This window comes from Anomaloglossus baeobatrachus, chromosome 1, assembly GCF_048569485.1.
Source record: "Anomaloglossus baeobatrachus isolate aAnoBae1 chromosome 1, aAnoBae1.hap1, whole genome shotgun sequence".
NCBI lineage: Eukaryota > Metazoa > Chordata > Amphibia > Anura > Aromobatidae > Anomaloglossus > Anomaloglossus baeobatrachus.
In genome coordinates, this window is record NC_134353.1 from 952,567,638 (window position 1) to 952,711,581 (window position 143,944).

General features: G+C 50.5%; 1 protein-coding gene across 1 annotated transcript; it reads left to right on the plus strand.

Annotated features, from left to right (window-relative positions):
• Positions 1–29,023: 29,023 nt before the first annotated feature.
• On the plus strand, positions 29,024–116,690 carry LOC142257041 (uncharacterized). The gene is made up of 11 exons (XM_075329099.1): positions 29,024–29,214; positions 29,303–29,398; positions 43,456–43,632; positions 43,715–43,838; positions 43,920–43,984; positions 69,640–69,717; positions 70,783–70,959; positions 71,042–71,165; positions 71,247–71,314; positions 71,516–71,618; positions 115,240–116,690. Exons 2-11 carry the CDS (start codon positions 29,342–29,344, stop codon positions 116,499–116,501), a joined length of 2,235 nt encoding a protein of 744 aa, XP_075185214.1. The 5' UTR covers positions 29,024–29,214; positions 29,303–29,341; the 3' UTR covers positions 116,502–116,690.
• The last annotated feature ends 27,254 nt before the right edge of the window (positions 116,691–143,944 follow it).

The following is a 143,944-nucleotide window of genomic DNA, read 5'->3' on the forward strand; positions in this document are numbered from 1 at the left end:
CTTCATTTTTTGGTCGTCACTCTCCCGCTGTGACACACACATCGCTGTGTGTGACAGCGAGACAGCGACGAAATGAAGCGATCAGGAGCCGGCACTGGCAGCTGCGGTAAGCTGTAACCAGCGTAAACATCGGGTAACCAAGGGAAGACCTTTCCCTGGTTACCCGATGTTTACGCTGGTTACCAGCCTCCGCTCTTGCTGCCAGCGCCGGCTCCTGCACTGTGACATGTGGCTGCAGTATGCATCGGGTAATTAACCCGATGCATACTGTAGCAAGGAGAGCAAGGAGCCAGCGCTAAGCAGTGCGTGCGGCTCCCTGCTCTCTGAACTGTGACATGTAGCTGCAGCACACATCGGGTTAATTAACCCGATGTGTGCTGCAGGAGAGCAAGGAGCCAGCGCTAAGCGCGGCTCCCTGCTCTCTGAACTGTGACATGTAGCTGCAGCACACATCGGGTTAATTAACCCGATGTGTGCTGCAGGAGAGCAAGGAGCCAGCGCTAAGCGCGGCTCCCTGCTCTCTGAACATGTAGCACAGCGACCTTATGATCGCTGCTTCTGCTGTGTTTGACAGCTAAGCAGCGATCATAACAGCGACTTACAAGGTCGCTGTTACGTCACCGAAAATGGTGACGTAACAGCGACGTCGTTGTCGCTGTCGTTTAGTGTGACACCAGCTTTAGTGTGCTTAGAGGCACCGTGGATCTGATGGGAGCAGTGGGCGCTGAAACGCGGTACACGTGGAGGAGAGTTTCGGCCAGAAAACGACTTCCTCCAGTGACCGCGCACTGGACGCGTTTCAAATGCGTTGGGTCATGCTCCTGTTTTGCCCCTTACTGGCTTCTGTAGCCCTCAGGGAGTGACGTCACCCAGTTTTCCCTTGTGCGCGGTCACTGGAGGAAGTAGTTTTCTGGCCGGAACTCTCCTCCACGTCCACGCTCCCATCAGATCCACGGTGCCTCTAAGAACACTTCTAAGGAAAATCTGTTCCTGTGTATCCAGCGCTTACACAACTGACCACCACTGCAAGTGACTATACCTGCTTCTTCTGCACCAGGCAGATCTTTAGTCATTTTGTTAAGTCTGTAACTAGTCAGACTATATTTGTATATTTACAGCCTGTTAATCCTCCTTTGGACACCACATCTAATCTAATCTTGGCACTACATATTAGGACACCCCGATCATACAGCCCCCATATGCCAGGTATTAGCATCACTGTACTATCCTATCTTGTAACAGTATTAGGGTACCTTCACACTTTAGCGATGCAGCAGCGATCCGACCAGCGATCTGACCTGGTCAGGATCGCTGCTGCATCGCTACATGGTCGCTGGTGAGCTGTCAAACAGGCAGATCTCACCAGCGACCAGTGAACAGCCCCCAGCCAGCAGCGACGTGCAAGCGACGCTGCGCTTGCACGGAGCCGCCGTCTGGAAGCTGCGGAGACTGGTAACTAAGGTAAACATCGGGTATGGTTACCCGATGTTTACATTAGTTACCAGTGTGAGCAGGGAGCAGGGAGCCGCGCACACTGAGCGCTGGCTCCTTGCTCTCCTAGCTACAGTACACATCGGGTTAATTAACCCGATGTGTAATGCAGCTACATGTGCAGAGAGCAGGGAGCCGCGCACACTGAGCGCTGGCTCCTTGCTCTCCTAGCTGCTGTACACATCGGGTTAATTAACCCGATGTGTACAGCAGCTACATGTGCAGAGAGCCGGAGCCGGCAGCACAGGCAGCGTGAGAGCTGCAGAGGCTGGTAACTAAGGTAAATATCGGGTAACCACCTTGGTTACCCGATGTTTATCTTGGTTACAAGCTTACCTCAGCTGTCAGACGCCGGCTTCTGCTCCCTGCTCGCTTCATTTGTCGCTCTCTTGCTGTCACACACAGCGATCTGTGTGTCACAGCAGGAGAGCGGCTTTGAAGAAAACGAACCAGGGCTGTGTGTAACGAGCAGCGATCTCACAGCAGGGGCCAGATCGCTGCTCAGTGTCACACACAGCGAGATCGCTAATGAGGTCACTGCTGCGTCACAAAAAGCGTGACTCAGCAGCGATCTCGGCAGCGATCTCGCTGTGTGTGAAGCACCCCTTACCTAATCTTAACCTCCCCCATTCACTGGTTTTATTCCCTTAGGGGTACTGTCTCACTAAACGACGTACCAGCGATTCCGACCACGATATGACCTGGTCAGGATCGCTGGTGCGTCGCTACATAGTCGCTGGTGCTACAAACCCTATCTCCATCCAGGAACCCAAAAAGCCAAGTTTATATCTATGACCCCACTGTAATCCATTACCCCCTCCTCCTCTCCCCTCCCCCCCCCACTTTTTTGTTTCGTCCTCATGTTAAACCTTTTTGTTTTTGCCATACTAGTGAAACTCTGCATACTACTTTGGATCTACATTACCTCCTTAAAGATTACTCAATCAACCTTCAAAACTTTAGGTATCCAAAATATTTTTAATATTTATATATTCACACATATTTTATCTAATTCCCTTCTCACTGTGTTTCCTTTATTAGCGCAGCAGTCATATACATTATTCCGTTTTGTGTTTTTTACCCTGACAGGTTTATGCAGACCCTCTCCACTGCTTGCAGCTTTCAAAATTATGAGACTAGCTATCTTCTCAATAAACCCCATGTGTTTTAGAGTTGATACAGTCCCCTTTCATCTCTTTCTGTGAGCGCCAGTGTTTTGTTTTAAATTGCACTTTATAAAATAGATGGCATCATGAGGACAGAAGATTATGTGGCAATCCTGAAGCAACATCTCATGACATCCACCAGGAACTTAAGGGTATGTGCGCGTTAGGCGTTTATTGTTTGCATCAAAAATGGTGCGTTTCTGGCCACTAAAAATGCACAAAAACGCAAAACGCATGCGTTTTTACTGCAAATTGGTGCGTTTTTGCTCACTGCGTTTTTATGTGTTTTTTATCAGTGAACAATGCCATTAAAGATTGTTGGAAAAAAAAAAAAGGTCTGATGTCATTTCCTTCTTCAATATGTTCTTCATTCTCCACTAGTGTATGCAGGAGAGCAGACAGCAACTGCAGAACTACAAGGCTCAGCATCCTCCATCCAGGACTGTATGCAGGAGTTTTTTGCCCAAAAAAAATAATGACGTTGGCTCCGCCATATTTTTGTATGCTAGCCAGGTACAGCAGGCAGCTACGGACTGCCCCCAACCCCCAGCTGCCTATTTGTACCCATCTTGGAACCAAAAATATAGGGAAGCCCTTTTTTTTAATTATTTCACAAATTTCATGAAATAATTAAAAAAATTAAAATGACATGGGCTTCGCCCAAGTTTTATGTCCAGCCAGGTACAACAAGGCAGCTGGGGATTGGAATCTGCAGTGCAGGGTGCCCAAGCTTTCTGGGCACCCCCGCTGAAAACTGCAGTTCGCAGCCGCCCCAGAAAATGTTGCCATCTTCTGGCGCTGTATCCAACTCTTCCTGCTGCCCTGGTGTTGGGTGGCTCGCTGGGTAATAATTGGGTTAGGGCTAGCTGTGTATTATCAGCTGGCCCTAAGCACGAAATTCATGGTGTCACGCTAATATTAGACATGTCCACCATGAATTTCTAGTACAGATAAAAAAAAAACACCACACACAGAAAAATATTTTTATTAGAATATAAACACAATTAGTGACTACGTATTTATTGAAATAAAGAACTCCCCTCCTTCGCAGTAATTCTGGGTCAAGGGTCCCGCGCCGTCCAATCCGGATCCAATATCATCTGATCGGTTTGCTGGAAGGCAAAGCGATCAGATGATGTGTCATGTTCAAGGACGTGAATCACATGACACATTAGCTGATTGTATAAACGGCTTTTATACAATCAGCTGATAAATCAGTAGAAAAAAAAAACCAAACTACACACCTCTGTGCTGACTCCCATCCGATCGCTGCAGTAGCCGGCGGTAATCAGCTGATGAAGTCTCCTGACCACACCAGCTGATAGTTTAAGCTGACCAGGCGGTAAAATACCCGGCGTCACCACTGCAGTTATACGATCAGCTGATGCCTCAGGTGACCGCATCAGCTGACCAGCGGCAGGTCCTGCAGCCATCGGACGTGTCCCGGGAGTCTGCACACAGCCGGAGGAATGGTGGCGGTACCGGGAAGAGGAGCTGGGTGCGGACGTGTATGGGGAGTCTGCAAACAGGTGAGTATGAGACAGGAAATGTATGTTTGGCGCCAGAATTAATGGCCATCAATTGACCTGACAGATTGGTAACAAGTGTTTCAGATTTTGTGATGAAAAACGGACACGGACGATACGTGCTGAACACGGACATACTCCGTGTGCGGTCCGTGCAGGCACGGACCCATAGACTAAAGCGGGTCCGTGCCTGCGGGCTGCCGGCCAAACACGGACATGTCGTCTGTGTAGAAAAGCGCACACACGTACTTACCTCACGGACATACGTTCCGTGTGATTTTACGTGTGTGTGCCATCTACAATTGAATAACATGGGTCTCCGTGTCTCCGGTACGTGCAAATACGTACCGCACACGTACAAAAAAAACGGATGTGTGTTGCGGGTCTAAGGGATTAAAAGGCACGGGCGGATAGCGATTCTGCTCGTGCCTGGCAGGCACACGTCAGCTATATAAATCAGGTGATATGTGCGCCGATCGCTGCAAGCTGCTTGCAGCACACCGTGGGCAGTAACACTATGACTGTTAGGACGGAATATTACTACCTGCGGTCATTGAGGCGTTAAATTGGCAAGTGTACATAGAAGTCCAACCATGAAATAAGTATTAACCCCTTAATCCCTGGGTGTTTTTCCTTTTTTTTTCCCTCTCCATCTTCCGAGAGCCGTAACTTTATTTTTCTGTCAATCTTGCCATATGAGGGCTTGTTTTTTGCAAGACTTTTAAATGAAACCCTAAGTTTTAATATATAGTTTACTGAAAAACAGCAAAACAATTTCAAGTGTGGAAAAACTGCAAAAAAAGTGCGATCACACAATAGTTTTTGGGATATTTTATTCAACGTGTTCACTATATGGTAAAACTGATGTGTCGCTATGATGCCTGAGGTCGGTGCGAGGTTGTAGACACCAAACACAAATAGGTTTACTTTTATCTAAGGGGTTAAAACAAATTCACAAGTTTGTCCAAAAAAAATGGCGTAGGTTTTCCGCCATTTTCCAAAAACCGTAGTGTTCTCATTTTTCGGGATCTATGGCTCAGTGACTGCTTATTTTTTGCGTCTTGAGCTGTTTTTAATGGTACCATTTTTGTGCAAATACTACGTTTTGATCGCCTGTTATTGCATTTTGCGCAAAATCTGTGGCGACAAAAAAAACGTAATTTTGGCGTTTGGAATTTTTTTTTGCTGCTACGCTGTTTACTGATCAGATTAATTGATTTTATATTTTGATAGATCTGTCATTTCTGAAGGCGGCGATACCAAAGGTGTGTATATTATTTAATTTTTTAACCATTTAATTTTCAATGGGACGAATGGGGGGTGATTTGAACTTTGAGTTTTTTTTTCTTTTTTTTTATTTTACTAGTCCCCCTAGGGGACTATAATGATCAGCAATCTGATCGCTCTTGCATTTCTCCAGATCATAGCTACACAGCTGAGATCTACAGCTTTTCTCTCACTGCTGGCTCTGCCGGTATTGGGAGAAAGGGACTCATGATAGGTACAGGCGTCGTCGCATGTCCCTGTGCTACCCTGGCAACCACCCTTCTTACGTGATCACGTCATGTGACTTCCGATCTGGCTGGATAATGGCTGTGCACATATACATCTCGCTGTCAGATTTTGGCGGCGAGATGTAAGAGGTTAATAGTCGCGGGTGGAACACAATTCCACTCGCTACTAGCAGGCACACATGTCAGCTGTTGAAATCAGCCGATGTGTGCAGATCGCCGCGGCCTGGGGATTAACCTCACACGATCCATAACGCACATGTACATTATGGGTCGTGAAAGGGTTAAGGAAATGTCATGTTTAGGCCCTGTGCGCACATTGCGTTTTTACCCGCGTTTTTGCTGCAGAAATTTGCTGAGAAAATGGTTGTAACCTTTCTGCAGACATTCCCCAGCAAAACCTATATAAAAAAAATTAGCTGTGCGCACACTGCGTTTTTTTTCTCAAGAAAATTCTTTCAGTAGATTTTCTTGAGAAAAAGAATGAGCAGTAACTTCTTCTCTGCAGCTAACTGCATTATTCACTCCATTGACTGTAATGTAATCATGAAATAACGCAGGAATAACGCAGGTAGCAAGTGATGTGCGTTTCCCTGCGTTATGTCACGTTTTTCGGGACATAATGTTCATCACTGCCCTGCGTTTTGCAGGGAAGTAATGTCATTATGGGCTCATTCACATGACCGCTCCATTTGTCCTGTTCAGTTCCTGTTTTTTTGCGGACCCACCAACAGGACCATCTTTTCAATGTCTTTTGTGTAGGATCGGATGGCACATGGTATCATCACTTCCGTCTGCATCCGATGCTTCAAAAAAAACACATTGGATGCCGTATGTCCGTTCCGTTATTATGGAACATGTCCTATTCTGTTCCATAATAACAGACTTTGACTCAATACAATGGGCCCGCAAAATCACTGGAAGCCGAACGGAAGCACTTCCGTGTGACCTCCATCGGGTGCCCGTGCAGTCTGTGTCCCGCTCCCTGCCAGCCCCGCGGCTGCCCGCACTGCAGTGTGTCAGTGTCTCCCCGCACTGCAGTATCAGCAGCTTCTCACACTGCAGTGCGGGCAGCTGTGGGATGACAAGCGCTGCTGTCAGGTTAGATGAGATCATTACCTGCTGTGACGATCTCCTTCACTCCTGACGTCAGCACTGTCACTGCCTTCTATGCCCGAAGCGTTCTCACATCACATCTCGCGGGCAGCCCGAGACTGTAACTAGCGGTGACGTCACAGGCTCCCGCGATACTGCTGAGAAAGCGGCGGGCATAGAAGGCAGTGACAGCGCTGACGTCAGGAGTGCAGATCGTTACAGCAGGTAATGATCTCATCTAACCCCCTGACAGCAGCACTCGTCATCCCCTGCAGTGACCTGGGCTGACCTATTGATGTTAGCTCAGGTCACTGCACTACTCTCCCAACCAATGGGGAACATTCTGTTCTTCATTGAATAGGACAGTGACTATGGGGTATGGATCGTCGTGGGACCCCCTTATTGGATTACGCCGGACCGGATTTGATTGTTCTTTTAAATAAATTGGTGAAAGAGGGAATGTTTTGGGGAGTGTTTTTTTCAAATAAAACTTTTTTCTTGTCTATTATTTTTTTTTATTACTGACTGGGTTCGTGATGTTGGGCATCTGATAGACTCGTGACATCAATAACCCCAGGGCTTGATGCCAGGTGACATTACACATCTGGCATCAACCCCATATATTACCCAGTTTTCCACCGCACCAGGGCAATGGGATGAGATGGGGAGAAGCACAAGAATTGGCACATCCAATGGATGCGCCACTTCTGGGGTGGCTGTGGCCTGCTATTTTTAGGCTGGGAAGTGTCCAATAACGGTGGGCCTCCCTAGTCTGAGAATACGTTTTTTTGTTTTAAATTATTTATTTAATTTAAAATAACAGCGTGGGGTGCCATTCGTTTTGGATTACCAGCCAAATATAAAAAAAGCAACAATAAGAGGATAATGTCCTCCAAAAATCAAGTATTACTCACAGCAAGTTGGGCTGCAGTGTGTACATCGCCCTGGCCAAAAACTGATGCTCTAGCAGGATACAGCTAAACCCCCACTAAGTGGAGACATCACAGGTGCAGGAGAAGCACATCACACACACACCTTCATGGAATGGAGGGGAGGTGACTGCTAGATGATAAAACTGCACACAAGTGGCTTGCATAGAGCGCTGTTCACATGCAGATGACACAGTCACAAACCCGCAGCCTATTAGGTAACGCCCTTCTATTAGATCAGGCGGGCTGCCAAGCCGTACTCCACTGTATATCATGCACGGACAGACACTCTACAATGCAAGGCCCAACAGAAAGGGGCCTGGCTGTATCCTGTACAAACAAAAAAAAAAAAAAATATGAGGTTTTTGTTGGTAATTTATGGCCATAAAACGTAAGCCTACACCCTCGTCAAGGGACCTCATGTCTGTAGGTCCCCTACACTAATATAAAAAAAGCAACAATAAGAGGATAATGTCCTCCAAAAATCAAGTATTACTCACAGCAAGTTGGGCTGCAGTGTGTACATCGCCCTGGCCAAAAACTGATGCTCTAGCAGGATACAGCTAAACCCCCACTAAGTGGAGACATCACAGGTGCAGGAGAAGCACATCACACACACACCTTCATGGAATGGAGGGGAGGTGACTGCTAGATGATAAACTGCACACAAGTGGCTTGCATAGAGCGCTGTTCACATGCAGATGACACAGTCACAAACCCGCCAGCCTATTAGGTAACGCCCTTCTATTAGATCAGGCGGGCTGCCAAGCCGTACTCCACTGTATATCATGCACGGACAGACACTCTACAATGCAAGGCCCAACAGGGTCCCTTGACGAGGGTGTAGGCTTACGTTTTATGGCCATAAATACCAACAAAAACCTCATATTTTTTTTTTTTTTTTTGTTTGTACAGGATACAGCCAGGCCCCTTTCTGTTGGGCCTTGCATTGTAGAGTGTCTGTCCGTGCATGATATACAGTGGAGTACGGCTTGGCAGCCCGCCTGATCTAATAGAAGGGCGTTACCTAATAGGCTGCGGGTTTGTGACTGTGTCATCTGCATGTGAACAGCGCTCTATGCAAGCCACTAGTGTGCAGTTTTATCATCTAGCAGTCACCTCCCCTCCATTCCATGAAGGTGTGTGTGTGATGTGCTTCTCCTGCACCTGTGATGTCTCCACTTAGTGGGGGTTTAGTTGTATCCTGCTAGAGCATCAGTTTTTGGCCAGGGCGATGTACACACTGCAGCCCAACTTGCTGTGAGTAATACTTGATTTTTGGAGGACATTATCCTCTTATTGTTGCTTTTTTTATATTTAGTGTAGGGACCTACAGACATGAGGTCCCTTGACGAGGGTGTAGGCTTACGTTTTATGGCCATAAATACCAACAAAAACCTCATATTTTTTTGTTTGTACAGGATACAGCCAGGCCCCTTTCTGTTGGGCCTTGCATTGTAGAGTGTCTGTCCGTGCATGATATACAGTGGAGTACGGCTTGGCAGCCCGCCTGATCTAATAGAAGGGCGTTACCTAATAGGCTGCGGGTTTGTGACTGTGTCATCTGCATGTGAACAGCGCTCTATGCAAGCCACTTGTGTGCAGTTTTATCATCTAGCAGTCACCTCCCCTCCATTCCATGAAGGTGTGTGTGTGATGTGCTTCTCCTGCACCTGTGATGTCTCCACTTAGTGGGGGTTTAGCTGTATCCTGCTAGAGCATCAGTTTTTGGCCAGGGCGATGTACACACTGCAGCCCAACTTGCTGTGAGTAATACTGGATTACCAGCCAAGGTGAAGCTGCCAGCTGTGGTTTGCAGGCTGCAGCCGTCTGCTTTACCCTAGCTGGCTACAAAAGATAGAGGGGAGCCAACGTCGTTTTTTTTAAATTATAGATTATTTTGGCTAAATACAAGGCTAAGTACCCTTTAGTGCCACATGAAAGTCACTAAAGGGTGCCAGCTTAGAATATGCAAGGAGGTGGGACATTATATAGGTCTTTCTCATCTATTATCTATCCATCTATCTAGCTATCTTTCTGTCTATCCATTATCTGTCTATCCATTATCCATCTTTCTAAATAATAATAATAATATTTATTCATTTATATAGCGCTATTAATTCCACAGCGCTTTACATACATTGGCAACACTGTCCCCATTGGGGCTCACAATCTAAATTCCCTATCAGTATGTTTTTGGAGTGTGGGAGCAAACCGAAGTACCTGGAGGAAACCCACGCAAACACGGGGAGAACATACAAACTCCTTGCAGATGTTGTCCTTAGTGGGACTAGAACCCAGGACCCCAGCGCTGCAAGACTGTAGTGCTAACCACTGAGCCACCGTGCTTTCTATCCATCCATCTTTCTATCTATCCATCTATCGATTATCTATATTATTTATTGCTGTTAAGCATTAAACAACGCAGGGACCAACCTGCAAAAAAACGCACCAAAACGCAGTAAAAACGCACACGTTTTTCGGTGCGTTATTGGTGCGTTTTTTAACGCAGGTGTGCTAATCCTTCACTCAAGAAATTTCTTAAGAAAAATCCTTTTTCTAGTGCGCACATAGCCTAAAACCAGATTCCTGACAAGGGATAACAAATGAACATTAAGCGAAAGGAAACCATTGTCCCATATAAAGTGACTACACATGCTTGATTCAATCTTCTATAGCCAAGTGCTGAGTGCATAAAGAGGTCAGCGTATGAGGGAAATATCCCTAAATGTGACCATGTACCCACCATAAAGAGCAGGTGCCAATATTAGCTGTCAAAAGACTGGGCCCCCAGACAAGGGGGCCTAATAACTGGGGGGCATAAAGAGGATCAGGGGCTGCTGAAGACAGAAAATGAATTTTAAGTAAGATCTGAACGATCTAGTGGGGGTCTACATGTGAGGACTGTGCGAGCTGTAGAGGAAACTACCTACAGCAACGTGTGACTGCAGCCCGATACAGATCCAACCTGATCACTAATGCCACACCGAGATTTACAGCTATAGCGGGCCCAGCCGTCAGGGGCTCACAGTCTATAGGGTAATGGGGAGGAGACAGTAGGGCGGGGATACAAATGTATAAGGCTATGTGCGCACGTGTGCGCTCTGCACCGCAGCATACAAGGTCCGCTTCAGAGTGCAGCTGCAAACCTCCGTTCTGAAGCGCCTGGTGCCTGCAGAATTCGTGCGCTCTGAATGCTGCCTCTCCCTATAGACAGCATGCAAAGCGCACGGAAGAAGTGACATGTCACGTCTTAGAACGCAGCGCTTCGGGCAGCAGCCAAAGTGCTGCGTTCTAATACGCCACGTGGGCACGTCTCATGCACAATCTTCATAGATTGTGCTGGAGACGCATGCAGTTACACTGCGGTGCAGATCGCAGCGTAACTGCATGAAAATATGCAACGTGCGCACATAGCCTAACACTGACAGATGGGTACAGAGGGGAGCAGGCCCTGCCCTCGGGGGCTTATACAGCACCCTTTGGTGTTAGGTGTTGCTAAGAAACAACAAAATTCCCCATTTCCCCCTCCTTATAAAAGCCTCCACAGCCCCTGCCCTGTGTAGCCGCCCATATCCCCCTCCTTATAGAAGCCTCCACAGCCCCTCCCCCTGCCCTGTGTAGCCCCCATATCCCCCTCCTTATAGAAGCCCCCACAGCCCCTCCCCCTGCCCTGTGTAGCCCCCCATATCCCCTCCTTATAGAAGCCTCCACAGCCCCTCCCCCTGCCCTGTGTAGCCCCCATATCCTCTCCTTATAGAAGCCCCCACAGCCCCTCCCCCTGCCCTGTGTAGCCCCCCATATCCCCCTCCTTATAGAAGCCTCCACAGTCCCTCCCCCTGCCCTGTGTAGCCCCCCATATCCCCCTCCTTATAGAAGCGCCCACAGCCCCTCCCCTGTGTAGCCCCCCATATCCCCCTCCTTATAGAAGCCCCCACAGCCCCTCCCCCTGCCCTGTGTTGCCCCCCCATATCCCCCTCCTTATAGAAGCCTCCACAGTCCCTCCCCCTGCCCTGTGTAGCCCCCCCATATCCCCCTCCTTATAGAAGCCTCCACAGCCCCTGCCCTGTGTAGCCGCCCATATCCCCCTCCTTATAGCCTCCACAGCCCCTCCCCCTGCCCTGTGTAGCCCCCATATCCCCCTCCGTATAGAAGCCTCCACAGCCCCTCCCTCTGCCCTGTGTAGCCCCCATATCCCCTTCTTATAGAAGCCTCCACAGCCCTCCCCCTGCCCTGTGTAGTCCCCCATATCCCCCTCCTTATAGAAGCCTTCACAGCCCCTCCCCCTGCCCTGTGTAGCCCCCATATCCCCTCCTTATAGAAGCCTCCACAGCCCCTCCCCCTGCCCTGTGTAGCCCCCATATCCCCTCCTTATAGAAGCCTCCACAGCCCCTCCCCCTGCCCTGTGTAGCCCCCCATATCCCCTCCTTATAGAAGAATCCACAGTCCCTCCCCCTGCCCTGTGAGGCCCCCCCCATATCCCCCTCCTTATAGAAGCCTCCACAGCCCCTCCCCTGTGTAGCCCCCCCATATTCCCCTCCTTATAGAAGTCTCCACAGCCTCTCCCCCTGCCCTGTGTAGCCCCCCATATCCCCCTCCTTATAAAAGCCTCCACAGCCCCTCCCCCTGCCCTGTGTAGCCCCCATATCCCCCTCCTTATAGAAGCCTCCACAGCCTCCCCCTGCCCTGTGTAGCCCCCCATATCCCCTCCTTATAGAAGCCTCCACAGCCCCTCCCCCTGCCCTGTGTAGCCCCCATATCCCCTCCTTATAGAAGCCCCCACAGCCCCTCCCCCTGCCCTGTGTAGCCCCCCATATCCCCCTCCTTATAGAAGCCCCCACAGCCCCTCCCCCTGCCCTGTGTAGCCCCCCATATCCCCCTCCTTATAGAAGCCCCCACAGCCCCTCCCCCTGCCCTGTGTAGCCCCCCATATCCCCCTCCGTATAGAAGCCTCCACAGCCCCTCCCCCTGCCCTGTGTAGCCCCCCATATCCCCCCTCCTTATAGAAGCCTCCACAGCCCCTCCCCCTGCCCTGTGTAGCCCCCCATATCCCCCTCCTTATAGAAGCCTCCACAGCCCCTCCCCCTGCCCTGTGTAGCCCCCATATCCCCCTCCTTATAGAAGCCTCCACAGCCCCTCCCCCTGCCCTGTGTAGCCCCACATATCCCCTCCTTATAGAAGCCTCCACAGCCCCTCCCCCTGCCCTGTGTAGCCCCCCATATCCCCTCCTTATAGAAGCCTCACAGCCCCTCCCCCTGCCCTGTGTAGCCCCCCATATCCCCCTCCTTATAGAAGCCTCCACAGCCCCTCCCCCTGCCCTGTGTAGCCCCCCATATCTCCCTCCTTATAGAAGCCTCACAGCCCCTCCCCCTGCCCTGTGTAGCCCCATATCCCCCCTCCGTATAGAAGCCTCCACAGCCCCTCCCTCTGCCCTGTGTAGCCCCCATATCCCCTCCTTATAGAAGCCTCCACAGCCTCTCCCCTGCCCTGTGTAGCCCCCCATATCCCCTCCTTATAGAAGCCTCCACAGCCCCTCCCCCCTGCCCTGTGTAGCCCCCCCATATCCCCCCTCCTTATAGAAGCCTCCACAGTCCCTCCCCCTGCCCTGTGTAGCCCCCCATATCTCCCTCCTTATAGAAGCCTCCACAGCCCCTCCCCCTGCCCTGTGTAGCCCCCATATCCCCCTCCGTATAGAAGCCTCCACAGCCCCTCCCTCTGCCCTGTGTAGCCCCCATATCCCCTCCTTATAGAAGCCTCCACAGCCTCTCCCCCTGCCCTGTGTAGCCCCCCATATCCCCTCCTTATAGAAGCCTCCACAGCCCCTCCCCCTGCCCTGTGTAGCCCCCCCATATCCCCCTCCTTATAGAAGCCTCCACAGTCCCTCCCCCTGCCCTGTGTAGCCCCCCCTTAACCCCCTCCTTATAGAAGCCTTCACAGCCCCTCCCCTGTGTAGCCCCCCATATCCCCCTCCTTATAGAAGTCTCCACAGCCTCTCCCCCTGCCCTGTGTAGCCCCCCATATCCCCTCCTTATAGAAGCCTCCACAGCCCCTCCCCCTGCCCTGTGTAGCCCCCATATCCCCCTCCTTATAAAAGCCTCCACAGCCTCCCCTGCCCTGTGTAGCCCCCCATATCCCCTCCTTATAGAAGCCTCCACAGCCCCTCCCCCTGCCCTGTGTAGCCCCCATATCCCCTCCTTATAGAAGCCCCCACAGCCCCTCCCCCTGCCCTGTGTAGCCCCCCATATCCCCCTCCTTATAGAAGCCCCCACAGCCCCTCCCCCTGCCCTGTGTAGCCCCCCCATATCCCCCTCCGTATAGAAGCCTCCACAGCCCCTCCCCCTGCCCTGTGTAGCCCCCCATATCCCCCCTCCTTATAGAAGCCTCCACAGCCCCACCCCCTGCCCTGTGTAGCCCCCATATCCCACTCCTTATAGAAGCCTCCACAGCCCCTCCCCCTGCCCTGTGTAGCCCCCATATCCCCCTCCTTATAGAAGCCTCCACAGCCTCTCCCCTGCCCTGTGTAGCCCCCCCATATCCCCTCCTTATAGAAGCCCCCACAGCCCCTCCCCCTGCCCTGTGTAGCCCCCCATATCCCCCTCCGTATAGAAGCCCCCACAGCCCCTCCCCTGCCCTGTGTAGCCCCCATATCCCCCTCCTTATAGAAGCCTTCACAGCCCCTCCCCCTGCCCTGTGTAGCCCCCCATATCACCCTCCTTATAGAAGCCCCCACAGCCCCTCCCCCTGTCCTGTGTAGCCCCCCATATCCCCTCCTTATAGAAGCCTCCACAGCCCCTCCCCCTGCCCTGTGTAGCACCCTATATCCCCCTCCTTATAGAAGCCTCCACAGCCTCTCCCCCTACCCTGTGTAGCCCCCCCCATATCCCCCTCCGTATAGAAGCCTCCACAGCCCCTCCCCCCTACCCTGTGTAGCCCCCCCATATCCCCCTCCGTATAGAAGCCTCCACAGCCCCTCCCCCTACCCCTGTGTAGCCCCCCCATATCCCCCTCCGTATAGAAGCCTCCACAGCCCCTCCCCTGCCCTGTGTAGCCCCCATATGCCCTCCTTATAGAAGCCTCCACAGCCTCTCCCCCTGCCCTGTGTAGCCCCCCATATCCCCCTCCTTATAAAAGCCTCCACAGCCCCTCCCCCTGCCCTGTGTAGCCCCCATATCCCCTCCTTATAGAAGCCTCCACAGCCCCTCCCCCTGCCCTGTGTAGCCCCCATATCCCCTCCTTATAGAAGCCTCCACAGTCCCTCCACCTGCCCTGTGTAGCCCCCATATCCCTAACTTATAGAAGCCTCCACAGCCTATCCCCTGCCCTGTGTAGCCCCCATATCCCCTCCTTATAGAAGCCTCCACAGCCCCTCCCCCTGCCCTGTGTAGCCCCCATATCCCCTCCTTATAGAAGCCTCCACAGCCTCTCCTCTGCCCTGTGTAGCCCCCATATCCCCTCCTTATAGAAGCCTCCACAGCCCCTCCCCCTGCCCTGTGTAGCCCCCATATCCCCTGCTTATAGAAGCCTCCACAGCCTCTCCCCTGCCCTGTGTAGCCCCCCATATCCCCCTCCTTATAGAAGCCTCCACAGCCCCTCCCCCTGCCCTGTGTAGCCCCCCCATATCCCCCTCCTTATAGAAGCCTCCACAGTCCCTCCCCCTGCCCTGTGTAGCCCCCCCATATCCCCCTCCTTATAGAAGCCTCCACAGCCCCTCCCCCTGCCCTGTGTAGCCCCCATATCCTCTCCTTATAGAAGCCCCACAGCCCCTCCCCCTGCCCTGTGTAGCCCCCCATATCCCCCTCCTTATAGAAGCCTCCACAGTCCCTCCCCCTGCCCTGTGTAGCCCCCCATATCCCCCTCCTTATAGAAGCGCCCACAGCCCCTCCCCTGTGTAGCCCCCCATATCCCCCTCCTTATAGAAGCCCCCACAGCCCCTCCCCCTGCCCTGTGTTGCCCCCCCATATCCCCCTCCTTATAGAAGCCTCCACAGTCCCTCCCCCTGCCCTGTGTAGCCCCCCCATATCCCCCTCCTTATAGAAGCCTCCACAGCCCCTGCCCTGTGTAGCCGCCCATATCCCCTCCTTATAGCCTCCACAGCCCCTCCCCCTGCCCTGTGTAGCCCCCATATCCCCCTCCGTATAGAAGCCTCCACAGCCCCTCCCTCTGCCCTGTGTAGCCCCCATATCCCCTTCTTATAGAAGCCTCCACAGCCCCTCCCCCTGCCCTGTGTAGTCCCCCATATCCCCCTCCTTATAGAAGCCTTCACAGCCCCTCCCCCTGCCCTGTGTAGCCCCCATATCCCCTCCTTATAGAAGCCTCCACAGCCCCTCCCCCTGCCCTGTGTAGCCCCCATATCCCCTCCTTATAGAAGCCTCCACAGCCCTCCCCCTGCCCTGTGTAGCCCCCCATATCCCCTCCTTATAGAAGAATCCACAGTCCCTCCCCCTGCCCTGTGAGGCCCCCCCATATCCCCCTCCTTATAGAAGCCTCCACAGCCCCTCCCCTGTGTAGCCCCCCCATATTCCCCTCCTTATAGAAGTCTCCACAGCCTCTCCCCTGCCCTGTGTAGCCCCCCATATCCCCCTCCTTATAAAAGCCTCCACAGCCCCTCCCCCTGCCCTGTGTAGCCCCCATATCCCCCTCCTTATAGAAGCCTCCACAGCCTCCCCCTGCCCTGTGTAGCCCCCCATATCCCCTCCTTATAGAAGCCTCCACAGCCCCTCCCCCTGCCCTGTGTAGCCCCCATATCCCCTCCTTATAGAAGCCCCCACAGCCCCTCCCCCTGCCCTGTGTAGCCCCCCATATCCCCCTCCTTATAGAAGCCCCCACAGCCCCTCCCCCTGCCCTGTGTAGCCCCCATATCCCCCTCCTTATAGAAGCCCCCACAGCCCCTCCCCCTGCCCTGTGTAGCCCCCCATATCCCCCTCCGTATAGAAGCCTCCACAGCCCCTCCCCCTGCCCCTGTGTAGCCCCCCATATCCCCCCTCCTTATAGAAGCCTCCACAGCCCCTCCCCCTGCCCTGTGTAGCCCCCCATATCCCCCTCCTTATAGAAGCCTCCACAGCCCCTCCCCCTGCCCTGTGTAGCCCCCCATATCCCCCTCCTTATAGAAGCCTCCACAGCCCCTCCCCCTGCCCTGTGTAGCCCCACATATCCCCTCCTTATAGAAGCCTCCACAGCCCCCTCCCCCTGCCCTGTGTAGCCCCCCATATCCCCTCCTTATAGAAGCCTTCACAGCCCCTCCCCCTGCCCTGTGTAGCCCCCCATATCCCCCTCCTTATAGAAGCCTCCACAGCCCCTCCCCCTGCCCTGTGTAGCCCCCCATATCCCCCTCCTTATAGAAGCCTCCACAGCCCCTCCCCCTGCCCTGTGTAGCCCCCCATATCTCCCTCCTTATAGAAGCCTCCACAGCCCCTCCCCCTGCCCTGTGTAGCCCCCATATCCCCCTCCGTATAGAAGCCTCCACAGCCCCTCCCTCTGCCCTGTGTAGCCCCCATATCCCCTCCTTATAGAAGCCTCCACAGCCTCTCCCCTGCCCTGTGTAGCCCCCATATCCCCTCCTTATAGAAGCCTCCACAGCCCCTCCCCCTGCCCTGTGTAGCCCCCCCATATCCCCCTCCTTATAGAAGCCTCCACAGTCCCTCCCCCTGCCCTGTGTAGCCCCCCCTTAACCCCCTCCTTATAGAAGCCTCCACAGCCCCTCCCCTGTGTAGCCCCCCATATCCCCCTCCTTATAGAAGTCTCCACAGCCTCTCCCCCTGCCCTGTGTAGCCCCCCATATCCCCTCCTTATAGAAGCCTCCACAGCCCCTCCCCCTGCCCTGTGTAGCCCCCATATCCCCCTCCTTATAAAAGCCTCCACAGCCTCCCCCTGCCCTGTGTAGCCCCCCATATCCCCTCCTTATAGAAGCCTCCACAGCCCCTCCCCCTGCCCTGTGTAGCCCCCATATCCCCTCCTTATAGAAGCCCCCACAGCCCCTCCCCCTGCCCTGTGTAGCCCCCCATATCCCCCTCCTTATAGAAGCCCCCACAGCCCCTCCCCCTGCCCTGTGTAGCCCCCCATATCCCCCTCCGTATAGAAGCCTCCACAGCCCCTCCCCCTGCCCTGTGTAGCCCCCCATATCCCCCCTCCTTATAGAAGCCTCCACAGCCCCACCCCCTGCCCTGTGTAGCCCCCATATCCCACTCCTTATAGAAGCCTCCACAGCCCCTCCCCCTGCCCTGTGTAGCCCCCATATCCCCCTCCTTATAGAAGCCTCCACAGCCTCTCCCCTGCCCTGTGTAGCCCCCCCATATCCCCTCCTTATAGAAGCCCCCACAGCCCCTCCCCCTGCCCTGTGTAGCCCCCCATATCCCCCTCCGTATAGAAGCCCCCACAGCCCCTCCCCTGCCCTGTGTAGCCCCCATATCCCCCTCCTTATAGAAGCCTTCACAGCCCCTCCCCCTGCCCTGTGTAGCCCCCCATATCCCCCTCCTTATAGAAGCCTTCACAGCCCCTCCCCCTGCCCTGTGTAGCCCCCCATATCCCCCTCCTTATAGAAGCCTCCACAGCCCCTCCCCCTGCCCTGTGTAGCCCCCCATATCCCCTCCTTATAGAAGCCTCCACAGCCTCTCCCCTGCCCTGTGTAGCCCCCCCATATCCCCTCCTTATAGAAGCCTCCACAGCCTCTCCCCCTGCCCTGTGTAGCCCCCCCATATCCCCTCCTTATAGAAGCCTCCACAGCCTCTCCCTCTGCCCTGTGTAGCCCCCCCATATCCCCTCCTTATAGAAGCCTCCACAGCCTCTCCCCTGCCCTGTGTAGCCCCCCCATATCCCCCTCCTTATAGAAGCCCCCACAGCCCCTCCCCCTGCCCTGTGTAGCCCCCATATCCCCTCCGTATAGAAGCCCCCATAGCCCCTCCCCTGTGTAGCCCCCCATATCCCCCTCCTTATAGAAGCCTCCACAGCCTCTCCCCCTGCCCTGTGTAGCCCCCCCATATCCCCTCCTTGTAGAAGCCCCCACAGCCCCTCCCCCTGCCCTGTGTAGCCCCCCATATCCCCTCCTTATAGAAGCCTCCACAGCCTCTTCCCCTGCCCTGTGTAGCCCCCCATATCCCCCTCCTTATAGAAGCCTCCACAGCCTCTCCCCCTGCCCTGTGTAGCCCCCCATATCCCCTCCTTATAGAAGCCTCCACAGCCCCTCCCCCTGCCCTGTGTAGCCCCCATATCCCCTCCTTATAGAAGCCTCCACAGCCCCTCCCCTGTGTAGCCCCCCATATCCCCCTCCTTATAGAAGCCCCCACAGCCTCTCCCCCTGCCCTGTGTAGCCCCCCATATCCCCCTCCTTATAGAAGCCTCCACAGCCTCTCCCCCTGCCCTGTGTAGCCCCCCCATATCCCCCTCCTTATAGAAGCCTCCACAGCCCCTCCCCCTGCCCTGTGTAGCCCCCATATCCCCTCCTTATAGAAGCCTCCACAGCCCCTCCCCCTGCCCTGTGTAGCCCCCCATATCCCCTCCTTATAGAAGAATCCACAGTCCCTCCCCCTGCCCTGTGAGGCCCCCCCATATCCCCCTCCTTATAGAAGCCTCCACAGCCCCTCCCCTGTGTAGCCCCCCCATATTCCCCTCCTTATAGAAGTCTCCACAGCCTCTCCCCCTGCCCTGTGTAGCCCCCCATATCCCCCTCCTTATAAAAGCCTCCACAGCCCCTCCCCCTGCCCTGTGTAGCCCCCATATCCCCCTCCTTATAGAAGCCTCCACAGCCTCCCCCTGCCCTGTGTAGCCCCCCATATCCCCTCCTTATAGAAGCCTCCACAGCCCCTCCCCCTGCCCTGTGTAGCCCCCATATCCCCTCCTTATAGAAGCCCCCACAGCCCCTCCCCCTGCCCTGTGTAGCCCCCCATATCCCCCTCCTTATAGAAGCCCCCACAGCCCCTCCCCCTGCCCTGTGTAGCCCCCCATATCCCCCTCCTTATAGAAGCCCCCACAGCCCCTCCCCCTGCCCTGTGTAGCCCCCCATATCCCCCTCCGTATAGAAGCCTCCACAGCCCCTCCCCCTGCCCTGTGTAGCCCCCCATATCCCCCCTCCTTATAGAAGCCTCCACAGCCCCTCCCCCTGCCCTGTGTAGCCCCCCATATCCCCCTCCTTATAGAAGCCTCCACAGCCCCTCCCCCTGCCCTGTGTAGCCCCCCATATCCCCCTCCTTATAGAAGCCTCCACAGCCCCTCCCCCTGCCCTGTGTAGCCCCACATATCCCCTCCTTATAGAAGCCTCCACAGCCCCTCCCCCTGCCCTGTGTAGCCCCCCATATCCCCTCCTTATAGAAGCCTTCACAGCCCCTCCCCCTGCCCTGTGTAGCCCCCCATATCCCCCTCCTTATAGAAGCCTCCACAGCCCCTCCCCCTGCCCTGTGTAGCCCCCCATATCTCCCTCCTTATAGAAGCCTCCACAGCCCCTCCCCCTGCCCTGTGTAGCCCCCATATCCCCCTCCGTATAGAAGCCTCCACAGCCCCTCCCTCTGCCCTGTGTAGCCCCCATATCCCCTCCTTATAGAAGCCTCCACAGCCTCTCCCCTGCCCTGTGTAGCCCCCCATATCCCCTCCTTATAGAAGCCTCCACAGCCCCTCCCCCTGCCCTGTGTAGCCCCCCCATATCCCCCTCCTTATAGAAGCCTCCACAGTCCCTCCCCCTGCCCTGTGTAGCCCCCCCTTAACCCCCTCCTTATAGAAGCCTCCACAGCCCCTCCCCTGTGTAGCCCCCCATATCCCCCTCCTTATAGAAGTCTCCACAGCCTCTCCCCCTGCCCTGTGTAGCCCCCCATATCCCCTCCTTATAGAAGCCTCCACAGCCCCTCCCCCTGCCCTGTGTAGCCCCCATATCCCCCTCCTTATAGAAGCCTCCACAGCCTCCCCCTGCCCTGTGTAGCCCCCCATATCCCCTCCTTATAGAAGCCTCCACAGCCCCTCCCCCTGCCCTGTGTAGCCCCCATATCCCCTCCTTATAGAAGCCCCCACAGCCCCTCCCCCTGCCCTGTGTAGCCCCCCATATCCCCCTCCTTATAGAAGCCCCCACAGCCCCTCCCCCTGCCCTGTGTAGCCCCCCATATCCCCCTCCGTATAGAAGCCTCCACTGCCCCTCCCCCTGCCCTGTGTAGCCCCCCATATCCCCCCTCCTTATAGAAGCCTCCACAGCCCCACCCCCTGCCCTGTGTAGCCCCCATATCCCACTCCTTATAGAAGCCTCCACAGCCCCTCCCCCTGCCCTGTGTAGCCCCCATATCCCCCTCCTTATAGAAGCCTCCACAGCCTCTCCCCTGCCCTGTGTAGCCCCCCCATATCCCCTCCTTATAGAAGCCCCCACAGCCCCTCCCCCTGCCCTGTGTAGCCCCCCATATCCCCCTCCGTATAGAAGCCCCCACAGCCCCTCCCCTGCCCTGTGTAGCCCCCATATCCCCCTCCTTATAGAAGCCTTCACAGCCCCTCCCCCTGCCCTGTGTAGCCCCCCATATCCCCCTCCTTATAGAAGCCTTCACAGCCCCTCCCCCTGCCCTGTGTAGCCCCCCATATCCCCCTCCTTATAGAAGCCTCCACAGCCCCTCCCCCTGCCCTGTGTAGCCCCCCATATCCCCTCCTTATAGAAGCCTCCACAGCCTCTCCCCTGCCCTGTGTAGCCCCCCCATATCCCCTCCTTATAGAAGCCTCCACAGCCTCTCCCCCTGCCCTGTGTAGCCCCCCCCATATCCCCTCCTTATAGAAGCCTCCACAGCCTCTCCCTCTGCCCTGTGTAGCCCCCCCATATCCCCTCCTTATAGAAGCCTCCACAGCCTCTCCCCTGCCCTGTGTAGCCCCCCCATATCCCCCTCCTTATAGAAGCCCCCACAGCCCCTCCCCCTGCCCTGTGTAGCCCCCATATCCCCTCCGTATAGAAGCCCCCATAGCCCCTCCCCTGTGTAGCCCCCCATATCCCCCTCCTTATAGAAGCCTCCACAGCCTCTCCCCCTGCCCTGTGTAGCCCCCCCATATCCCCTCCTTGTAGAAGCCCCCACAGCCCCTCCCCCTGCCCTGTGTAGCCCCCCATATTCCCTCCTTATAGAAGCCTCCACAGCCTCTTCCCCTGCCCTGTGTAGCCCCCCATATCCCCCTCCTTATAGAAGCCTCCACAGCCTCTCCCCCTGCCCTGTGTAGCCCCCCATATCCCCTCCTTATAGAAGCCTCCACAGCCCCTCCCCCTGCCCTGTGTAGCCCCCATATCCCCTCCTTATAGAAGCCTCCACAGCCCCTCCCCTGTGTAGCCCCCCATATCCCCCTCCTTATAGAAGCCCCCACAGCCTCTCCCCCTGCCCTGTGTAGCCCCCCATATCCCCCTCCTTATAGAAGCCTCCACAGCCTCTCCCCCTGCCCTGTGTAGCCCCCCCATATCCCCCTCCTTATAGAAGCCTCCACAGCCCCTCCCCCTGCCCTGTGTAGCCCCCATATCCCCTCCTTATAGAAGCCTCCACAGCCCCTCCCCTGCCCTGTGTAGCCCCCATATCCCCTCCTTATAGAAGCCTCCACAGCCTCTCCCCCTCCCCTGTGTAGCCCCCCATATCCCCCTCCTTATAGAAGCCTCCACAGCCTCTCCCCCTGCCCTGTGTAGCCCCCCCATATCCCCTCCTTATAGAAGCCCCCACAGCCCCTCCCCCTGCCCTGTGTAGCCCCCCATATCCCCTCCTTATAGAAGCCTCCACAGCCTCTTCCCCTGCCCTGTGTAGCCCCCCATATCCCCCTCCTTATAGAAGCCTCCACAGCCCCTCCCCCTGCCCTGTGTAGCCCCCCATATCCCCTCCTTATAGAAGCCTCCACAGCCCCTCCCCCTGCCCTGTGTAGCCCCCATATCCCCTCCTTATAGAAGCCTCCACAGCCCCTCCCCTGTGTAGCCCCCCATATCCCCCTCCTTATAGAAGCCCCCACAGCCTCTCCCCCTGCCCTGTGTAGCCCCCCATATCCCCCTCCTTATAGAAGCCTCCACAGCCTCTCCCCCTGCCCTGTGTAGCCCCCCCATATCCCCCTCCTTATAGAAGCCTCCACAGCCCCTCCCCCTGCCCTGTGTAGCCCCCATATCCCCTCCTTATAGAAGCCTCCACAGCCCCTCCCCCTGCCCTGTGTAGCCCCCCATATCCCCTCCTTATAGAAGAATCCACAGTCCCTCCCCCTGCCCTGTGAGGCCCCCCCATATCCCCCTCCTTATAGAAGCCTCCACAGCCCCTCCCCTGTGTAGCCCCCCCATATTCCCCTCCTTATAGAAGTCTCCACAGCCTCTCCCCCTGCCCTGTGTAGCCCCCCATATCCCCCTCCTTATAAAAGCCTCCACAGCCCCTCCCCCTGCCCTGTGTAGCCCCCATATCCCCCTCCTTATAGAAGCCTCCACAGCCTCCCCCTGCCCTGTGTAGCCCCCCATATCCCCTCCTTATAGAAGCCTCCACAGCCCCTCCCCCTGCCCTGTGTAGCCCCCATATCCCCTCCTTATAGAAGCCCCCACAGCCCCTCCCCCTGCCCTGTGTAGCCCCCCATATCCCCCTCCTTATAGAAGCCCCCACAGCCCCTCCCCCTGCCCTGTGTAGCCCCCCATATCCCCCTCCTTATAGAAGCCCCCACAGCCCCTCCCCCTGCCCTGTGTAGCCCCCCATATCCCCCTCCGTATAGAAGCCTCCACAGCCCCTCCCCCTGCCCTGTGTAGCCCCCCATATCCCCCCTCCTTATAGAAGCCTCCACAGCCCCTCCCCCTGCCCTGTGTAGCCCCCCATATCCCCCTCCTTATAGAAGCCTCCACAGCCCCTCCCCCTGCCCTGTGTAGCCCCCCATATCCCCCTCCTTATAGAAGCCTCCACAGCCCCTCCCCCTGCCCTGTGTAGCCCCACATATCCCCTCCTTATAGAAGCCTCCACAGCCCCTCCCCCTGCCCTGTGTAGCCCCCCATATCCCCTCCTTATAGAAGCCTTCACAGCCCCTCCCCCTGCCCTGTGTAGCCCCCCATATCCCCCTCCTTATAGAAGCCTCCACAGCCCCTCCCCCTGCCCTGTGTAGCCCCCCATATCTCCCTCCTTATAGAAGCCTCCACAGCCCCTCCCCCTGCCCTGTGTAGCCCCCATATCCCCCTCCGTATAGAAGCCTCCACAGCCCCTCCCTCTGCCCTGTGTAGCCCCCATATCCCCTCCTTATAGAAGCCTCCACAGCCTCTCCCCTGCCCTGTGTAGCCCCCCATATCCCCTCCTTATAGAAGCCTCCACAGCCCCTCCCCCTGCCCTGTGTAGCCCCCCCATATCCCCCTCCTTATAGAAGCCTCCACAGTCCCTCCCCCTGCCCTGTGTAGCCCCCCCTTAACCCCCTCCTTATAGAAGCCTCCACAGCCCCTCCCCTGTGTAGCCCCCCATATCCCCCTCCTTATAGAAGTCTCCACAGCCTCTCCCCCTGCCCTGTGTAGCCCCCCATATCCCCTCCTTATAGAAGCCTCCACAGCCCCTCCCCCTGCCCTGTGTAGCCCCCATATCCCCCTCCTTATAGAAGCCTCCACAGCCTCCCCCTGCCCTGTGTAGCCCCCCATATCCCCTCCTTATAGAAGCCTCCACAGCCCCTCCCCCTGCCCTGTGTAGCCCCCATATCCCCTCCTTATAGAAGCCCCCACAGCCCCTCCCCCTGCCCTGTGTAGCCCCCCATATCCCCCTCCTTATAGAAGCCCCCACAGCCCCTCCCCCTGCCCTGTGTAGCCCCCCATATCCCCCTCCGTATAGAAGCCTCCACTGCCCCTCCCCCTGCCCTGTGTAGCCCCCCATATCCCCCCTCCTTATAGAAGCCTCCACAGCCCCACCCCCTGCCCTGTGTAGCCCCCATATCCCACTCCTTATAGAAGCCTCCACAGCCCCTCCCCCTGCCCTGTGTAGCCCCCATATCCCCCTCCTTATAGAAGCCTCCACAGCCTCTCCCCTGCCCTGTGTAGCCCCCCCATATCCCCTCCTTATAGAAGCCCCCACAGCCCCTCCCCCTGCCCTGTGTAGCCCCCCATATCCCCCTCCGTATAGAAGCCCCCACAGCCCCTCCCCTGCCCTGTGTAGCCCCCATATCCCCCTCCTTATAGAAGCCTTCACAGCCCCTCCCCCTGCCCTGTGTAGCCCCCCATATCCCCCTCCTTATAGAAGCCTTCACAGCCCCTCCCCCTGCCCTGTGTAGCCCCCCATATCCCCCTCCTTATAGAAGCCTCCACAGCCCCTCCCCCTGCCCTGTGTAGCCCCCCATATCCCCTCCTTATAGAAGCCTCCACAGCCTCTCCCCTGCCCTGTGTAGCCCCCCCATATCCCCTCCTTATAGAAGCCTCCACAGCCTCTCCCCCTGCCCTGTGTAGCCCCCCCATATCCCCTCCTTATAGAAGCCTCCACAGCCTCTCCCTCTGCCCTGTGTAGCCCCCCCATATCCCCTCCTTATAGAAGCCTCCACAGCCTCTCCCCTGCCCTGTGTAGCCCCCCCATATCCCCCTCCTTATAGAAGCCCCCACAGCCCCTCCCCCTGCCCTGTGTAGCCCCCATATCCCCTCCGTATAGAAGCCCCCATAGCCCCTCCCCTGTGTAGCCCCCCATATCCCCCTCCTTATAGAAGCCTCCACAGCCTCTCCCCCTGCCCTGTGTAGCCCCCCCATATCCCCTCCTTGTAGAAGCCCCCACAGCCCCTCCCCCTGCCCTGTGTAGCCCCCCATATTCCCTCCTTATAGAAGCCTCCACAGCCTCTTCCCCTGCCCTGTGTAGCCCCCCATATCCCCCTCCTTATAGAAGCCTCCACAGCCTCTCCCCCTGCCCTGTGTAGCCCCCCATATCCCCTCCTTATAGAAGCCTCCACAGCCCCTCCCCCTGCCCTGTGTAGCCCCCATATCCCCTCCTTATAGAAGCCTCCACAGCCCCTCCCCTGTGTAGCCCCCCATATCCCCCTCCTTATAGAAGCCCCCACAGCCTCTCCCCCTGCCCTGTGTAGCCCCCCATATCCCCCTCCTTATAGAAGCCTCCACAGCCTCTCCCCCTGCCCTGTGTAGCCCCCCCATATCCCCCTCCTTATAGAAGCCTCCACAGCCCCTCCCCCTGCCCTGTGTAGCCCCCATATCCCCTCCTTATAGAAGCCTCCACAGCCCCTCCCCTGCCCTGTGTAGCCCCCATATCCCCTCCTTATAGAAGCCTCCACAGCCTCTCCCCCTCCCCTGTGTAGCCCCCCATATCCCCCTCCTTATAGAAGCCTCCACAGCCTCTCCCCCTGCCCTGTGTAGCCCCCCCATATCCCCTCCTTATAGAAGCCCCCACAGCCCCTCCCCCTGCCCTGTGTAGCCCCCCATATCCCCTCCTTATAGAAGCCTCCACAGCCTCTTCCCCTGCCCTGTGTAGCCCCCCATATCCCCCTCCTTATAGAAGCCTCCACAGCCCCTCCCCCTGCCCTGTGTAGCCCCCCATATCCCCTCCTTATAGAAGCCTCCACAGCCCCTCCCCCTGCCCTGTGTAGCCCCCATATCCCCTCCTTATAGAAGCCTCCACAGCCCCTCCCCTGTGTAGCCCCCCATATCCCCCTCCTTATAGAAGCCCCCACAGCCTCTCCCCCTGCCCTGTGTAGCCCCCCATATCCCCCTCCTTATAGAAGCCTCCACAGCCTCTCCCCCTGCCCTGTGTAGCCCCCCATATCCCCCTCCTTATAGAAGCCTCCACAGCCTCTCCCCCTGCCCTGTGTAGCCCCCCCATATCCCCCTCCTTATAGAAGCCTCCACAGCCCCTCCCCCTGCCCTGTGTAGCCCCCATATCCCCTCCTTATAGAAGCCTCCACAGCCCCTCCCCTGCCCTGTGTAGCCCCCTATATCCCCTCCTTATAGAAGCCTCCACAGCCTCTCCCCCTCCCCTGTGTAGCCCCCCATATCCCCCTCCTTATAGAAGCCTCCACAGCCTCTCCCCCTGCCCTGTGTAGCCCCCCCATATCCCCTCCTTATAGAAGCCCCCACAGCCCCTCCCCCTGCCCTGTGTAGCCCCCCATATCCCCTCCTTATAGAAGCCTCCACAGCCCCTCCCCCTGCCCTGTGTAGCCCCCATATCCCCTCCTTATAGAAGCCTCCACAGCCCCTCCCCCTGCCCTGTGTAGCCCCCATATCCCCTCCTTATAGAAGCCTCCACAGCCTCTCCCCCTCCCCTGTGTAGCCCCCCATATCCCCCTCCTTATAGAAGCCTCCACAGCCTCTCCCCCTGCCCTGTGTAGCCCCCCATATCCCCTCCTTATAGAAGCCCCCACAGCCCCTCCCCCTGCCCTGTGTAGCCCCCCATATCCCCTCCTTATAGAAGCCTCCACAGCCTCTTCCCCTGCCCTGTGTAGCCCCCCATATCCCCCTCCTTATAGAAGCCTCCACAGCCCCTCCCCCTGCCCTGTGTAGCCCCCCATATCCCCTCCTTATAGAAGCCTCCACAGCCCCTCCTCCTGCCCTGTGTAGCCCCCCATATCCCCTCCTTATAGAAGCCTCCACAGCCCCTCCCCTGTGTAGCCCCCCATATCCCCCTCCTTATAGAAGCCCCCACAGCCTCTCCCCCTGCCCTGTGTAGCCCCCCATATCCCCCTCCTTATAGAAGCCTCCACAGCCTCTCCCCCTGCCCTGTGTAGCCCCCCCATATCCCCCTCCTTATAGAAGCCTCCACAGCCCCTCCCCCTGCCCTGTGTAGCCCCCATATCCCCTCCTTATAGAAGCCTCCACAGCCCCTCCCCTGCCCTGTGTAGCCCCCATATCCCCTCCTTATAGAAGCCTCCACAGCCTCTCCCCCTCCCCTGTGTAGCCCCCCATATCCCCCTCCTTATAGAAGCCTCCACAGCCTCTCCCCCTGCCCTGTGTAGCCCCCCCATATCCCCTCCTTATAGAAGCCCCCACAGCCCCTCCCCCTGCCCTGTGTAGCCCCCCATATCCCCTCCTTATAGAAGCCTCCACAGCCTCTTCCCCTGCCCTGTGTAGCCCCCCATATCCCCCTCCTTATAGAAGCCTCCACAGCCCCTCCCCCTGCCCTGTGTAGCCCCCCATATCCCCTCCTTATAGAAGCCTCCACAGCCCCTCCCCCTGCCCTGTGTAGCCCCCATATCCCCTCCTTATAGAAGCCTCCACAGCCCCTCCCCTGTGTAGCCCCCCATATCCCCCTCCTTATAGAAGCCCCCACAGCCTCTCCCCCTGCCCTGTGTAGCCCCCCATATCCCCCTCCTTATAGAAGCCTCCACAGCCTCTCCCCCTGCCCTGTGTAGCCCCCCCATATCCCCCTCCTTATAGAAGCCCCCACAGCCCCTCCCCCTGCCCTGTGTAGCCCCCATATCCCCTCCGTATAGAAGCCCCCATAGCCCCTCCCCTGTGTAGCCCCCCATATCCCCCTCCTTATAGAAGCCTCCACAGCCTCTCCCCCTGCCCTGTGTAGCCCCCCCATATCCCCTCCTTATAGAAGCCCCCACAGCCCCTCCCCCTGCCCTGTGTAGCCCCCCATATCCCCTCCTTATAGAAGCCTCCACAGCCTCTTCCCCTGCCCTGTGTAGCCCCCCATATCCCCCTCCTTATAGAAGCCTCCACAGCCCCTCCCCCTGCCCTGTGTAGCCCCCCATATCCCCTCCTTATAGAAGCCTCCACAGCCCCTCCCCTGTGTAGCCCCCATATCCCCTCCTCATAGAAGCCCCCACAGCCCCTCCCCTGCCCTGTGTAGCCCCCATATCCCCTCCTTATAGAAGCCCCCACAGCCTCCCCCCTGCCCTGTGTAGCCCCCCCATATCCCCCTCCTTATAGAAGCCCCCACAGCCCCTCCCCCTGCCCTGTGTAGCCCCCCATATCCCCCTCCTTATAGAAGCCTCCACAGCCCCTCCCCCTGCCCTGTGTAGCCCCCCATATCCCCTCCTTATAGAAGCCTCCACAGCCCCTCCCCCTGCCCTGTGTAGCCCCCCCCCATATCCCCCTCCTTATAGAAGCCTCCACAGCCCCTCCCCCTGCCCTGTGTAGCCCCCCCATATCCCCTCCTTATAGAAGCCCCCACAGCCCCGTGCTGCAGCTTCAGGCCATTCCCTGTGAGATATACACGAGCTGCAGCCCCAAGAAATGACCGGAGGCAAAATCCAGTCTGAGAGGAAAGTTCTAGAACTAATGAGGAGCCGCTGAATCTTCTCCACCTCAGGGTCAGGATCCGTCCGCTCTGCCCCGCCCACAGCTCTGCCCCGCCCACAGCTCTTCCCACAGCCCTGCCCCGCCCACAGCTCCGCCCACAGCTCTGCACAGCCCGAGCACTGCTCCGCTCACAGCTCTGCCCCGCCCCTTCCGGTGACGTCACCCCTCAGGAAATCTGCAGGACGTGTCCTCCCCCAGCACAGAGCGGAGAACTCCAGATCCCAGCGCTCTGCAGAGACACAGACTCCCCGCACCACAAGTCCCAGCCACACTAATGTCACACTGCGCCTGCGCCCCCAGTGCTGGCCACAGAGCAAGTGCAGCGCCACCTACAGGCAGAAGCCGGGAATAAGGGTAAATGCCGGATCCTCTGGAGACGTTTCTCCGAGTTGTTTCCTGTGAAGTTTCCGTTATTTTCTCTTCTCATCTTTTCTCCATTCAGATTCCTCCAATAAAGAATCCTCTGAAGAAAAGAGGCAAAATGGCGGCGAGGATCATTCCCCTCACCCTGGAGCTCCTCTCCCATCTTACTGCAGAGGTGAGAGGCTGTGACGTCACCACATGACATCATTATCTATGGGGATAACAGAGGATATGACCGGGGAGGTGAGAGGCTGTGACGTCACCACATTACATCATTATCTATGGGAATAACAGAGGATATGACCGGGGAGGTGAGAGGCTGTGACGTCACCACATGACATCATTATCTATGGGGATAACAGAGGATATGACCGGGGAGGTGAGAGGCTGTGACGTCACCACATGACATCATTATCTATGGGGATAACAGAGGATATGACCGGGGAGGTGAGAGGTTCTGATGTCATCACATTACATCATTATCTATGGGGATAACAGAGGATATGACCGGGGAGGTGAGAGGCTCTGATGTCATCACATTACATCATTATCTATGGGAATAACAGAGGATATGACCGGGGAGGTGAGAGGCTCTGATGTCATCACATTACATCATTATCTATGGGGATAACAGAGGATATGACCGGGGAGGTGAGAGGCTGTGACGTCACCACATGACATCATTATCTATGGGGATAACAGAGGATATGACCGGGGAGGTGAGAGGCTGTGACGTCACCACATTACATCATTATCTATGGGAATAACAGAGGATATGACCGGGGAGGTGAGAGGCTGTGACGTCACCACATTACATCATTATCTATGGGGATAACAGAGGATATGACCGGGGAGGTGAGAGGCTCTGATGTCACCACATTACATCATTATCTATGGGGATAACAGAGGATATGACCGGGGAGGTGAGAGGCTCTGATGTCACCACATTACATCATTATCTATGGGGATAACAGAGGATATGACCGGGGAGGTGAGAGGCTCTGATGTCACCACATTACATCATTATCTATGGGAATAACTGAGGATATGACCGGGGAGGTGAGAGGCTGTGACGTCACCACATTACATCATTATCTATGGGGATAACAGAGGATATGACCGGGGAGGTGAGAGGCTGTGACGTCATCACATTACATCATTATCTATGGGGATAACAGAGGATATGACCGGGGAGGTGAGAGGCTCTGACGTCATCACATTACATCATTATCTATGGGGATAACAGAGGATATGACCGGGGAGGTGAGAGGCTCTGACGTCATCACATTACATCATTATCTATGGGGATAACAGAGGATATGACCGGGGAGGTGAGAGGCTCTGACGTCACCACATTACATCATTATCTATGGGGATAACAGAGGATATGACCGGGGAGGTGAGAGGCTCTGATGTCACCACATTACATCATTATCTATGGGAATAACAGAGGATATGACCGGGGAGGTGAGAGGCTGTGACGTCACCACATTACATCATTATCTATGGGGATAACAGAGGATATGACCGGGGAGGTGAGAGGCTGTGACGTCACCACATTACATCATTATCTATGGGGATAACAGAGGATATGACCGGGGAGGTGAGAGGCTGTGATGTCATCACATTACATCATTATCTATGGGGATAACAGAGGATATGACCGGGGAGGTGAGAGGCTCTGATGTCACCACATTACATCATTATCTATGGGGATAACAGAGGATATGACCAGGGAGGTGAGAGGCTGTGACGTCACCACATTACATCATTATCTATGGGGGTAACAGAGGATATGACCGGGGAGGTGAGAGGCTCTGACGTCATCACATTACATCATTATCTATGGGAGTAACAGAGGATATGACCGGGGAGGTGAGAGGCTGTGACGTCACCACATTACATCATTATCTATGGGGATAACAGAGGATATGACCGGGGAGGTGAGAGGCTGTGACGTCACCACATTACATCATTATCTATGGGGATAACAGAGGATATGACCGGGGAGGTGAGAGGCTGTGATGTCATCACATTACATCATTATCTATGGGGATAACAGAGGATATGACCGGGGAGGTGAGAGGCTCTGATGTCACCACATTACATCATTATCTATGGGGATAACAGAGGATATGACCGGGGAGGTGAGAGGCTGTGACGTCACCACATTACATCATTATCTATGGGGGTAACAGAGGATATGACCGGGGAGGTGAGAGGCTCTGACGTCATCACATTACATCATTATCTATGGGGGTAACAGAGGATATGACCGGGGAGGTGAGAGGCTGTGACGTCACCACATTACATCATTATCTATGGGAATAACAGAGGATATGACCGGGGAGGTGAGAGGCTGTGACGTCACCACATTACATCATTATCTATGGGAATAACAGAGGATATGACCGGGGAGGTGAGAGGCTGTGACGTCATCACATTACATCATTATCTATGGGAATAACAGAGGATATGACCGGGGAGGTGAGAGGCTGTGACGTCACCACATTACATCATTATCTATGGGAATAACAGAGGATATGACCGGGGAGGTGAGAGGCTGTGACGTCACCACATTACATCATTATCTATGGGAATAACAGAGGATATGACCGGGGAGGTGAGAGGCTGTGACGTCATCACATTACATCATTATCTATGGGAATAACAGAGGATATGACCGGGGAGGTGAGAGGCTCTGATGTCACCACATTACATCATTATCTATGGGGATAACAGAGGATATGACCGGGGAGGTGAGAGGCTGTGATGTCATCACATTACATCATTATCTATGGGAATAACAGAGGATATGACCGGGGAGGTGAGAGGCTGTGACGTCATCACATTACATCATTATCTATGGGGATAACAGAGGATATGACCGGGGAGGTGAGAGGTTCTGATGTCACCACATTACATCATTATCTATGGGGATAACAGAGGATATGACCGGGGAGGTGAGAGGCTCTGATGTCATCACATTACATCATTATCTATGGGGATAACAGAGGATATGACCGGGGAGGTGAGAAGCTCTGATGTCACCACATTACATCATTATCTATGGGTATAACAGAGGATATGACCGGGGAGGTGAGAGGCTGTGATGTCATCACATTACATCATTATCTATGGGAATAACAGAGGATATGACCGGGGAGGTGAGAGGCTCTGATGTCATCACATTACATCATTATCTATGGGAATAACAGAGGATATGACCGGGGAGGTGAGAGGCTCTGATGTCATCACATTACATCATTATCTATGGGGATAACAGAGGATATGACCGGGGAGGTGAGAGGCTGTGACGTCACCACATTACATCATTATCTATGGGAATAACAGAGGATATGACGTCACCACATTACATCATTATCTATGGGGATAACAGAGGATATGACCGGGGAGGTGAGAGGCTCTGATGTCATCACATTACATCATTATCTATGGGGATAACAGAGGATATGACCGGGGAGGTGAGAGGCTGTGACGTCATCACATTACATCATTATCTATGGGGATAACAGAGGATATGACCGGGGAGGTGAGAGGTTCTGATGTCATCACATTACATCATTATCTATGGGGATAACAGAGGATATGACCGGGGAGGTGAGAGGTTCTGATGTCATCACATTACATCATTATCTATGGGAATAACAGAGGATATGACGTCACCACATTACATCATTATCTATGGGGATAACAGAGGATATGACCGGGGAGGTGAGAGGCTCTGATGTCATCACATTACATCATTATCTATGGGAATAACAGAGGATATGACCGGGGAGGTTAGAGGCTCTGATGTCACCACATTACATCATTATCTATGGGAATAACAGAGGATATGACCGGGGAGGTGAGAGGCTCTGACGTCACCACATTACATCATTATCTATGGGAATAACAGAGGATATGACGTCACCACATTACATCATTATCTATGGGGATAACAGAGGATATGACCGGGGAGGTGAGAGGCTGTGACGTCACCGCATTACATCATTATCTATGGGAATAACAGAGGATATGACGTCATCACATTACATCATTATCTATGGGGATAACAGAGGATATGACCAGGGAGGTGAGAGGCTCTGATGTCATCACATTACATCATTATCTATGGGAATAACAGAGGATATGACCGGGGAGGTGAGAGGTTCTGATGTCATCACATTACATCATTATCTATGGGGATAACAGAGGATATGACCGGGGAGGTGAGAGGCTCTGATGTCATCACATTACATCATTATCTATGGGAATAACAGAGGATATGACCGGGGAGGTGAGAGGCTCTGATGTCACCACATTACATCATTATCTATGGGAATAACAGAGGATATGACGTCACCACATTACATCATTATCTATGGGGATAACAGAGGATATGACCGGGGAGGTGAGAGGCTGTGACGTCATCACATTACATCATTATCTATGGGGATAACAGAGGATATGACCGGGGAGGTGAGAGGCTGTGACGTCACCACATTACATCATTATCTATGGGGATAACAGAGGATATGACCGGGGAGGTGAGAGGCTGTAACGTCACCACATTACATCATTATCTATGGGAATAACAGAGGATATGACCGGGGAGGTGAGAGGCTGTGACGTCACCACATTACATCATTATCTATGGGGATAACAGAGGATATGACCGGGGAGGTGAGAGGCTGTGACGTCACCACATTACATCATTATCTATGGGGATAACAGAGGATATGACCGGGGAGGTGAGAGGCTCTGATGTCATCGCATTACATCATTATCTATGGGGATAACAGAGGATATGACCGGGGAGGTGAGAGGCTCTGATGTCATCACATTACATCATGATCTATGGGAATAACAGAGGATATGACCGGGGAGGTGAGAGGCTGTGACGTCACCACATTACATCATTATCTATGGGGATAACAGAGAATATGACCGGGGAGGTGAGAGGCTGTGACGTCACCACATTACATCATTATCTATGGGGATAACAGAGGATATGACCGGGGAGGTGAGAGGCTCTAATGTCATCACATTACATCATTATCTATGGGAATAACAGAGGATATGACCGGGGAGGTGAGAGGCTGTGACGTCACCACATTACATCATTATCTATGGGAATAACAGAGGATATGACCGGGGAGGTGAGAGGCTGTGACGTCACCACATTACATCATTATCTATGGGGATAACAGAGGATATGACCGGGGAGGTGAGAGGTTCTGATGTCACCACATTACACCATTATCTATGGGGATAACAGAGGATATGACCGGGGAGGTGAGAGGCTCTGATGTCATCACATTACACCATTATCTATGGGGATAACAGAGGATATGACCGGGGAGGTGAGAGGCTCTGATGTCATCACATTACACCATTATCTATGGGAATAACAGAGGATATGACTGGGGAGGTGAGAGGTTCTGATGTCATCACATTACATCATTATCTATGGGAATAACAGAGGATATGACCGGGGAGGTGAGAGGCTCTGATGTCATCACATTACATCATTATCTATCGGAATAACAGAGGATATGACCGGGGAGGTGAGAGGATCTGATGTCATCACATTACATCATTATCTATGGGAATAACAGAGGATATGACCGGGGAGGTGAGAGGCTCTGATGTTATCACATTACATCATTATCTATGGGAGTAACAGAGGATATGACCGGGGAGGTGAGAGGCTGTGATGTCATCACATTACATCATTATCTATGGGGATAACAGAGGATATGACCGGGGAGGTGAGAGGCTGTGATGTCATCACATTACATCATTATCTATGGGAATAAGAGGATATGACCGGGGAGGTGAGAGGTTCTGATGTCATCACATTACATCATTATCTATGGGGATAACAGAGGATATGACCGGGGAGGTGAGAGGTTCTGATGTCATCACATTACATCATTATCTATGGGAATAACAGAGGATATGACGTCACCACATTACATCATTATCTATGGGGATAACAGAGGATATGACCGGGGAGGTGAGAGGCTGTGATGTCATCACATTACATCATTATCTATGGGGATAACAGAGGATATGACGTCACCACATTACATCATTATCTATGGGGATAACAGAGGATATGACCGGGGAGGTGAGAGGCTCTGATGTCATCACATTACATCATTATCTATGGGAATAACAGAGGATATGACCGGGGAGGTGAGAGGCTCTGATGTCATCACATTACATCATTATCTATGGGAATAACAGAGGATATGACCGGGGAGGTGAGAGGCTCTGATGTCACCACATTACATCATTATCTATGGGAATAACAGAGGATATGACCGGGGAGGTGAGAGGCTCTGATGTCACCACATTACATCATTATCTATGGGGATAACAGAGGATATGACCGGGGAGGTGAGAGGCTGTGACGTCATCACATTACATCATTATCTATGGGGATAACAGAGGATATGACCGGGGAGGTGAGAGGCTGTGATGTCATCACATTACATCATTATCTATGGGAATAACAGAGGATATGACGTCACCACATTACATCATTATCTATGGGGATAACAGAGGATATGACCGGGGAGGTGAGAGGCTGTGACGTCATCACATTACATCATTATCTATGGGGATAACAGAGGATATGACCGGGGAGGTGAGAGGCTCTGATGTCATCACATTACATCATTATCTATGGGGATAACAGAGGATATGACCGGGGAGGTGAGAGGCTGTGACGTCACCACATTACATCATTGTCTATGGGAATAACAGAGGATATGACCGGGGAGGTGAGAGGCTGTGACGTCACCACATTACATCATTATCTATGGGGATAACAGAGGATATGACCGGGGAGGTGAGAGGCTCTGATGTCATCACATTACATCATTATCTATGGGAATAACAGAGGATATGACCGGGGAGGTGAGAGGATCTGATGTCATCACATTACATCATTATCTATGGGGATAACAGAGGATATGACCGGGGAGGTGAGAGGTTCTGATGTCATCACATTACATCATTATCTATGGGGATAACAGAGGATATGACCGGGGAGGTGAGAGGCTGTGACGTCACCACATTACATCATTATCTATGGGGATAACAGAGGATATGACCGGGGAGGTGAGAGGCTCTAATGTCATCACATTACATCATTATCTATGGGAATAACAGAGGATATGACCGTGGAGGTGAGAGGCTGTGACGTCACCACATTACATCATTATCTATGGGAATAACAGAGGATATGACCGGGGAGGTGAGAGGCTGTGACGTCACCACATTACATCATTATCTATGGGGATAACAGAGGATATGACCGGGGAGGTGAGAGGTTCTGATGTCACCACATTACACCATTATCTATGGGGATAACAGAGGATATGACCGGGGAGGTGAGAGGCTGTGACGTCACCACATTACATCATTATCTATGGGGATAACAGAGGATATGACCGGGGAGGTGAGAGGCTCTGATGTCATCACATTACATCATTATCTATGGGAATAACAGAGGATATGACCGGGGAGGTGAGAGGCTCTGATGTCATCACATTACATCATTATCTATGGGGATAACAGAGGATATGACCGGGGAGGTGAGAGGCTCTGATGTCATCACATTACATCATTATCTATGGGAATAACAGAGGATATGACCGGGGAGGTGAGAGGCTCTGATGTCATCACATTACATCATTATCTATGGGAATAACAGAGGATATGACCGGGGAGGTGAGAGGCTGTGACGTCACCACATTACATCATTATCTATGGGGTTAACAGAGGATATGACCGGGGAGGTGAGAGGTTCTGATATCATCACATTACATCATTATCTATGGGGATAACAGAGGATATGACCGGGGAGGTGAGAGGTTGTGATGTCATCACATTACACCATTATCTATGGGAATAACAGAGGATATGACCGGGGAGGTGAGAGGCTGTGACGTCACCACATTACATCATTATCTATGGGGATAACAGAGGATATGACCGGGGAGGTGAGAGGCTGTGACGTCACCACATTACATCATTATCTATGGGGATAACAGAGGATATGACCGGGGAGGTGAGAGGCTGTGACGTCACCACATTACATCATTATCTATGGGGATAACAGAGGATATGACCGAGGAGGTGAGAGGCTGTGACGTCACCACATTACATCATTATCTATGGGGATAACAGAGGATATGACCGGGGAGGTGAGAGGCTGTGACGTCACCACATTACATCATTATCTATGGGGATAACAGAGGATATGACCGGGGAGGTGAGAGGTTCTGATGTCATCACATTACATCATTATCTATGGGAATAACAGAGGATATGACCGGGGAGGTGAGAGGCTCTGATGTCATCACATTACATCATTATCTATGGGAATAACAGAGGATATGACCGGGGAGGTGAGAGGCTGTGACGTCACCACATTACATCATTATCTATGGGGATAACAGAGGATATGACCGGGGAGGTGAGAGGCTGTGACGTCACCACATTACATCATTATCTATGGGGATAACAGAGGATATGACCGGGGAGGTGAGAGGCTGTGACGTCACCACATTACATCATTATCTATGGGGATAACAGAGGATATGACCGAGGAGGTGAGAGGCTGTGACGTCACCACATTACATCATTATCTATGGGGATAACAGAGGATATGACCGGGGAGGTGAGAGGCTGTGACGTCACCACATTACATCATTATCTATGGGGATAACAGAGGATATGACCGGGGAGGTGAGAGGCTGTGACGTCACCACATTACATCATTATCTATGGGAATAACAGAGGATATGACCGGGGAGGTGAGAGGCTCTAATGTCATCACATTACATCATTATCTATGGGAATAACAGAGGATATGACCGGGGAGGTGAGAGGCTGTGACGTCACCACATTACATCATTATCTATGGGGATAACAGAGGATATGACCGGGGAGGTGAGAGGCTGTGACGTCACCACATTACATCATTATCTATGGGGATAACAGAGGATATGACCGGGGAGGTGAGAGGTTCTGATGTCATCACATTACATCATTATCTATGGGAATAACAGAGGATATGACCGGGGAGGTGAGAGGCTCTGATGTCACCACATTACACCATTATCTATGGGGATAACAGAGGATATGACCGGGGAGGTGAGAGGCTCTGATGTCATCACATTACACCATTATCTATGGGGATAACAGAGGATATGACCGGGGAGGTGAGAGGCTCTGATGTCATCACATTACATCATTATCTATGGGAATAACAGAGGATATGACCGGGGAGGTGAGAGGCTGTGACGTCACCACATTACATCATTATCTATGGGAATAACAGAGGATATGACCGGGGAGGTGAGAGGCTCTGATGTCACCACATTACATCATTATCTATGGGAATAACAGAGTATATGACCGGGGAGGTGAGAGGCTGTGACGTCATCACATTACATCATTATCTATGGGAATAACAGAGGATATGACGTCACCACATTACATCATTATCTATGGGGATAACAGAGGATATGACCGGGGAGGTGAGAGGCTGTGACGTCATCACATTACATCATTATCTATGGGGATAACAGAGGATATGACCGGGGAGGTGAGAGGCTCTGATGTCATCACATTACATCATTATCTATGGGGATAACAGAGGATATGACCGGGGAGGTGAGAGGCTGTGACGTCACCACATTACATCATTATCTATGGGGATAACAGAGGATATGACCGGGGAGGTGAGAGGCTGTGACGTCACCACATTACATCATTATCTATGGGAATAACAGAGGATATGACCGGGGAGGTGAGAGGCTGTGACGTCACCACATTACATCATTATCTATGGGGATAACAGAGGATATGACCGGGGAGGTGAGAGGCTCTGATGTCATCGCATTACATCATTATCTATGGGGATAACAGAGGATATGACCGGGGAGGTGAGAGGTTCTGATGTCATCACATTACATCATTATCTATGGGGATAACAGAGGATATGACCGGGGAGGTGAGAGGCTGTGACGTCACCACATTACATCATTATCTATGGGGATAACAGAGGATATGACCGGGGAGGTGAGAGGCTCTGATGTCATCGCATTACATCATTATCTATGGGGATAACAGAGGATATGACCGGGGAGGTGAGAGGTTCTGATGTCATCACATTACATCATTATCTATGGGAATAACAGAGGATATGACCGGGGAGGTGAGAGGTTGTGACGTCATCACATTACATCATTATCTATGGGAATAACAGAGGATATGACCGGGGAGGTGAGAGGCTGTGACGTCATCACATTACATCATTATCTATGGGAATAACAGAGGATATGACCGGGGAGGTGAGAGGCTGTGACGTCACCACATTACATCATTATCTATGGGGATAACAGAGGATATGACCGGGGAGGTGAGAGGCTCTAATGTCATCACATTACATCATTATCTATGGGGATAACAGAGGATATGACCGGGGAGGTGAGAGGTTCTGATGTCATCACATTACATCATTATCTATAGGAATAACAGAGGATATGACTGGGGAGGTGAAAGGCTCTGATGTCATCACATTACATCATTATCTATGGGAATAACAGAGGATATGACCGGGAAGGTGAGAGGCTGTGACGTCACCACATTACATCATTATCTATGGGGATAACAGAGGATATGACCGGGGAGGTGAGAGGCTCTGATGTCATCACATTACATCATTATCTATGGGGATAACAGAGGATATGACCGGGGAGGTGAGAGGCTCTGATGTCATCACATTACATCATTATCTATGGGAATAAGAGGATATGACCGGGGAGGTGAGAGGTTGTGATGTCATCACATTACACCATTATCTATGGGGATAACAGAGGATATGACCGGGGAGGTGAGAGGTTCTGATGTCATCACATTACATCATTATCTATGGGAATAACAGAGGATATGACCGGGGAGGTGAGAGGATCTGATGTCACCACATTACACCATTATCTATGGGGATAACAGAGGATATGACCGGGGAGGTGAGAGGCTCTGATGTCATCACATTACATCATTATCTATGGGGATAACAGAGGATATGACCGGGGAGGTGAGAGGTTCTGATGTCATCACATTACATCATTATCTATGGGGATAACAGAGTATATGACCGGGGAGGTGAGAGGTTCTGATGTCATCACATTACATCATTATCTATGGGAATAAGAGGATATGACCGGGGAGGTGAGAGGCTCTGATGTTATCACATTACATCATTATCTATGGGAATAACAGAGGATATGACCGGGGAGGTGAGAGGCTCTGATGTCATCACATTACACCATTATGTATGGGGATAACAGAGGATATGACCGGGGAGGTGAGAGGTTGTGATGTCATCACATTACACCATTATCTATGGGGATAACAGAGGATATGACCGGGGAGGTGAGAGGCTCTGATGTCATCACATTACATCATTATCTATGGGAATAACAGAGGATATGACCGGGGAGGTGAGAGGCTGTGACGTCACCACATTACATCATTATCTATGGGGATAACAGAGGATATGACCGGGGAGGTGAGAAGCTCTGATGTCATCACATTACACCATTATCTATGGGGATAACAGAGGATATGACCGGGGAGGTGAGAGGCTCTGATGTCATCACATTACATCATTATCTATGGGAATAACAGAGGATATGACCGGGGAGGTGAGAGGCTCTGATGTCATCACATTACACCATTATCTATGGGGATAACAGAGGATATGACCGGGGAGGTGAGAGGTTGTGATGTCATCACATTACACCATTATCTATGGGGATAACAGAGGATATGACCGGGGAGGTGAGAGGTTCTGATGTCATCACATTACATCATTATCTATGGGAATAACAGAGGATATGACCGGGGAGGTGAGAGGCTCTGATGTCATCATATTACATCATTATCTATGGGGATAACAGAGGATATGACCGGGGAGGTGAGAGGTTCTGATGTCACCACATTACATCATTATCTATGGGGATAACAGAGGATATGACCGGGGAGGTGAGAGGTTCTGATGTCACCACATTACATCATTATCTATGGGCATAACAGAGGATATGACCGGGGAGGTGAGAGGCTCTGATGTTATCACATTACATCATTATCTATGGGAATAACAGAGGATATGACCGGGGAGGTGAGAGGTTCTGATGTCACCACATTACATCATTATCTATGGGAATAACAGAGGATATGACCGGGGAGGTGAGAGGCTGTGATGTCATCACATTACATCATTATCTATGGGGATAACAGAGGATATGACCGGGGAGGTGAGAGGCTGTGATGTCATCACATTACATCATTATCTATGGGAATAACAGAGGATATGACCGGGGAGGTGAGAGGCTCTGATGTCATCACATTACATCATTATCTATGGGAATAAGAGGATATGACCGGGGAGGTGAGAGGTTCTGATGTCATCACATTACACCATTATCTATGGGGATAACAGAGGATATGACCGGGGAGGTGAGAGGTTCTGATGTCATCACATTACATCATTATCTATGAGGATAACAGAGGATATGACCGGGGAGGTGAGAGGCTGTGACGTCACCACATTACATCATTATCTATGGGGATAATAGAGGATATGACCGGGGAGGTGAGAGGCTGTGACGTCACCACATTACATCATTATCTATGGGGATAACAGAGGATATGACCGGGAAGGTGAGAGGCTCTGATGTCATCACATTACATCATTATCTATGGGAATAACAGAGGATATGACCGGGGAGGTGAGAGGCTGTGATGTCACCACATTACATCATTATCTATGGGGATAACAGAGGATATGACCGGGGAGGTGAGAGGTTCTGATGTCACCACATTACATCATTATCTATGGGCATAACAGAGGATATGACCGGGGAGGTGAGAGGCTCTGATGTTATCACATTACATCATTATCTATGGGAATAACAGAGGATATGACCGGGGAGGTGAGAGGTTCTGATGTCACCACATTACATCATTATCTATGGGAATAACAGAGGATATGACCGGGGAGGTGAGAGGCTGTGATGTCATCACATTACATCATTATCTATGGGGATAACAGAGGATATGACCGGGGAGGTGAGAGGCTGTGATGTCATCACATTACATCATTATCTATGGGAATAACAGAGGATATGACCGGGGAGGTGAGAGGCTCTGATGTCATCACATTACATCATTATCTATGGGAATAAGAGGATATGACCGGGGAGGTGAGAGGTTCTGATGTCATCACATTACACCATTATCTATGGGGATAACAGAGGATATGACCGGGGAGGTGAGAGGTTCTGATGTCATCACATTACATCATTATCTATGAGGATAACAGAGGATATGACCGGGGAGGTGAGAGGCTGTGACGTCACCACATTACATCATTATCTATGGGGATAATAGAGGATATGACCGGGGAGGTGAGAGGCTGTGACGTCACCACATTACATCATTATCTATGGGGATAACAGAGGATATGACCGGGAAGGTGAGAGGCTCTGATGTCATCACATTACATCATTATCTATGGGAATAACAGAGGATATGACCGGGGAGGTGAGAGGCTGTGATGTCACCACATTACATCATTATCTATGGGGATAACAGAGGATATGACCGGGGAGGTGAGAGGTTCTGATGTCATCACATTACATCATTATCTATGGGAATAACAGAGGATATGACCGGGGAGGTGAGAGGCTGTGACGTCACCACATTACATCATTATCTATGGGGATAACAGAGGATATGACCGGGGAGGTGAGAGGTTCTGATGTCATCACATTACATCATTATCTATGGGGATAATAGAGGATATGACCAGGGAGGTGAGAGGTTCTGATGTCATCACATTACATCATTATCTATGGGAATAACAGAGGATATGACCGGGGAGGTGAGAGGCTGTGACGTCACCACATTACATCATTATCTATGGGGATAACAGAGGATATGACCGGGGAGGTGAGAGGTTCTGATGTCATCACATTACATCATTATCTATGGGGATAATAGAGGATATGACCGGGGAGGTGAGAGGTTCTGATGTCATCACATTACATCATTATCTATGGGAATAACAGAGGATATGACCGGGGAGGTGATGGACTCTGGAAATGTCTGTAGTGATATTATTAATGTCTCCACACTCAGGATTACACAGTAGTGAAGACCTCTAGTGATCGCTGTCAGGCCCCTGTGTGTGAAGGACGGGGAGGAACCCTGAGCCCAATCCCGGTGCCTCCACCTCACCCCCGGATACATGAGGACATCAAAGACCAGAAGATCCTGGAACTCACCAACAAGATGCTGGAGCTGCTGACTGGAGAGGTGACACTGCTGGGAATGCTGGGACATTATACAGGACGGCACTGGAGGATTCTGGGTGATGACGGTAGCATTGTGTTGTCAGGTTCCTATAAGGTGTCAGGACGTCACTGTCTATTTCTCCATGGAGGAGTGGGAGTATCTAGAAGGACACAAGGAGCGGTACAAGGAGGTGATGATGGAGGAGCCCCAGCCCCGCACATCACCAGGTAATAGACAGGACTGAATACACCCGGCCTATAATTATCTGTATGTAATAATGATGTCCGTCCTGTCTGTGTCTCCTGCAGGTCTCTCCAGTACGAGGACGACCCCAGAGAGATGTCCCGCTCCTCCTCCTCCACAGGATCCTCAGGTAGATGGAGATCTCCCCTATGAGGTGTAGACGGCTGTGACCTCCTTGTGTTCAGTCTTGTTTTCTCCTCCAGTATTAGATGTTTCATTCTTGTGTAATGAGAGCGGTGGAGACGGCAGGATCACCAAAACTGCCATTTCATCATCTAAATACTGATTGTTAATTTAGTGATAGGTGACACAGGTTTGGGCCTCGGGTTGTGAAACAGCTGGTTAAAAGAGGGGAAAGGTCCATTAAACATGAGTAGTTAATACCACGATTGTGGTGGAAGGGGGAATAGGCGGGTGTATGTAGGGTAGGTGCTAATGTTCCTGAAAGCTCTACTGATCAAACACCGACACGTCCTACCCAAAGACAGCTGCCGGGTTCCGTTACTGGATGGCTGCTCCACTCCCTTTCTTTGGCAGCCGCACAGCGGTATAACTTATAGGTGAGGGCCAGAAGGAGTATGTGCTACAGTGGATGTCAAGCGCGTCAAATGGCCTCTCCTCCTCATCACACACAGCACAGTCTTCAGAGGTAGCACCCCAATTATTCTTGTTCCCTGGATGTTACAACTCTCCAACCGCCCCATCACTGTGGGGAACCACAGATGAGCTCGTCTTCAGAGCTATTCACACATTCTATCCCATGGGTATCAGAGGTCTGCCCCAAAGATTCCCAGCCTCGAGAGGAAAAAAGCATCTGCATTGATACCCAAAATCTGTCAATTGGATCCGAATCTGGACAAAGAAGGGTCTGAGCAGGATCCAGACCCTCATCAACAGACGTTAACCTCCAGGGGTGGAGGAGATACCCGAGGCACAAGCGTATTGTACTGTGGAGGCAGGAAAAGGAGGAGGATGACTCTGGGTGAGGAGTGGGACAACCGAGAGGATGACGATAAGGTTGTAGATCCCACTTGGTGTGAACCCAGAGGCATGCAGCCAAGTAGCTCAGCAGAGGAGGAAGACAAGGACATCACGTTTCCGCTTCTCGAACAAACACGTAGTGATGGAACTACGCCAAGCGCTTCATTCTCATCCACAACTCGTGGGTTTGCAGTTGGTAGGAAGGGTTGCCTAGCCTGGGCCTTTTTTGCAATGATTCAAAATCGCTAATAGGTGTCACACGCAACAACATCGCTAACGCGGCCGGATGTGCGTGACCCCAATGATATCGCTTTAGCGTTGTTGTAGCGTGTAAAGCCACCTTTAGTCATATGAAAAGGCTCGTTAAAGGGACACTTTTGACTTTCAGGATTGCTGCTTCCATCAGTAGAGGCAGAAATTCCAATAATTTGACTACTACCTGAATGACTCTGCACATGCACGACCAACAGGAGTTATTCTGGGAATTTTACTGAGCTATAACGTGGCCTAGAGTGGACATAGCAACGGCTTATAAATGATGTCCCCTGCTATTTCTTATAGCAGGGGATCTTTGCTTGATCCCAGGGGGGCGACGCCACCCCCCATCGACGATCGTTGTACTTGGTTGTTCAAATCTGAATTGCCAACCACATCGTTCGCACTGGTTTAGGCTAACACAATGCCTGAACCAGTGGGATCCTGTGAGATCCTGCTATGAGGTGGTGCAGCAGATCATCTGATCTGGAGGTGACCGCCCTCCCCAGGCTTGTGTTGGTCTGGGGAGCCCTCCCTCAGCATGTCTGTGGCGTGAACCTGCTGGTACTTGTAGTACCACTCCACCACTGCTGCTGCCGACGCTGCTTTCAGGTTGCCGCTCCCGCTGTAGCCCCTGCGCGCTTCCGCGATGGCCCCTGGCGCTCCTCCTGTAGCCCCTGCGCGCTCCTCCTGTAGCTCCTGCACGCTCCTCCTGTAGCCCCTACACGCTCCCCCTGTAGCCCCTGCCCGTGCCGATGTGCCCCCCCGCCGCAATCTCTATTCTGCTTCCATTCTCCTTCCTCTGCTTTTCCGGTCTCCCCATCTCCATCTGCTCTCCCTCTCCGATGTCCCCTACCTGCCTCCACCGGGTCGTCCGATGTCTTCACTGGCCCGATCACATCTGCCTCCTTCGCTGGGTCCTTCCTGGGTCTTCTAATGAGCTGTCCAACTTCCTGCCTGCTGCTCCTGTAAGAAGCTGTCCACTTGCTGCCTTCTATTCCTCCTGCAGTTCCTCTGGTCTGTGATCCTCCTGCTAATCCTCTGGGTACTGTGAGTATAATTTTTTTTTTTTTTGTATCCCATGTCCATTTTTACACCTCATCCGTCCTTGCGTCCCGTCTAGCGCTGATCAGTGATGCAGATAACGTATCTTCATCCATGGTCAATTTTCGGCAGGACTTTTTTTTTTTGTCCGTATCTTGCGTCGTTTTTTTGCATCTCATCAGTGTGTGCGTCCTGCAGCGGCCGAGCACTGATTAGGGATGCACATATCGGATCGGTATCCTTGCTCAATTTTCGGTGTGACTTTTTTTTCTTTTTTTTGTATCCCCGTTGCTTTTTGTATCTCATCCGACCTTTGCGTCCTGCAGCTGCCGATCACTGCACGGCGTCTGAAAAGTCAAATGGCGCTCATTTTCTTTCAAGCCCTGCTGTGCGCCCAAACAATTTATTTCCACCACATATGAGGTATCTGCATATTCAGGAAAAATTGCACTATAAATTTTATTGTGCATTTTTTTTCCTGATACCGTTCTAAAAAAAAAAATCCTGGTTGAAGCAAAGATGTGGTTAAAAAATAATAATGTTCACGGTTCAACGTTATCAATTTCTGTGGACCCCCTGGGGGTACATGGGGCTCACCCAACATCTAGATAAATTCCTTGAGGGGTCTAGTTCCAAAATGGGGTCATTTGTTGGGGAGCTCCATTGGTTAGGCACCTCAGGGGGTCTCCAAATGCAACATCACGTCAGCTAATGATTCCAACCAATTTTGCTGTCAAATGGTGCTCCTTCCCTTCTGAGCCCCGCTGTGCGCCCAAACAATTCCTTTCCACCACATATGATGTATCTGCATATTCAGGAGAAATTGCACAATACGTTTTATGTTCCTGCCCCCCCCCCTTAGATACGCCTTTCTTTTATGTCACCTCGGCCTCTCAAAGTCACCTCAAATGTGATGTGGTCCCTAAAAAAAATGATTATGTAACTTTTGTTGGAAGAATGAGAAATTGCTGATGAACTTTGACCCCTTCTAACTTCCTAACGAAAAAAAAAAATTGTTTCGAAAATTGCGCTGATGTGAAGTAGACAAGTGGGAAATGTTATTTAGTAACTATTTTGTGTGACATAATTCTCGGATTTATGGCCATATGTTTTCTTTTTTTGTATATATTCTTTATTTAGGATATTTCTTAATGATACAGAAATAAAATAACATGAAGTTAACAATCATAAACATGTGTTTTACAAAGAAATGTTGGGGGGGGGGACAATGAAGGGAATGTAGGAAAGGTCCAACCACGGGGGATGGAGGAGTTAGAAGGAAAAAAGAGGAAGGGGGAAGGAGAGATATGGCCATACATTTTCAAAGTTTGAAAATTGCAAAATTTTCAAAATTTTGCCAAACTTTCCGAAATTTTCACAAATAAACGCAAAAAATATCGTCCTAAATTTACCAATATCATGAAGTACAATATGTCACGAAAAAACAATGTCAGAATCACTGGGACCCGTTGAAGCGTTCCAGAATTATAACCTCATAAAGTGCCACTGGTCAAAATTGCAAAAAATGGCCGGGTCATCAAGGTGAAAACAGGCTTGGGGTGAAGGGGTTAAGATGCTCACGAGAAGATCATAGTGTTACCCCTATACAGGTCACTAGTGCGACCGCACTGAGGATACTGGGCACAATTGTGGTCTCCGGTGTATAAGAACAGAACTCAACCAGAGCGGCTGCAGAGAAGAGCGACCAAGGCTATTATAGGAATGGGGGGTGCAGAAGACGGGTTATTAAACTGGGGGTGTTCAGTCTGGAAAAATGAAGGCTTTTGTAAGGTGTGATCTTATTACAATGTACAAATATGAGGGGACAGTACAGAGCTCTCTAATGATCTCTTTACACATGGGCTGCAACAGGGACAAGGAGGCGTCCACTACAGTTACAGGAAAGGAGGTTTAATCATAATCAGACGCAGATTCTTTACTGTTAGGCCCTGTGCGCACTTACCGGATTTTGCCGCGGATTTTCTGCGGATTTGCTGCATGTTTCGCTGCAGAAAATGTTCATAACATCTCTGCAGTGAATCACCAGCAAAACCTATGGGCAAAAAAAATCCTGTGCGTACTAGGCGGAATTTGACAGCTGCATGTTTTGCTGCAGGATTCCCGCAGCAAAAACAATTGCATGTCAATTCTTTTCCGCACGTCGCTGCGGGATTTCACTCCATTGACTGCAATGTAATCGTGAAATCCCGCAGGGAATAACGCAGGCAGCAAATTCTGTGCGGTTCACTGCGTTTTCCTGCGTTATTCTCTGCGGTATTTCGCGGTTTACCTCCGGTAATGTACATCGCTGCCTGCGGTTTTGCAGGGAAGTGATGTCATTACAGGAAGAGGAAGCGGAGCAGAGAGTAAACACACACATCACAGACACATCACAGACACAGATCACAGACATCACAGACATAGAACACAGACACATAGAACACACATAGAAAGCAAGCGGAAATATAGAAAACAAAGCACGTGGGCTCCGCTGCATATTGACCTTCCAGCCGAGGTAAGCACACAGCGGCGGCCCGCTATTCTCAGGCTGGGGAGGGAGAGGGGCAGGGATAATGTCCCCGCCTCACTCCCCCTCCCGCAGCCGAGAATATCAGCCGCAGCTGCCCCGGCACTGTCGCATGCATTATGCGGCAGCACCGGCGTGTCCTCGGCTCTTCCTGCCGCCGTGTAGCAGTGGCGGTCAGGGTAATACAAGGGGTTAATGGTGGTGGATCACCGCCATTAACTCCAGGCTTGATCATGGCAGCGTCTATGTGACAGCGGACATGATCAACCCGTAAGTAAAGCGAAAAATCCTTTATTTTAAATAAAACAAACAAGCCTCGTTCACCATTTTATTAACCCCTCCCGGACCAAAGCTCCGGCGTACTCCACAGCTCCGACGTCCTGCACGGCTTACATTCAGCCGCGACTGTCACAGACACAGCGCTGAATGAATGCAGCAGACAGCACAGGTAATTACCGGTCATTTCCCAAGGCCGGTAATGTGAACTCACTGCCGACCGTGGGAAATGGAGCGATCTGTCCTCTATCTATCTATCTATCTATCTATCCTTCTATCTATCTGTCTATCTATCTATTCTTCTGTCTATCTACTATCTCAGAATTAAATGACTTTTTTTTTTCTTCAATGTGCTTTATTGCATTGAATGCAATAAAGCACATCCCAACCCGCACGCGGCAAAACCGCGGCAATACCACGAACAATACCGCAGTTAAACCGCGGCAAACCGCATGCGGTTTTCGGGTGCGGTTTGCCGTGTTTTTTTTACCGCGGGTGCGGTAATCTTTGAGAGCATGCGGAATTTTCTCAAGAAAATTCCATTTCCCAGTGCGCACATAGCCTAAGAGCAGTGACACTAGGGAAGTCTCTGCCACATGATGGTGTAATGGTGGATTCACTACTAACATTTGAGAGGTCTGGATGATTTTCTTGTCTTGAAAAATGTAATATTACTGGTTATGTACACTAGATTCAGTGATTGCTGTATGTGGAATCAGGAAGGAATTATTCCCCCTTATTTGGCACTTAATGTCTGTCCCATGGGGTTTTTTTTTTTCCCTTCCTCTGAGTCAACATGGTAGGTTAGGTCATGGGTTGAACTTGATGGACTTAACTCTACCTTCAACCTTAAAGGGAACCTGTCACCCGATTTGGCGACTGTAAGCTGCGGAAACCACTACTAAGCTCTTATATACAGTATTCTGGAATGCTGTATATAAGTGCCCAGGCCGCGCTGTATAATATAAATAAAACACTTATAATACTCAACTTAGGGGGCGGTCTGGTCCAATGGGTGTCGCTGCTCTCCGGTCCAGCACCTCCTCTTTCCGGTGCGGCGCCTCCTCTGCGGTGATCGCTGTCCTCCTTCTTCTGAGGCCCATGTGCATGACGTGTCCTACATTACTAGCCGGCATTGAAGTCCTGCTCAGGGAAGATCAAAGTATTGTAGTGCGCATGCATGACCAGTTTTAACCTTTCCTCGTGCCTGCGCATTAGAGTACTTTGAAATGTTGTCACTAGGGCAGATCAAAGTGTGCCTGCGCAGGACCGCAGTGTCTGCCTGTGTGGATGATGCAGATACGTCATCCACACTGAGCTGGGTATAAGGAGGATGGAGATCGCAGCAGAGACGAGGCACCGGACCGGAGAGCAGCGACCATCCTCTAAGTGAGTATTATAAAAGTGTATTTTTTACGTTATACAGCGCAGCCTGGGCTCTTATATACTGCATTTCACAATCTTTTATATAAGAGCTCACTGGTGGGGATAATCTAAATTTGGTGATAGGTTCCCTTTAAACACTTTGAAATTATAAACTTGACGGCTGCGCACGCGCGGCTCCGCTCCTGTAAAGGACTTAATTAGATTGTGGTTGAGTAGACAACCTCCCCCCTCTGATCTGTGGCTCTTGGACTCGTCCTCCCCCCGCAGTCTGTGTGCGGTGGTTTAGGCGGGATGTTGTGAGGAGAGGAGCAGCTGCCTGTGGTGAAGTCTGACATGACGGGGAGTCTGGGATTATGGGACGGTTCAGATCAGTAGAGACAGAACACGGCGCCGGTACCGGAGCATCGACAGCAGGACCGTATGAGAGGAAGGGCCGCAAAGCGAAACAAACGGAGTGGGGGGGACCAGTAACCGCTCAGCATAGGAAGCGGGACCCCGCCTGCTCCAGAAACGGACGGAAACCTCAGCCTCAAGGAAGAGGAGAACAGAACAAAGTCAGCTCAGCTACATCGAGACAAGTAGAAGTAGTGACTTCCTCCTTATCGCTGCAGTGCTGCGAGTGTGACCGTGGTGCTCCTCTGCACCGGCTCCATTAGTGAGTTGTAGCAGTGCGGCCTGGTTAGCAGTGTAGAGCAGCGCAGTCTGTAGAGATTGTTATTCCTCTCGGGGTTGTGCTTTTTATCACCATAGCTGGAGCGCAGTCTATGTCACCAGCCCCCGCCGTCCTTCCTTCTGTTATTGCTCTTATCATTATACCGACTTAATTGCAAAATCTTCTGTCTTTCAATAAAGCCGGTGTGTGGTTTCTGCCTCGTCTCCTGTATTGGACCCCGGCCCAGTGGTGTCTCACTGGCTGCGAGCAGTGTCCACTAGAAAGAGGGTGCCGCCGTCCTCCACTGAGGGATCCTGAAGTGTGTGTGACCCTGTGCGGGGGGCGCGTCTCTCGCCTCCTCCTCAGAGTCTGCCTCCATTTTCCCATCATATTCGAAAGCTGCTGTACAGGAATCGCGCCACATCGCGGACTTATTAACAAAAGATTTACTCGTAGTCACCAGTCTCATGGCATTCAGCATCTTCTCACTAGGATGCCCTCTCCCCTATTGGCTCCCACTATGGGTGCAACAGCAGACCCCACACTACACGGGAGAGCAACAGACCCCGCACTACACATGAAGGAGAGTGACGGACCCCGCACTACACATGAGGGACAGAGAGCAACAGACCCCGCACTACACATGGAGGGGAGAGAGCGACAGACCCCACACTACATATCGGGGGGAGAGAGCGACAGACCCCGCACTACACATGGGGGAGAGAGAGCGACAGACCCCGCACTACACATGGGGGAGAGAGCGACAGACCCCGCACTACACATGAGGGACAGAGAGCAACAGACCCCGCACTACATATGGAGGGGAGAGAGCGACAGACCCCGCACTACACATGGGGGACAGAGAGCAACAGACCCCGCACTACATATGGAGGGGAGAGAGCGACAGACCCCGCACTACACATGGGGGAGAGAGAGCGACAGACCCCACACTACATATCGGGGGGAGAGAGCGACCGACTCCAAAACTACACATGAGGGGGGGAGAGCGACAGACCCCCCTACTGCACATGGAGGAGAGAGCGACAGACCCCCCTACTGCACACGGCGGAGCGCACAGCCAGCCCTGGGGGATGCCGGAGCGGCACAGCCAGCCCTGGGGGACACCGGAGCGGCACAGCCAGCCCTGGGGGACACCGGAGCGGCACAGCCAGCCCTGGGGGAGGTTGGGGGGGGCACAAAGAGCACTTGGGGCGGCACAAAGAGCAGTAGGAGTACAGACAGACCTGGGGTATGATGGGGGCACAGAGACCGCGCTGAGGGAGATAGGGGGCACAGACAGACCTGGGGGAGGCCGGAGGCAGTTAAACCTCTGAGGGAGGCCTGGGGCACAAACAGACCTGGGGGAGGCTGCGGGCACAGAGAGGGCTGCCGCCGGCGGAGACAGAGAGCGCTTCGGGCACAGTAGGAGCTGGGATATGATGGGGCAGTCGCTCCTCTTCTGTTGAACTGGAGCCAAACTCTCACCCACCCCGCCTACAAAGTGCGTTCTCACGCTAGCCAGTGCCAGCGTGGGAACGTAATCTGGCGTACATAGAAATCATGGGGCCCCATAGAAAAAGTCTGAATGGGGCCCCCCCAATTAAAAAAAAATACAATAAAATATAATAAACAGTATATACAGTACGTTGCTGGGGGGAACATACAAGTTACTAGGGGCCAGTGGGGGGCATATATAAACAAATTATGAATTAACCCCTTCACCCCCGGCCACTAAAACACCCTAATGACCGGGCCATGTTTTGCAATTCTGACGAGTCACTTTGACAGGTTATAACTCTGGAACGCTTCAACGGATCCTGGCGATTCTGACATTGTCTTTTCGTGACATATTGTACTTCATGTCAGTGGTAAATTTAGGCCGATATTTTTTGCGTTTGTGGAAATTTCGGAAATTTTGCTAAAATTTTGAAAATTTCAAACTTTGAAAATTTATGCTTATAAATCTGAGAGATGTCACACAAAATAGTTACTAAATAAAATTTCCCACTTGTCTACTTTACACCAGCGCAATTTTCGAAACAAATTTTTTTTTTGTTAGGAAGTTAGAAGGGTTGAAAGGTCATCAGCAATTTCTCATTTTTCCAACAAAATTTACCAAATATTTTTTTTAGGGACCACATCACATTTGAGGTGACTTTGAGAAGCCTAGGTGACAAAAAATACCCAAAAGTAACCAGCACCAGAGAATCCTGAATGTGGGCAGGGTGCGCACTGTGAGAATTCATCTCAAACCTGGACAACCCCTTTACATACTCCTTGTCAGGATTCAGCTCTGCTTCTGGTTCCAGCAGTCATCATTTGCCCACTCAACTTGTATGTGATTTTCATACTTGCATGTGACAACTGGCTTTTCTTCATGTGTTTCTCTTTGAACATCAATAGAATTAAATTATTAAAGGGGTTATCCGGCTTATTTTGACTTTTTTTTATTATTACACTATTGGGCTACATTGGGGCAGGTAAGTAGATAGAGACCACTTACCTGCCCTCCTGTCAGCCCCTCTCCCCCGGCTCAGAGTGGTCATGTGACTGCTCCTGCCGCGATTTTGCTGCTTCCAGTCATTTCATGTCAACATGGGCAGGGCCATGTTGACATGCAAATCTGGAACAGCATGTTGCCGCCCTGCTGGGCGGCTACAGTGCGTGGAGTCCCCGCCCCCTTGCCTGCACCCTCCCACACATTCCCCCGCACCCCGTACTCTCCGAGCCCACGGGGTCACCGCCAGCACCGGGCCCCCTGCTCAGGATAGAGTGCCCGTGTGGTCTCTGTCCCGCTCCAGCCCCGCGGCTGCCTTCATTGCAGTGTGTGTCTGCCAGCACTGCAGGGTGAGAATCTGCATGCGGGCAGACACACACTGCAATGAAGGCAGCCGCGGGGCTGGAGCGGGGAAGACGAGCGCTGCTGCCAGGAAGCAGATGAGAGCATTACCTGCAGTGACGATCTCCTCTTCACTCCTGTCAGCGCGGTCACTGCCTTCTATGCCCGCTGCGTTCTCACGTCACTAGCGGTGACGTCACGGGCGATCCTGCTGAGAACACGGCGGGCATAGAAGTCAGTGACCGCGCTGACGTTAGGAGTGAAGAGGAGATCGTCACTGCAGGTAATAATCTCATCTGCCTCCTGGCAGCAGCGCTCATCTTCTCCTGCAGTGACCTGGGCTGACCTATTGATGTTAGCTCAGGTCACTGCATTGCTCTCCCAGCCAATGGGGAACATTCTGTTCTTCATTGACTGGGACATCATTGACTATTGTATGGATTGTCATGTGTTCCCCTTATTGGATTACGCCGTTCCCGGATTTGATTGTTCTTTTCAATAAATTGTTGAAAGAGGGAATGTGTTGGGGAGTGTTTTTTCAAATAAAATTTTTTTTGTTGTCTATTTTTTTTTATTACTGACTCGGTTGGTGATGTCGGGTATCTGATAGACGCCGTGACATCACGAACCCCAGGGCTTGATGCCAGGTGACATTACACATCTGGCATCAACCCCATATATTACCCCGTTTGCCACCGCACCAGGGCAACGGAATGAGTTGGGTAGAAGCACAAGGATTGGCGCATCTAATGGATGCGCCACTTCTGGGGCGGCTGCGGCCTGCTATTTTTAGGCTGGGGAGTGTCCAATAACAGTGGACCTCCCTAGTCTGAGAATACCAGACCCCAGCTGTCCGCTTTACCTCGGCTAGTGATCTAATTTGGGGGGGACCCCATGTTTTTTGTTTTAAATTATTTATTTAATTTAAAATAGCGTGGGGTGCCCTCTGTTTTGAATTACCAGTCAAGGTGAAGCTGCCAGCTGTGGTTTGCAGGCTGCAGCCGTCTGCTTTACCCTAGCTGGCTACAAAAGATCGGGGGGACCCCACGTGGGTTTTTTTTTTTTTATTTTTTTTTGGCTAAATACAAGGCTAAGCACCCTTTAGTGCCACATGAAAGTCACTAAAGGGTGCAAGCTTAGAATATGCAGGGGGGTGGGACATTATATATGTCTTTGTCATCTATCTATCTATCTATTCATCTATCCATTATCTATCCCTCTATTCATTCATTCATTCATTTATTCATTCATCCCTCTATCTCGGTCTCTATATCTATCTATTCATCTCTAGATCTACTCATCTATTTATCTTTCTTGCTGCTTCCGTTTTTTGCGGTCCGCAAAAAAAAACCGGAAGGCACACGGATGACACACGGATGCATCCATGAAAAAATGGACCGTTGTTTTGCGGACCGCAAAAAACGGAACGATCATGTGAATGTAGCCTACATGTGTTCCCTGTGGGGGTAGGGGTCGGTACAGAACGATGGTGAGGGGGGGTCGGTACAGAGCGCCGTGTGTGTATGTGTGTCCCGATGTGGGGCTGTGATATCCAATGCTGTAGTGATAACAGGTCAGTGCTGGGGCAGAATACTGACAGGGAATGTGTGTGCAGGGGGTGGGCAGAGGGTGCGGCTGGACACTGAGGTCGGGCGGTGACAGCTCTGACTGAGGTTTGGCACAGGAAGTGGTCATGTTTGTTGGAGCAAAATGTAAACAAGAAGCTGCAGAGAATAAAGGGATAATTCAAGAGGAACAAAAGTTAGAAAAGAAAAAATAACAATGTAGGGGTGATTTATATGACAATACAGCACAGATAAACTCAAAAATTTTTGATAAGCTAATGTCGGACAACTCCTTTAAGAGCAGCTCGTCATCACGTCATGACTGAGTGTGCAAATCACATATGACTGATTAGTCACATGGGGGAGGGGGGGGCGCCAAACTGAAGTCTTGCCCCGGGTGCCAGAAAGCCTATATAGACGTCTGCATAAAATACCCAAAAGTGACCCCATTCTAAAAACTGCATCCCTCACACTGCTCAAAACCACATCCAAGAAGTTTATTAACCCTTTAGGTGCTTCACAGGAACCAAAGTCATGTGAAAGGAAAAAATGAAAATTTTACTTTTTAACACAAAAATGTTACTTTAGTCATAAAATTTTCATTTTCACAAGAGAGAAAATGCAGCCTACAATGTATTGTGCATTTTCTCCTGAGTACGCAGATACCTCATATGTGGTGGATTTAAAATATTTGGGCACACGGCAGGGCTCGGAAGGCAAGGAGCGTCATTTGAATTTTTGAGTTTAAAATTAGCTGCACTCATTAGCGGACGCCATGTCGGGTTTGAAGACCCCTTGAGGTGCCTAAACAATGGAGCTCCCCCACAAGTGACCCCATTTTGGAAACTAGAGCCCTCAAATAATTTTTCTAGATGTTTGGTGAGCACTTTGAACCCCGGGGGGCTTCACAGAAGTTTATAACGTTGAGCCGTGAAAAGAATTTTTTTTTTTACCACAAAACTGTTTCTTCAACTAGGTAGCTTTTTTTCACAAGGGTATCAGGAAAAAATGCACCATAAAATTTATCGTGCATTTTTTCCTAAGCACGACGATACCTCATATGTGGTGGAAAGTAATTGTTTGGGCACATGGCGGGGCTCAGAAGAGAAGGAGCGCCATTTGACAGCAAAATTGGTTGGAATCATTAGCTGACGTAATGTTGCATTTGGAGACCCCCCCTGAGGTGCCTAAACAATGGAGCTCCCCCACAAGTGACCCAATTTTGGAAACTAGATCCCTCAAGGAATTTATCTAGATGTTTAGCGAGCCCCAAGGGGCTTCACAGAAGTTGATAATGTCGAGCCATGAATACAATTTATTTATTTATTTTTTTACCACAAAACTGTTACTTGAACCAGGTAGCTTTTTTTTCACAAGGGTATCAGAAAAAAATGCACCATAAAACGTATTGTGCAATTTCTCCTGAGTACGCAGATACGTCATATGTGGTGGAAACTAATTGTTTGGGAGCATGGCGGGGCTCAGAAGAGAAGGAGCGCCATTTGACAGCAAAATTGGTTGGAATCATTAGCGGACGCCATGTCATGTTTGGAGACCCCCTATGGTGCCTAAACAGTGGAGCTCCCCCACAAGTGACCCCATTTTGGAACTAGACCCCTCAAGGAATTTATCTAGATGTTTGGTGAGCCCCTTGTACCCCCAGGGGCTCCACAGAAGTTCATAACGTTGAACCGTGAAAATTTATTTATTTATTTATTTTTACCACAAAATTTTTGCTTCAACCAGGTAGCTTTTTTTTTTTTTTTTTACAACGGTATCAGGAAAAAATGCACCATAAAATGTATTGTGCAATTTTTCCCGAGTACGCAGATATCTCATATGTGGTGGAAAGTAATTGTTTGGGCGCACAGCAGGGCTAGGAAGAGAATGAACTCTATTTTGACTTTTCAAACGCACAGACGTGGTGTACTGATCGGCCGCTGCAGGACGCACGGTCGGATGAGATACAAAACGCGCCGGGGATTCGGGAAGAAAAAAGTCCCGCCAAAAATTGAGCAGGGATGCCGATCCGTTATGTTCATCCCTGATCAGAGCTCGGCGGGACGCACGGATGGATGCGATTCAAAAAGCATCAGGGATACGGGAAAAAAATAGTCCCGCCAAAAAACGAGCAGGGATGCCGATCCGTTATCTGCATTCCTGATCAGAGCTCGGCGCGACGCACGGACGGATGAGGTGTAAAAATCGCGGGGGGAGCAGATCGGTATGTCGGGGGACAGATCGGGGCGTGGGGGGCAGATCGCGGTGGGGGGGGCACGGGCAGGCGCCATCGCGGGAGCGCGCCGGGGCCATCGCGGGAGCGCAATACTTACAGTTGGAAAAGGAGCAGCAGCAGCGGTGGCAGCAGCGTTGGCATGGTACTACAAGTACCAGCCAGTGCACGCTGCAGACATGCAGGGGGAGGCTCCCCAGACCAACACAAGCCAGGGGAGGGCGGCCACCTCAAGATCAGACCGCCCCAGTGCACGCTGATTGGAGCGATTGCGCGTCATAGCACGATCGCTCCAATCAGTGCTGCAGGGGCTGGGGGGCGCCATGTTTGAGCTGCTGCTGCGGCACCTCATAGCAGGATCTCACAGTATTGCACTGAATCAGGCATTGTTTTTGCCGAAATCAGTGAGAACAATGTGATTTGAACATCCAATCACAACAATCGTCGATGGGGGGTGGCATCGCCCCCCTGTGGTCAAGCAAAGATTCCCTGCTTTAAGAAATAGGGGACATCATTTGAAAGCCGTTGCTATCGCCACGGAAATCAAATTAACTTTAGGCAGTAAACTTACGTCCCTGGTCGTTAAGTCACGTAAAAATAGGACGTAACTCTACTGCTCGCGGTCGTGAAGGAGTTAATCTTTATTCTAGCCAGGCTATAACATCTACCAGTCCAGTAAGTAGACTTACTGGGCGCGGCTCAGTCTGCAGGGCACCAGTCTAGGCAGTGCTGTGTGATGGCCGACGCTCTCTGAGCACCGCAGCACCTACAAACGGTGGAATCAGCCGCAGCAAACATACCAAAGATCTCCAGAGTAAACAGTACTAAAAAAATTCTACCAGAGTGTCTCCCTGTAATTACTGATACATGTACTGCCGGCGGAAAAATAAATAATACAAATCTATAAATATCTACATTTCTTTTTATTTTTTAGTAATGCATCAACAAACTAATCATACAATTACCAAATATCACATATTGTATAGTGTTACTGAATAGCACCCACCATACCAAGACCAAGACTACTATACATTGCAAAATAATGCCGCCACACCATGACCAAATATTATCACCACATGGAGCCTGTTATTGAGCAAAGGCCACTGCACAAAGACCAGTGGGTTCACTCCTCAAATCCCCCCAGTACAGAGATAATACAAACAGTAATGTCACAGTACAGGGATAATGCACACAGTGATGTCACAGTACAGGGATAATGCACACAGTGATGTCACAGTACAGGGGTAATACACACAGTGATGTCACAGTACAGGGATAATGCACACAGTGATGTCACAGTACGGGGATAATGCACACAGTGATGTTACAGTACAGGGATAATACACACAGTGATGTCACAGTACAGGGGTAATACACACAGTGATGTCACAGTACAGGGATAATGCACACAGTGATGTCACAGTACATGGATAATGCACACAGTGATATCACAGTACAGGGATAATACACACAGTGATGTCACAGTACAGGAATAATATACACAGTGATGTCACAGTACAGGGATAATACACAGTGATGTCACAGTACAGGGATAATGCACACAGTGATGTCACAGTACAGGGGTAATATACACAGTAATGTCACAGTACAGAGATAATACACACAGTGATGTCACAGTACAGGGATAATACACACAGCGATGTCACAGTACAGGGATAATACACACAGTGATGTCACAGTACAGGGATAATACACACAGTGATGTCACAGTACAGGAATAATATACACAGTGATGTCACAGTACAGGGATAATACACAGTGATGTCACAGTACAGGGATAATGCACACAGTGATGTCACAGTACAGGGGTAATACACACAGTAATGTCACAGTACAGAGATAATACACACAGTGATGTCACAGTACAGGGATAATACACACAGCGATGTCACAGTACAGGGATAATACACACAGTGATGTCACAGTACAGGGATAATACACACAGTGATGTCACAGTACACGGATAATACACACAGCGATGTCACAGTACACGGATAATACACACAGTGATGTCACAGTACAGGGATAATACACACAGTGATGTCACAGTACAGGGGTAATGCACACAGCGATGTCACAGTACATGGATAATGCACACAGTGATATCACAGTACAGGGATAATACACACAGTGATGTCACAGTACAGGAATAATACACACAGCGATGTCACAGTACAGGGATAATACACAGTGATTTCACAGTATAGGGATAATACACACAGTGATGTCACAGTACAGGTATAATATACACAGTAATGTCACAGTACAGAGATAATACACACAGTGATGTCACAGTACAGGGATAATACACACAGCGATGTCACAGTACAGGGATAATACACACAGTGATGTCACAGTACAGGGATAATACACACAGCGATGTCACAGTACACGGATAATACACACAGTGATGTCACAGTACAGGGATAATACACACAGTGATGTCACAGTACAGGGATAATACACACAGTGATGTCACAGTACAGGAGTAATGCACACAGTGATGTCACAGTACAGAAATAATCTAATATATAAAGCTGAATGTGTGTATGTGTGTGTATGTCCGGGATTGGCATCTGCACCGTCGCAGCTACAGCCACAAAATTTTGCACACTCACACTTCTGGACCCCGAGAGCGTCATAGCCTATATGTTTTGAGGGGAAATTTTAACCCCGCTCTTTACAGTTATTCACCAAAAAACCTTCCTCCATTAAAGCGAATGGAGCTGGGAACCACAGTGCAGCCAGAACTTCAGAAGAATGCGCAGCCACACCCTTATATGGAATGTTGGCGTGTCACAATACAGCCAGGGAAAGAAGCAGACACAGACAGGGTAAGAAACAGACAGGGTAAGAGACAGACACAAAGAGATAGACACAGACAAAGAGGACAGACTGACAGGAAAAGAGACTGACAGGAAAAGAGACTGACAGGAAAAGAGACTGACAGGTTAAGAGACAGACATCGACAGGGAAAGAAACAGACACAGACAGGGAAAGAGGCAGACACAGACAGGGAAAGAGGCAGACACAGACAGGGAAAGAGGCAGACACAGACAGGGAAAGAGGCAGACACAGACAGGGAAAGAGGCAGACACAGACAGGGAAAGAGGCAGACACAGACAGGGAAAGAGGCAGACACAGACAGGGAAAGAGGCAGACACAGACAGGGAAAGAGGCAGACACAGACAGGGAAAGAGGCAGACACAGACAGGGAAAGAGGCAGACACAGACAGGGAAAGAGGCAGACACAGACAGGGAAAGAGGCAGACACAGACAGGGAAAGAGGCAGACACAGACAGGGAAAGAGGCAGACACAGACAGGGTAAGAGACAGACAGGGTAAGAGAGGGAAAGAGACAGACAGGGTAAGAGACAGACACAGGGAAAGAGACAGAGGGAAAGAGGAAAAAAGACAGACAGGGAAAGAGACAGACAGGGTAAGAGATTGAGACAGACTGAGAGACAGTCAGACAGGGAAAGAGACAGACAGACAAAGAGAGAGAGAGACAGAGAGATATATACAGAGGGGGAGACAGACATTATAATTACATTTCTATCTATTTGTTTTGTGATTTTTCAGTGCAGAATACATTTTTGTTAATACATTCTATTTTGTTATCAGCAGGTATTAACCCGTGCGAAGCCGGGTAGTACAGCTAGTGTAATATATATATATATATATATATATATATATATATATATATATATATATATATATATATATATATATATATATATATATATATATATATACAAAAAAGGGGTGCACACCCTGACAAAATCAATAAAACCGAGGGCAGCATCCTGTATGATCACAATACGACCAAAACAGAAGAAGAAAAAAAGCTCACACATAATGGATGCCCACACCATAACATGGAAATGCTAGATACAAATATAATAATCTCTATTAAATCCAAGAGGACAGTAAACACACATAAAATCATTTATAGGGAACCTGTCACCAAATTTGGGGCCTATAAGCTGCAGCCACCACCAGTGGGATATTATATACAGCATTCTAACATGCTGAATATAAGAGCCCAGGCCACTGTATAGAACATAAAAATCACTTTATAATACTTACCTAAGGGGGTGGTGTGGTGCAGACTGGTCGGATGGGTGTCTCCTTTTTCCAGTGCCGGCGCCGCCTCTTTCGGCCATCTTTGTCCTTCTTCTGTATCCGGGATGCATGACGCGTCCTACGTCGTACACACTCGCTGGCATTGAGGTCCAGCGCAGGCGCACTTTGATCTGCCCTGAGCAGGTCAGATTAAAGTATTGTAGTGCGCCTGCGCAAGACCTCAATGCCGGCGACTGTGTATGACGTAGGATGTGTCATGCACGTTAGGCTGCTGTATATAAGAGCCCACTGGTGGTGGCCGCAGCTTATAGTCACCAAATCGGGTGACAGGTTCCCTTTAAAAGCATGAACAAATCCCAATTCACAAACTCCGCAAAAGTGATAACCTACTGTAATACAATACCCATATACAGTTAATGCGCATAACAATTCAGTACATGGAATAAGTATGTGCAGCGCCGCACAGGGACATGCGTATAACTAAATTCAACTTATTCTGTAATAAACCTGATCTGGGCGCTGCAGAAGGATTAGTATAGAAGAGACGACCGTCAGATAGCCCTGAATAATGCTCTGTGCAACAGCCCATGGAGCAGAGCCAGTATATCAGATGTGGCACTTATAATAACCCACTCTTATAATAGGCCCATAAACAATAATGCACAATAACAATACATAGATTAAATATGTGTCGTGCTACACAGCCAGCACAGAGTCATGCGTATAGCTTCATTACAGGCTATTATAGCTCACTGCTAACATGTCAGGGCATCCATGTGATCCACTCAAATAACAAAAAAGTAATACATAGGATCCTATACCCAGTATGACGATCCACTGAACCGTGCACTATCAATCCCTGTATAGATATGGGCAAGTAGTGCAAAAATATGCCAAAAAGAACTGAAATATACATGTGCCGGGCTAAGAGAAAGGGGGTGGAGGACGGGGATAAATGATCTGTGCGGCAAAGCATAAAGCAGGCCTGATGAGCCTGATCTAGTACTGCAAAAGAGTATTAGCGTAAAAGGGAAACTGTCAGCAAGCCCTAAATAAATGCTCTGTGCAGCGCTCTGCAATAGAGCATGAAGCAGAGCCAATGTACCAGATGTGGCACTGCAGAGGGGTATCAGAGCAGGAGGGAAGCCCCACGCTTATGGCAGCCATACATGGGGCTTCCCTGATACTTTGATTCTCCCTCTACAGTGCCACATCTGGTATATTGGCTTTGCTTCATGCTCTGTTGCACAGCGCTGGTATACAGTATTGGCTCTGCTTCATGCTGTGTTGCACAGCACTGCACAGAGCATTTACTTATGGCTTGCTGATGGTTTCCCTTTTAGTACAGAGCTATTACACACAGGGATGACACAGCACAGGGCAGTTTATGTGGTGGTACAGGCAGACATCTGCACATTATTATACTCGCCTGCTCCTGTGCTGTGAGAGATGTTAGTGGCTTCTGCCTCCACTTCCTGTGGCTCCTGCTGGCCGTGTTCAGTTCCTCTCCTCTGCTATTTCTCCCTGGTGCTTTTGCACTCCCTTCTTGTTTGCTTAGCTCAGCTCTCTGCTTCTTCTGCTCTGTTGTCTTCTTGTCAGGTCTGTGCTTCTTCTCCTGCTCTGTTTTAGCTTTCCAATCTCTTTTCAATCTCCCGCAGCTGTACTGAACAAGCTCCGCCCCCTCTCCTGATTGGTTGTTCTCCTCCTGGCAGCTCTCACAGCTCTCTGACTGGTAGAGGACGCTGCCTGGCCATTCCCCCCTCTACAGCAGAAGCAGCGCTGTGCAGTGTGAGTGAGTCGCATCTCTATTCACACAGTGCGCCCCCCCCCCCCCCCCCTTAATCAGCTGCTTGGTGACATCCCTGGGCAGCCCGCCTGTGTTGGAAATGATGGAGAGTGAAAGTACACAGTCACACACCGCGGGCAGCCGCTCTGGGCCCCTTTAGGTCACGGGCCCCGTAGCAGCCGCGTGGTCTGCCTGTATTGTCGTTACGCCACTGAACGTAGTTCTTCACTGTAGCAATTGCAGCGTTCAGCATTGAACACGCCATGCATGGTTTTATGGGGTCAGCAGCCAACAAGATGAGGCTTCCGCCCCAGCGGTCATTGGGAATCTGCCCAGAGGCCGTAGAAAAAATCATTATGTGCTGCATACAGCCTGCGGGTTGGAGGTCCCCCCCCCCCCTTCCCCCTAAATTAAGGTCTGGAGACTGGTTAAAGGCAAGGTGTCGTAAAAAAAAAAAAAAATTAAATAACTGAAAAATTGTAAAGTGTTAATGTTTTAATGTTTTGTTTAAATATTATTATTTGTTTTTAATTGAGCAAAATATAAAAAAAAAATAAAAAGTTTTATATTTTCCACTCTTAAACACTAGGGGGAGCAGCTTCAGAAATCCTACAGAAATCCCACTGTAGAAATAGCCTGAATTACAGCTGCAGTAAAGTGGGCGGAGTCTGCTCTCCTGTGTGTGATGTCACCTCCCCCTCCCAACCTGAGTGTTTCGCACAGATAAGAGAGAATAACATGTAGGGACACAGTGCAGAGCCATTTTGTTGGTGTCCAGAAATGTCTAAAGTGTCACCAAGGACAGCTGGAGTATCACACAGGACAGGATTAGATACACGGCTCAGCAGACAGTATCACACAGGATAGGATTAGATACACGGCTCAGCAGACAGTATCACACAGGATAGGATTAGATACACGGCTCAGCAGACAGTATCACACAGGATAGGATTAGATACACGGATCAGCAGACAGTATCACACAGGATAGGATTAGATACACAGCTCAGCAGACAGTATCACACAGGATAAGATTAGATACACGGCTCAGCAGACAGTATCACACAGGATAGGATTAGATACACGGCTCAGCAGACAGTATCACACAGGATAGGATTAGATACACAGCCCTGCATACAGTATCACACAGGATAGGATTAGATACACAGCCCTGCATACAGTATCACACAGGATAGGATTAGATACACAGCCCTGCATACAGTATCACAGGGTAGGATTAGATACACAGCCCTGCATACAGTATCACACAAGATAGGATTAGATACACAGCCCTGCATACAGTATCACACAGGATAGGATTAGATACACGGCTCAGCAGGCGGTATCACACAGGATAGGATTAGATACACAGCTCAGCAGACAGTATCACACAGGATAGGATTAGATACACGGCTCAGCAGACAGTATCACACAGGATAGGATTAGATACACAGCTCAGCAGACAGTATCACACAGGATAAGATTAGATACACGGCTCAGCAGACAGTATCACACAGGATAGGATTAGATACTCGGCTCAGCAGACAGTATCACACAGGATAGGATTAGATACACAGCCCTGCATACAGTATCACACAGGATAGGATTAGATACACAGCCCTGCATACAGTATCACACAGGATAGGATTAGATACACGGCTCAGCAGGCGGTATCACACAGGATAGGATTAGATACACTGCTCAGCAGACAGTATCACATAGGAGAGGATTAGATACACAGCTCAGCAGACAGTATCACACAGGATAGGATTAGATACACGGATCAGCAGACAGTATCACACAGGACAGGATTAGATACACAGCTCAGCAGACAGTATCACACAGGATAGGATTAGATACACGGCTCAGCAGACAGTATCACACAGGATAGGATTAGATACACGGATCAGCAGACAGTATCACACAGGATAGGATTAGATACACAGCTCAGCAGACAGTATCACACAGGATAAGATTAGATACATGGCTCAGCAGACAGTATCACACAGGATAGGATTAGATACACGGCTCAGCAGACAGTATCACACAGGATAGGATTAGATACACAGCCCTGCATACAGTATCACACAGGATAGGATTAGATACACAGCCCTGCATACAGTATCACACAGGATAGGATTAGATACACGGCTCAGCAGGCGGTATCACACAGGATAGGATTAGATACACTGCTCAGCAGACTATCACACAGGAGAGGATTAGATACACGGCTCAGCAGACAGTATCACATAGGAGAGGATTAGATACATGGCTCAGCAGGCAGTATCATATAGGAGAGGATTAGATACATGGCTCAGTAGAGAGTATGACATAGGAGAGGATTAGGTACATAGCTCAGCAGGCAGTATCTCATACATCACAAACTTGGATTAGATACACAGTTCAGCAGATAGTATCACACAGGATAGGATTAGATACTGTCTGCTGAGTTGCTGTATCACACAGAAGAGGATTAGATACACGGCTCAGCAGACAATATCACATAAGACAGGATTAGAGGGAGAGCGGGTGGGTGTCAGTGGTGACAGTAGCAGCGGGGGAGGGGCGCCGGTACTCACATGCTCTGCATGCACACAAACACACACACAGCTCTGCTGCATGGAGGCCGGCAGCGGGGGGAGAGCGGGGCTGGGTAAAGCGTGGGGAGGGGGTGTCATTGCAGACAGTAATCCACTGCTGCACACCGCTCCGGCTGTCGGTAACATTACTGTTCTAGGATCTGTTAGGATGGTACTGCTTGCTCTTTCAGATCCTGGCTGTAGGGGAAAAATGCAGCCCAGCCGAAAGCATGGGCTATGGGAAAATGGCGGCTGAACACACCCACAGCTGTGAATTGGGCAGCCCACACAGGTGTTACCATTTCAGTTGTAATGAAACTAAAGGGGTCGGAATCCGACTACTATCCCCTATGTCCATGAGGTGCTGTAAATTGAGCCTGCACTTTCGTGCTAAAACTAGGAATGTAAAATGGCAGCCCCCATTACCAGCTTTCCAGCATTATAAAAACTGAAAGACATCTTTATTTAAAGCAAGATAATATTATAACTGCATGTTATCTTACAAGTAATCATTGTTTGGATTATATAAATCCGCGACACCTTACCTTTAAGCCACTCCATGATCTTAATGTGCTGCTTTTTGAGCCACTCTTTTGTTGCGGTGGCTGTATGTGTTAGGTCATTGTTGTACTGGAAGACCCAGCCATGACCTGTTTTTAATGTCCTGGCAGAGGAAAGGAGGATGTCACTCAGGATTTTATGGTACATGGCTCCATCCATTGTCCCATTGATGCAGTGAAGTAGTCCTGTGCGCTTAGCAGAGAAACACCCCCAAAACATAAGGTTTCCACCAACATGCTTGACAGTGGGGACGGTGTTCTTTGGGTCATGGGCAGCATTTCTTTTCCTCAAAACACAGCGAGTTCAGTTAAGGTCAAAGAGCTTGATTTTTGTCTCATCTGACCCCAGCACATTCTCTAAATCACTCTCAGAATCATCAAGTTGTTAATTTGCAAACTTCAGATGGGCCGGCTGCACGTGGGCCTTCATACGGGTCAGCTGCACATGGGCCTTCTTGAGCAGTGGGACTTTGCCGGCACTGAAGAATTTTAAGCCATTATGGCGTAATGTGTTACCAATGGTTTTCTTGGTGACAGTGGTCCCAGCTGCCTTGAGATCAGTAACAAGTTCCCCCATGTTGTTTTAGGCTGATCTCTCACCTTCCTCACGATCCTGGAGACCCCACAAGGTGAGATTTTGCATGGAGCCCCAGATCGATGTCGATTGACACTCATTTTGTATTTCTTCCATTTTTTTTTTTACTATTGCACCAAGTTGTCTCCTTCTCACGCAGCGTCTTACTTATGGTTTTGTCGCCCATTCCAGCCTTGTGCAGGGCTATGATCTTGTCCCTGACATTCTTACAAAGCTCTTTGGTCTCCCATGTTGTAGAGGTTAGTCTGACTGATTAACTGAGTTTGTGGAGAGGAGTCTTTTATACAGGGGACAATGTAAGAGCTGTCTATAATGCAGGTAACAAGTTGATTAGGAGCTTCTTAGTGTCTGTAGGAGCCAGAAATGTTAATGGTTGGTAGGGGATCAAATACTTAGGGTATGTGCGCACGCTGCGTTCTGTCAACCGCAGAAAACAATGCACCCTCTGGCAAACTGCATAACTATAAACACTGCGTTTGACAAAAAAAAAAAATTTGGATTGCATTTTGAATCCATTTTGGATGCATTTTTGGCAGTGTGGTCCCACTCGGCTCTGCTACAGCCCCATAGAGCATGGCTAACAGTGAGACAGAGCCGCGCGATCAGAATGAACTCGGATGAACTTCACCTGACTTCATTGTCATTGCGCGGCTCTGTCTGTGTGCCGCGGCCTGATTTGCATTCACCGGTGAAGGACTCACTGGTGACCGCAAATCCCCTGAGTGACTGAAGTGAGCCGCGGGATTAGCGGTGCCGTCACTCAGGTTACCCACGGTCAGCTGGAATTATCCACCTGAGACCGCAAATCACCTAAGTGAGGGCACCGCTGATCGTGAGGCTCTCTTCAGTCACTCGGGCGACTTACTGTCACAGTTGGAGGACTCCAGCTGTGGTCGCCCGCGGGTAACCTAAGTGACGTCATTGCTGATAGCGCGACTCAGTTCAGTTGCTCCGTGGAGCTGACAGCGGTCGTGGTCTGTGGCCGCTCGATGTCAGCTTCCGATGTAGCAGAGCAGAAAGCGTCGTGGGACCTCGTGTTGATTTATGTCGGACCTGGTTGGCTGTTTGGTGGGTAATAAAGTGGTGAAAGAGGGTGGGATTTGTTTTTTTGTCTTTTATTCCAAATAAAGGCATTTTCGGTGTTTGTGTTTATTATCTTTAACGTACAGATTAATCATTGGGGGTGTCTCATAGACGCCTGCCATGATTAACCTAGGACTTATTGGCAGCTCTGGGCTGCCATTAACTCCTTATTACCCCGATTGCCACCGCACCAGGGCAATTCAGGATGAGCCGGGTAGAGTCCTGGGATTGTTGCATCTACTGGATGCGGCAATTTCGAGCGGCTGCTGGCTGATATTTTTAGGTTGGGGGGCTCCCCATAACATGGGGCTCCCCATCCTGAGAATACCAGCCTTCAGCCGTGTGGCTTTACCTTTGCTGGTATCAAAATTGGGGGGAACCCACACCTTTTTTGTTTTAATCATTTATTTTACTGCACTACATAGACCCGCCCACCAGCAGCTGTGATTGGTTGCAGTGAGACAGCTGTCACTCAGCGTGGGGCCTTGTTTGACTGCAACCAATCATAGGCGCCGGTGGGCGGGGGAAGCAGTGAATACGAGATGGATTAATGAGCGTCCGGCATTTTCAAAAGCAGGAGAAGCCGTCAGAGCAGTGTGACAGCCGTGCAGCGCAGCGCCGGTGATCGGTGAGTATAGGGGGAGAGACCGACACTGACAACGACCGAAAGACCTGCATTCTGTTTGTCAAAAAAGCATGCAGAACGCAGCAAAAATGCAGTGCAAGCGCAGTTTGGTTGTGTTTTGACACGGCTCATTGATTTCAATGGGTGGAAAAAGCAACCAAAACGCACAAAAGAAGTGACATGCTGCTTTTTTAAACGCATCGATTTTGTGAAATATTTCGCATCCAAAAAGCTGCCTAAAAAAGCAACGTGCGCATGGAATTTGCTGACTTCTCATAGACTTTGCTGGGGAAACACAATGCATGTATTTTTGACAATGACACGCTGCAGTTTTAAATGCAGCCAAAACGCAGGAAAAAATGCAACGTGCGCACAGCCTTATTTCTCTCTGCAAAATGCAAATAATTTTATATAATTTATACAATGTGATTTTTCTGGATTTTATTTTGGATATTCTATCTCTCAATGGTAAAATTAACCTATCCTTAACATTATAGACTGTTCATGTCTTTGTCAGTGGGCAACCTTACACAATCAGCAAGGGATCAAATACTTATTTCCCCTTATTCTCTTCAGTTGTTTTTTGTATTTTTTTTCCTTTTAGTTGATTTCCTTATCATCTCATCCTCTATATAATAAAGGATCAATCTTCTGTTGTTTTTTTTTTCATTTTTCCTGATTGACCCAAAAAAGATGATTAAAGACAAAGATGACATTATGGAGAAGATATTACACCTGAGTCTGGAGATAATCTTCCATCTTACTGGAGAGGTGAGAGGTTCTGATGTCATCACATTACATCATTATGGGAATAACAGAGGATATGACCGGGGAGGTGAGAGGCTCTGATGTCATCACATTACATCATTATGGGAATAACAGAGGATATGACCGAGGAGATGAGCGGTTCTGATGTCATCACATTACATCATTATCTATGGGGATAACAGAGGATATGACCGGGGAGGTGAGAGGCTCTGATGTCACCACATTACATCATTATCTATGGGAATAACAGAGGATATGACCGGGGAGGTGAGAGGCTCTGATGTCATCACATTACATCATTATCTATGGGGATAACAGAGGATATGACCGGGGAGATGAGCGGTTCTGATGTCATCACATTACATCATTATCTATGGGGATAACAGAGGATATGACCGGGGAGGTGAGAGGCTCTGATGTCACCACATTACATCATTATCTATGGGAATAACAGAGGATATGACCGGGGAGGTGAGAGGCTCTGATGTCATCACATTACATCATTATCTATGGGGATAACAGAGGATATGACCGGGGAGGTGAGCGGTTCTGATGTCATCACATTACATCATTATCTATGGGGATAACAGAGGATATGACCGGGGAGGTGAGAGGTTCTGATGTCACCACATTACATCATTATCTATGGGGATAACAGAGGATATGACCGGGGAGGTGAGAGGCTCTGATGTCATCACATGACATCATTATCTATGGGGATAACAGAGGATATGACCGGGGAGGTGAGAGGCTCTGATGTCATCACATGACATCATTATCTATGGGGATAACAGAGGATATGACCGGGGAGGTGAGAGGTTCTGATGTTATCACATTACATCATTATCTATGGGAATAACAGAGGATATGACCGGGGAGGTGAGAGGTTCTGATGTCACCACATTACATCATTATCTATGGGGATAACAGAGGATATGACCGGGGAGGTGAGAGGCTCTGATGTCATCACATTACATCATTATCTATGGGAATAACAGAGGATATGACCGGGGGGGTGATGGACTCTGGAAATGTCTGTAGTGATATTATTAATGTCTTCACACTCAGGATTACACAGTAGTGAAGACCTCTAGTGATCGCTGTCAGGCCCCTGTGTGTGAAGGACGGGGAGGAACCCTGAGCCCAATCCCGGGGCCTCCACCTCACCCCCGGATACATGAGGACATCAATGACCAGAAGATCCTAGAACTCACCAACAAGATGCTTGAGCTGCTGACTGGAGAGGTGACACTGCTGGGAATGCTGGGACATTATACAGGACGGCACTGGAGGATTCTGGGTGATGACGGTATCATTGTGTTGTCAGGTTCCTATAAGGTGTCAGGATGTCAGCGTCTATTTCTCCATGGAGGAGTGGGAGTATCTAGAAGGACACAAGGAGCGGTACAAGGAGGTGATGATGGAGGAGCCCCAGCCCCGCACATCACCAGGTAATAGACAGGACTGAATACACCCGGCCTATAATTATCTGTATGTAATAATGATGTCCGTCCTGTTTGTGTCTCCTGCAGGTCTCTCCAGTACGAGGACGACCCCAGAGAGATGTCCCGCTCCTCCTCCTCCTCCACAGGATCCTCAGGTAGATGGAGATCTCCCCTATGAGGTGTGGACGGCTGTGACCTCCTTGTGTTCAGTCTTGTTTTCTCCTCCAGTATTAGATGTTTTATACTTGTGTAATGAGAGCGGTGGAGACGGCAGGATCACAGCTGACCACAGACCTCACATGTCCGGATCTTATCTCCATTATTCCCGGGGACTTTTACAATATTTTGTTTTGCAGCTTTTGGATCCGGATAAAGATCTGAGCAATATTAATTCTCCAGAGAGAAATGTGAGGGGCGATCAGCGGAGTAACGAGGGGATTCCTACAGATCACCGCCCCGGTGAGTACAGACCACCCAATAACGCACACAAGTCACACATTCCTATTTTCCGCTCTTTGCTGTGTCAGTTTCTACAGCGGTATATTAACCCTTCATGTACAATACACATGAAATGTGAATGAATCTGTGATCCCGGTGCAGGTGATAACACGGGATGTGCAGTTATGTTATAGAGGAGAAATACAGCTGGACATGAATTCTGCCGATGTGAGCGAGGACGAGCTCCAGCGCTTTCCTATTATCCGCTGTCAGGGCTGATGAGGGGTTTCTCCAGTTTAGGGACTAAGAATCCATTATCTCCTATTACACTCATGTCAGTGTCAGAACAGACATAAACTCACTTGTTTATTTTCACCAGGTAAACCAATATAATTGCACAAAATTTAGAAATAAACATTTCTGACATGCAAAAACAAAACCCAAAAAATTAGTGACCAATATAGCCACCTTTCTTTATGATGACACTCAACAGCCTACCATCCATAGATTCTGTCAGTTGCTTGATCTGTTTACGATCAACATTGCGTGCAGCAGCCACCACAGCCTCCAGATACTGTTACGAGAGGTGTACTGTTTTCCCTCCCTGTCGATCTTACATTTTATGAGGGACCACAGGTTCTCTATGGGGTTCAGATCAGGTGAACAAGGGGGCCATGTCATTATCTTTTAGACCACGGGTGGGAAACCTTTGCCCCGCGATAACCTTTTATGCAGCCCCCGGGCAGATTCCAGAGACCGCAGTACTCGGGTGGCAACTGCGTCTTGCTGCTGGCTTTTTAGATCCTGTGAAGCTTAAGTTCTCACGCAAGCCAATGCTAGTGTGATGACATACTTTCTGGGTGGAGTATGCGCTCGATTCGCTCTCGTTCCAGAAGAGGAGCTGCTGCCTCAGTGTCCAACAGGTATGTTTGTGCTCCCATGCCTGTGTGCCCCTCCATTGTCCAAAGGCCTGTGTGTTCCCTTGCACATCCCCACGGCAGCCTGTGCTCCTGCAGCATCCCGTGCTCCTCGGTCTTCCCCACGGCAGCCTGTGCTCCTCGGTCCTTCCCACGGCAGCCTGTGCTCCTCGGTCCTTCCCACGCAGCCTGTGCTCCTCGGTCCTCCCCACGGCAGCCTGTGCTTCTCGGTCCTCCCCACGGCAGCCTGTGCTCCTTGGGCTTCCCCACGGCAACCTGTGTCCCTGCGCCCTCGACACTGCTGCCTGTGTCCCTGCGCCCTCGACACTGCTGCCTGTGTCCCTGCGCCCTCGACACTGCTGCCTGTGTCCCTGCGCCCTCGACACTGCTGCCTGTGTCCCTGCGCCCTCGACACTGCTGCCTGTGTCCCTGCGCCCTCGACACTGCTGCCTGTGTCCCTGCGCCCTCGACACTGCTGCCTGAGTCCCTGCGCCCTCGACACTGCTGCCTGTGTCCCTGCGCCCTCGACACTGCTGCCTGTGTCCCTGCGCCCTCGACACTGCTGCCTGTGTCCCTGCGCCCTCGACACTGCTGCCTGTGTCCCTGCGCCCTCGACACTGCTGCCTGTGTCCCTGCGCCCTCGACACTGCTGCCTGTGTCCCTGCGCCCTCGACACTGCTGCCTGTGTCCCTGCGCCCTCGACACTGCTGCCTGTGTCCCTGCGCCCTCGACACTGCTGCCTGTGTCCCTGCGCCCTCGACACTGCTGCCTGTGTCCCTGCGCCCTCGACACTGCTGCCTGTGTCCCTGCGCCCTCGACACTGCTGCCTGTGCCCCTGCGGCTGCCTCTCCCCAGGGCTGCCTGTGCCCTTCTTATATGTCTGTACCCCCAACGATGTCCTTATATTTCTTCCAGCCGTCCAATGTGATGTATAGTCCTCCCAGCCCTCCCCAGTATTTAGTCCTCCCTACCCTCCCCAGTGATGTCTAGGCCTCCCAGCCCTCCCCAGTGATGTCTAGGCCTCCCAGCCCTCCCCAGTGATGTCTAGGCCTCCCAGCCCTCCCCAGTGATGTCTAGGCCTCCCAGCCCTCCCCAGTGATGTCTAGGCCTCCCAGCCCTCCCCAGTGATGTCTAGGCCTCCCAGCCCTCCCCAGTGATGTCTAGGCCTCCCAGCCCTCCCCAGTGATGTCTAGGCCTCCCAGCCCTCCCCAGTGATGTCTAGGCCTCCCAGCCCTCCCCAGTGATGTCTAGGCCTCCCAGCCCTCCCCAGTGATGTGTATGCCCCCAATGTCTTCTGTGATGTATATGCCCTCAGCATCTCCTTTGATATACTGTATTTTTTGGATTATAAGACACACTTTTCCTCCCAAAAATTTGAGAGGAAAATGAGGGGTGCGTCTTAAAATCCGAATATAGCTTTACCAGGGGGTCCTGTCTGTGCGGTGATCGGGCGGGTGCCTGAGGCTGCATGCAAGCGGCCGGGAACCTGTGCTTGCCTGCGGGTGTCAGCCCGGTACCTGTGGCTGTGTGCAGGCGGCAGTCGGGTGCATGTGCCTGCGTGAGGGCAGCAGCCGGATGCCTGTCGGTGCCTGCTGCCTCTCTGTGCGGGAGGACGGGCGTACTGCTGGCTACCACTCTGTGCGTGCGGGTGGCTGTGCACCAGGTTTCGCAGTGTGTCCACGGTCTCAGTTTCAAATGATGGAGCCGGGAGCGGACGCATGCGCAGATGGAGCTCCTGAATGAGAGCTCCATCTGCGCACGCGCCACTCCGGGAGTCAGCGCGTGCGCAGATGGAGCCCTTGGATGAGAGCTCCATCTGTGCGTGCGCCGCTCCAGATGCCATCATTTGAACTGGGACCGCGGACACTGTGACACTCACCGCACCGGCCTGCTGCACCACTCACCCGCTGCTGCTGTTGCCGCCACCACGGACCCCGCCACGCCTGTCACCACGGACCCCGCCGCGCCTGTCACCACGGACCCCACCGCGCCTGTCACCACGGACCCCGCCGCGCCTGTCTCCACGGACCCCCGCCGCGCCTGTCTCCACGGACCCCCGCCGCGCCTGTCTCCACGGACCCCCGCCGCGCCTGTCTCCACGGACCCCCGCCGCGCCTGTCTCCACGGACCCCCGCCGCGCCTGTCTCCACGGACCCCCGCCGCGCCTGTCTCCACGGACCCCCGCCGCGCCTGTCTCCACGGACCCCCGCCGCGCCTGTCTCCACGGGCCCCCGCCGCGCCTGTCTCCACGGGCCCCCGCCGCGCCTGTCTCCACGGGCCCCCGCCGCGCCTGTCTCCACGGGCCCCCGCCGCGCCTGTCTCCACGGGCCCCCGCCGCGCCTGTCTCCACGGGCCCCCGCCGCGCCTGTCTCCACGGGCCCCCGCCGCGCCTGTCTCCACGGGCCCCCGCCGCGCCTGTCTCCACGGGCCCCCGCCGCGCCTGTCTCCACGGGCCCCCGCCGCGCCTGTCACCACGGACCCCGCCGCCACTGACCCGCCGCCAGCACAACCTCTGCCTCCTGTGACCCCGCTTCACCACCACTGCTGCCCCCCTAAGGTAAGAGAACTCCGGAGTATAAGACGGACCCTATTTTTATTTTTTTACGTCTAAATTGGGGTGCGTTTTATAATCCGATGCGTCTTATAAAGCGAAAAATATGGTATATGCCCTCAGCATTTCCTGTGATGTTTATGGGCTCAGCATCTCCTTTGTGATGTATATACAGCAGTCCCAGCTGACACAAACGTGGAAAAGCAGTTGTGAGAAGCAACAAGATCAATATCGCGTAATATCATAGCTGCACCAAAAACAAAAAGCTCCAGCCGCCACGATGAGTTAATCGTTTGATCAAATATAGCAGGGTCATTTTTAAGATAATAATGTTGTGCGACCCCTGAAGGTTGATAGAAAATTCCAAATGGCCCCCAGCAGTAAAAAGGTTCCCCACCCCTGTTTTAGACCTTTACTGGCCAGCCACGCTGTGGAGTAGTTGGATGCATGTGATGGAGCATTGTCCTGCATGAAAATCATGTTTTTCTTGAACAATACCGACTTCTTCCTGTACCAATGCTTGAAGAAGTTGTCTTCCAGAAACTGGCAGTAGATCTGGGAGTTGAGCTTCACTCCATCCTCAACCCGAAAAGGTCCCACAAGTTAATGTTTGATGATGCCTGCCCATACCAGTACCCCACCTCCACCTTGCTGGCGTCTGAGTCAGAGTGGAGCTCTCTGCCCTTTACTGATCCAGCCTCTGGCCCATCCATCTGGCCCATCAAGAGTCACTCTCATTTCATCAGTCCATAAAACCTTTGAAAAATCAGTCTTAAGATATTTCTTGGTCCAGTCTTGACATTTTATCTTATGTTTCTTGTTCAAAGGTGGTGGTTTTTCAGCCTTCCTTACCTTGGCCATGTAACTGAGTATGGCACACCTTGTGCTTTTTGATACTCCAGTAACGTTGCAGCTCTGAAATATGGCCAAACTGGTGGCAAATGGCATCTTGGCAGCTTCACGCTTGATTTTCCTCAATTCGAGGGCAGTTATTTTGCGCCTTTTTTGCCCAACACTCTTCTTGCGACCCTCCCTGTTGGCTATTTTCCATGAAACGCTTGATTGTTCGGTGATCACGCTTCAAAAGTTTGGCAACTTCAAGACTGCTGCATCCCTCTGCAAGACACCTCACAATTTTGGACTTTTCAGAGCCTGTCAAATCTCTCTTCTGACCCATTTTGCCAAAGGAAAGAAAGTTGCCTAATAATTAAGCACACCTTATATAGGGTGTTGATGTCATTACACCGCACCCCTCCTCATTACAGAGAGGCACAGCACCGGATTTACTTAATTGGTAGTTGGCTCTCAGCCTATACAGCTTGGAGTAGGACAACATGTAGAAAAAGCATCATGTGATCAAAATACTCATTTGTCTAATAATTCTGCACAAAGTGTATAACCCATTGTGTTTTAATCCTGATATTGGGGGGTGGGATTCTTGAGCGATTCTTCTACTGACGTCATCTCATCAGTGAATGTGCAGGAGACAAGTTTAAAAATCGGAATAAGGATAAAGTATTTGTATTTTCTGATTTTCTTCTAGAAGAGAAATGTACAGATTTTATTTTTAATCATAAGATGCTGAAATGTAACAAATCTCTCCTTGGTTGTCCATTTCTGTTGCTGACTCCTCCATCTTATAGAGGATTTATGGAAGGAAAGGGGCTGCAGAGCGGTAATCTGTAAAAATTGATTGTTCCTGCACTGGCTCGCCTCCTCTTTTAGCAGCGCCTGGATTATACCGCTCTGCAGCCCCTTTCCTTCCATGATCAGTTCCCTGTCTTGGGCAGTCGGAGCTGGTGGTCAGTGCAGCGGCTTCTGGAGGATTTTCCTGGGCAGTTTCCAGCGTTGTACCTGCTTGTACCACTTGTGGGGTGAGTGCTGTAGACAATATTTTGGTTGCTGTGTTCGGCCGATTCACACATGGAGCCCTGTCCTCTGTCCTTTTTTTTAATATACTTTTATTAATTTTAATAAAACATTACATAGAAAAAACAACTTGAAAATAGAAATTCAGCGTAAGATAGTGAAATCCGTTGTACTTGTTATTTTTAGACGAGTGTTAGTGACCTCTTCAGCACAGCTTACAGTTTATACACAGATCATCGCGTATCAAGCGTTAAATTTCAAGATATACCTATGGTACCTCGTATTCCATTCAGTTCTTCCCCATCAGCCCCCCTCATTCTCCCACTTCCAAACCTCCCAAGGTGTCTCGTAATTTTTCTGTATGGTACCAGACTGTGTCAAGGAACGGTCTCCTCATTTGTGCCATCTCCTCCGGGCTATAATATGTTATTATTATTATTTATTATTATAGCGCCATCAATTCCATGGCGCTTTACATGTGAAAGGGGTGTACATAATAGGGACAAGTACAATAATCATAAACAGTACAAGTCACAGGTACAGGAGGAGAGAGGTCCCTGCCCGCGAGGGCTCAAAGTCTACAAGGGATAGATGAGGATACAGTAGGTTTAGGGTAGAGCTGTATCAGACTGAGGGTTACGGCAGGTTGTAGGCTTGTTGGAAGAGGTGGGTCTTCAGGTTCCTTTTGAAGCTTGGCAAGGTAGGCGAGAGTCTAATGTGTTGTGGCAGAGCATTCCAGAGTATGGGGGAGGCACGGGAGAAATCTTGGATGCGATGGTGGGAAGAGGAGATGAGAGGGGAGTAGAGAAGGAGATCTTGTGAGGATCGGAGGTTACGTGTAGGTAAGTACCGGGAGACTAGGTCACAGATGTAGGGAGGAGACAGGTTGTGGATGGCTTTGTATGTCATGGTTAGTGTTTTGAACTGGAGTCGTTGGGCAATGGGAAGCCAGTGAAGGGATTGGCAGAGAGGAGAGGTCGGGGAGTAGCGGGGGGACAGGTCAATTAGCCGGGCAGCATAGTTTAGAATAGATTGTAGGGGTGCGAGGCTGTTAGAAGGGAGGCCACAGAGCAGGAGGTTTCAATAATCCAGACGGGAGATAATAAGGGCGTGTATTAGGGTTTTTGCAGCTTCTTGGGAAAGGAATGTACGGATCCGGGAAATATTTCTTCGGCGCTCCATTGGGAGACCCAGACGATTGGGTGTATAGCTACTGCCTCCGGAGGCCACACAAAGCATTACACTAAAAAGTGTAAGGCCCCTCCCCTTCTGGCTATACACCCCCCGTGGAGTCACGGGATGCTCAGTTTTCAAGCTTTGTGCGAAGGAGGCACACATCCATGCATAGCTCCACTGTTTAGTCAGCAGTAGCTGCTGACTATATCGGATGGAAGAAAAGAGGGCCCATATAGGGTCCCCAGCATGCTCCCTTCTCACCCCACTTGCGGTTTGTAAGGTTGAGGTACCCATTGCGGGTACGGAGGCTGGAGCCCACATGCTGCTTTCCTTCCCCATCCCCCTGAGGGGCTCTGTGGAAGTGGGATCTTACCGGCCCCCAAACCCTGAGGCCGGGCTCCATCCACAGACCCAGAGACCCTGCTGGAGGAGCTGAGTACCGTCAGGGACATGGCCCTGCAACAGTCAGGTACTCTGTGTCCCCGCACAGACAGGCCACGCACACTCCAGACTTGCTGGGTGTGCTAGTGCGCCGGGGACAATAGCGCTGCGCGCTGGGGTTAGAGTCACTGCAGCTTAGCTGAGTGACTTTATGTGTTGGGAACTACTGCGCCGGCCGCTCCGGGAGCGGCGGCGCGGCTGGGACTTGTAGTGCGCCGGGGACTCGCGCTGACCGCGCTTTTACGGCGGCAGCGCTCATAAATCTAGTCCCCGGCTTTTGCGGCCTAGCTCTGCTTCGTTCCCGCCCCCACCCTGTCAATCAGGGAAAGGGAGAGACGCTGTTCTATAGTCAGCGCCGAGGGCTGGAGTCTTATTTACATACTCCAGCCCTCTCACTGGGCACAGTGGGGACGCATGTTTCCCGCTCTTGGTCTCAACACGCCCAGGGCCCGCCCCTCTCCACAGGACGCCGGCAGCCATTCCTGCATGCAGTCTGGCTGGAGAACGGACACAGGCTCTGGGGGACTCAGACAAGGGGCTCTGGCGACCACACACCCGCGTTTATGCGGGCGGTAAGCTGCACATAAGTACTGGCCCCACTAGTGCCACAGTGTTATTTGGTGCACTTTTTCCCTGTACCATATATATTTATATTGCACTGTACAGTCGCTTCTTGGCTTATACCCTATATTGCTCTGAGGAGACAACAACATGTCATCCGCAAAACGCAAGGGTGCCAAGGCACAGGCGGTATGCACTGCTTGTGCCGCATGTGGGGCTAATCTACCGGCAGGTTCCAATGACCCCCATTGTGTGCAATGTTCAATCCCTGTGCCACTTCGGCAGCCAGAGTCTATGGTAGTAGTGGTCCAGGCAGAGACGCCTGTGAACCCTGCCCCGGTGACGGGGACAGAATTTGCAGTTTTTGCTGATAAGATGTCTGTGACTATGACAAAAATCCTGGAGACCTTGCAGTCCAGGCCAGTTACTCAGACCATGGACACTGCTGTGTCTATGCTCCCCGGTCCCCCCCAGTTGGAACTAATCCGTACTTCAAGGGGGTCCCAGGCATCACAGGCTGAAGACTCTGACTCGGATGACAGTCCCAGGCAGCCTAAGCGGGCTCGCTGGGAAAGACCCTCGACGTCATCACACTGGTCAGGGTCTCAGCGAGAAGAAGAGACAGAGATGGATGATCAGGAATCTAATCCTGACACCGCTCTCAATCTAGATACCCCTGATGGTGACGCTATGGTAAATGACCTTATAGCGGCCATCAATAGACTGTTGGATATTTCTCCCCCAGCCCCTTCAGCAGAGGAGGCAGCTGCACAGCAGGAGAAGTTCCATTTCCGGTATCCCAAGCGTAAATTGAGTACTTTTCTGGACCACTCTGACTTCAGAGAATCAGTCCAGAAACATCATGCTTATCCAGACAAGCGTTTCTCCAAACGTCTTAAGGATACACGTTATCCCTTTCCCCCTGACGTGGTCAAACGCTGGACCCAGTGTCCAAAGGTGGATCCCCCAATATCCAGGCTTGCGGCTAGATCCATAGTTGCAGTGGAGGATGGGGCTTCACTTAAAGATGCCAATGACAGACAGATGGACCTTTGGTTGAAATCTGTCTATGAAGCTATCGGCGCGTCGTTTGCTCCAGCATTCGCGGCCGTGTGGGCACTCCAAGCTATTTCAGCTGGTCTGGCACAGGTGGACTCTATCATACGTCCAGCAGTGCCGCGAGTGGCGTCCTTAACTACGCAAATGTCTGCGTTTGCGACCTACGCTATCAATGCGGTACTGGACTCTACGAGCCGTACCTCAATGGCGTCCGCCAACTCTGTGGTTTTGCGCAGAGCCTTGTGGTTAAAGGAATGGAAAGCAGATTCTGCTTCCAAGAAATGTTTAACCAGCTTGCCACTATCTGGAGACAGACTGTTTGGTGAGCAATTGGCTGAAATCATTAAACAGTCCAAGGGTAAGGACTCCTCCTTACCCCAGCCCAGATCAAGCAAACCTCAACAGAGGAAGTGGCAGTCGAGGTTTCGGTCCTTTCGAGGCTCGGGCAAGCCCCAATTCTCCTCGTCCAAAGGGACTCAGAAGGAGCAAAGGAGCTCAGATGCCTGGCGGGCTCACTCACGCCCCAAGAAAGCAACCGGAGGAACCGCTTCCAAGCCGGCTGCCTCATGACTTTCGGCCTCCTCTCTCCGCATCCTCGGTCGGTGGCAGGCTCTCCCGCTTTTGCGACATTTGGCTGCCACAGGTCAAGGACCGGTGGGTAACAGACATTTTGTCTCACGGGTACAGGATAGAGTTCAGTTCTCGTCCTCCGCCTCGGTTCTTCAGAACCTCCCCACATCCCGACCGAGCAGACGCCCTTCTGCAGGCGGTGGGCTCTCTAAGAGCAGAAGGAGTGGTGATCCCTGTTCCTCTTCAGGAACAAGGGCAAGGTTTTTACTCCAATCTCTTTGTGGTGCCAAAAAAGGACGGCTCATTCCGTCCTGTTCTGGACCTAAAACTGCTCAACAAGCATGTAAACGCCAGGCGGTTCCGGATGGAATCCCTCCGCTCCGTCATTGCCTCAATGTCTCAAGGAGATTTCCTTGCATCGATAGACATCAAAGATGCTTATCTCCACGTGCCGATTGCTCCAGGGCACCAACGCTTTCTGCGTTTCGTGATAGGAGACGACCATCTTCAATTCGTAGCTCTGCCATTTGGTCTGGCGACAGCCCCACGGGTTTTCACCAAGGTCATGGCGGCAGTGGTAGCAATCTTGCACTCTCAGGGACACTCGGTGATCCCTTACTTAGACGATCTGCTTGTAAAAGCACCCTCTCGAGAGGCATGCCAACTCAGCCTGAATGTTGCGCTGGAGACTCTCCAGACTTTCGGGTGGATCATCAACTTTTCAAAGTCCAATCTGTCACCGACCCAATCACTAACGTATCTTGGCATGGAGTTTCATACTCTCTCAGCGATAGTGAAGCTTCCGCTGGACAAGCAGCGGTCACTACAGACAGGGGTGCAGTCTCTCCTTCAAGGTCAGTCGCACCCCTTAAGGCGCCTCATGCATTTCCTGGGGAAGATGGTGGCAGCAATGGAGGCAGTCCCGTTTGCGCAGTTTCATCTGCGCCCACTTCAGTGGGACATTCTCCGCCAATGGGACGGGAAGACAACTTCCCTGGACAGGAAAGTCTCCCTGTCCCAGACGGCCAAGGACTCTCTGCAATGGTGGCTTCTTCCCACCTCATTATCACAGGGAAGATCCTTTCTACCCCCATCCTGGGCAGTAGTCACGACAGACGCGAGTCTGTCAGGGTGGGGAGCAGTTTTTCTCCACCACAGGGCTCAGGGTACGTGGACTCAGCAGGAGTCCACCCTTCAGATCAATGTTCTGGAAATCAGGGCAGTGTATCTGGCCCTACTAGCCTTCCAGCAGTGGCTGGAAGGAAAGCAGATCCGAATTCAGTCGGACAACTCCACAGCGGTGGCATACATCAACCACCAAGGAGGGACACGCAGTCGGCAAGCCTTCCAGGAAGTCCGGCGGATTCTGTTGTGGGTGGAGGACAGAGCATCCACCATATCCGCGGTTCACATCCCGGGCGTGGAAAACTGGGAAGCAGACTTCCTCAGTCGCCAGGGTATGGATGCAGGGGAGTGGTCCCTTCACCCGGACGTGTTTCAGGAAATCTGTTGCCGCTGGGGGGTGCCGGACGTCGACTTAATGGCGTCTCGGCACAACAACAAGGTCCCGACCTTCATGGCGCGGTCCCGCGATCAAAGGGCTCTGGCGGCAGACGCCTTAGTGCAAGATTGGTCGCAGTTCCGACTCCCTTATGTGTTTCCACCTCTGGCACTCCTGCCCAGAGTGCTACGCAAAATCAGATCCGATTGCAGCCGCGTCATACTCGTCGCTCCAGACTGGCCGAGGAGGTCGTGGTACCCGGATCTGTGGCATCTCACGGTCGGCCAACCGTGGGCACTACCAGACCGACCAGACTTACTGTCCCAAGGGCCGTTTTTCCATCGGAATTCTGCGGCCCTGAACCTGACTGTGTGGCCATTGAGTCCTGGATCCTAGCGTCTTCAGGATTATCCCAAGGGGTCGTTGCCACCATGAGACAGGCTAGAAAGCCCACGTCTGCTAAGATCTACCACAGAACGTGGAAGATATTCTTATCCTGGTGCTCTGCTCAGGGAGTGTCTCCCTGGCCATTTGCATTGCCTACTTTTCTTTCTTTCCTGCAATCTGGGTTAGAAAAAGGTTTGTCGCTCGGCTCCCTTAAAGGGCAAGTCTCGGCGCTATCCGTCTTTTTTCAGAAGCGTCTAGCACGACTTTCTAAGGTGCGCACGTTCCTGCAGGGGGTTTGTCATATCGTACCCCCGTACAAGCGGCCGTTAGATCCATGGGATCTGAACAGGGTACTAGTTGCCCTCCAGAAGCCGCCCTTCGAGCCTCTGAGGGATGTTTCACTTTCTCGACTATCACAGAAAGTGGCTTTTCTGGTAGCGATCACATCCCTTCGGAGAGTGTCTGAGCTAGCAGCGCTGTCATCCAAGGCTCCTTTCCTGGTCTTCCACCAGGACAAGGTGGTACTGCGCCCCATTCAGGAGTTTCTCCCTAAGGTGGTATCCTCTTTTCATCTAAATCAGGATATCTCCTTGCCTTCCTTTTGTCCTCATGCAGTTCATCGGTATGAGAAGGATTTACATTTGTTAGATCTGGTGAGAGCACTCAGAATCTACATTTCCCGCACGGCGCCCCTGCGCCGCTCCGATGCACTCTTTGTCCTTGTCGCTGGTAAGCGCAAAGGGTCGCAGGCTTCCAAAGCCACCCTGGCTCGATGGATCAAAGAACCAATTCTTGAAGCCTACCGTTCTGCTGGGCTTCCGGTTCCTTCAGGGCTAAAGGCCCACTCAACCAGAGCCGTGGGTGCGTCCTGGGCATTACGACACCAGGCTACGGCTCAACAGGTGTGCCAGGCAGCTACCTGGTCGAGTCTGCACACCTTCACCAAACATTATCAGGTGCATACCTATGCTTCGGCGGACGCCAGCCTAGGTAGAAGAGTCCTGCAGGCGGCAGTTGCCTCCCCATAGGGGAGGGCTGTCTTGCAGCTCTAACATGAGGTATTTCTTTACCCACCCAGGGACTGCTTTTGGACGTCCCAATCGTCTGGGTCTCCCAATGGAGCGCCGAAGAAGAAGGGAATTTTGTTACTTACCGTAAATTCCTTTTCTTCTAGCTCCTATTGGGAGACCCAGCACCCGCCCTGTTGTCCTTCGGGATTTTTGGGTTTTTTTGGATACACATGTTGTTCATGTTGAACGGTTTTCAGTTCTCCGATGTTACTTCGGAGTGAATTTGTTTAAACCAGTTATTGGCTTTCCTCCTTCTTGCTTTAGCACTAAAACTGAGCATCCCGTGACTCCACGGGGGGTATATAGCCAGAAGGGGAGGGGCCTTACACTTTTTAGTGTAATGCTTTGTGTGGCCTCCGGAGGCAGTAGCTATACACCCAATCGTCTGGGTCTCCCAATAGGAGCTAGAAGAAAAGGAATTTACGGTAAGTAACAAAATTCCCTTCTTTTCAGTTGGAGGTGGCAGAAGGTGAAGAGGGCTTGGATGTGTGGTTTGAAAGAGAGATCAGAGTCTAGGATTACTCCCAGGCAGCGAGCATGTGGCACTGGGGAAAGTGAGCAGCCATTGACATTGATGGATATGTCAGGTGGGGGAGTTGAGTGAGGAGGAGGAAAGACAATGAATTCTGTTTTGTCCATGTTCAGTTTTAGGAATCGAAAAGAGAAAAAGGATGAAATTATTATGAAATTCTTCCATTTTTTTTAACCCCTTCAGCCCCCAGCCTGTTTTCACCTTAAAGACCCGGCCATTTTTTGCAATTTTGACCAGTGTCACTTTGACAGGTTATAACTCTGGAACACTTCAACGGATCCTGGCGATTCTGAGATTGTTTTTTCGTGACATATTGTGCTTCATGTCAGTAGTAAATTTAGGCCGATATGTTTTGCGTTAATTTGTGAAAATTTCGGAAATTTGGCGAAAATTTTGAAAATTTCGCAATTTTCAAAATTTGAAATTTTATGCCCATAAATCTGAGAGATAGGTCACACAAAATAGTTACTAAATAACATTTCCCACTTGTCTGCTTTACACCAGCGCAATTTTTGAAAAAAAAAAAAATTCCGTTAGGAAGTTAGAAGGGTTCAAAGTTCATCAGCAATTTCTCATTTTTCCAACAAAATTTACATAAAAAAAATTTTTAGGTACCACATCACATTTGGAGTGATTTGAGAAACCTAGGCGACAGAAAATACCCAAAAGTGACCCCATTCTAAAATCTGCACCCCTCACTCTGCTCAAAACCACATCCAAGAAGTTTATTAACCCTTTAGGAGCTTCACAGCAACCAAAGCAATGTAGACGAAAAAATGAAAATTTTACTTTTTTTTTTTTTTCCAAAACGTTTTTTATTGATTTTTCAAATTTGTAAAAACATGACAAGTATCATTGCAAAAGAAGAACATTCGTCTGACAAAATGTGACATAGAGGTGGGTGATACCCCAATTTGGAGTTCCATGTTGCTGTTCGATTTAAGATAGTATACAGTAACATTAAACCAAAACATAGGTAATGAAATATAATATAACATATGCAATACAATTCGTTAAATCTCTGTGTCGTCCCTGAATGATTTCAATTTTGCTAGCGTGTCTTGGTATTCCCAACCGTCTCGTCTCCCCCTCCCGCCAGAGCCCCCTCCTAGGTGATTCTCAGTTTACCCAGGCTGTCCTGGATATCGCTCAGGATATACCACTCCGAGTGAACAAAAGGTGCCATCAGGTTAATTATTTCTCCCTGTGTGAATTGGCTTTCAATAAAATGTCTCCATCTCACAAAAAACTTGGCTGTCAACCCATCTTTATCCCTCTCCGCTTCTAGTTTTTCCCACTTCAGAAGGTTGTGTAGTTCGCCCACAACCTCCTTTATGGATGGGCCCTCCCTTTGAATCCAGTGTTTTAAGATGCAACGCTTAGCTATCAAGGCTATGTCATGCATTATTGCGTATTTCCTCTTTTCCTGCGTGCTCGGTCCTCCTCCTACTCCTCCCTCAAAGGAGTGGAAAATCCACACCATTAAGTCTAGTTTGCTGAAAATTCCCCATGTTGACTGGGCAAATAGTCTGACTTGGTTCCAGAACCTAGCGATTGTCTCACATTCCCATAGCCCATGCAGCATATCCGTTTTTTCTTTTTGACACTTAGGACACCACCTATCCCTACCTGGTATGTTGAAACCTATAATGGCCCTATGTAGAATTCTGAATTGAGTGTCTCTCCATCTCTCATTGGTAATGTGTTTCCGCACTTGTACCCATCCTCTCAGTATATCATCCACCACTTCTTCCCTTCCCAATTGTTTCCCCCACGCTTTTAAAGTCCGACTATCCTCCCGAGAGATAAGCACCCCCCTTAGCGATCGATAAATTTTAGAGACATTTATACTTGTTACATCACATTCCAGTAACTCATCAATCGAACTTCTGTTCAGCTCTCTTCCAACCACACCCAGGTCTCCTATTATTCCATGTTTCAATTGTTCATACTGGATGACATGTGAGCTATTAAGGTTGTACTTATCCAGCACTTCCCGACCTGTCATCCACCTCCTGTCCTCCACATTCATAACATCTATCATTCTCCTGACTCCCCTCTCTTTCCATCTAGTAAATAGCTTGTTTTCTCGTCCCAGGGGAAAATTTGGGAATGCCCAGGGGTTCAAGTACTTGGACACTTTCCATGAGAGCCCCAGTTTTTTCCTTACCGACTTCCATGTTAGCATGGTGTCTCGGAATATAATTGAGTTCCTTATGTGCCCTTCAACCCTGGATAGTGGGGAGTGCAGAATGGACGTCAGATCCCACGGTGACGCATATTTAGTTTCCATCGCATGATCTGAGTGCCTACTCGTTCCTCTCACCCAATCAATTACATGCCTCATGATACATACAAGATTATACCCTTGGACATCTGGAAAGTTTAGACCTCCCTCCTCTGCTGACTTCATCAGCGTACGCAGCTTTATTCTGGGTTTCCTTCCCCTCCACAGAAATTCTGTATACGCGGAGTTGAGCTTATTCACATCCTTTAGTTTTAGCAATAGCGGGATTGTCTGGAAGGGATACAGCAGCCTAGGAAAGCTCATCATTTTTATCAGGTGACATCTTGCCAGTAATGGAAGTGGCAGACCTTTCCATCCCTTTAATTGAACTATAATTTTCCTGATTAGCGGTCCATAATTCAAGTTATAGATTGTTTCCACCGATCTTCCTATATGCACTCCCAGGTATTTAATTGAAGATTGTGCTATAGGAATTCCACATAGACAGCCATCCCTTATTTGTCCCCCCATTGTCCCATGATGCCCCTTTAGGAACATGATCTCGCATTTTTTTTTGTTCAGTTTGAAACCGGAGAATGAGCCAAATTTTTCAATCAAGGCAAGAGTCTGTGGCAAATCCGCACCGGGGTCCCCCATATAAAGTATGATGTCATCAGCAAAAAGCGCTGTCTTTACTTCTGAACCCCTTATCTTGATTCCTTTAAAGCTATTTTGTCCCTGTAGTATTCTTGACAACGGCTCGATTGCCAGGTTGAATAAAAGAGGAGATAATGGGCAGCCCTGTCTTGTTCCCTTCATCAAAGGGAACACGTCTGATAGAAAGCCCGGAGTGTGTACCCTAGCTCCCGAGTTGGCATAAAGGTTTCTAATGTAAAGTCTCATCTTGCCTACAATCCCTATGGCCTCCATTACCCTGTCTAACCACCCCCAATTTACATTATCAAACGCTTTTTCTGCGTCAAGTGTAACTAGGGCAGGTCTAGCCCCTCCCTCAGTGAGACCCAGTCTAACCGCGTCTACCACTAGAATTGTCTTTCGGATATTGGTAACGGCATTTCTCCCCTTAATAAACCCCACCTGGTGATTCGTAATGATCCTAGGTAAGATCTCGGCCAGTCTATTAGCCATGATCTTGGACATAATTTTTAAATCCTGATTTATGAGCGATATAGGTCTATAACTAGAGGGATCATCCAGGTCCTTGGTTCCCTTGGGGAGTAATTTAATATATGCTATGTTGGAATTTTTGGGTATTTCCGCCCCTCCCAGGAAAGCATTAAAGACTGAGGTTAGATCCGGCGAGATCAGATCCTTCAGAGCCTTATAGAATTCACTATTGAAACCGTCAGGTCCCGGTGCCTTGTTGGTGTTAAGCTCCCCAATTGTTCTCGTCACCTCCTCTACTGTGATATCTGCGTTTAAGGCACTCAAATCTTCCTCCGTCAAGCTAGGCATTTGGGCTTGTCTTAGCCACTCTGCCTCATCAGTCATGTCGTTATTCCCTGACCCATATAGTTTTCTATAGTAATCTCCCAACAGTTTATTAATGTCCTTAGGATCCGTAGTCACCTCTCCCCCCTTTGTTTTCAGTTTAGAGATCACTGTCATCTTTCTGCTGCCCCTTGCCAGATTGGCCAACATCCTTCCCGCCTTGTTGCCAAACCTATGTAAGTCAACCTCCTTGTGCGACCAGAATAGTTGTTCCTTTTTTTTGGCCCATTCGTCAAATCCCTCTTTTGCCTCCAACCATCTGCCTTTTGTCATGGGAGATCTATTTGTCACATAATTTGTATATGCTACCCGTACTGCTTCACTATGGAAATTATAATTCTCATTGGTTTTCCGTTTGATCATGGCTGCGTACCCCACCAGACGGCCCCTTAGGACCGCTTTTGCCGTTTCCCAAAATATCACTGGGGACTCTCTATGTTCCTTATTGTCCTCTGCGAATTCTCCCCACCACTCCTGTAGCACCTTGTGGAAATTATCTTGCCTGAGAAGGAACGATGGGAATCTCCATATGATATCTGTACCTCTCCTGAATTTCTCTCTAATGCCCAATCTCACCGGACTATGATCAGAGATCACCATATTCTCTATCACACAATCTTGCGTTCCACTCAGTAAGTCTTGCGAGATCCAGAACTGATCAATACGTGACCAGCTATCATGAGGGTGAGAGAAGTGTGTATACTCTCTGTCATGTGGGTGAGTTAGTCTCCAGATGTCTTTCAGTCCTACGTCTTCTAATGTTACATCCCTATTGTCTAAACTCCTGCCCACATTAGCTGTCCCCTCCTCGCCCCTCCTCCTATCTTCAGCTGAGTCTGGGACAGTGTTAAAATCGCCTCCCACTATAATGTTAGCCTCCCCATCTGCTAATATGGTGGCCTTTATGTCATCATGAAATGTGATTTGTTGTGAATTTGGGCCATAGACATTATAAATACTGAGTTTACCCGCTGGACTAACGATTGTTAAGTGCTGCCACCTTCCATGGTCGTCTGCCTCATGTGCCACTACCTCATGACTGAATTGTTTATTTATTAGAATCATAGTGCCCGCTTTTCTACCTTGTGCCGCTGCCCCGTAAACGGTGCCCACCCAATGTTTCTTCATGCGGAAAAAGTCCTCCCCCCCCAAGTGGGTTTCCTGTAATAAGGCAATGTCTGTCTTTAGTCTTTTCAGATGTCTCAATATCATTGCTCGTTTGTTAGGTGATCTCAGCCCTTTAACATTCCACGTAGTTATCTGTATCATGTTAACCTGTGTATTCTGCTTTTACTACTCCCTCCCCTATGGGCCCCTGCATCAAGGAAGACGAGATGTTCGACACTAGAATCACAGTTGGTACCACAAAATCGACACTCCCTTTCCCCACCTTGCAAATATAACAAATACAACAAAAAGCATGTAACTGTAAAACATATTTTCTTTTCCGAGAAATCCACGGCGTTTCCCGCCACGTTGGTGAGCTCCCCTATTCCTAGCCAAAATATGTAGCTCCCTAATCACCCCCCAAAAAATATATGTTCTATCCCCGGACTAACTTGAATAAGCCTTTGAAAATTATGCAAAAATTAGCACAGTATGTCAAAACCTCAGCAAGATTCTCCAGTCCTACTTATCTCTGACTCCAGGTAGCCATCAGTCCGCCCAAAATTTTACTTTTTTAACACAAAAATGTTACTTTAGCCATAAAAATTAGTATTTTCACAAGGGTATCAGGAAAAATGCATCATAAAATGTATTGTGCATTTTCTCCTGAGTACGCAGATACCTCATATGTGGTGGAAATCAAATGTTTGGGCACACGGCAGGACTCGGAAGGCAAGGAGCACCATTTGAATTTTTGAACGCAAAATTAGCTGCACTCATTAGCGGACGCCATGTCGGGTTTGAAGACTCCCTGAGGTGCCTAAACAATGTAGCTCCCCCACAAGTGACCCCATTTTGGAAACTAGACCCCTCAAATATTTTTTCTAGATGTTTGATGTGCACTTTGAACCCCTGGGGGCTTCACAGAAGTTTATAACGTTGAGCCGTGAAAAGAAAAAAAATTTTTTTTACCACAAAACTGTTGCTTCAACCAGGTAGCTTTTTTTATCACAACGGTATCAGGAAAAAATGCACCATAAAATGTATTGTGCATTTTCTCCTGAGTACGCAGATACGCCATATGTGGTGGAAATCAAATGTTTGGGCACACGGCAGGACTCGGAAGGCAAGGAGCGCCATTTGAATTTTTGAGTGCAAAATTAGCTGCACTCATTAGCGGACGCCATGTCGGGTTTGAAGACTCCCTGAGGTGCCTAAACAATGGACCTCCCCCACAAGTGACCCCATTTTGGAAACTAGACCCCTCAAATATTTTTTCTAGATGTTTGATGTGCACTTTGATCCCCTGGGGGCTTCACAGAAGTTTATAACGTTGAGCCGTGAAAAGAAAAAAAATTTTTTTTACCACAAAACTGTTGCTTCAACCAGGTAGCTTTTTTTATCACAACGGTATCAGGAAAAAATGCACCATAAAATGTATTGTGCATTTTCTCCTGAGTACGCAGATACCCCATATGTGGTGGAAATCAAATGTTTGGGCACACAGCAGGACTCGGCAGGCAAGGAGCGCCATTTCACAGCAAAATTGGTTGGAATTATTAGCGGACGCCATGTTGCATTTGGAGACCCCCCTGAAGTGCCTAAACAATGGAGCTCCCCCACATGTGATCCCATTTTGGAAACTAGACCCCTCATGGAATTTATCTAGCTATTTAGTGAGCACTTTGAACCCCTGGAGGCTTCACAAACGTTTGTAATGTTCAGCCGTGAAAATATTTTATTATTTTTTTTACCACAAAATTGTTTTTTCAAACAGGTAGCTTTTTTTTCACAAGGGTATCAGGAAAAAATGCACCATAAAATGTATTGTGCAATTTCTCCTGAGTACACAGGTACCTCATATGTGGTGGAAATCAATTGTTTGGGCATACGGCGGGGCTCAGAAGAGAAGGAGCGCCATTTCACAGTAAAATTGGTTGGAATTATTAGCAGACGCCATGTTGCATTTGGAGACCCCCTGAGGTGCCTAAACAATGGAGCTCCCCCACATGTGATCCCATTTTGGAAACTAGACCCCCCCCCCCCATACAAAAAAATTAGTTTGGCGAAATAAAAAATACAGACATCAGTAAAAAAAAAAAAAAAATGAATAAAAAAAAAAAAAATATGAGCGCCTGCCACTAAGACCAGTGCCAAACGTGAGAGCAATGCACGAGTCTCGCATCGCATCATCCACTCCAGTCTGGAAGCAAGCAACTGCGCTGGATAATGCGATGCGAGAGGGCGGGGCGGCAGATGAGAAAGGGCGCAGCGGATGGAAGATGGGAAAGTGCGCAGCGGATGGAGGAGCGGCAGAGGATGGGAAAGGGCGCAGCGGATGGAAGATGGAAAATGGCGCAGCGGATGGAGGAGCGGCAGAGGATGGGAAAGGGCGCAACGGATGGATGATGGGAAATGGCGCAGCGGGTGGAGGAGCGGCAGAGGATGGGGGGGGGGGAGGTGAGATGGGGATACCTACCTTACAGGATGGATCTAGGCAGCAGGATCACAGCAGACAGAAGAGGCAGCAGATGAAGGAGGCAACAGATTGAGGAGGGTGAGAGGGGGCAGTAGATGAAGAGGATGGGAGAGAGCAGGCAGCAGATCGGGGAGGGGGGCAGAGTCTGATGGGAGAGAGAGATGGCTCATGGAGGAGGGGGGGCCCCAGAACATGGAGGGGGGAGGGGGGAGGGTGGCTTGCAGCACATGTGGGGGGGGGAGGGTGGCTTGCAGCACATGTGGGGGGGGGAGGGTGGCTTGCAGCACATGTGGGGGGAGGGTGGCTTGCAGCACTGCAAGCCACCCTCCCCCCCCACATGTGCTGCAAGCCACCCTCCCCCCCCCCACATGTGCTGCAAGCCACCCTCCCCCCCACATGTGGAGCACTGCAAGCCACCCTCCCCCCCACATGTGGAGCACTGCAAGCCATCCTCCCCCCACATGTGGAGCACTGCAAGCCATCCTCCCCCCACATGTGGAGCACTGCAAGCCACCCTCCCCCCACATGTGGAGCACTGCAAGCCACCCTCCCCCCACATGTGCTGCAAGCCACCCTCCCCCCCCACATGTGCTGCAAGCCACCCTCCCCCCCACATGTGGAGCACTGCAAGCCACCCTCCCCCCACATGTGGAGCACTGCAAGCCACCCTCCCCCCCACATGTGGAGCACTGCAAGCCACCCTCCCCCCACATGTGGAGCACTGCAAGCCACCCTCCCCCCACATGTGGAGCACTGCAAGCCACCCTCCCCCCACATGTGGAGCACTGCAAGCCACCCTCCCCCCACATGTGGATCGGAGCGGCGGCCGGGACAGCGGTGGATCGGAGCGGCGGCCGGGACAGCGGTGGATCGGAGCGGCGGCCGGGACAGCGGTGGATCGGAGCGGCGGCCGGGACAGCGGTGGATCGGAGCGGCGGCCGGGACAGCGGTGGATCGGAGCGGCGGCCGGGACAGCGGTGGATCGGAGCGGCGGCCGGGACAGCGGTGGATCGGAGCGGCGGCCGGGACAGCGGTGGATCGGAGCGGCGGCCGGGACAGCGGTGGATCGGAGCGGCGGCCGGGACAGCGGTGGATCGGAGCGGCGGCCGGGACAGCGGTGGATCGGAGCGGCGGCCGGGACAGCGGTGGATCGGAGCGGCGGCCGGGACAGCGGTGGATCGGAGCGGCGGCCGGGACAGCGGTGGATCGGAGCGGCGGCCGGGACAGCGGTGGATCGGAGCGGCGGCCGGGACAGCGGTGGATCGGAGCGGCGGCCGGGACAGCGGTGGATCGGAGCGGCGGCGGGGACAGCGGTGGATCGGAGCGGCGGCCGGGACAGCGGTGGATCGGAGCGGCGGCCGGGACAGCGGTGGATCGGAGCGGCGGCCGGGACAGCGGTGGATCGGAGCGGCGGCCGGGACAGCGGTGGATCGGAGCGGCGGCCGGGACAGCGGTGGATCGGAGCGGCGGCGGGGACAGCGGTAAATCGAGCGTGGCGGCGGGGCGATCGGAGACAGGGGCGAGCAGCTGGGACAGGGGCGGGCGAGCGGCTGGGACAGGGGCGGGCGGGCGAGCGGCTGGGACAGGGGCGGGCGAGCGGCTGGGACAGGGGCGGGCGAGCGGCTGGGACAGGGGCGGGCGAGCGGCTGGGACAGGGGCGGGCGGGCGGGCGAGCGGCTGGGACAGGGGCGGGCGGGCGGGCGAGCGGCTGGGACAGGGGCGGGCGAGCGGGGGCAGCAACTTACCGATGGGCACCCGCAGAGCTTCGGCTTCCAGGGACGGTCACAGGCCGCAGATCCACATTGATTGGAGAGAGCGGTCACAAGACCGGTCTCTCCAATCAGAGCTGGGGGCGGGTGAAGCATCGATCACCCAGCTCCAGCCAATGGCCAGTGCTACAGCAGCACTGATCAGGGCTGGATTTCAATGTTCCAGCCATTTTCAATGGCTGGAACATTACAGTGGCTGTAATTGGCTGAGCGGCGTTCGTCAGCCAATCACAGCCTCTGTAGGTTCGGGGAGGAGGCACCACCCCTCCTGACGTCAGGCAGAGGTCCCCTCCTTCCCGAATCCACCGTTTAAGTAAATAAATTTCACTCCCCGGGGCTCCGGGACCGCGATTTCGCCAGGACGTACTGAGTACGTCATGGGTCCTTTAGCACCATGTCACCATGACGTACTCAGTACGTCCAAGGTCGTTAAGGGGTTAAAGTATTTACCAATTCCCTCTTTTTCCCTCTCGGCATCCAGCCCCTCCAAAACCATTAGATATTTCATCTGAATCCTAATATCATCTTCTTGATCACTTCTTGATCCCGCTCAATCTGGTTTCCGCTCTTTACACTCCACCGAAACGGTCGTCACCAAAGTCTCAAATGATATATTAACAGCAAAATCTAAAGGCCACTATTCCCTATTGTTTCTCTTGGATCTATCAGCTGCTTTTGACACTGTGGATCACCAACTTCTAACCATGCTCCGCTCTATTGGCCTCAAGGACACCGCTCTCGCCTGGTTCTCCTCCTATCTCTCCGACTGCTCCTTCACTGTTTCCTTTGCCGGCTCCTACTCCACTCCTCTCCCCCTCACCTTCGGGGTTCCTCAAGGCTCAGTCTTGGGCCCTCTCCTCTTCTCTCTATATACCGCCCCTATTGGAGAAACCATCAGCAAATTCGGTTTCCAATACCATTTCTATGCTGACGACACCCAATTATACACATCATCTCCAATCATCACCCCTGCTCTGTTACAAAATACCAGAGATTGTCTGTCTGCTGTCTCTCCTGTCCTCCTTCTATCTGAAACTGAATCTCTCCAAAACTGAGTTTCTTGTGTTTCCTCCATCTCCTAACCAATCTACACCCGACATCTCAATTACCTTCGATGACTTAATCATTACTCCCAAGCAGCATGCTCGCTGTCTTGGGGTCATATTTGACTCAGAACTTTCCTTCATTCCCCATATACAATCACTCACTCGCACATGTCACCTGCATCTCAAAAACATCTCCAGAATCCGACCATTTCTCACTTTCGAAACTGCAAAAAAAGATGGATGAGGCCATTTAGCAGGATGGATGGGGGTATATAGCAGGATGGATGGGGGTATATAGCAGGATGAGGGCATATTCCAGGATGGCAGTATATAGCAGCATGGGGGTATATAGCAGGATGAGGGCATATTCCAGGATGGCAGTATATAGCAGGATGGGGGTATATAGTAGGCTGAGGGCATATACCAGGATGGCAGTATAAAGCAGGATGGGGGTATATAGCAGGATGGGAGTATATAGCAGGATGCCAGTATATAGCAGGATAAGGGCATATACTAGGATGGGGTACATATATACAAGGATGGGGATCATATACAAGGCAGGAGGATCGTCACAAGGATGGGGTACCATAGTAGAGAATTTATGGACATTACCCCCATAACAGTGTCAGCAGCAGATCCTCGCCCCATAACAGTGTGTCATGACCACATTTTTTGCTTAAAATTTTATTTTCCTCCTCTAAAACCAGGGTGCGTCTTATAGTCCGAAAAATACTGTATTTCCTAGGGTCATTGTGGAGCTCGCCTTTGTGGTCTTTCATCTGTATAGGGCTTTGCAGTATAAATCTGTTCCTTAGTAAATTTGCCATCAGCTTCCCTGATTTGTTCCCGAATCTATGTAAAATGTTTTTTTGGGCAGACTCAAAACAATTCCTCCCTTTTTGTCCGCCCACATATTGAAAGCCCTCCACTCTGACTGCCACTCCTCTTTGTTTTCTTTGGTCAGACTGTGCTGGAAAACTGTGTAGGCCTGTCTCACTTGCGCTGAGGCTTCATTGAAGTGGGTGTGAATCTTTTTTTTTCAAAGTGGAAACATAGGCACTTATTTTGCCTCTTATTACAACCTTTGCTGTGTCCCAGAATTATATGGGAGTATCCCCATGTTGGCTATTGTGAAACCAAAACTCCGACCACCACTCCTTGAGCTTTAACGCAAAGTCTTCATTACCATGAAGGAAAGCTGGGTATCTCCACAAATTATCCGAGCCCTTCGGGTGGATGTCCGCCATCTCCACCACCACCGGTGCATAATCAGATTTCACCAAATCATGTATAGAGACAGAGCGGAGTCCGCACATCACATTTATTGAAGCAAAAAAAATAGTAGATTCGGGATCACAAATCATTTGCATGGGAATAGTGTGTGAATTCCCTATCCTGGGGATGCATATGTCTCCACACGTCGTGGAGAGCCGTGGTCTCTAGGAGGGGTTTAATGACTTTCTCCTGACTTTGCGGCGGCTTAGGCCTGTTATTTGGGAGTTTCCGATCTTCTGATGGCAGAACCACGGAGTTGAAATCCCCTCCCACTATTGTGCTGGGGTGCGAGTGCTCTAGGAGTTTAGCTCTCAGATAATGGAAAAATGGCTTATTGTTATCATTAGGGGCATAAACATTAAAAAATGTATCAGTGTCCCCTGAAACCTCTATCATGACCACATGTAGTCTGCCCTCTATAGCTGCATATGTATCTATAACTCAATGTTGTAATTTTCTGTGCACTAGTGTGATAACCCCAGCTTTCTTTTTGATAGAAGGGGAGCTATATGCGTTACCCACCCACAGCCTACACATCCTTGTATGTCCTGTGCCTCTAGATGCGTTTCTTGTGAAAGCGCTATGTCTGGTTTGAGGCGATTAAGATGGGGCAGAACTTTAAGTCGTTTCTGGGGAGAGCGTAGCCCTTTGATGTTCCAGGTGACTATCCGCATGAATCAATTGCAAATAGTCTACTTATACAAACTATATAACTGTTATACTTCCTTACTGCTGCTGTAAAATCATAACATAACCTAGAGTAAACACCTAAAACTAGCCTGTAGGCAACATTACAAATAGAAGGATTAACTTTCTCTTTTCTCCGTAACAATAGACAGAAGTGTCTTTTTCAGACCCCCTTCTCAAACTGTCCCTAACTTCAGACTTCACTTCTTCCCGATCATGCCTCCGAGGCCCGTCATCCCCCTTATGGTGCCTTTTAAACTGCACTTCAAAGAGAACAGCATGTCACAACTGTGGAAGAGGAGACAAGGAGAGAGAAAAAGGAGAGGGGGAAAAAAAGGGGAGCAGAGGATAGAGGGGGAGGGGGGATTATTTGGGGGAGGGAGGAGAGGATAGAGGTGGGGGAGGGAGAAGAGGATAGAGAGAGGGAAAACCTCCTTGCACCGTCCACATTACCAACACTTCCATTACGTCCACAGAGTCTCTGTAGCATGTTCTGAGGCTAAGTTAATGAGCTAGCCTCCAACCTTTTAAAAAGGAAAAAACAGTCCAGATACCGTGGTACCTCTCAGGCGGATATATTCGGCTTGCGGTTGTGCCTCTGGTCTTTTGGTCCGACTGGTGATGGTCTTCCAGAACCTCCCCTTGTCAAGCGATGGCCGTGCCTTGTGGGAGACTTTCTGGATCTTGGAGGACTGTCCATTCATTCGATGAAGTCTTCTGCTTCCTTCGGATTGGAGAACGTGTTGGAGGAGCCCTCTCTGTGACGGATGATTAACACAGCAGGATATCTCAGTTGGAACCTTATATTACATTTGAACAGGGCTGAGCATATAGGTGTAACGCCCTGCGCTGTCTGGTGACCTCCGCTGAGAAGTCCTCAAACAGCAGGATTCGAGTTTCATTCACTTCTATGGGATGGCGTGCTTTCTTGTATGCCTGAATTATCTCCTGCTTGTCAGTAAAGTCCAGATATTTTGTTGTGATTTGTCTTGGGCGCTTAGTGGTATCCTCTTCCAGATTCCTCCTTGGTGGACCAACACGATGGACGTTTTCTATCCTCTTACCCACCGAGACTCCCAGGGCATTAGGTATGATTGATTCACATAGTTCTCGCAGTTTCTCTTGTGGATATGATTCTGGGAGACTGACTATGCTTATATTGCTTCTTATGGATCGGTTCTACTGTTGGGGGAGACCTCTAGGGGGTCTCTCAGGGTCACGAAGGAGGATTTCAAACCAGAACTGCGCAGTGTATATGAAAATCAGGAAGAATGACCACACAGAGACTTATCTCTATCTGGGAGAAGCATAATACTCTTCTAACCCGTATATTGTAAAATAAACACAATTAGTTCATTCGGTACATCCCCCTATTTGGCTAGAGTTTCTACATGACCAAACTGTCCTTGATAAGGCACCTGGTGATAAGCAAAATCTATGCAAGTAGGTCAGCAGCTTGTTACTGACATTCAAGAGACCAGTCTCCTGAATACCTGCATTGTTCAATTTAGCATAATTTGTTTCACTAACACATTCCAAAGGCGCATCCTAATATGCACATCAGCATCTGAGCAATAATCATACAAACACAGATGATCTTATTATTTTGGACAATTGAGTCATAGCTAGGCCCTCACACTCCAAGTCATCAGTACGGTCTCTTAGGATGACATTTTCTCTAGATGGGCGCATTACCATTGTGTGGTCAGAGTTAAAATCATCTTCCATGGTGGATAACCTGGTTTCTATAGCCGCCACTTGTTGCATTGTCTCATCAAGATGGTTTTGCAGCGCTTGAAGAGACGTGGTGACTGTTTCTTTAAAGGGAAGGTGTCGTCCAAAAAAAAAAAATGTCAGTAACTGAAAAAATGTAAAGTAATAATGTTTTAATGTTTTGTTTAAATATTATTTGTTTTTAATTGAGCAAAATATAAAAAAAAATAAAAAGTTTGATATTTTCCACTGTTAAACACTAGGGGGAGCAGCTGCTGAAATCCTACAGAAATCCTACTGTAGAATTAGCCTGGATTACAGCTGCAGTAAAGTGGGCAGAATCTGCTCTCCTGTGTGTGATGTCACAGCTTCCCCTCCCAATCTGGGGGTTTCCAAAGGATAAAAGGGAATGAAATTTAGGATCACAGTGCGGAGCCATTTTGCTGGTGACCGCAAATATCTAAAGTGTCACCAAGGACAGCTGGAGTATCACACAGGATAGGTTTAGATACAGCAACTCAGAAGACAGTATCACACAGGAGAGGATTAGATACATGGCTCAGCAGACAGTTTCACACAGGATAGGATTAGATACCCAGCTCAGCAGACAATACCACACAGGACAGGATTAGATACACAGCTCAACAGAGAGTATCACACAGGATAGGATTAGATACACAGCTCAGCAGACAGTATCACACAGGATAGGATTAGATACATGGTTTAGCAGGTAGTATCACATAGGAGATGATTAGATACATGGCTCAGCAGACAGTATCACATAGGAGAGGATTAGATACACAATTCAGCAGACAGCGTCACACAGGATAGGATTAGATACCCAGCTCAGCAGACAGTACCACACAGGATAGGATTAGGTACCCAGCTCAGCAGACCGTATACCACACAGGACAGGATTAGATACACAGCTCAACAGACAGTATCACACAGGATAGGATTAGGTACCCAGCTCAGCAGACCGTACCACACAGAACAGGATTAGATACACAGCTCAGCAGACAGTATCACACAGGATAGGTTTAGATACAGCAACTCAGAAGACAGTATCACATAGGAGAGGATTAGATACATGGCTCAGCAGACAGTATCACACACAACAGGATTAGATATACAGCTCAGCAGACAGTATCACACAGGAGAGGATTTAGATACACAGCTCAGCAGACAGTATCACACAGGATAGGATTAGGTACCCAGCTCAGCAGATAGTACCACACAGGACAGGATTAGATACACAGCTCAGCAGACAGTACCACACAGGACAGGATTAGATACGCAGCTCAGCAGACAGTATCACTTAGGATAGGATTAGGTACCCAGCTCAGCAGACCGTACCACACAGGACAGGATTAGATACACAGCTCAGCAGACAGTATCACACAGGATAGGTTTAGATACAGCAACTCAGAAGACAGTATCGCATAGGAGAGGATTAGATACATGGCTCAGCAGACCGTATCACACAGAATAGGATTAGATACACGGCTCAGCAGACACTATCAAATGGGATAGGATTAGATACACAGCTCAGCAGACAGTATCACATAGGAGAGGCTTAGATACACGGCTCAGCAGACAGTATCACATAGGATAGGATTAGATACACAATTCAGCAGACAGCATCACACAGGATAGGATTAGATACCCAGCTCAGCAGACAATACCACACAGGACAGGATTAGATACACAGCTCAACAGAGAGTATCACACAGGATAGGATTATGTACCCAGCTCAGCAGACCGTACCACACAGGACACGATTAGATACACAGCTCAGCAGACAATATCACAAAGGATAGTTTTAGATACAGCAATTCAGCAGACAGTATCGCATAGGAGAGGTTTAGATACACAGCGGCAGGGAAGGGGCACTGGTACTCACGCACTGCTTTGGATGGACGCCCACAGCGGCTGCAGCAAGGAGAGCAGGGGGAGTGAGGGCTGTCAGTGGAGACAGTAGCAGCGGGGGGAGGGGCGCCGGTACTCACATGCTCTGCATAGACGCACATAAACAAACACACACACACCGCTCTGCTGCTTGGACGCCAGCGGTGGGGAGAGTGGGGCTGGGTAGAGCGTGGGGACGGGGTGTCATTGGAGACAGTATTCCACCGCTGCACACTGCTCCAGCTGTCAATAACGACACTGTTCTAGGATCTGTTAGGATGGTACTGATTGGTCTTTCAGATTTTGGCTGTAGGGGAAAAATGCAGCCCAGCCGAAAGCATGGGCTATGGAAAAATGGCGGCGGAACACACCCATGGCTGTGAATTGGGCAGCCCACATAGGCGTTACTATTTCAGTTGTAATGAAACTAAAGGGGTCGGAATCCGACTACTATCGCCTATGTCCATGAGGTGCTGTAAATTGAGCCTGCACGGTCGTGCTAAAACTAGGAATGTAAAATGGCAGCCCCCATTGCCAGCTTTCCAGGATTTTATAAACTGAAAGACATCTTTATGTAAAGCAAGATAACAGTATAACTGCATGTTATCTTACAAGTAATCATTGTTTGGATTATATAAATCCGCGACACCTTACCTTAAAGCTGGGTTCACACATAGCGACAACGACGTCGCTGTTACGTCACCATTTTCTTATGATCGCTGCTTAGCTGTCAAACACAGCAGACGCAGCAGCGATCATAACGACACACGTCGCTGTGGAAGCCATGCTGCACTTGGTAACTAAGGTAAATATCGGGTAACCAACCAAAGTGCTTCTCTGGTTACCCGATATTTACCTTGGTTACAAGCGCACACCGCTTAGCGCTGGCTCCCTGCACTCATAGCCACAGTACACATCGGGTTAATAAGCAAACCTTTGCTTATTTACCCGATGTGTAGTCTGGCTGTGTGCAGGGAGCCGGCACTGGCAGCGTGAGAGCTGCGGTGCTAGTAACTAATGTAAATATCGGGTAACCAAGGGAAGGGCTTCCCTTGGTTACCCGATGTTTACCGTGGTTACAGCTTACCGCAGGCTGCCAGAAGCTGGCTCCCTGCATCCTGCTCGCTTCAGTTCGTCGCTCTCTCGCTGTCACACACAGCGATGTGTGCTTCACAGTGGGAGAGCGACGAGCAAAAAATTAAGCAGGACATTCAGCAACGACTGGCGACCTTACAGCAGGGGCCGGGTTGTTGCTGGATGTCACACACAGCGACAGCGACGGGACGTCGCTGCTACGTCACAGAAAATGGTGACGTAGCAGCGACGTCGTTGTCGCCGTCGCTGTGTGTGACACCACCTTAAGTGTGATGGAGATGTCCGTCAGAATGTTATTTGCCACTTCAGAGACTAGGCGCTTATAGTAGATACCTTCCACCAATTTAAATATGTCTGAGGTACCTGGGGTTCCAATGAAAGCTGCCTGTCCTGATTTTCTGTTGTCTGCCCACTCTTAAGTGGGGCTTAAATGGTGATGCTACATCTTCCCCTTGCTGAATCTGTTGTCTGGGGGGGTCCCATGTCTAGGCAGTAGAGATGAGCGATGTTCGAATCGAACCATTCGCCAATTTCAAATTCGAATGATTTTGGGCGGTGTTCGACGAACTCGAACGATTTTCGAACGATTTGCTTCATGTTCGACCATTCAAGTTACCGTTCGATAACTGTTCGATCACCAAAAGTGTAGCTAGTTACTAGCTGGCTTTTCACTGTAATACTGTCAGTCACTGTTACTAATGATATTATCAAAAGTAAAGCGGGCTTTACACACTACGATATTGCTAGCAATTGCTAGCGATATCGTATGCAAAAGCACCCGCCCCCGTCGTGCATGCGATTTGGTGTGATCTCTGCCGCAGCGAACATTATCGCTACGGCAGCGTCACACGCACTCACCTGGTCGGCGGCGTTGCTGTGGCTGCCGAACAATTCCTCCTTCAAGGGGGAGGGACGTTCGGCATCACAGCGACGTCACTGCGACGTCACTAAGCGGCCGGCCAATCAAAGCTGAGGGGCGGAGATGAGCGGGACGTAATATTCCGCCCACATCCTTCCTTCCGCATTGCGGCCGGCGGCAGGTAAGGAGACGTTCCTCACTCCTGTGGTGTCACACACAGCGATGTGTGCTGCCGCAGGAGCGACGAACCACATCGATAATCAACCATTACCGATTTTTGGTTTTGGGACGACCTCTCCATGGTGAACGATTTTCACCATTTTTAAGGTCGCTGGTAAGTGTCACACGCTGCAATATCATTAATGACGCCGGATGTGCGTCACTAACAACGTGACCCCGACAATAAAACATTAACGATATCGTAGCGTTTAAAGCCCCCCTTATGCGTCTGTGGCGCCTCACACGTGGTGGTTTCACATTCAGAGCCTTTGGCCCGCTCTTACCTAAACCGTTTACACAGACAACATTAGGTCAGTCTCTTTCCCATATATGTGAGCACATATCAATTCTGCAGATTCGCCACACAATTGAGGTAGCCTCACCTGCATTATATGAACCATTATTTCAAAAGACCACAACGCATACTTACCTTCTTGGACCTGGGGCTGATACAACATAATTTTCATGTGGTCCACTTGCTATGGTGAGGTCAGTTGTATGTTCATCTTGATTCTTCAAACGTCTGGAGAACCATCTGAGACTCACTTCCAAGTTCATAGCATTAACTACTCACCCACATAGGTCAATCTGACCTGAACGTGGTCCTAGACCCTTTTTACACATTGGCCTCTCCTATGAGAATTATTTGGTCCAAGACCCTAGAGGAACTAGTACACCGATCACATCCGTAAGAACGGCGGAGTTCATTTCTTAGCTCATATGATCTGATGTCTTGTTCTCAACACTAGTCCCTTTAGTACCTTCTTTGGATACCAATAGTTGATTCACCTGACGTTTTTGGTGCTCGTATAAGAAATCTAGTCTCATCTATCATAGTCCTTGAAGAAAACCCTTGATGGGTAGAAACGTTGGACAAATTTACGTTTATAATAAAGACATTTTTTGAGCATCATATTGGACTCTTCTTCACATTTTTCTATAGTGTGCCGGAGTATATTTTCTATATCGTCTGCATTTTCTCCAGAGCACCTGCTTCTAAGATTGGTTGAGCCAGGTTCTATCCTTTATATACTTGCTGTGTTGTTGGCGGCAAGGTGAGAATCAGGCTTCCTTCCTCTGCGCCCTTTCACCCCAACCTCTCACAATAGAAATGTGATCAAGGTCTCCCTCATCTGCTGAGTCTTCCATGCCCATCACCAGTTCATCCTCCATTTCTTCCTGAGCTCCTGCACCTTCCTCAACAGTTTGGCTGCTACCATGCGCCCTTGAAAATCCCTCTCCCCCACCGTCACATGCCTGCCGCTTTGGTGTTGCTGACCGTCTGGACCTTGGAGATCTTGTTATCCCTTCCGCATATGACTCCTCCAATACTTCCTCCCCTTCTACTTGTCCCACCACCTGACTCCTAATAATGTTTACAATGTGCTCCAGCATGTAGATGACTGGAATTGTCATGCTGATAATGGCATCGTCAGCGCTAAACATCTTCATCGCCATTTCGAAACTGTGCAGAAGGGTGCATAGGTCCTTGATCTGAGACCACTCCAGCAGCGTGATCTGCCCCACCTCTGGATCTAGTTAGCCCAGGCTATACGTGATAACGTATTGCAGCAGGGCTCGGCGGTGCTGCCACAGTCGCTGCAACATGTGCAGATTCAAATTCCTGCGTGTCGGCACATCGCATTTCAGCCAGTGAATCGGCATGCCAAAAGACTTCTGGAGTGATGCAAGTCGTTGAGCTGCGGAGTGTGAACGGCGGAAGTGAGCACATAGCGAACGTGCCCTCTGCAGAATCCCATCTAGGCCGGGATGGTGGTTTAAAATTTGCTGGACAAACAGGTTCAATACGTGAGCCATACAAGGCATGTGTATCACATTGCCCTGGCGAACGGCCGCACCCAGGTTTGCAGCATTGTCGCACACGGCTGTTACGTCACCACCGGAGTCTGCTGCAGCGACTTGTACTCCGATCGCCAGGTGACACAGTGTTCCTTTCGTGGATAGTGCTGGTGATTGGAGAGGAGTCGATGCCAGCGGCGCCGATGTGCGCAGGTTCCACTCATCCACTGGGCTGGGTTACCTTGGGATCTGCAGTACCACTGGCTGACTGTAGGTGGTGGGTGTCTCACAGCTGAAGTACCATCATTCAGCTACAACCAATGGGAAGACACCATACCCTTTTTTATGCCCCTCCTGTCTGCTGACCACTGCCAGACATAGTTACATAGTTACTTTGGTTGAAAAAAGACCTAGGTCCATCTAGTTCAACCTTCCTCCACCAATTCTACATTTGGTCACTAAGTCATTTATAACCAACAATGTTTTGTGTACTGAGGAAATCAACCAGCCCTTTTTTAAAAGCTGTTATAATATCTGCCATTACTACCTCTTGTAGTAGGGCATTCCACAGTATGCAAACATAGTTCTGAACTTCTGGTTCCTTTTCCGCCCAGTTCTGTTTTGTGATTTTGTGTGCTGACTACCACTTGTTTCCCGACTACGTCTCCTGCCTGCTGTTTATGTACCTCGTTGCCCGATCCGCATTTGATCTCTGCTTGTTTTCTGATTATGTCCTTGCCGGCCGATTCTGTTCCTGTTCCACAATTCATGGTTTGACCCTGCCTGACTACTACTCTCTTGGACTGCAGCCTTCCACAGGTAGTGATCACCTTGGGCCCTGTGTAATTCCAAATCCCTGTATAGGGGTTAAAGGGTTTCAGGGTTCAAGGAGTCCTGCTTGGTGAGTAGCTTCCCTCTAGCCTATCCTTTACAGCCCGTCTGAGTGTGTGGATCCAGGCAGGCATTACACCGTGACCTCTGCAGAAGCCCATGTAGGCCAGGATAGTGGTTTAAAAATTGCTGGATAACCAGGTTGAACACGTGAGCCATACAAGGCACGTGTCACATTGTCCCGGCGAAGGGCCGCACTCAGGTCTGCAGCATTGTCGCACACGGCCTTCCCTGGCTGCAGGTTGAGTGGAGACCACCATTGATGAAACTCGGTCTCCAGAGCTAACCGTCCACAACTCCTCTGCGATGTGACTCACATTTCCCAAAAATATCAAAGTAAAGAGTCGACCGCCTGATGCCGTCGAGCTCTGCTGCCACCATAGTAAGGAGGTTTGCGGGATTCCTTCTGCACAGTTACAATGCGGGTTGCCTGACCAGACAGGCTTTGGGCGGAGGTGGAGGACCCAGACAAGGTGGAAGAGGCAGAAGCAGTGGAGGAACTTCTACATACAGAAGATTGACGCACAACTCGTGGGGATAGCAAGACTTGTACAGCAGACCCTTCTCCATCTCTCACCATAGTTACCCAGTGTCCAGTCAGCGATATGTAACTCCCCTGTCCATGCTTACTGGGCCAAGTATCTGTGGTGAAATGCACCCTGTCACACACAGAGTTTCTCAAGGAAGCAGTGATGTGTGCGACATGCTGGTGTAGCGCAGGCACACCTTTCTTGGAAAAGTAGTGGCGACTGGGCATCTGCTCTTGGGGCACTGCAATGGACATAAGATCTCGTAAATCCTCTATGTCCACTGGGCGGAAAGGCAGCATTTCTGTAACCAACAGCTTGCAGATGCTGAAAGTCAACTTCTTAGGCATGTCATGCCCTTCTAAAATCATGTAAAACACAGCAAGGCGACTCCAACAAGAGTCGCCATGTTTTCCAAAAATTTGGCCACAGACACCACTTAAGTGACATCAATTGTCCCACAGTTGCAAACTTAAAATGTTGATTTGCATGACGCCCAATCAAAAATACACAACCCTTTACTCTCCCCAGGATGACACAGAGGTAGAAAAGTCCTTGCGGATCCATGATTTGTTAATCTTGATGAACGTTAGTCTGTCCATATTTTCACTGGACAGACGCGTACGCTTATCGGTCAGCGAGAAAGGAGAAAAATTTCAGCTCACCTGTTGCCTGGATTGTTGGATCCACAAGTGCACGGCATCCACCGGCAGGTCCCAGCCGGTAACACTGGAGTGAGGAACAGGAGAAGGAAGGATCCGGCACAGACTCTTCTATAGTAAAAACATTATAATCTTTATTCCAAGCGTTTAAAAAGTGATGTGGAGACCAAAACGGTGTACAAGCAAAAAGAGGAAACTTTACGCGTTTCGGACTTCGGTAAAAGCAAAGGAGTCCTTAGTCATAAGTATTTCCTCTCGAACACAAGACTACTGAAATAGACTAACTCGTTTAGTCAGGCACAGGGGAGGGGCAGAAGCAACATGGTGGAGCAGGTGAGATTCTGCGGGCTAAAAGGTTGTGTTCGTCTGAAGCATCATACAATAGGGGAGCCAGCCATATCAGTAGACTCAGTAAGCGGGGCTACTCGAATCATGTATTGAATTGGGCCTATTCTATCACTGCGAATAGGAGCCGGAGCAGTTTACTTGAGGATCACTCTAAATCTCTAATATCCTTGAACCGTGTCACCTTCTCCACCCCATTTAGCACGGACTTTTTTCAAATAAAACATATCATTCAACGTTTTATTCCCCTTTTAAGGCAGGATACTGTTCTTGATTCTATTCTTCAACCAGGGGTTAATATAGTTGCTAGAAGAGCCAGCACTGTAGGAAACCTAGTTGCACCTAGCATGTACACCTCCAGAAAATGCAACAAAACCTGACTCAGTGTGTCTGGGTCCTATAGATGCGGGTCCAGCCGATGTGGCCTCTGCAAATTTATGCACAATACTAAATTCATTGTGAGGAACCAAGGGGATAATTTCATTATTAATTCATTTATTAGCTGTTCCTCCACACATATTATCTATGTAGCTACTTGTGCTGAGTGCCGCAGAGACTACGTCGGTTGTACCTCCAGAGCTCTCAGAACTAGGATCTTGGAGCATGTTCGCATACCTTCAAATGCCTCTGATCCCACTTCTGTGAACTATGCCGTATTAGTTAAAAAAACGCTCCTTATCTGGATTAACCAGACATTTTATTGAACATCATTCGGCAGATTTCTCATCACTGGTTGTCACCGGCATTGAATACATACCCAGACCTCCCCGAGGAGGGGACTGGTTTCAGGCTCTTCTCCTTGCGGAAGCAAAATGGATTTTAAAGCTCAATTCTAGATACCCCAACAGTTTAAATTACCGATCAGATTTACGGTACATTTTCTAGGGAGATATTACCTCGGACATACATTTACAAATTAACATATTTTTATGGGATGAGAGAACCATACCATACATCTGAACAGCCGTTGTGGATTTTTCATAGCTCATAGATTACATTTAATAATTATATATTCATATATATGCATTAATTTGATGGATTTATTCATTTATTTATTTGTTTACTATGAGCTATTTCGGCCATTTTGTCTTAGTATTGTTAATATCAATACCTAATGTCTTAATTTCTTCATCGTTCCTTATGGGAGACCCAGACCATGGGTGTATAGCTTCTGCCTCCGGAGGACACACAAAGTACTACACTAAAAAGTGTAGCTCCTCCCTCCTAGCATATACACCCCCTGGATAACCAAATATAGCCAGTTCAATGCTTTGTGTTCAGGAGGCACACATCCACACATGCATCCTCATCTGTTTTTGATTTTTGAAAAGAGTTTGAAGAAAAGCGGGTCCAAGCCTGGACTCCCGGCATGTCCCTTCTCACCCCACTGTGTCGGCGGTGCTGTTAAGGTTGATTTCAGGGCTGGAGCCCTTCATGCCGCGCTCCTTCACCATCCCCTGGGGCTCTGGCTTGAAGTGGGAGCCAGCACGGTTCTCACTGCCTTGCAGGAGACCGGTCTCCATCCGCAGCCCCTTTTGGATCCTGCCGGACGGAGCACTCCTCCCTCAGGGACCTGGCCCTGCGTCTCACAAGCTAAGTATCTGAGACGTGGTTATCAAGGGGTCCCTTGTACTTTTATTGTGGGGGAGAGTGTGCTGTAAAACTATGCTGACTTTCCGGCCGGTTCTCTGGTTTTCACCGGAGAACCACGCCGATGGTGCCTGCACGCCGGCCGCATTATTAAATTTAGGCCTCGGCTTCGTCTGAGGCCTACTTCCGTTTTCACTGCCCCTGCATGCCAATCATGCAGGGGGACAGTGCGGCTCCGCCCAGCGGCTGTTTAGCACAGGGAAGGGACACTCCTCTCTGAGGAAAGATTCCCTCCCCTGTATACCTCCTTTGCCCTCCGGATCCCGCTCTTTGAGATAGGCCCCGCCCCCTCTCCTCGCTCCGGCGCCATTTTATCAGCGTTCTCACACTGATTGGAGCTGCCTGCAGCATCTCTCTGGGGGTCCGGTCTGTGGGATCTGGAGGGCACACAAACGGTCGGGTAAGCCACAACCTCTGGTTGTGGACCTAGTTATATACTCTCTGGGGGCCATTCTACTCAGAACTCCCACTTCAGCAGCATGTCTCACACAAGGAGCAAGGCTGCAAGGCTGTACTCAATATGCACTGCATGTAAGCTCGTACTGCATGAACCGAGCACATATCCACATTGTGATGCCTGCTCTAACATGGTGGTGCCTCAGCCTGGAGTCTCACTCCCAGTGGTCCCTCCGGCTGCTTCGGCTCCGGTGGCTGAACCCCCGGCTTGGGTAGAATCCTTCTCTAAGTCTATCTCCCAGTCCTTTGCCGACTCCATGGGACAGTTGTCCCGGACTCTGCTGAGCATGCATCAGCCACCTTCTCAGGGCGCCTCTGCTGCTACGGCTCGCGCAGCAGAGCTCACAGAGCTCAGACCCCGTCCTCCTAAATGGAAACGCAGGGGTTCCTCTCCTTCCTCGTCCCGCGGCTCTGATTCACGAGCTGAATCACAGGACGAGGAGGATGCCTTTACTGTGGGCTCGGACGCTACCTCCATGTGCCCCATTGATCTCACCGAAGGTGATGCAGATGTTAGTGATTTGATTGCGTCCATTAATTCTGTACTGGACCTTAATCCACCAGTATCGGATGAACAACCCTCTCTGGTAGAAAAGCACCAGTTTACATCACCTAAGAGAGCAAGGAGTGTGTTCTTTCACCACTCCAGTTTTCAGGACACTGTGACCAAGCCAGGGCCTGTCCTGACAAACGCTTCCCAAAGCGTAGTTCTGATGACCGTTTTCCCTTTCCACCAGACGTGGTCAAGGAGTGGGCTCATTCACCGAAGGTGAACCCTCCGGTGTCTAGAATCTCAGCCCGGACAGTTGTATCTGTGGCTGATGGCACCTCACTTAAGGATTCCACTGACCGCCAGGTTGACCTTTTGGCCAAATCTGTATATGAAGCTGCAGGGGCCTCGTTCTCCCCGTCTTTTGCAGCAGTATGGGCTCTCAAAGCCATCTCTGCTTCTCTAGAGGAGATGCATTCCCTCACCAGGGACTCTATGCCCGAAATGGTTGCCTTAACTTCCCAGGCTTCAGCCTTTTCATCCTATGCCATGTCTGCCATTCTGGAGGCTTCTCACCGCACGGCGGTGGCTTCGGCTAATTCCCTCGCTATACGCAGGATCTTGTGGCTGCGAGAGTGGAAAGCAGACGCTTCTTCCAAGAAGTACCTTGCTGGGCTCCCATTTGCTGGGTCCCGGCTGTTCGGCGAACAACTGGATGAAATCATTAAAGAAGCTACTGGCGGGAAGAGTACTTCCTTGCCATAAACTAAAACCAGGAAACCTGTCCAGGGCAGGAACCAGTCGAGGTTTCGTTCCTTTCGTTCCTCTAACTGGTCATCCTCTAAGCCCTCGGCCTCATCCACTAACTCAGCCAAGGACCGCAAACCCAGCTGGCGCACGAAGCCGCGTCCTCAGAAGTCCGCAGGAGCCGCTGCCACTAAGGCAGCCTCCTCTTGACTATCTGGCCGCGCCAGCAACGTCCTTGGTCGGTGGCAGGCTCTCCCACTTTGGCGACGTGTGGTTTCAACACGTCTCCGATCAGTGGGTGCGGGATATCATCTCCCACGGCTACAGGATAGAATTCTCTTCCAGCCCGCCAAACAGATTTTTTCTGTCCACTCCCCCCTGCTCCAAGGCCGCCGCCTTCTCGCAGGCCGTGGCATCCTTGCAGGCCAATGGAGTAATTGTACCGGTTCCCGCCCGGGAACGGTTCAGAGGTTTCTACTCAAATCTCTTCCTAGTCCCCAAAAAGGACGGTTCCTTCCGGCCCATCCTGGATCTCAAGCTTCTCAACAAGCATGTTCAGGTGCGGCATTTTCGCATGGAGTCTCTGCGATCAGTCATTGCCTCAATGACCCAAGGAGATTTCCTAGCATCCATCGACATCAGAAATGCCTATCTGCATGTGCCAATTGCAGTTTCACACCAGCGTTGGCTACGTTTTGCAAACTGAGAGGAACATTTCCAATTCGTGGCTCTCCCCTTCGGGTTAGCCACGGCCCCTCGAGTATTCACCAAAATCATGGCAGCAGTGGTTGCGGTTCTGCACCTCCAGGGGTTGGCAGTGATTCCTTACCTGGACGACCTTCTAGTCAAGGCTTCATCCAGTGCAGACTGTCAGCGGAGTGTTTCGCTCACTCTCGCCACTCTAGTCCAGTTCGGGTGGCTTGTCAATCTACCCAAGTCCACTTTGACTCCGACCCAGAGTCTCACGTACCTAGGGATGCAGTTCGAGACTTTGCCGGCACTTGTAAAGCTGCCCTTAGTCAAACAGCAGCCCCTCCATCTGGCGGTGCGCTCTTTACTGAGGTCTCGCCGTCACTCCATCAGGCACCTAATGCAGGTGATGGGTCAGATGGGGGCGTCAATGGAAGCGGTTCCCTTTGCCCAGTTCCATCTGCGTCCCCTGCAGCTGGACATTCTCCGCTGTTGGGACAAGCGGACTTACTCCTTGCACAGGTTGGTGGCTCGGTCGCCACAGACCAGGGGCTCCCTTCAGTGGTGGCTTCGGCCCCTCTCTCTGTCTCAGGGACGTTCCTGATGATCCTCACCACGGATGCCAGTCTAGTCGGCTGGGGAGCAGTATATCTCCACCACAGAGCGCAGGGCACTTGGACTCAGTCCGAATCAGCCCTCTCTATCAATGTGCTGGAAATCAGAGCTGTGCTTCTAGCTCTCTTAGCCTTTCACCATCTGTTGGCGGGCAAGCACATTCGAGTCCAGTCAGACAACGCGACAGCAGTTGCCTACATCAATCACCAAGGCGGGACACGCAGCCGCCTGGCAATGTTGGAGGTTCAACGCATCCTTCAGTGGACGGAGGACTCCAAGTCCACCATATCCGCAGTCCACATCCCAGGCGTGGAAAACTGGGAGGCAGATTATCTCAGCCGTCAGACCGTGGACAGCGGCGAGTGGGTTCTGCATCCGGCAGTGTTTCGGACAATCTGCCGCAAGTGGGGCACTCCGGAAGTGGACCTAATGGCATCCCGGCACAACAACAAGGTTCCGGTTTACGTGGCTCGCTCCCACGATCCTCAGGCCTTTGCAGCGGACGCGCTGGTTCAGGATTGGTCCCAGTTTCGTCTGTCTTACGTGTTTCCCCCTCTAGCTCTCTTGCCCAGAGTCCTGCGCAAGATCAGAATGGAGGGCCGTCGGGTCATCCTCATTGCTCCAGACTGGCCCAGGCGAGCTTGGTATCCAGACCTGCTCCACCTGTCCGTGGAGGTGCCGTGGCATCTTCCGGACCGTCCAGACCTTCTCTCACGAGGTCCGTCTTTCCGCCAGAATTCTGCGGCTCTCAGATTGACGGCGTGGCTCTTGAGTCCTGGATCTTGACGACTTCTGGTATCCCTCCTGAAGTCATCTCCACTATGACTCGGGCTCGGAAGTCTTCCTCGGCCAAGATATATCACAGGACCTGGAGAATCTTCCTGTCCTGGTGTCGCTCTTCCGGCCATGCTCCTTGGCCTTTTTCCCTGCCGACCCTTCTGTCCTTTTTACAGTCCGATCTGCAGCTAGGACTATCCCTCCCTTCCCTCAAGGGTCAGGTCTCGGCTCTGTCAGTTTTGTTCCAGCGGCGTATCGCCCGACTGGCTCAGGTGCGCACCTTCATGCAGGGCGCATCTCACATCATTCCGCCTTACCGGCGTCCTTTGGATCCCTGGGACCTTAATCTGGTCCTCACGGCCTTGCAGAAACCCCCTTTTGAGCCACTTAGGGAGGTTTCTTTGTCTCGTCTTTCACAGAAAGTGGTCTTTCTAGTGGCCATAACCTCCCTCAGGAGAGTCTCTGATTTGGCTGCTCTCTCTTCGGAGTCACCTTTTTTGGTGTTTTATCAGGACAAGGTGGTTCTCCGTCCGACTCCGGACTTTCTTCCTAAGGTGGTATCTCCTTTCCACCTTAACCAGGATATTTCCCTGCCTTCCCTTTGTCCGGCTCCTGTTCATCGCTTTGAAAAAGCGTTGCATACTCTGGATCTGGTGCGGGCGCTCCGGATCTATGTGTCTCGCACCGCTGCTCTTAGGCGGTGCACCTCTCTTTTTGTGCTGACCTCAGGTAGGCGCAAGGGCCTCTCGGCTTCTAAGCCGACCCTAGCTCGTTGGATTAGGTCGGCCATCTCCGATGCCTACCAGTGTTCTCAGGTGCCTCCCCCGCCGGGGATCAAGGCACACTCGACCAGAGCTGTCGGTGCCTCTTGGGCTTTCCGGCACCAGGCTACGGCTCAGCAGGTCTGTCAGGCTGCAACTTGGTCTAGTCTGCATACCTTTTCGAAGCACTACCAAGTACATGCTCATGCTTCGGCAGATGCGAGCTTGGGCAGACGCATCCTTCAGGCGGCTGTCGCCCATTTGTGAAGTTAGGTTTCGCCTACTTCTCAGTTTTCTGTTTATTCCCACCCATGGATTGCTTTGAGACGTCCCATGGTCTGGGTCTCCCATAAGGAACGATGAAGAAAAAGAGAATTTTGTTTACTTACCGTAAATTCTTTTTCTTATAGTTCCGTAATGGGAGACCCAGCACCCTCCCTGTTGCCTGTTGGCAGTTTTCTTGTTCCGTGTGTTTTCACCGGCTGTTGTTGTAGACAGAGGCTCCGGTTGTTCCGGTTTTTTGCTCTATCTCTACTTGTGGGTGGCTGTCCTCCTTCAGCTTTTGCACTAAACTGGCTATATTTGGTTATCCAGGGGGTGTATATGCTAGGAGGGAGGAGCTACACTTTTTAGTGTAGTACTTTGTGTGTCCTCCGGAGGCAGAAGCTATACACCCATGGTCTGAGTCTCCCATTACGGAACTATAAGAAAAAGAATTTACGGTAAGTAAACAAAATTCTATTTTTTTTATTTTTGATGTTTTATAGGACATTTCCATTTGCAATGTAATGAATCATGCATGTCAGAAAATAACTAGATTCTATGTGATCCTCTCTGCTCACCTGCTCCCCCATGTAATCATGTTGCTCTGCCCCTCCCCTGTGCCTGACTAAACGAGTTAGTCTATTTCAGTAGTCTTGTGTTGGAGAGGAAATACTTATGACTAAGGACTCCTTTGCTTTTACCGAAGTCCGAAACGCGTAAAGTTTCCTCTTTTTGCTTGTACACCGTTTTGGTCTCCACATCATTTTTTAAATGCTTGGAATAAAGATTATAATGTTTTTACTATAGAAGAGTTTGTGCCGGATCCTTCCTTTTCCCGCTTATCTGTCAGCACACTCCCAGCAGCACTGAAGACACGTTCCGAGAGAACCCTGGCTGCGGGACACAAGATCCCCAAGGCGTAAGTGGCGAGCTCAGGCCATTTTTCCTGATTGGAAGCCCAAAATGAGCAAGGCTCAAGTTGCACAGTAATATCTGTGTATCCTCCTCCTTTTACTCGTCCAGCTCTTTTGTTTTCGCATGCGTATATGTACTTGTCACTTTTTCATGTGTTTGTGGTGTCTTGTGAGTTGTTTGTTACCTTTTGGACACCTTAGAAGGTGTTTTCTATGTGTTTGTGTTTGCCTGCCATTGGTTTCAATGGGGTTCAAAGGTGTTCGTCGAACACACCCGCTGTTCGACAAACCGAACCTAAGTCGAAAACTAGGGGGCTGGCTCCTCTCTACTAGGCACCACTCCTCCATAGATAGCGTTCCATCAATGGGAAGCTACTTTTGTTTAGTTTTCAGCTTGGCAGCAGGTGTATAGGTCTCCAGCCTCAGGTTCTGAAAGGGAGCTGTAACTTGTGTTTGTTTAGTGTGATTTTTTTTCAATTTAATTAACTCTCCTCCTGCAGTCTCCACTTCAGGTGTGTGGGGGGGATTTGGGGGCTCAGCTTATCCAGCAGGTGGACTGGTCTGCAGAGTCGGGTCCCTAAAGGGAGCTGTGACTTGTATTGTTTTATTGTGCTTTTATTTATTTAACCCTTTTTCCTGAGTCTCCACTTCAGCCCCCCTCAGCCTATCTAGTAGGTGGCTAGCAGTACCACACAGCTAGGTAGAGCAGTGCTATAGTAATCAACTTTGTTGGAACAATATCCCAGCTTCTGCACTTCTGGGAGGACCGCCCCCTAGCTTATTTAGTAGCTTAATTCACACACTGCAGTGCTCTGTAGAGTTAACCCCCTATATCGCCCGTCTTCTGAGCTCTCTCTTGGGTCCCCGCCATCAATACAGCCTCTCCACCTCCCCCGGTTTGATAATTTGTCCTACCAGCAGGCCGTCAGTTTGCAAGCACACACGTGGAGTGAGGGTGAGGAGCTCAGCTACGCTGCCGGCACCATCTTTATCAAGCAGCCTGATGACCCTCTGTCTCCCGCGGGTTTCTCCAGCGATGCTGCTACAGGCTCCCTCTGAGCAGAAAACCTCTGCCACATGGTACGGATTGCCAGGTGATTCGGTCGGGGGCTTGCTGAGCGTGTTAGTGCTCCCACATTGTGATTCTGGGCGAGGGGTGACTGAGCCCGAGAGAAGTCCGACTTACATAATTGGCTCCGGAACCGGAAGTCGTTCTTTTCTTTTTATAGAGTATTTAGACTGTCGTTTTTTTGGCCTCATAAAGTATATTTCCTCTTATATTCCTTATATAAGGCAGCCATGGACACTGTGCTTGTGGTGCCAGGTATGACATTCAGTATATAGTCAATATTATTAGCTAATTTTCTGTGTAATTTCTTTTTGGAATTGTGGTAGAGTTGTTTTGGTAATCAGACCATCACTATCTGGGCAGCACAATGATACTTCAGTCAGGGCCCTGAGTTTACCAGTGAAAACCAAGTTTAATTTTAAAATTTACAAATTCTGTTTTATTGTTTTGACAGAAGATCTTTGCATTCTAAAGAATACATCTGAAGAGCTATGCATTATCGCAGAAAAACCTTCAGCCCTTCACAACCAAGATCCGTCATGTGATGCTTCTAAACAATCTCCTGGTTCACAACAGAATGTTCAGCAAAATAAAAGCCACAAGAGGGGAGATCAACAACAAAGAGCTCACACAGGGGAGAAGCCATATTCATGCTCAGAATGTGAGAAATGTTTTACTTGGAAGTCACAGCTTGATATGCATCTAAAAAGTCACACGGGGGTGAAGCCATTTTCATGTTCAGAATGTGGAAAATGTTTTATTTGGAAATCACAGCTTGATCGGCATATAAAAACTCACACAGGGGAGAAGCCATTTTCTTGTTCAGAATGTGGGAAATGTTTTATTCAGAAATCACAGCTTGATGGCCATTTAAAAACTCATAAGGGGGAGAAGCCATTTTCTTTTTCGGATTGTGGGAAATGTTTTATTCGGAAATCATACCTTGATGACCATGTAAAGATGCTCACAGTGGAGAAGACATTTTCATGTTCAGAATGTGGGAAATGTTTTATTCGAAAATCACAGCTTGATCGGCATATAAAAACTCACACGGGGGAGAAGCCATTTTCATGTTCAGAATGTGGGAAATGTTTTATTCTGAAATCACCGCTTGAGCGGCATATAAAAACTCATACAGGGGAGAAGCCATTTTCTTGTTCTGATTGTGGGAAATGTTTTATTCAGAAATCACACCTTAATTTGCATATGAAATCTCACATGGGGGAGAAGCCATTTTCATGTTCAGAATGTGGGAAATGTTTTATTCGGAAATCACACCTTGATCGGCATATAAAAACTCACACGGGGGAGAAGCCATTTTCTTGTTCAGAATGTGGGAAATGTTTTATTAGGAAATCACACCTTAATCAGCATATAAAAACTCACACGGGGGAGAAGCCATTTTCTTGTTCAGAATGTGGGAAATGTTTTATTAGGAAATCACACCTTAATCAGCATATAAAAACTCACACTGGGGAGAAGCCATTTTCTTGTTCAGAATGTGGGAAATGTTTTATTCATAAATCACAGCTTGATGGCCATATAAAAACTCACACCGGGGAGAAGCCATTTTCTTGTTCAGAATGTGGGAAATGTTTTATTCAGAAATCACACCTTGATGGCCATATAAAAACTCATAAGGGGGAGAAGCCATTTTCTTGTGTAAAATGTGGGAAATCGCTTCAAACGGAACTTGAAAACTCATCTGTTCAGTAATGCCTATAATCTTCAATGACTTTACTGCTTCACCACCACCACCACCCTGCGGAGCTGCTACTACTGTCTCCTAACCAAATCCTATAGAATGTAAGCCCGCAAGGGCAGGGTCCTTTTCCCTCTGTACTAGTCTGTCTATTGTAACTTGTGTATGTATTCTGTATGTAACCCCCTTCTCATGTACAGCACCATGGAATCAATGGTGCTCTATAAATAATAATAATAATAAAAATGCTTTGCTCATATATCCCATTTTGTTAGACACCTGAGAATTCACACAAAGTAGAAGACATTTTTTTTTTATTTAGAATGTTGTAAGTTATAGCAGTAAATCAGATCTTGTCAGACATCAAATAATTCACACGGGAGAATCCATCTTTTTGTTCTGTATGTAGAAAGTGTTATCAGCCAAACTCCCATCTGATTGCAGATGAAAAGCTCACACAGAAAAAAAATATCCATAACATAAATCTTGTTAGACCCGACAATACTCGCACACAAGGAAGCAGACATTTTTTGATTGTTTCAGTCAAATTCCCCAAAGGATGACATCTACTGGGAGGCCTATATGTTCTGCCCGTGTTTCCTCTGTCTAGCAGATACCACCACCCCCCCTCCATTACTAATCTAGTCAATTTGCACCAAGAAAAAAGGGCTGACCCCAAGGAGGTTCTCAGGTCAGTGCACGGATTCTCAAATACGTGTGTTAGTGCTGTCACTGCTGTCCCAGCCAATGGGGAACATTTTGTTCATTGACTGTGAAAGTGAGTATGGGATCGTCGTGGTACCCCCTGTGAGGTAGCAGCGTTGCTTGGGCAAAGGCTGGAGGCACTGAGGCAGCAGCTTGTTCACACCAACAGTCTATTGTTGCAGCATAAATAGATCCAGTTTTCCACAGTCAAATAAAGTCTCTTCCGGTGCATATAGACAAATCCTAAAAGTCTTATTACCTTAGGACCCCGTTAACTGCAGGGATCTGTTTAGGTTTTCCCAGGCTCACACTCCTGGCTTGTGTTCACTCCACACAGAGCCAGCTCAGCTCACACAGCATGTTTGCTTCAACAAGCCTGGCCCTCGACTACTTCCAGTCTAAACCCAAACTGAATTCCAGAGGCCTGTGTTCAGCCTCTACACAGGCTGATACACCTAGAGCTCCCTGCTCTGCTCTCACCCTCTGCAGCACACACACTGAAGGCTATGTGTGCACGTTGCGTAATTGCATGCAGTTACGCTGCGATCTGCACCGCAGCGTAACTGCATGCGTCCTGCGTCCCCAGCACAATCTATGGAGATTGTGCAGGAGCCGTGCGCACGTGGCGTATTAGAGTGCAGCGCTTCGGCTGCTGCCCGAAGCGCGCGTTCTAAGAAGTGACATGTCACTTCTTTCCTGCGCTTTGCCTGCATCCCCCGCTCTGTCTATGGGAGGGGCTGCAGTTAGACCGCATGGAATCTGCTTTTTTTTTTCATTACGGACTGTTTCTGCAGCGATTTGAAGCGCACGTGTGCTCTTTAAATCGCTGCAGAAATTTCTGCAGGGCCAGTACGCAATGTGCGCACATAGCCTGACAGTCTAGAGCCAGTCTCCGCTAGGTTTGATTTAACCCTTGGAGCCACACCCACAGGTGGTAAGGAGTGTTTAATCAGCCTCACACACCCTTCCATGACTCCGCATGTAATGCAATCCTTTGGAACCACAGGTCCCAGCCAATATTCACATTGCAGAGCACCAACGCTTCTTCAAAACATACCGGCCATTTATAATGCAGCCGTTTGATGTCTCACATACCCTCCCCCTCTGTTCAAGCAAGTAGGGGAGAACACTTGCCAACGACCTTGTGCCCCGAGACAGGGCATACACGCTGCCGTGCCCCACCAGTCGAGAGGGCCGTCTCAGTCGCCCAAGAGCATTAGTCCCTTGGACATTGTCCAGCACTGTGACCAAACCCTATTTTGTCAACCCAGGGTCAAAGGACGTCCCATTTGCGGACCGTTCTCTCCCTGACCCCCTCCCAGGGTTACCGCAGTAGAGAGACTTGTTCCCAGTCAAACCTACAGTCTTGTCCGAACTTAGGTTTTCTCGTGTAACCCCAGAGCTACTGTCGGGAACTCTAAGCTCATAGTGGCCACTATCTACAGTACACCGTAGGTTGTTTCTCTGTCGGCGATTTCTTTTATCGCGTGTCTCAACTACCGGACCAATCAGTAAAGGTGAAACATGGTCTAATAGAGCGCTAAGGAGGCCACAATGTTATATTAATTTAGTAACTTTGAATTGCTTTTAGCAATTAAAAGTTACTAAATTAATATAACATTGTGGCCTCCTTAGCGCTCTATTAGGCAGTGTTTCACGTTTATTGATTTGTCTATCCCCCCCCCCCCCGGGGGTTCACGGCAAGAGCTGCTAGAACGGAGGCTAATTCAAATCCAGGACCACTGACGCCCATTCCCCCCAGTGACCCGCGGCTACACCGGCCAAAAGGAATCCGTTCTCCTGGAAGGATCTCATGGACTAACGCTAGCATCACACGGTACAATCTATCGTGTGATTGCACGAGCGATCGTACCCGCCCCCGTTGTTTGTGCGTCATGGGCAGTTAGTTACTCGTGGCGCACAAAGTCGTTTACTCCCGTTACACGCACTTACCTGCCAGACGACGTCGCTGTGGGCAGCGAACATCCTCTTCCTGAAGAGGGAGAGACGTTTGGCGTCACAGCGACGTCACACAGCCGCCGGCCAATAGAAGCGGAGGGGCGGAGACAAGCGGGACGTAACATCCCGCCCACCTCCTTACGTCTGCATTGCCGGCGGGATGCAGGTAAGCTGCAGTTCATCGTTCCCAGGGTGTCACACGGGGCGATGTGTGCTGCCTCGGGAACGATGAACAACCGGAGCACAGGAGGACCGACATTTTGAAAATGAACGACGTGTCAACGAGCAACGATAAGGTGAGTATTTTTGCTCATTCACAGTCATTCGGAGGTGTCACACGCTACGACATCTCTAACTATGCTGGATGTGCGTCACGAATTCCGTGACCCCGCCGACATATCGCACGATATATCGTACCGTGTGACGCCGGCATAACTCCCTGCCAGCGGAACAACATTGTACTCCTGTCTTACTCCGTGGTTGTGCGAGGGCTGCACAACCACATCAGGTGAGCAGTTTTCAATTACCGGTCTCACCGCTACTCCTGAGACTGTACACATGTGCTCCCTTGTTTTACTCTTTATTCAACTACCGGACCGACACACCACTTTCCTCTTCTTTACCCTGAACATCGGGTGGAAGACAGCTGATGTCCTCCACACAGTTGGCGAAGCTGCTACTCAATTTTCAGTTTTTCTTGCCTCAACTGCTCCATGTCACGTACATGGTGTACCTGATATTCAAGAAGACTTCGTACGTTTCCAATACTCTCTACAGTCCCGACACAGACGATCGGAACCATACTAGCTTCCCTGGGTATCTTGCTCTCGTTAGCAGCAGGGATTCTCAATCTCACCAATCCCGACTTATTCACCATGTCTTGCATGACTTGTCCGTTTTTTCCAATGACTCTCCCCACCAGAGCACAGGGTACTTGGACGATATCTTCCGCAAGACTTTGCGCTTTCCTTTTATACTCTAGCTGTCTAGTGGCATCTTCATTTTGCACCTGGACCTTCCACTTCACACGAACACATCTGAAGTGCATGTCCTTTAGAATCACCACCCGCTGCCCAGTAATTTCAGTGGCGGACAATATCACTAATTGTTCAGCCTCTGGGGTACAGTAGACCTCACACGCTTCCACAGCTTTCTTAAATTCTTCATGCATGGACTCGGTGGCACACGCTTCTCTTAAGTCCTTAGGAATATCCACCGTGCACATGATTACAGGAGTCTCAATCTTTCCTGCCGCTTCCAGAGTCAGCTCTCTTTGGGCGTCCCCTGCTTCAACAAGTTTGGTCAGGATTGACACTCGCCACTCCATCTGCTCCAAGGCTACCTGGGACCTGGAGTGGCACTCTGCCAAGCGACTTCGAAGCTCTGCCACTTCTTTCTCCAGCTTGCTTACTCTCAGTAGCCTGCCTAAGAATTATTTCTTGTTTCAGACGGTCTTTGACCATCCCCTTGATCGAGTCTTCACTTGCGGACCTCTCTGGTCCGCGACACAATTTTTCAGAGGCTTCTTCCACCTCTACACCTCCGGCCTCTTTATGGGGTGCGTTTATGTCATAGTCAACCCTCTCTTGTGTCTCAGCTGCTTCACTTTCAGCCGCCTCACAGATAGGTGGCTCATCAGCTAGCACAGAAGCGGGAGAGGATTCAGCTTTCAACTCTGGGGCCGGCTCCTTCTCCATGGCTTCATCGCACGGACCACTGTTGTCCCGATTTGTCAGTTTCTCTGGCAGCATGTCACCGCTTGCCAGTGCACCTACCTCAGCTTCAGAGCCTTTGGGTTTCTTACTCTTCTTACCCACAACAATCTCTATATCTTCCATCTTGGTTTTACCAAGCAGGTCATGCAGGCTCTCAGTCCCGGATGAGACCTCTGGTCCAGACTTCACCTCCTGAGAGGCTCTCTTCACTTCAGCACCAGCTGTTTCTTAGGTCTTCACTGCATTACCTTCAACTTCCTCTGGGGTCTCTGCAGTTTGACCTTCAGCCTTTTCTTCCTTTCCTGCCAGGATGTCAAACCCTTTAGTGTGGTACTCTGTACGTTGTAAAGCTTTGCCGCTATTTTCACTGTCCATCATCCCAGCACAGGATGGGCCACCAGTCTGCTCACCATAATCTTTGTGGATTTTCTCTCCATCACCACTCTCTAGGATGTCATCTCCAGCAGTGCTTTCCAGGATTTCACATCCTATCGGGCTCACACTCGACAGACCATCAGCTTCACCCTTGGAAATCATAGAGAACACCATCATTACTTCCTTGGTTGGTTCCTTTTCTGCAATTTCAGCCCGCTGATTTCTGTCGTTACAATGTGTCAGTTCAGTCTCTGATTCCTCTTTCTTTTGCAGGATATTGCTGTCTGACTCTACCGTAGCAGTTGCTACTGGCAACATGTTTTCCTTAACCAGGTATTTTACCTTCTCTGCACCCTCAGACGGCATACACTGGGCTACCTCTTCGCGCTTATTACGTCTTCGTCGTCGGGAAGAGGATTTACCCTTCTCAACTGTCTGTACCTCACTGTACTCACTCGTCATTTTACTAGACTCAGTGCCTTTACTGGAGTCATAGTCACTCCCTCTGGTGTCCTGGACTAACTTGTCCCCACTTAGCCAGGTGTCAGACCCCTTTTCTGGAGCTAGTTTAATTTTAGCGGTCACACTATCACTTCCCTTTGGAGACGTCACTTCACTAAGTTGGGGAGACCCTCTATTTCCCTTGGTTATCCCTAACTCTGGGCAGTCCTTTTTAGGAGGTACTATTTCCTCATTACCCCTCAATATACCACAGGGAATCTGTGTAACCTCATAATGATGAGAGGCTTCCTTAGGTGGAGGCCGACTCATTCTTGAACAATCGGTCCCGGTCTCTGTCTTCCATAACTCCCTAAATAATTTGGAGCCCCAACCTATAATAATTGGATGGAGCAAATATTCAACCACACCCACATCAGGGCGCTCTAGTTGCTTGGCCGTCTAAATTATCACTCTGGCCAGAGGATATTCTTTAGGGATCCGCCTGCAGGAGACCGGTAACGACCGGTGGAACCGTAGGGACCGGGACAGGGTTGGAGCCCGCCGGAACCGAACCGGGGAGCCAACAGTCTACCGGAGCACCAGGAAGGGTACTCAGACCCAGACTAGGCCGTAGGCCACCTTTAGTCAAATTAACTGATTGAGGATCTGGACCTCCCGGAATTCTTTCCCACCAAAGTCCCGATTGACGGCAACAGCCCAACCTTACCGGATAATAGCCACCGCCAGAGATCCAAGGGCCAGTGCCTGCGGGCAAAGAAGCTCTTTCGGCAAACCCGCTGGGGAGTGGACTACCTGTGCTTAGGTACCGTGGTCCACTTACATTTAGGTGCAGGAGAAAGGGGGACTCTGCCAACCCGCCTAGTGAAGTGCAGCCGGCTGTGGGCCACCCATCTTCCACCACATTTGGTTTACCATTGACTCTGTGTGCATCAATTGTGAGTACTACGCAGCAGCCGTGCGCCTGCTCCCCGCAAACGGGCCCTGGGACACACCGCCCCTGCCCACGGAGGGGTTAACATCCGAAGCTGCGCCCTGCCATCGCTCCCGGGAGCCCCTCCATCTTAACCGCAGCGGTGGTGCTCCATATCACCACAACCCGTGGGTGGCGTCACGAGCAATCACCCGAAAATCCCGCGTCCCCGCGTGCAGCGCCAGCCTCCCCCTTTACTGAGCGAAGTGACCCCGGGTCCGTGGAAGGCTCGAGCCACCATCCGCAGAACGAGCGCGGACCCGAGCGGCTCGGCGGTCGCAGCCGAGGCCGCGGGGTGGTACACATCGACTCAACTGGCGCTGTTGTGACGCCCTGGGCAAGCCAATGGTCACAGGTAATTACACCACCACACCCTACACCCCTGATAGGTACACCTTAGCTAAACCTAAAATCCTTGTTGCCTTCCTCCAGGGGCTGATGTCCACACCAGGGGGTGGGCCAGGCGGTTGGCTCCGCCCACCGAGGAGTTCACAGTCCTGGAGGCGGGAAACCAGGCAGATGAGTTTGGAGTTGAGTTTGAGAGGGAAGTGGTAGAGGAGCAAGTGAGAGGAGTTGAAGTGAAGGAGAACGTGACAGTTTTAAAAGCCTGAAGTTGGTCCGGGTGTGTGCCCCGGACTGAGACAGCAAGGTTAGCAGACGGCGGTGACCGTCTGCAGTGGAGGCTGATCGGAGTTGCCGTAAGGACCGCGGACGGGTGGTGGCCCGGCGGTACCAGACCGGTACACAAGGAGAAGCCAGCACCATTGGCAGGGGCCTTTCGGACCCCGGCAAGGCTAGGAGTCGCCGTGAATTTGCCAAATCCATCAGTGAAGGGGACCTCCTGGGTCTCCAAAGAACTAAGTCCCGATTGAAGGCAACTGTCCAACCGTGAGAGAGAGACACTGCCACCGCCAGGGCACCAGTTTCTCAGGGCCAGCGCCTGCGGGCAAAGAAGGGCTCCTCCGGCCCATATCCAGGTCGGGGAGCGGGTAACCGGTGGGAACCCATCGCTACCAACATAGACTTACAGTGCCTACAAGTAGTATTCAACCCACTGCAGATTTAGCAGGTTTACACATTCGGAATTAACTTGGCATTGTGACATTTGGACTGTAGATCAGCCTGGAAGTGTGAAATGCACTGCAGCAAAAAAGAATGTTATTTCTTTTTTTGTTTTAAATTGTGAAAAGTTTATTCAGAGGGTCATTTATTATTCAACACCTCAAACCACAAGAATTCTGTTTGGTTCCCCTAAAGTATTAAGAAGTATTTCAGGCACAAAGAACAATGAGCTTCACATGTTTGGATTAATTATCTCTTTTCCAGCCTTTTCTGACTAATTAAGACCCTCCCCAAACTTGTGAACAGCACTCATACTTGGTCAACATGGGAAAGACAAAGGAGAATTCCAAGGCCATCAGAGACAAGATCGTGGAGGGTCACAAGGCTGGCAAGGGGTACAAAACCCTATCCAAGGAGTTGGGCCTACTTGTCTCCACTGTTGGGAGCATCATCCGGAAGTGGAAGGCTTATGGAACTACTGTTAGCCTTCCACGGCCTGGACAGCCTTTGAAAGTTTCCACCCGTGTCGAGGCCAGGCTTATCCGAAGAGTCAAGGCTAACCCAAGGACAACAAGGAAGGAGCTCCGTGAAGATCTCATGATAGTGGGGACATTGGTTTCAGTCAATACCATAAGTAACGTACTCCACCGCAATGGTCTCCGTTCCAGACGAGCCCGTAAGGTACCTTTACTTTCAAAGCGTCATGTCAAGGCTCGTCTACAGTTTGCTCATGATCACTTGGAGGACTCTGAGACAGACTGGTTCAAGGGTCTCTGGTCTGATGAGACCAAGATCGAGATCTTTGGTGCCAACCACACACGTGACGTTTGGAGACTGGATGGCACTGCATACGACCCCAAGAATACCATCCCTACAGTCAAGCATGGTGGTGGCAGCATCATGCTGTGGGGCTGTTTCTCAGCCAAGGGGCCTGGCCATCTGGTCCGCATTCATGGGAAGATGGATAGCACGGCCTACCTGGAGATTTTGGCCAAGAACCTCCGCTCCTCCATCAAGGATCTTAAGATGGGTCGTCATTTCATCTTCCAACAAGACAATGACCCAAAGCACACAGCCAAGAAAACCAAGGCCTGGTTCAAGAGGGAAAACATCAAGATGTTGCAGTGGCCTAGTCAGTCTCCTGACCTTAACCCAATTGAAAACTTGTGGAAGGAGCTCAAGATTAAAGTCCACATGAGACACCCAAAGAACCTAGATAACTTGGAGAAGATTTGCATGGAGGAGTGGGCCAACTCCAGAGACCTGTGCCGGCCTGATCAGGTCTTATAAAAGACGATTATTAGCTGTAATTGCAAACAAGGGTTATTCCACAAAATATTAAACCTAGGGTTGAATAATAATTGACCCACACTTTTATGTTGAAAATTTATTAAAATTTAACTGAGCAACAAAACTTGTTGGTTTGTAAGATTTATGCATCTGTTAATAAATCCTGCTCTTGTTTGACGTTTGCAGGCTCTAACTTATTTGCATCTTATCAAACCTGCTAAATCTGCAGGGGGTTGAATACTACTTGTAGGCACTGTAGGTGCAGGAAAAAAGACAGTCACCGCTAACTACCGGGGAAAAGCAACAGCAGCCGTCCGTGGGAACCGTCTTTCCAGCCGTGTGTTTTACCGAGAACTGTGTCACCGTCTCAGGCTGAGTGAGTATCACCGTGCCGTGAGGCACAGCGCTGCCCCCGCGACACTGTACCTCACCAAGCCCCGCACTGGGCCTGCCATCCCTCATCCCCCATCTCATCACTGGCCCCGGGACAACCACCCTCTACCCACGGAGGGGAGAAATATCAACAAGCTGCTCCCTGTCACTGCTCCCGGGATACCCATACAGAGCAGCGGTGGTGTCCACCAAAATCACCACAACTGTGGGTGGCGTCACAGACAATAAACAATCCCAAAAACCAATCCCCTTTCACTCACGGGCGAGGAGCGCCGCTCGAGTCCCCGGGATCCGGCCCATCGCTCGAGCCACCGAGCAGCAGCAGGCCGCAGCAGCAGCGGCGGCCGGACTCGAGCAGTAGGGAGAGCGCTGCGTCCCCTCCTCCGCCCGCGACAACTTGGCGTCACGAACAGGATCTTACCGCTCTGCCGTTGGGTAGAGGTGCGCCTTGTTACCGCCGGAGGTGTCCGGCCGAAAAATTTCAGAAGCCGCCATCTTTGGCGCCAGAAGTTCCCGCTCGAGCGTCTTCTCGAGTAGTGGAGGCGCGAAGGCCAAAACCCCGCCCCGATAGAGGAGGGGCCGGAAAGAGGCTAAGGGGGACGAAATGGCGACTGGTCGCATGTAGCCGTGGCTATAAAAGCAGAGACGCCAGGACTCTGCAGCGATACTGGGTTCATGGAAGGCTCGATTGTGAAGATGCACAGTCCGACCGCCAACGAGGACGCTCCCGCACCCGGCACGGCGATGTGGCTGAGAGACCAGACTGCCCCGTTGAATAACCGTCTGCAAGCCCATATGCAGCTCCTCTTAGAGGAGTGGGAGACCGACATGGCGGACGTAGTGGCTGCTATGCGGAGACGCGAGGTGGAAGAGTATTTGGAGGAGCGGGTAAGAGACCCACAACCCCTGTATTCCCGAGGGATTGGCCGCTGAGGCTGAGGAGCCCGGCCTGCATCCGCTCACCCTGCTTCTCTCCCCGCTACCCGTGTTAGCTGCTGCCGCCCCGCCACTAGGCCCGCTACCTGCCCAACCGGTAGCGATACCCTGCCAATCCGCCCCGGCGGACCAACCGGCTGCAGACGCTCAGGACGTCCCTGAAACACTCCCGGGGGAACCGCTAGTACCGCGGCCCCTTAATAAAAATGTGCCAGAATTCCCGGCAGTGGTTGCGCCAGACCCTGAGCCCGGGACCGTGGCATGAATGAAGGCCCGGGTGATTGCGTTCCACCAACGTCAACAGGATCAGATCTTCCGGATGATGGAGCAGTGGACCAACGAGGTGGAGATGCTGATTGCAATTGCCCCGATGTACAGGAGGGGAACGGATGTAACAGAGCCGACTGGTGACCCACGTCCCTATGTCCTACCAGGACCGGCCGCTGCGGCTGAGGGGCCTGGCCTAGTCTCGACCTATGCATCATCCTTGCCGTTACTTATGGGGCGCCTCAGTGTAAACTCGCCTGACCTGCTGCCCCGTGCTACTGCAGAAGGATCTGATGTGCTGGATGCTGGAGGCCAGGAGGCTGCGGCAGCTGGCGGCAACCCGCCTGACGCAGGACTAATTGATGATGACTCCGGCCCCGGGCCCACTGCTGAGTTAGAGGGGGCAAATGAGCGTCCCCACTATGAAGGAGACCCAGTGGTTTTCTACACCCCGTGCACCGGTGGAAATGGATACCGGGCATCCCTGTCACAGCAGGCATGTCAGTGCATGTTTGATGTGCTGGTGGCGGAGGATGGATCCGCCTCAGCTGAAGAATCGGAGTAAGGGCAGCGGAGCACCGTTGCACCGTCCCCGTTGGGACCACCTGTATGTGTTTAAAAGTTCTGAGAGTTATGAGAAAATGAAAATGATTAACCGAAAAGTCATCTGATTGTCAACAACCGTGATTTGAAACCGGTCGTTACCGGCACCGTTGTTCCCGTGGGGACCATCCACAGTTTATGCATAGGGAACTCTCTATGAACAGGCCCGAGAACTTGCAGGGCAACCACAAACGTTAAGTGGCATGTAAATAAAATGTTTTTGTTGCAGCTAACCGTTACCGCCTCCGGAGAGGCAGGTTGGAGGGAGGGCCCGCAGTGGAGCAGGCTGGGGCCCAGCCACCACCGGAACCGGTGGCTACCCTCTGGAGGGGAAGGACAGATCCCGCTTGGGTAACTTGGTTCAGGACTGGGGTCAAGGGGTGCTGCCTGTTTCTTAGGGGCAGCATCAGGGCCAGGTTACTTGGGTGTGAGAGAGCGGCAGCAGCAACCGTTTGAAATGTTACCGTAACGTTTAAGAAAAGTGCCTCCCGTTGTGGGATGATGTTCTTCTACTTGTATGTGTTACCGTTTTTTATCTTTTTTTTCAGAAAAAGAAAACCGGTGTTGGACGGGCAGCCCGCGGACGGTCTGCATTTTGCTAAGGGGGAATGTGACGCCCTGGGCAAGCCAGGGGTCACAGGTAATGACACCACCACACCCTACACCCCGGATAGGTACACCTTAGCTAAACCTAAAATCCTTGTTGCCTTCCTCCAGGGGCTGATGTCCACACCAGGGGGTGGGCCAGGCGGTTGGCTCCGCCCACCGAGGAGTTCACAGTCCTGGAGGCGGGAAACCAGGCAGATGAGTTTGTTTGGAGTTGAGTTTGAGAGGGAAGTGGTAGAGGAGCAAGTGAGAGGAGTTGAAGTGAAGGAGAACGTGACAGTTTTAAAAGCCTGAAGTTGGTCCGGGTGTGTGCCCCGGACTGAGACAGCAAGGTTAGCAGACGGCGGTGACCGTCTGCAGTGGAGGCTGATCGGAGTTGCCGTAAGGACCGTGGACGGGTGGTGGCCCGGCGGTACCGGACCGGTACACAAGGAGAAGCCAGCACCATTGGCAGGGGCCTTTCAGACCCCGGCAAGGCTAGGAGTCGCCGTGAATTTGCCAAATCCATCAGTGAAGGGGACCTCCTGGGTCTCCAAAGAACTAAGTCCCGATTGAAGGCAACCGTCCAACCGTGAGAGAGAGATACCGCCACCGCCAGGGCACCAGTTTCTCAGGGCCAGCGCCTGCGGGCAAAGAAGGGCTCCTCCGGCCCATATACAGGTCGGGGAGCGGGTAACCGGTGGGAACCCATCGCTACCAACATAGACTTAGGTGCAGGAAAAGAGGCAGTCACCGCTAACTACCGGGGAAAAGCAACAGCAGCCGTCCATGGGAACCGTCTTTCCAGCCGTGTGTTTTACCGAGAACTGTGTCACCGTCTCAGGCTGAGTGAGTACCACCGTGCCGTGAGGCACAGCGCTGCCCCGGTGACCCTGCACCTCACCAAGCCCCGCACCGGGCCTGCCATCCCTCATCCCCCATCTCATCACTGGGCCCCGGGACAACCACCCTCTACCCACGGAGGGGAGAAATAACAACAAGCTGCTCCCTGTCACCGCTCCCGGGATACCCATACAGAGCAGCGGTGGTGTCCACCAAAATCACCACAACCGTGGGTGGCGTCACGGACAATAAACAATCCCAAAAACCAATCCCCTTTCACTCACGGGCGAGGAGCGCCGCTCGAGTCCCCGGGATCCGGCCCATCGCTCGAGCCACCGAGCAGCAGCAGGCCGCAGCAGCAGCGGCGGCCGGACCCGAGCAGTAGGGAGAGCGCTGCGTCCCCTCCTCCGCCCGCGACACTGTGAACAGGATCGATCCATCCATCCTACTCACCCGTAAGAGTGCGCCTTGTCGTTCCCGTCGGCGGTGTCCCGCTGAAAAAGTTTGAAGATCCGCCATCTTGGCGTGAAAAGTTCCCGCTGGAGTCGTCTTCCTCGAGCAGCAAGGCGCGAACAGAGAGGCCCCGCCCCCTAAAGGAGTGCCAGAGAGAACCAAGGGGGGTCGGAGAGTGAGCGGTTCCCCATGTGACGAGGGGGATAAGAAGCGGGAACACCAGGACCCTGTAACCATCCCGTTCCTGGAGGCCGAGCAGGCAAGATGTCCGTCCCGTCAAGCAGGCTCACACCTGGAACAGCGGCGTGGGTGGAAGCCAGGGTGGCGCAGTTAAGCCACAGGCTGCAAGCCCGACTCCAGCTCCTCGTGCAAGAATGGGAGGCTGGAATGGTGGAGGTGGAGGTGGTCATGCGGGCCCATGAGGCGGAGGCAGAGTTGGAGGAGCGGGTGAGTGACCCACGCCCCTGTGTCCCTGACCGGTCGCTGTGGCTGAGGGGCCCGGTCTGCCCCCGCTCATCCTGCTGCGTCCCCCGCCGCCCGTGCCGGTCATCGCCACCCCACCAGTCGGCCCGTTGCCCCTTAACCCGGCAACAGATGACATCATTCCCGCCCACGAAGATCCGCCCGCGGACGCTGCCCGCGGACGACCGCTTGCCCGGCCAGCACCGATCCTGCTACCTTGGAAGGTGTCCGCTCCCCGAAGGGAGCCATCCAGCCCAGGAGCGGCCACGCCCGAAGAGGCTCCGGCAGTCCGCCCGGCCAGCAAGGAGGTGGGCGCTGGCCCGCCAAAGGCCCGAAAGGTGAGGCTGATCGCCCCCAAGCTCAAGGCCTCGGCTGAGGCTGCGGTGGGTTGTAGCTGCAGGGCAGCAAGACAGGCCGCGACACAGCGGTGCTCCCCAACCCACATGGTGCCGGTCGTGGCCAGCAGCGGGGAGTGCCTGCTGGGCCCGACCCCCGCACAAAAGGAGCCGCCATTTTGGGAGCGGCAGCCAAACCCGATGGACCGGGAGATAGAGGCCCGGGAAAAAGAAAAAGGCCGCTATACTGGCCCGCACTATCCAAGCGAAGGACGCCCTCCGGAAGGCCCCCACAAAGCACGGGGCCCGACCTACGAAGGCCAGGTCTGGCAGTTCTGCCCCCGACATGGATGGGGGTTCATCTATGAGCCGAGCTTGGAGGTCGAGGCATTCTTTTCCCGGAGGGATGTGCACAGCCAGTTGCCCCTGGGACATCCGGAACGTGACCTACGCGCTGGTGAGTTGGTCGCTTACACCTGCCACTATGGGGAGAGAGGCTGGATTGACTTAGATGTCGGAGAAGGGTGAGCCGCAGCCGTCTCGAGCAGCCCAGTCTCCTCCCCCGCCGTACAGTCCCGAGGTAGAGCTGGAGGAGGAGTACGACGACGGCGACCTCAAGTAATGTAATCAGCAAAAGTCCCCGTTGGTTACGAAGAAGCCCCGTCCCCGTTAGGACATTTGTCACCTTTGTCCCCTCCCTGACCTGCATGAGGAACCACTCATGAACATGGCCGAGAACTTGCAGGCTAACCCAAAACTTGTGGGTTTGTAAATATTGCCCCTTCCTGTCCCTTCCTGCCCCTAGCCATGCCCCGTTCTGTACTGCCAGTCTCCGGGGAGGCTGATTGGAGGAAGGGCCCGCAGCAGAGTAGGCTGGGGTCCGGTCGCCACCCGAACCGGTGACCATCCTCCGGGGGTAGGGGTCCCCTTGGACGCGGGCCCCTGCAAGACTGACCGGGTGCGCTGCACCGTACCCGTTCTCGCTTGGGTGGCCTGGGCCAGTTCCCGTATACTGGACTGGCGAAAAGGGGTGCTGCCCGTTTCTTAGGGGCAGCATCAAGGTCTAGGTTGCTTGGTGGGAAAGCGGAAGGACATGGACCCGTTCCGTTTGATATAATTAAAAATGTTTTTTCCCGTTTGCAATGGTTCAAGAATGTGCCTCCCGTAAGGGAAGAAATGAAAAATGCTTAAATGTTTAAACCCTTTTATCTTTTGCAGTTAACAAAAATAAACCGGTGTGGACGGGCAGCCGCGGACGGTCTGCATTTAACCAAGGGGGAATGTGACGCCCTGGACACCCAGGAGTCACAGGTCACAACACCACCTACACCCCCACCACACTAGGCAGGTACCAACAGTCACACATAAAGTCTGATTGCCTCCCTCAGTGTTAGACAGGCACACCAGGTGGGCGGAGTCAGGCGGAAAGACACGCCCACCGAAGAGTCTGCTGGCTGAGGCAGGAAAACAGAAAGTTAGTTTGAAGTGGAGTTTGAAGTAGTAGGAGGAGAGTGAAGTACAGCTTTGTGCAGGGCCTGGGTCGGAGCCCAGGGCCCTTTGAAACAGGCAGGCAGACGGCAGGGGCCGCCTGCAGGAGGCCGGGAACACGACCGGTGGAACCGCAGGGACCGGGACAGGGTTGGAGCCGCTGGAACGGAACCGAACCGGGGAGCCAACAGTCTACCGGAGCACCAGGAAGGGTAATCAGACCCAGACTAGGCCGTAGGCCACCTTTAGTCAAATTAACTGATTGAGGATCTGGACCTCCCGGGGTTCTTTCCCACCAAAGTCCCGAATGACGGCAACAGCCCAACCTTACCGGATAATAGCCACCGCCAGATCCAAGGGCCAGCGCCTGCGGGCAAAGGAGCTCTTTCGGTAAACCCGCTGGGGAGCGGACCACCTGTGCTTAGGCACCGTGGTCCACTTACATTTAGGTGCAGGAGAAAGGGGGACTCTGCCAACCCGCCTAGTGAAGTGCAGCCGGCTGTGGGCCCACCCGTCTTCCACCACGTTTGGTTTACCATTGACTCGTGTGCATCAATTGTGAGTACTACACAGCAGCCCTGCGCCCTGCGCCCGCTCCCCGCAAACGGGCCCTGGGGACACACTGCCCCTACCCACGGAGGGGTTAACATCCGAAGCTGCGCCTGCCATCGCTTCCGGGAGCCCCTCAATCTTAACCGCAGCGGTAGTGCTCCATATCACCACAACCCGTGGGTGGTGTCACAAGCAATCACCCGAAAATCCCGCGTCCCCGCGTGCAGCGCCAGCCTCCCCCTTTACTGAGCGAAGTGACCCCGGGTCCGTGGAAGGCTCGAGCCACCGTCCGCAGAACGAGCGCGGACCCGAGCGGCTCGGTGGTCGCAGCCGAGGCCGGGGGCGGTACATTTGAGTATCACTAAGGTCAGCCGGATCCCCGGGTCTAACAGTCCAGACACTATTGTCCTATTCAATTCCACGTAGCACTCCTGTGGCCTCATACAAGATGGATAGCCTATACCGCAGGTAGGACATATGTAAGGCAAACCCCATCGCCCCTTGCTATAGTCCATCTGTTTGAATTTAGAATGCTCCACCCCCTTGTGGGCAACTATTCCTCTAAGGGCCTCCACCCCCTTTTGGGCAACCACCCTTTTATGGGACTCCACACCCTTTTGGGCAACCACCTTTTTATGAGACTCCACCCCCTTTTGGGCTTTCAGAGACTCCCTTACAGTGTCTTTAGACCCCCAGTTCACACAGTTCCTGGTTATCTCCCTGGTCACCCTGTGTCCATACTGGCCCCAGAAGGGAGTTCATCAACTGGTCCACTGCTGCCACATCGCTGCGCACAGGTAGCGCCTGTGGTCCACACACCAGAAACTGGTACAACACCTCCATAGTGTCCATTTCAGCTCCCTCCATGCTTTCCTGGTTGTAACGCCCGTACAACCAGGATCTTCAGCCTGTGGTGTTTCACTGCTCACCAAGCAGGGCCCAGCAATTCCTGGTTGGCCTGGAACCTCCGGACGCTAGTCTCCCGCCGCTGCAGCATGGAACCCCGCAGACCTGCCGATCCACTGCCAGCTGCTTGAGTGCGCAGACAACATTTTCGTGGACCCGCCGATCCACCGCAAACCGCTTGTATCCACAGAAATACGTCCTAGGCCGTTGCTCTTTTTTTTTTTAAATCAGATACTTTTTTATTAAAACAGAATACATACAACAGAATAACAAATCGGCATCCAAATTAAATTTATCACATCTATTACCCCTTTAACTCCCCCTCCCGCCCCCTCCCCCACCCCGGCAGCAACACTTCTCCCCTATACTACATCCCATATAGTACACTAGGCCGTTGCTCTTAGCAACCATTTAGCAAAAGTAGAAACTGAGAGACTCATTGCTCAGGAAAGCAAAACAAATCCCAAACTATTCTTTAATTATATAAACAGCAAAAAGATAAAAATTGATGGTGTCAGCCCTTTAAAGAACAATGAGGGTAAAATCATAGAGAGTGATGTGGGAAAAGCAAATGTTTTAAATACTTTTTTCTCAACTGTGTTCACACAGGAAAAAGATATGCCAGGGGAAATGCAGAGTGATCATGTAAATGCCCCATTAAGTATGACCTGCCTAACCCAGGAAGAAGTGCAGAACTGATTTAGTAACATTAAAATTGATAAATAACCAGGCCCTGATGGCATTCACCCTCTGGTATTAAGGGAGTTAAGTAATGTGATAGACAGGCCTCTATTCCTTATATTTAAAGACTCTATAGAAACTGGGTCTGTTCCACTGGATTGGCGGCTAGCAAATGTGGTACCAATATTCAAAAAGGGATCTAAAAGGCAACCTGGAAACTATAGGCCGGTAAGCTTAACATCTTTTGTGGGTAAAATGTTTGAATGGTTTTTAAGGGATGCTATTATGGAATGTCTCAATGTTAACAAATGTTTAACTCCATATCAGCATGGATTTATGAAGGATCGCTCCTGTCAAACTAACCTGATCAGCTTCTATGAGGATGTAAGCTCTCACATGGACCGAGGCGAATCATTGGATGTCATTTATCTCGACTTCGGTAAAGCATTTGACACTGTCCCACATAAAAGATTGATAAGTAAAATAAGAAAGCTTGGGCTCGGGGAAAATGTGTGTAGATGGGTAGGTAGCTGGCTTAGTGATAGAAAATAAAGAGTGGTTATTAATGGTACATACTCAGATTGGGCCAGGGTTACTAGTGGGGTGCCACAGGGGTCTGTACTGGGACCTCTACTTTTTAATATATTTATTAATGATCTTAATGATGGCTTACAGAGTAAAATATCAGTATTTGCAGATGATACAAAACTATTTAAGGTAGTTAACACAAAGGAGGACAGTTTGCAACTACAGATGGATTTGAGTAAATTGGAGAGTTGGGCTGAAAAATGGCAAATGAGGTTTAACTCAGATAAGTGTAAGGTTATGCACATGGGAAGGAGAAACAGATGCTACGATTACTTACTAAATGGGAAACTGCTGGGGAAATCAGACATGGAAAAAGACTTCAGCATCTTATGCCTGCTTTACACGCTTCAATAAATCTTTCAATCCGTCGTCGGGGTCAAGTTGTAAGTCACGCACATCCTGCATCGTTCGTGACGTATTTGCGTGTGACACCTACGTGCAATCAAGATTGAACGAAAATACGGTGATCGCATACACGTCGTTTATTCCTCATACATTGGACGTTTTGTTGTATGAACCTAGTCAATTGAAACGTGTGACATCCCTCATACGATTTTGATGTCTGAGGCTATGTGCGCAGGTGTGCGCTCTGCACCGCAGCTTAAAAAAGGTCTGCTTCAGAGCGCAGCTGAAAAGCTGCGTTCTGAAGCGCCTCACAATGTCTGTCATTCACTAATCTCTGTCAGTCCGTCACTATCTCTGTCCCTCTCTCTCTGTCCATGTCAGTCTATCCCTCTTACCCCCTCTCTCATACTCACCGATCTCCGGCCCGGCTCTGCACGGCATTCACACTGCTCCGGCGGCTTTTACTGTTTTGAAAAAGCCGGCCGCCCATTAAACAATCTCGTATTCCCTGCTTTCCCCGCCCTCGTCAAGGTGCATATGTGATATCACCAATAGTATCGCCCAGCCTTAGTGCCGCCACTTGGTTTGCACCCTAATCGCACATGGTCTTACCTAGCTCCAGGTTCTGTGGAGCCAGCCATTTATCAAACTCGATCACCAAAGTACCGAGAGACGAGCACCTGGATATTCCAGATTACATAAGGTTGCACATCAAACTTAGATAATGGTATAATGCCTCAAGCATATGGAAAAATATTGGAAAATACAATGAAAAATGCTACTTGCTAACTTGAACATGTGAATACTGAATTGCATACCTGCCATGAATATTAGGAAAAAGGAGATATTTAGCAATCGCATTGATCAATGTAACTGAGCCCCAAAAACTCGTCAAGGTATATCTCTATATTGGGGTCCCTAGCTCTGTGACCCTAACTGTGTGTCATCTCATTGCAATTAAAAACTGCTGTGTGTGGAGAGGGGTAACCAAGGACTTTCTTATATAGGAGATGGAAAAAACATGGCCAAAAGGGGCGGAGCTGTGTTCACATTCAGAAAAAAAACTACATATAACTGAATAGGATAACTGAAGTGAGCACTAATATATATATTATGAGTGCAAGCCAAAAAGTACATACTATATAAGGATAAGGCTGCACATCAAACTTAGATAATAGTATAATGCCTCAAGCATATGGAAAAATATTGGAAAATACAATGAAAAATGTTTTTTTTCTGAATGTGAACACAGCTCCGCCCCTTTCGGCCATGTTTTTTCCATCTCCTATATAAGAAAGTCCTTGGTTACCCCTCTCCACCCACAGCAGTTTTTAATTGCAATGAGATGACACACAGTTAAGCCTGCTTTACACGGTACGACCGATTGTGCGATTTCACAATCGATCGTACCCGCCCCCGTCCTTTTTGCGTCACGGGCAAATCGCTGCCCGTGTCGCACAAAGGTAGTAACCCCCGTCACACATACTTACCTCTCGTGCGACCTCGCTGTGGGCGGCGAACGTCCACTTCCTGGAGTGGGAGGGACGTTCGGCGTCACAGTGACGTCACACGGCCGCCGGCCAATCAGAGCGGAGGGGCGGAGATGAGCAGGATGTAAACATCCCGCCCACCTCCTTCCTTCCACATAGAGCCGGCGGCGGCCGCGGGAGGCAGGTGAGCTGCTCATCGTTCCCGTGGTGTCACACGGAGCGACGTGTGCTACCACGGAAACGATGGTCAACTAAATTAAACGATTTTATGGAACCTAACGAGCAGTACCCGACTCACGATTTGTGAGCGATACTGCGTCGCTAGGAGGTGTCACACAGGCCGGCCACACAGGCCGGCATCGACAGCGATGCCGGATGTGCGTCACAAAAACCGTGACCCCAACGATCTATCGCACGATAGATTGCCTGGTGTAAAGCAGGCTTTAGGGTCACAGAGCTAGGGACCCCAATATAGAGATATACCTTGACGAGGTTTTGGGGCTCAGTTACATTGATCAATGCGATTGCTAAATATCTCCTTTTTCCTAATATTCATGGCAGGTATGCAATTCATTATTCACATGTTCAAGTTAGCAAGTAGCATTTTTCATTGTATTTTCCAATATTTTTCCATATGCTTAAGGCATTATACTATTATCTAAGTTTGATGTGCAGCCTTATTCTTATATAGTATGTAATTTTTGGCTTGCACTCATAATATATATATTAGTGCTCACTTCAGTTATCCTATTCAGTTATTCCAGATTACATAGTTACTTCTGTTTTAGATGTGTAAAGGGAGGAAAAGGAGATAGAAGAACAAGGGCTGCCACTAGAGATGAGCGAGTACCATAATATTCGTAATAGCTATACTCGTGACGAGAACTTTGTAATACTCGCGTATAGCGAATAGTGAGTGCAATGCAAGTCATTCGGAAATGCGAGAAATTTTCTGCTGGACCCAACAAAGAGGTCTAGGGGCCTGAGAAAAAGGCTGAAATGGATGGCAAAGTGATGAAACTGAATGGGGAGAGCCTGGAGAATATGCCTGCATGCATTTCTAACTCACCTATGGTTTCTGGGATCCCTTGAAGCCACACAAAAGAATTCCGTGTGGTTTCAGTCTATCAGTGCCCCTGCAGTGTATGTCGCACCGCCCTGGCAAGCACTGGAGTGGCTTCCACGTCAGTGTGCAAGCAGCTGCGGGATGGCAAGCACCAACATCAGGAGGTTAGCTCAGATCATTATCTGATGTGATGATCTCTGCTGAACTTATGATGTCAGCACTCGTCACTGACTTCCATGACGCCGCGTTCTCCCATCAAGTCTCACGGGCAGCCCGAAACTGTGACTAGCGGTGACGTCAAGGGTTCACGGGACAGTTCACGTGAGAATGCGGGGGCCACGAAACTCAGTGACGAGTACTGACATCATGAGTTCAGTGGAGTTCATCACTGCAGGTAATGAACTCAGCTAGCCTCATGACGACGGCGCTCGTTATACCCTGCAGTGACCTGGCCTGACCTAATGATGTTAGCTCAGGTCACTACACAACTCTCCCAGCCAATGGAGAACATTCTGTTCTTCATTGACTGGGACAGTGAGTATGGTATGGATCGCTGTAGGACCCCTTTATTGTATTACACCAGGCCCGGATTTGTTTTTTTCTTTCAATAAATTGGTGAAAGAGGGAGTGCTTTGGGGAGTGTTTTTTTCAATACATTTTTTTATCCATTTTTTTTTTATTATTGACTGGGTTAGTGATATCGGGAATCAGATAGATGCAGTGACATCACTAATGCCAGGCCTGATGCCAGGTGACATTACACAGCTGGCATTCGAGAATAGCAGACCACAGCTGTCCACTTTACCTTGGCTGGTGATCCAATTTGGAGGCACCCCACGTGTTTTGTTTTAAATTATTTATTTAATTTAAAACATGAGCATGAGGTGCCTTCTGTTTCGGATTACCAGCCAAGGGGAAGCTGCCAGCTGTGGTCTACAGACTGCAGCTGTCTGCTATAGCCTAGCTGGCTACAAAAATAGGGGGGACCCCACATCAGTTTTTTTAATTATATATTTATTTTTGGTAAAATACAAGGCTAAGCACCCTTTAGTGCCACATGAAAGGCACTAAAGGGTGCAAAATTACAAAATGCAAGTGAGTGGGACATTATATATGTCTATCTAGCCATCCACCTATCTAGCGATCTATCTTTCTAGCTTTTGACTGCATGTAACCCTACTTCCATTTATTTTTGTGGTATGCAAAAAAACCCAACACTTTCACTTCACCCCTAGTGTCACTCACAGCATCAGCACAATCTATATAGGACACTGTTACAGGGGATAAAAAGCATGCACAAAGCACTGGAACAGCAGCCCTGGCAATAAAGATTATCCCCTACTCCTCACGGAGTAATGGATAGGGAGAGAGTTATGTATGTATTCATAATACAGCAGGGTGTATATACAGTGCACATGGTATAAACAAATATATATGTATATATATAACCTGCTATATACATACAGATACAAAGAGGAGCTGTGTCTGCAGCAGCATGCACAGGAACAGTGTGAGCTCAGTTACTGTTTTTCCATAAATACTGAAGGATAGTGCCTCTAAAGATCCCCCTAATCCGTTTTTGCCACCTAAGCACTTTTGATGGAGCCCCGCCTACCACATTAAGTCACACCCACATGTCAGTTTCCACAGCTGAGATTATGGGGAAACATTGATGCAGGTCACAGGAAGTCAGGCGGTTCTCAGGCAGAGATCATGTGATCAGAAGAGCAGATCATTTTACAGATGGATTTGAGAAATAAAATCTTTACTGACGAGCTTATGTATGGCAGTTACTGCTCATGAAAAGTATAAACCCCTATAAAGAATATTATAACTATTGTTCTTCTGTTGGTTACGACCATTTCAAACCATTTGTTCTCATGTAATAAAGCTGGTGATGAGCATGAAATGTGTAAATTATTTTATTTGCTGTTTTACCCTTTTGAAATCCTTCGTTAGTGGCCCCCACTAATTGTCTCCCTTCCTCCTGACCTCCGGCTGTTAGTGACTCCGCGGCCTCCCGGTATCTCCTGCATTACATGGAAGATAATAAAGTCTCTTTCTTCCTATAACCTCTTTCTTGTCAGTCCGTGTGATTATTTCTGGGTTTTTTTTGTTATTATATTACGAGTCGAGCATTTTAATCTTTTAAAGGCTGGAGCTGTTATTCTCCTACATTTCAGTGTTACTGGATCACTCTGAGCCTGCTGGAAGACCCATGACCTCTGAGGGAGACCCAGCTTTCACACACTGGGCCCTACATTATGCTGCAAAATGTGTTGGTAGTCTTCAGACTTCATAATGCCATGCACACGGTCAAGCGGTCCAGTGCCAGAGGCAGCAAAGCAACCCCAAAACATCACTAAACCTCTGCCATGTTTGACTTTAGGGACCGTGTTCTTTTCTTTGAATGCATCTTTTGTTTTCCTGTAAACTCTATGTTGATGGCTTTTCCCAAAAAGCTCTACTTTTGTCTCATCTGACCAGAGAACATTCTTCCAAAACGTTTTAGGCTTTCTCAGGTAAATTTTGGCAAACTCCAGCTTGGCTTTTTTATGTCTCGGGGTAAGAAGTGGGGTCTTCCTGGGTATCCTACCATACAGTCCCTTTTCATTCAGACGCCGACGGATAGTACGGGCTGACACTGTTGTGCCCTCGGACTGCAGGGCAGCTTGAACTTGTTTGGAGGTTAGTCGAGGTTCTTTATCCACCATCCGCACAATCTTGCGTTGAAATCTCTTGTCAATTTTTCTTTTCCTTCCACATCTAGGGAGGTTAGCCACAGTGCCATGGGCTTTAAACTTCTTGATCACACTGCGCACCGTAGATACAGGAACTTTCAGTTCTTTGGAGATGGACTTGTAGCCTTGAGATTGCTCATGCTTCCTCACAATTTGGATTCTCAAGTCCTCAGACAGTTCTTTGGTCTTCTTTCTTTTCTCCATGCTCAATGTGGTACACACAAGGACACAGGACAGAGGTTGCATCAACTTTAATCCATGTCACCTGCTGCAAGTGGGATTTATTATTGCCAACACCTGTTAGGTGCCACAGGTAAGTTACAGGTGCTGTTAATTACACAAATTGGAGAAGCATCACATGATTTTTCAAACAGTATCAATACTTTTGTCCACCCCCTTTTTTATGTTTGGTGTGGAATTATATCCAATTTGGCTTTATGACAATTTTTTTTTTTTATTGAAGACAAATTAAATGAAGATAATAATACCAAATAATTTGTGATTGTAATCATTTTCAAGAAGAAACTGAGTATTCTCTGACAGAATTGCAGGGGTGCCAATACTTTTGGCCAGCATTGTATATCCACAGGTGTCTCTAATTAACTCAGATGTTGCCAAGAAACCAATCAGAAGCTTCCAAAGACATATCATCATCATATGGGCTGTCCCATATTGTTTAAAGGCATAGTGTTCTTGAATCCACGACTCCGACTCCACAGCTCTGGTAGTGACTATTATCACATTTGACCTTACATTATTCTTAAAAAAAATTGCTGTTTCCACATACCACATAGCACCAGACTGTGTGGCCTTCATTTCTGCTGTATATTCACTTTCTGCCAGACTGCAGCCGGGTCTTTGGGTTTCAAATGTGTAAATTGCAATACACCTCGAAATGCTGAGAGCTTGTTGTTGCATCATGCAGCTTTGCAGAGCAGCAGCATCCAGGCAGTGTAATGTCTGCTTAAAGGGAACCTGTCATCAGAAATTTAGCTATAAAGCTAAAAGTTCCCCCCTCTGCAGCTCCTGGGCTGCATTCTAGGAAGCTTCCTATAGTTTTTGTGGCCCCTTTTATTCCAAAATAAATACTTTACAAACTTGTACCTTTTCGTATGCAAATTTCTTAAATCTTTCATGGGGGGGCGGGCTGCCTGATGTACGTTGCTGTCCTCCTGCCGATTTACGCCGCCCCCGAACGCTGAATTTCAAACCTCAGGACGCCGCCTCTGGGCGCCCGTGGTCCCGCGTATGCGCTGTGCTACTGTAGCGGTGCCGTGCACTGTGTGCACGTGTGACCGCTAGTGACACTTTGCGCGGGCACGAGGTTATGGGCGGCGCTGTGAGTGTCATCAGCAAGTGCCGCCCATAACCTCGTGACCGCACTTTCCCCTCTTCCTCCAGCGTTCTGCGCAAACGCTCGCTGGCCAGATGACCGGACGTCACCTCCTTCCCATCCTGCTCAGCAGCAGGAAATAGATGGGAGGAGCCGATAGAGCAGTCGGTGCCCACGCAAAAGCGTCACCAGCGGTCACACGTGCACGGTACCGCTACAGTAGCACAGCGCATGCGCGGGACCACGGGCGCCCAGGGGCGGTGTCCTGAGGTTTGAAATTCAGCGTTCGGGGGCGGCGTAAATCGGCAGGAGGACAGCAACGTACATCAGGCAGCCCGCCCCCCCATGGAAGATTTAAGAAATTTGCATACGGGGGCGTGGCCTGGACGGCAATGTGAAGAGACGTGTTTGTGGAGCTCTCCTGCAAACTCCCTTGATAAATCCCTGAATACCGCTGTTATCACTGCCTCAGCCGGCTGTCAGGAAGATAAGGTGGTGAGGACTTGTCTGGGGTGAGTCTGGTGGATGCAGAGAGGTGCCATGGTCTGTCACAGGCAAAAAGATAATGGAGGCGGGAAAGTCCCCAGCTCTCAAGATGGTGCCATGATAAGGCAGGAAGCTGAGAAAGTTAATGCAGCCTGTCAGGAGAGGATGCAGATCGCTGCAAGGCTGGAGAAGTTTGCCTGGACTCCAGAGAAATCACTTCAGCATATAGATAACAGAGGTGAGATAGGAAAGGAGGGAGAAGACAATGCCAGCTCTGATGAGATGGGGGATGGTGAAAAGCAGCAAGATAAGACAGGAGAAGTGGAGAAAACACACAGTGCAGAGGAGGCTCCAGAAAACCCCACTTTAAAGGACGTTTTTGCAGTGGTGTCTTTTTGTAAAGAAGCTCTGACTACCCTGACAAAGCAAGTTAAGGGATTACAGGCAGAGGTTGCTGACATTAAAGAAGTTGTCCAGTTACCAAAACTGATTTTTTTTTTCTGATAAATCTTGCTAATATGTGCCCCTCAACACACCTATTATGTTTTTTCAGCAAAATTACCTTTTATTGTGCACTAGTAGCACATGCTCATTGCTGGCTCCAGCTCTGATGGGGTTAATCTCTCCTCTGACTTCCTGTGTTCAGTTCCTACAAGTCCCAGAATTCTTTGTGGCTCTAGGGCGGTGTCTAGGTTATCTAACACACCCATTGTGTCTAATACACCCACTCTGCTCCCACCCAAACCCTCCTCCCTGCCTCTTCCCTGTGGATGTGCACTAAGAGAAATCACACAGAGACAGCAGCAGCTCTACACAGCCAGGGGAAGAAAGTGTGTGTGTGTATATACAGTGTGTGTGTGTGTGTGTGTGTGTGTGTGTGTGTATATACAGTGTGTGTGTGAGTGTGTATGTGTGTGTGTATGTCATGTGTATGTCATACTCACCTGTCTGCAGGGTCCCGGTGCCATGCCTGCTTCCAGCTCCTGTCTCGGTAGCGCCGCTCCGGCTGTGTGCAGTCTCCCCGGGGCACATACGAAGCTTGCAGGACCTGGCGGTGGATCACCTGATGCAGTCACCTGACGCATCAGCTGATCGATTCTCGTGGTGTCGCCCGGCCGACTATCAGCTGATCCTGCCGTCAGGGGTCTTCATCAGCTGATTACCGGCAGCTCCTGCAGTGATGGGCCAGGATCAGACTCCGCTGCAGGAGCTCCCGGTAATCAGCACAGACGTGAGTATTTTTTTTTTTTTTTTTTGCACCGATGCATCTGCTGATTGCATAATCGGCTTTTATACAATCCTGATGTATGATGTGATTCACGTAGTTTAACCTGACACATCATCTGATCGGTATGCCTTCCAGCAAACCGATCAGATGATATTGGATCCGGATTGGACGGCGCGGGACCCTAACCCAGGATTACTGCGGAGGGGGGTTTATTTCAATAAAGATGGAGTCACTAATTGTGTTGTGTTTTATTTCTAATAAAAATATTTTTCTGGTTGTTGTGTTTTTTTTTTTTATCATTACTAGAAATTCATGGTGGCCATGTCTAATATTGGCGTGACACCATGAATTTCGGGCTTAGGGCCAGCTGATAATATACAGCTAGCCCTAACTCCATTATTACCCAGCTTAGCCACCCGGCATCAGGGCAGCTGGAAGAGTTGGATACAGCGCCAGAAGATAGCGCTTCTATGAAAGCGCCATTTTCTGGGGTGGCTGCGGACTGCAATTCGCAGTGGGGGTGCCCAGAAAGCATGGGCACCCTTCACTGGTGGATTCCAATCCCCAGCTGCCTAGTTGTATACGGCTGGACACCAAAGTTAGGCGAAGCTTACGTCATTTTTTTTTTTAATTATTTCATGAAATTCATGAAATAATTAAAAAAAAAGGGCTTCTCTGTATTTTTGGTTCCCAGCCGGGTACAAATAGGCAGCTGGGGGTTGGGGGCAGCCCGTACCTGCCTGCTGTACCCGGCTAGCATACAAAAATATGGCGAAGCCTATGTCATTTTTTTTTTCTTTTTGGGTAAAAAACTGCATACAGTCCTGGATGGAGGATGCTGAGCCTTGTAGTTCTGCAGTTGCTGTCTGCTCTCCTGCATACACTAGTGAATGGAGGATGCTGAGCCTTGTAGTTCTGCAGCTGCTGTCTGCTCTCCTGCATACACTAGTGAATGGAGGATGCTGAGCCTTGTAGTTCTGCAGCTGCTGTCTGCTCTCCTGCATACACTAGTGAATGGAGGATGCTGAGCCTTGTAGTTCTGCAGCTGCTGTCTGCTCTCCTGCATACACTAGTGAATGGAGGATGCTGAGCCTTGTAGTTCTGCAGCTGCTGTCTGCTCTCCTGCATACAATGAACA

Excerpts from the sequence above, each read along its gene's own strand:
- LOC142257041 (XM_075329099.1), top strand. The coding sequence starts at position 29,342 with ATGGCGGCGAGGATCATTCCCCTCACCCTGGAGCTCCTCTCCCATCTT. Across the intron at positions 43,985-69,639 it reads CTCCTCCACAGGATCCTCAG|ATGATTAAAGACAAAGATGA; the intron begins GTAGATGGAGAT and ends GACCCAAAAAAG. Across the intron at positions 71,166-71,246 it reads CCAGCCCCGCACATCACCAG|GTCTCTCCAGTACGAGGACG; the intron begins GTAATAGACAGG and ends TGTCTCCTGCAG.